The sequence below is a fragment of the Megascapheus bottae genome, chromosome 24 (genome assembly GCF_031878675.1).
Source record: "Megascapheus bottae isolate mThoBot1 chromosome 24, mThoBot2.hap1, whole genome shotgun sequence".
Taxonomy (NCBI): domain Eukaryota; kingdom Metazoa; phylum Chordata; class Mammalia; order Rodentia; family Geomyidae; genus Megascapheus; species Megascapheus bottae.
In genome coordinates this window covers 3,853,343-3,992,123 of record NC_143532.1, presented here as the reverse complement: position 1 = coordinate 3,992,123, position 138,781 = coordinate 3,853,343, and the positions used below count along the sequence as shown (strand labels likewise).

The 138,781-nt window shown below is 55.0% G+C and overlaps 2 protein-coding genes and 1 long non-coding RNA gene across 3 annotated transcripts in view; 2 read left to right on the top strand and 1 right to left on the bottom strand.

The window, feature by feature from the left end:
• Positions 1 to 59,367, top strand: part of Cmip (c-Maf inducing protein) — a 146,289-nt gene extending 86,922 nt beyond the window's left edge. The window contains exons 2-21 of the mRNA XM_090357223.1: positions 4,792 to 4,917; positions 10,112 to 10,162; positions 31,694 to 31,855; positions 34,871 to 34,912; positions 37,531 to 37,593; positions 38,741 to 38,821; positions 40,108 to 40,211; positions 40,800 to 40,904; positions 45,359 to 45,712; positions 49,362 to 49,427; positions 50,977 to 51,003; positions 51,268 to 51,316; positions 53,006 to 53,113; positions 54,784 to 54,900; positions 56,239 to 56,379; positions 56,627 to 56,674; positions 57,282 to 57,428; positions 57,717 to 57,822; positions 58,223 to 58,293; positions 58,700 to 59,367. Coding sequence (XP_090213349.1) covers positions 4,792 to 4,917; positions 10,112 to 10,162; positions 31,694 to 31,855; positions 34,871 to 34,912; positions 37,531 to 37,593; positions 38,741 to 38,821; positions 40,108 to 40,211; positions 40,800 to 40,904; positions 45,359 to 45,712; positions 49,362 to 49,427; positions 50,977 to 51,003; positions 51,268 to 51,316; positions 53,006 to 53,113; positions 54,784 to 54,900; positions 56,239 to 56,379; positions 56,627 to 56,674; positions 57,282 to 57,428; positions 57,717 to 57,822; positions 58,223 to 58,293; positions 58,700 to 58,753 — 2,022 coding nt within the window. The 3' untranslated portion in view covers positions 58,754 to 59,367. The remainder of the gene's footprint in view (positions 1 to 4,791; positions 4,918 to 10,111; positions 10,163 to 31,693; positions 31,856 to 34,870; positions 34,913 to 37,530; positions 37,594 to 38,740; positions 38,822 to 40,107; positions 40,212 to 40,799; positions 40,905 to 45,358; positions 45,713 to 49,361; positions 49,428 to 50,976; positions 51,004 to 51,267; positions 51,317 to 53,005; positions 53,114 to 54,783; positions 54,901 to 56,238; positions 56,380 to 56,626; positions 56,675 to 57,281; positions 57,429 to 57,716; positions 57,823 to 58,222; positions 58,294 to 58,699) is intronic.
• Positions 9,473 to 15,422, bottom strand: LOC150046814 (uncharacterized). The gene is made up of 3 exons (XR_016539521.1): positions 15,090 to 15,422; positions 13,655 to 13,744; positions 9,473 to 10,618 (listed from the first exon to the last, which is right to left on the bottom strand). It is a non-coding gene; the product is annotated as an uncharacterized LOC150046814 (long non-coding RNA).
• Positions 59,368 to 75,224: 15,857 nt separating the features above from the next.
• Plcg2 (phospholipase C gamma 2) lies at positions 75,225 to 138,564 on the top strand. The gene is made up of 33 exons (XM_090357222.1): positions 75,225 to 75,307; positions 79,966 to 80,202; positions 97,407 to 97,550; positions 98,273 to 98,366; positions 98,993 to 99,040; positions 102,953 to 103,037; positions 104,249 to 104,332; positions 104,757 to 104,800; positions 106,170 to 106,242; positions 108,971 to 109,072; positions 110,399 to 110,517; positions 110,745 to 110,830; positions 111,695 to 111,815; positions 112,715 to 112,883; positions 114,341 to 114,445; positions 115,941 to 116,030; positions 116,543 to 116,718; positions 116,818 to 117,018; positions 117,723 to 117,842; positions 118,615 to 118,795; positions 119,559 to 119,630; positions 121,556 to 121,665; positions 122,918 to 123,014; positions 124,357 to 124,423; positions 125,529 to 125,686; positions 126,910 to 127,012; positions 128,443 to 128,652; positions 129,006 to 129,151; positions 129,645 to 129,759; positions 130,601 to 130,768; positions 131,652 to 131,740; positions 136,770 to 136,954; positions 138,237 to 138,564. The coding sequence occupies exons 2-33, from the start codon at positions 80,010 to 80,012 to the stop codon at positions 138,277 to 138,279; spliced, it is 3,798 nt and encodes a 1,265-aa protein (XP_090213348.1). The 5' UTR covers positions 75,225 to 75,307; positions 79,966 to 80,009; the 3' UTR covers positions 138,280 to 138,564.
• The last annotated feature ends 217 nt before the right edge of the window (positions 138,565 to 138,781 follow it).

Here is a 138,781-nt window from a genome sequence, read left to right as displayed (position 1 = left end):
GGGAGGGTTTCTGGGCTTTGGTGGGGTAGGGTCTGCCCTCCTGCCAATGGGATGGTGCCATAAGGAACCCACCTTGCAACATGGTCTGTTCTACTAGTTATCCGGGCCACAAATGCCCTTCACCCGCCGTTTTCAACTCCATTCCCAGCAAGGCCAGGCCTCTGCTCTTCCACACCACAGGCTCAGAAGGCCGATGGAGGGACTTTCCAGATGGTTTCCTCCACGGCCTCCCCCCGCCAAGAGCCTGCCCTGAGTCAGCCGGGAGCCTCGTCCTGGGGGTTGTGGACGTCACGATTCACGTTCATCTTCACAGAAATCCCCATGGAAACCAGCAGACAGGTTTGGACGCGAGCAGCCGCTTCCTTAGAAAGGATGGGTGGCAGTGAAGGCTGAGGCCCAGAGCCCGTGTGCGGAAGCTGGGCGCATTGCTCACCCCATTCCAGCCCTCTGCAACTGGGCAGGAGGACCTTGAAGGCCCTGGGTTGACCCCCAGGGTCCTTACAAGGCCGTCCAGCCCATCTTTTCTGACTCCAGTCCAGGCTGTCACAGGGCTCTGAGCCAAGGGGAATAACGACTGGTTACAGTCTTGTGAACAGGGGATTCTACGCCATGGAAGGGCAGCATTCCCAAGATCCCGGGGGGTGGACCCCGCACCTTGCACGGGATGGCTCACTCGACAAACCTGCCTAGTTAGAACGAGGCCAGCGGCAGCCAGCAGCACTCAGCAGAGTGGGTGGCCATGGACAGCGGGGGCCCTTAGCCCTGGCCAGGGCTCCTAGCTCTCTCCTTAATAAGTCTCTAATGAGGGTAATTTGGCAATGGCGTAAAATATGCTCTTACCCTTTGTCCCAGTAATTCCATTTCTGGGAATCTGGCCTAAAGAAATAATCCTAAATATAGGGTAGAAAAACACGTCTCGCAGGGTGTCCGCAAGAGTTGTTTAGAGTTTGCAAAGCGAAACAACATTGCTGGGGGCGGGGGTGGTGGTGGTAAACTCCTGGGGCAGAATGCGTTGTAGCTGCTAGGACCAGCTCCTGTGCGGGTGCCTGTGTGATGTGGCGTGAACCGCATGCTTTGGGTTCTGTGTACGCTGTGTATGCTGTTGATGGGGAAGGAGATGTGCCGGGGTCCCCCAAGTGCTCCTGTGTGGCTTCGCCAAAGGTTTGCTGTTCCTCGTCTTCCAGAGTGCCTCATGTAGCCTTAGGTAGTAATTGATGTACAGTGAAATCTACCCCTTTTGTGGGTGGGAGGCAGTCAGGAGCAGTCACTGAAAGGGAGCAGCTCTCAGCCTTTGTCGTCTCTGCCCCCCAGCCCAGCTCCTGGCAGCCCTGCTGGGTTGGGGTCTGTCTCTGGAGTGTTGTCGATTGTGGAATGTCAACAGCACTCTGTGAGCTTACCTTCAGAAAACTTGAGTGGCCGTGCTCAGGGCCTTCCTTCCCTGGTGCCTGCCTCTTCCCCTGGCCCTTTCACCCATTCCTGCTCAGTAACGATGACCAGGGCAGAAGCTTCTGTTGATGTCCTTCCTTCCTTCCTTCCTTTCTTCCTTCCTTCCTTCCGTCCTTCCTTCCTTCCTTCCTTCCTTCCTTCCTTCCTTCCTTCCTCCCTCCCTCCCTCCCTCCCTCCCTCCCTCCCTCCCTCCCTCCCTCTCCTCCTCCTCCTCCTCCTCCTCCTCCTCCTCCTCCTCCTCCTCCTCCTCCTCCATTTCTTCCTCCTCCTCCTCCTCCTTCGTCGTCGTCTCCGTCTCCTTCCTTCTTCCTTCTTCTCCTTCCTCCGTCCATCTTCCTCCTCCTCCTCCTCCTCCTCCTCCTCCTCCTCCTGGAAGGTATTAAGGAATGACTTATCACAGTAAATGTACACCTTGAGGTGTGAAGTGGGCAGCTGTAAGAGGCCAGTTACATCCTGGTGTCAGAACTTGAGATTTGCCCAGTAGGGTGGGGTGATGTAGGTGGTGTTGGTTGAGACCCTCTCCTTAGCATGGAGGCTGGTGAGTGGGAAGGCATGCACCTGTGCTTTTCAGAGGGCCAGGAACCAGCATGTTTGATGCTTCTGCCCCTCCCAGTACAGGATGACGATGGTCTTCAAGCCCAAAGGCGCATGCAGCCCAGCCTGCTCTGTGACAGAGCCAGTCATCTCAGCCACTGGTTCAGGGTGTGCCCTGGGGTGTAAGGATCTGGCAGCCAGTCCTTTCTCATTTCTGCTTACATCTTCCTGAAGGCCTGCCCTAAGCTCGTCCCTCTGGAGCCGGGACCTGGCGTTCTCTCGAGGGTGCCCCTGGGGTTCCTAGGGACAAGGATTCTAAGAGGGTGTTTAGGCAGTGCAGTGCAGGTGTTAAAAAGGTAGCCTGTGTGCAAGCGTGCGTGCGTGCGTGCGTGCGTGCGTTTGTCTGTGTCTCAGTTCTGGGGCTTGAACTCTAGGCCTCCGTGTTATCCCTGAGCTCTTTAGCTCGAGGCTACCGCCCTATCCCTTGAACCACAGTGCCACTTCCGGTTTTCTGGTGGTTCATTCGAGATAAGAGTCTCACGGATTTTTGTGCCTGGGATGGCTTTGAACCGTGATCCTCGGCTATCAGCCTCCTGAGTAGCTAGTGTTACAGGTGTGAGCCAGTGGTACCTGACAGAAAGTAGCCTTTCTGTTTTGGACTAGCAGGATCAAGTTGTCACGAAATGGCCATGGGCAAACAATTTTCTCTAAACCTGGAGGTGACAGGTTTAACTTGGGTGTTGAAAATCAGGCCCCTGAGCCAGGGCAAGAGTTAGAGTGGAGGGCATGAAATCTGTATAACTAAGCAGTCTGGGTCAAAGGTGAGGTCTGCCCAGACTGTCCTCTCAGGATCAGCCAGGCATGGCCTTGTCACAGAGAAGGCCTCTGGTGCCCTGTAGGAGGCCATCCTGTCTTCTGGCGCCTGTGCAGGTGAACGCTTAGAGCAGAGAGACAAGATGAAAAAGAGAGACAAGGCTGCTGCAGTTATCTTTTGGGCCCAAGTGAGAACTCAGAATTTGGAGGCAGGAGTGGTGTCTGAGGACCTGTTCGGACTCCTGCCTCAGGTTTGGCTGCTTATCAGCCTTAAGGGAATTAGATCTTGGCATTCTGACTTGATAGGTTCCCTGGCCAGGAGTAAACTAGTCATCAAAAAGGGGCAAATGGGAGTAGCTGAAGTGTATGACTCAAACTAGAACTAAAAAGCCTGAGACTAGAGATACCACCATAAAGCAAGATGCAGAAGGAAGCCAGAAGCCAGCCAGCCCGTTAAATAGTAGAGGGAATGTTTAGCTACGTGCCGATGTCTCATGTCTGTAACTAGTTACTCAGGAGGCCGAGACCTTGAGGATCATGTATTCAAAGCCAGCTCAGGCAGGAAGATCTGTGAGATTCTTACCTCTAGTTAACCAGCAGAAAGCCAGATGGGAAGCATGGTTCAAGTGGTAGAGTGCCATCTGAAAGCAAGAAAGCAGACTGTGCACGAATATTTGGAGTTGGTTGAATACTTGTTTCTACACCTCTTCTTAAGTAGAAGGGCTTAGCAAAAGCTCTGTTGTCTTCCCTTGTCTCCCTGTGGAGGTGTGCACAGAGGGATTGCTGCCACCGGCCATGTCTAAGAACCCTTTCTGTTTAACCTTGGCTTTAGTTACTTTTGGAAGTGTTGGTACCGGTAACGTCGTCTTTGTCATTGTGGTTTGAGATGTTGAGTAGTTGGCCCGCTCCTTGTTTTGGTGAGCCTGAGCAGGTGTTTGGGGAAGAACCCTCGGTTGTCATTTATCTGAATTTGGGGGAGGAAGACCCCCAAAATGAAGTGGCCTTTTTTTTTCTCACAATGTGTCCTTTTATGAATCTTTTCACAGTGTTCCTGGTGTGCTATGCTGATTAATAGACCCGTGACAAATTCAGCCTCCTTTAATGCTTCCCACAAGGCTGTTAAATAACTTTCTGCTCTTCTCATGAGAGGAGCTGGCCCAGGGAAGTATATTAACTTGCTTAAGGACACACAGAAAGCGGCGCAAATGTGTGTCTCCATGCTTCTAAAGACTGCTTTGGGGCCAGATGTTGTTTCAGGCAGCACAAAAGCAGTTTGCCTTTTTGGACAAAGCCTTTCTGGCAACCTCTAGTCCACACCACTTTCTGAACCAAGCAGGGTCACCAGAGGGAGTGGACTCACAGCCAGTTGCCCAGGATGAGGAACTGGACCCATGGCTTGTCCTTGGTCTCCAGGAGGGCTTCCAGCTCAGTGCTCAGTTGGGCTCAGAAGAGCGGAGGTCTGGATGTTGGGCCACACGGCAGCACCTTGGTCACGGGTTGGAGGCCTGAGCACTGGCCAGGGCCCAGGGACATGGGTGCAGGTTTTTTGCTGGGCCCCTGGGAGCCTCAGAAAGATGTTGAGTGTGTTTGGGAGTGTGGAGTTTGCCATCTTGGCACTTGGCTCTGGGTGCCAAACAGAGGATGTGTGATTTGGGACAGAGGAAGCAGGGAGACTGGGGGTGGGAGGTGCAGGCTGGGAGGCAGGGGAGTGGCTCAGACAGCGAACGGGACCCCATTGCTGCCTTGTGGGCCGGAGAAGATAATGGTGGCTGGTTCTGCTGAAGAATACAGGGCCTGTGTCCTGAATGCTGGAGACACTCCCCAGTGCTTTTTCCTCCAGGGGTCCCCAGTCTGTTTGCTTGCTGTTCCTGAGAACAGCACTTCCTGCTGGACTCTGGCAGCCAGCTGGGATGGGTGCTCCTGGGACTTGGGATCTGAGCCTCGGTGCCCAGGCTGCACTTGTGACCTATGTTTATGTGTTGTTCTTTCTCTCTGCAGCCAACTGGGTACATGGAAAATTCAGTCTCCTACAGTGCCATTGAAGACGTTCAGCTGCTGTCGTGGGAGAATGCTCCGAAGTACTGTTTACAGCTTACTGTCCCTGGGGGGACCGTCCTGCTGCAGGTAGGCGGAGCCAGCATGAGCCAGCACTTTGTGCCCCTCCTCCCTCCAGGTCCTCTTCTGCCTGGCCCTGGATGTCGGTGGGCCCCTGCCCTGCCTGTCTCGGGAACAGCTAGCTGTAAGGGTACTTAACATCAAGTGTAAGAAAGTCATAAATGGGGCCGGAGTGTTTGCCTAAAGTGTTAGCATGCCCGAAGCCCTGAGTTCGATTCCTTGGTACCACATACACAGAAAAAGCTGGAAGTGGCTCAAGTGGCACAGTGTTAGCCTTGAGCAGAAAGTATCCAAGGACAGTGGTCAGGCCCCAGGACTGGCCACAAAAAGGAATACCCTGGGGAGGGGAGGGGAAGGGATTGTAAGGATTGAGCTCCTTCTGTATGTCTTCATTGCCTAGGTCATTGCTCCTAAACCCCCAAGAAATGAGCTGTGTGAGCTCCATTTGGCAAATAGGGAAGCTGAGGCACGCAGGCCTGGTTGCTAGGACTTAGAGGACCATGAGAAGCACATGAGCCACAAGTGCAGCCTTTGTTTGCATCTGTAGAAGAAGGATATTTCTTGTTCTTATTCTTGGTTGATTCTGGAAATGAATAGCAGTGCAGTCTCTCTTTTAGAAGGAAGAAGGTGTGGATTTGTGTATGAGCCAGGACTTGCAGTTGACAGTGATGCCACAAGGATTCAAACTGACAAAGCAAAAGGAAACCGTAATGCCAAAATTATTGAAATACATGGGACGAACAGGAGAAGATTTCAGGCATAGCTGGATCCAGGAGTCAGATGATGACATGAATATTCATTATGTCTTTCTTTCTTTTTCTCCTTCTTTCCACTTCCTGGCTCTGCTTCTGTGTGTTGCTTCATTGGAGGCTTTCGACATGTGGGAAAAGTGGGCTCTTGGCCACCTGAAGCCACATTCTTGCAATCCTTAGAAAAATGAGCCTGCCCCTTCTGCCCCACACGATGGGCCATTGCCCCACTGCCTCTCCTCCTCCTCCCTCCTTGCCTTGCTGTCTGATGAGTGCAGCACAGAGCATCAGCATGCCGGGTTGGGGTTGCTGCCCCCACTGGGTGCTGGGTAACGGTGGCCAAGAGAGGCCCACCAGCCCAGGAGCAGCCTGCTCCATCTGATGTCTCTGGTGCTGGTGCTGGCGAGGCCACATACTTGCAAAGCGACTGGAGCCTCTAGGGAGGCTGAGCCATAAACAAACAATTGCAGAAGCTGGTGGCTGAAATAGAGGCATGTCCCAGAGGACCAGGGCCCAGGAGGAGAGGAATGACTCAGTCAGCCTCAGGGTGCCAGAACAGCGCCCCCCCCCCCCCCCCCAATCCAGCACTCGATTCTGGCACACAGGATTGAGTAGGAGTGTGCCAGGGTGGTGGTTGGGGACGTGCAGTCTGAGTAGAGTGTGTGCGAGGGGGTCGTGGAGCTGGCTGTGGCTGAGTCCAGAACACGCAGGTCCCGTTCACCAAAGAAGGGCCAGAGGCAGCCACTGAAAGCGCTTATAGAAGAGACCCTAGACAGATCTGTGTGGTTACAAGCACAGAGTCGCTGCGTAAGGGACAGAGGGAGACTAGGAATCATTGGGGAGGGAAGGGAGGCCCTGACCCCATTCTTCTCTGGGCTGGAGCTTGCTACTCTGGCCTAGGAGGCCCTTTTGGTCCTGGGACTGGTCGAGGAGGGCCAGGCTGTCACTCACTCTGGGCAGAGGGGCTGTCAGGATGCGGGTCAGTGCCTGGAGCCCAGCGGTAAGACTCGCCTGGACAGCTGCAGTAGGCAGCGCTGTGCTGTGCGTCAGAGCTCCCGCTGTGGGCCGTGCTGCAGGCGGGCCTCTGGCTTCCCCAGCTTCTCCCTCGCCTGCCAGCCCTGCCTGGTGGATAGATAGTCAGAGGTAGAAGCGGCGGCAGAGGAGGAGAGGCAGGAGAGAAGAGGGAGGCCGGCAGCCAAGATCTAGAACAGATTCAGCTTGGCCAAGAACGCAGCAGCCCTCCGCCATCCCCGGGAGCCCAGGTGGGTGCGGCCTGCCTCCTGCAGGGGTGTCCCCACCCCAGGGCCGAGGCCCCAGCTCAGCTCCTGTCTCCATGCTCGTCTCACCCCCTGCCCTCCCCTCCCATGATCCTTGATGTGTGCCCCTGACTGGGAGGCTGGTGTGGTTCTGAGAGGCCTCGTAATACCCGGCCCTCGGCTGCTAGGCGCCGGGCACCTTGATCTGGCCTTGGTTCAGTGATGACATGCGGTCTCCACGAGCCACCCCAGTGGCCCGGGACAGACCTTCCCTGCCGACCCGCAGGAAGGGCGGCAGGGCCTGTGTGCTGCTTAACCTGCCCCAGGGGATCGCAGGTGCTCCCCCCTCACTGCAGCTGGGTGTCCAGCGCCACGTCCAGCTGGCGGCTGCCCTGTTGGCCTGGGCAGGTAGTTGGCGAGGGCGGGGGAGGACATGGGACAACTGGTGTGCACCCTCCTTTCCGTGCACCCCTTGTGGGAGGTCGGCCTTGCACAGTCTCCGTATCTGTCTTGCTCTGTCCAAGCATGGGGCCTAGCGGCTCCACCTGTGTGGGGGAGGGGCCGGTGGGTCAGGAGCCTCTGGGAATCCCACAGAGGGAGAGACTGTGCTGGTTTAGAGTGTCTCTCTCAGGTGCTCTGCATCTGTGCCTGTCTGACTTCCTCCATCGTCTGATCCTTTTATTCTGATTCCCTCCCCCCCCCCACCTTTCCCATCTTTTCTTCCTCCCCCCACCGCACATTGTATTTCTCTCCCATCTGGCTCTGGCATTTTCTGCCTCCATCCCTCTCTGTCCTCCCCCTTCTTCCCCTCCTTCTCCTCTCGCCTTTCTTTAAGGGGGTTCCTCGCAGAGCCCCTGCTTCACTAGACCTAGGGGGCTGACCTGGTCATCCTGGGAAGACTAAGTGGGCATTTGTGCCTCGCCCCTCACCCCAGCCCAGAGGCCAAGCAGCATGCCTCAGGTGCCAGTCATTCAGCCCGCCCCGCCACGCTTCCAGATGCTTCCTAGATTCAGCCGAAATCCCCCAATGCCTTGCTGTTAGCATCTCTGGCTACGGAGAGGACCTATTTATCTTCTTTCCTCCCTCAGTATCCTGTCAGCTAGCATTCATGGTGAAACGGTGTAAGGCACCAGGGACCAGGATCCGGGCAGTGCAGGTCGCCTCTGGCGCATTCTGCCCCGGGAATCCCGGCCGTCGGGGCCTGCATGGAGAGCCTCCTCCTGGATAGTGTCTGTGGCTTTCTGACATTCTGCACCAGTGACCTGGCTTTCCTCATCACTGGTTCTGAAAAGCCTGCTGGAGCCCGGGCCACTGTTTACCCCAGGGCTGGAAGCTGCCTGGGACAGGGTGGGTTCCCTTACTGGAAGCCAGAAAGACCTTTCCGGGCTGTACACGGCTGTTTTCCCCCAAAAGTTGGGCCAGGAGCCTGGACTTGGGAACAGTCACCCCCAGCGCACTCACTCTTTTTCTCACCTCTGAGACAATGTAACAATGAGACAGAACTTGGCAGCTTTCACAGAGGAAATTGGGCAGAATTTGCCTGGAAGCAGCCCTTGAGAGATTTATCAAGGGGTGCAGTGGGAGGCTGGCCTGGGCAGGCCTCAGGACTTTGTGGGGCAGGGGCAGGCTGGGCTTCCTTCCTGTGTTCCAGTGGGTTCGGAGTGGCCCTCACACCCCCTTGGCTTGGTGGGTCTTGCTCCTTTCTGCTGCCAGCCAGGTGGCAGGGGGCCCTTTGCAGAAGTGACTGGTCCCTGCCAGAGCCCAGCCAGGTCCGCTTGTCCTGAGCTGGGACTGGAGAGGGTACCCAGCAGTCTCTGGAATAGTGGCCCTACCCATCCTGGACACAGCTCTACTGGTTCCCTGAGTCTCCACCCCTGCTCTGGAGGGAAGGTGGCCAGTCTGTCTTCAGGGTGTGGCTTCTGGGTGACTGGTGCCAGGTCCTTCCTCTCTGCCTCAGAGGCGCTGCCAGGAGAAGTAAGAGTCCAAGCCCAAGGCCTGTGTCCTGTGGCTCCTGGCACTTGGCGCGCCCTCTCCTCCATGGGAGGGGAAGGCACCTGTGGGGCATCTCCGAAGCCCTGGGCGCCATTCGAGGCAGTACAGAGAGACACACCTGGTCCTCACTACCTGTGGACTGGACCCACAACAAGTCTCCTTGGCTGTTGTGAACTCGACGATGGCCTCTGGACAGCTAGCATTGTATCTGGTCACCACTGACATGGTTATTTCTAGAGCCACTGTCAAATACTTGCAGGTAATTAAAAGAACCAAAGAGTTCTTTTAATTATATTATTTTTTATGCAATTTTGTTGAACGACTGAATGAGTATAATGATGCACCACTCATCCATCCATCCACCTAACTCACGCATTTTTCACCCATCTTCCCACCGTGCATCCGTGTATCCATACATCTGTCTGTCCACTCATGCATCCATCCATCGGATCATCCCTCCACCTACACACGCATACCATCCAGGCATGCATGCATGCGTCCAGCCATTTACTCATCCATGCATCTGTTCATGCTTCATGGCCCAGTGCACATGCATGCATCCAGCCATTTATTTAGTTTATCATCCTTCAGCAGACATTTCTCTGGGTTTCGTGGTGCATCGGCAGAGGCTTCCTGACCTTGCTGAGCTGCAGCCAGTAGAGGAGAGGAGCTGGGTGGGTGATTGTAGGACAGTGGGAGGAGAGGAGGGACCCTTGAGGAGACAGGCACTTGGTGAAGTGGCATTTTAGGTGGGACCTGGAGACACCTCAGGAAGGAGCAAAGGTAGAGCCTTCCCAGCCAGGTATATGTTCAGGCTGTGTGGCAGGCAGTGCAGACAGAGCAAGCTGGGATTGCTGCAGTGACAAGTAGCCCCACATCCCATCTGGCTGCTGGAAGCTGCAGAGGACTCTTCCTTGCCCATGTTCTGTGTCCACTGTGGGTCTGCTCATGCGCTGCTGGTGCTCCCATCACCTAGACGGGAGCACCAGCCACTGTGGCAGGGAGGCAAGTCTTTCTATCCTTCCCTTTATAGTTCCACCCTTGTGTTGCAGGTTCATGTACAGCTGGTTAGCACATCCCACCCAAGTCATATTAGAGTCCTCGGGCAGACCTCAGAGCAGGCAAAGACGAGGACATGTATTCAGGCCTGAGCTGCTCTTGAGATGTGCCAAGCTGGTGACCAGACTTTTCCTGTTCTTGTTGCAGGCTGCCAACAGCTACCTGCGAGACCAGTGGTTCCATTCTCTGCAGTGGAAGGTAAGTCAGGATTGGCTGGTGGTGGCTTCCAGCCAGCTTGTCACTCAGAGATCTCTGCCTTCCTGGCAGTCCAGATAGGGCTTTGCTCTGTCCCATCATCCTTGGGGACCAAGGAGCTGGACTCCGGGACTTGAGGAATTGTGTGGAAAGTCACCTTCAAAGGCTGCACAGCTAAGCTTGTGTGAGGCCAACTGTGTTCCTGTGCCCACTTTTCCTTCTGTGTCTGGCTCTCTGGGCTCTGTGGAGCATGCCTGTGGCCCTCCAGGCCTGTGCTGGTCACTTCCAAGGCCAAGTCCAGTTCCCCTGAGGAAGACCTTCTGCCCCTTGGGATCTGTGTCCGGCCCAGGGGTCCTGGCTGTGGAGCTGACGGTGGAATGGAGCAGCACACCAGGCTTTCCACACTGCCTCTGCCTCTGCCTCTAGATCTTGCCTGTGGAACCAGCCGCAGTCGGTTGACTGGAAAGACAGGTGGATGTCACTGGTAGTCTTCGCTTTAGGGAGCTGGCCAGCCTTAGAAGCTGGCACACAAAGGAGGTCTGGGTTTCCCTGGGGGCCCCTGCTCCCTCAGGGGCTCCCCACAGATGGGTGGAGGAAAGAGATATCCAGATAGCCACACTTGTCACAGAGGAGTGCTTTTGTCCTCTATGGCAGCCAGAGCCCCTCTTGCTTTGTGCCTGTGCGGCCAAACGTGAGAAGCTTCACACAAGGTACCCAGTGGAACCTGCATTTATCGAGCTCCTACTGTGTACCAGGAGCTGGCAAAGGCCAGCTCAATCTTCTGGTATCACTAGACATTTCTGAAGTCTGTCCCTGCCATTGCTTCTGTAGCATGGATGGGAAGGCCAGTGAGGCTAAGACAGGGCCAAAGCTTTTGAATCTTAAATATGGTGGAGTCAGGGGGCCCAGGCAGCAGCTGAGATAAGGTAGCAACCATTGAAATGCCACCAAGAAGTTGGTGTCTATGTGGAAATGTCCCTGGCACCTGGCTCTCTATATAATCAGGTGCCCCTGTGTCTCAGGGCCATCCAGGCATTCGTTAGAAGGAGGAAGGTAATTGGGGGTGGCAGTCACATACGTCATGGCAGCATGCTCCTGTTTCCACCATTGGGGATTGTGACTGCCTCATCTGCAGTGTGTGTGTGTGTGTGTGTGTGTGTGTGTGTGTGTGTGAACAAGGTGAACAAGGCCAGAACTGGGCCCCTGGGGCTCAGCCAGCTCTCTAGAATACCTGGATGTCTCTCAGTTGTGGTTGCATTTGAGTCTTTTTTCCCCCCTGCCCTGGGCTTGAACTTTGGACCTAGAGGCTGTCCCTAAGCTTCTTTGTGCTCAAGGCTAGAGCTCTCCCACTTGAGCCACAGTGCTACTTGTGGCTCTTTTGAGTGGTTAATTAGGAATAAAAGTGTCTGGACCTTCCTGCCCTGGCTGACTTTGAACCAGGATCCTCAAATCTGAACCTCCTGAGTAGCAAGGATTATAGGTGTGAGCTATCCGTGCCCAGGTGCCCCGCTTGGATCTTTTTTTTTTTTCCCATTCAGAAAGGGCTAAGTCAAAACCTTCCGAGAACTGTCACATGCCTGCTGCTGTGGCAGCGCTGACCTCTCTTCTCCCTACACACGCATGGGTAACGTCTCAGACACGCCTGCGGGTTCTGCCTTTCCCATTCGCCCCAGTGAATGAGGTATGCTGCCACCAGGTGGCAGTGGCAATCAGTGGTGGCAGTGTGGCTGAATGCTTGTGGCTCTTGGCTACCTGGATTTGGTGAGAGTTAGGGCAAAGAAGCATTTGGTGTTTTAGAGGTTGTTTTGGCTGGCAAAATGAGCTGGGAGACCTGGATGTGAATCCTGGTTCTGAAGCTCATTGTCCTGTTCTGCATAGGTCTTAGCACGTGTTCATCTGAGTGACTGTGTTTCTACAATTGGCTACTTTCTGGTGTATTGTCATGCAGCAGATTAAGGAATCAAGGCTCAGAGTGGTCAGTTGATTTTCTCAAGATTACACAGCAACTGGCCTATCCTTAGCTTTCTTGATCAGCGCCTGTCTCTGAGATCAGAATTCTGTGGCCCACTCGGGATATGACTATCTAGTCTTTCCCCCTCCATATTTTGCTCTTTTTTTTTTTAAATCCTGTTTTATCTTTAATTACTTGAACATTGAAATTGGGGACATTTAGAAATTTCCCAATTTCAGCATGAGGTTTTAAAAGTTTCTAGATGTTTTCAAACCCTGATGCCATGGCTGCAGCGCATGCATGGCATTCTTCACCAACCGCAGGCTCCCCTGGCCTAGCTCTCCTGGACTTGTACTGGCTCCTCCTCCGTGTACTGTCCTCCCCTTTAAGGACTGAAAAGGCTTAGTAGTTATTACAACAGTATGAAGTTTCCAAACTCAGCCCTGTCCATTCAGCTCTTTCTCTGCAGTATTTCATTTCCAGAGCAGGCAGAGGACCAGAAAGCCCCGTTGTGGGGCAGCGGTGAGGAGCCAGCCTGGAGCTTGAACTGCAGAGAACTTCCAGGGTGAGGAGCGAGGTAGTGTGTGAACAGGCATCCCTCTGGTGTCAGAGTCGTCTCTGCGGACTTAGTTCAGGACCCCAGAGCGCTCTGCTGTCATGGGCTCCTGTCCTCAGAGCTGGGCAGTGATTTGTACAGAAAACTGTCTCCCCAAATAAGTTCTGTTGATCTGCAGGAGTGGACAGAGTCCCCTCCTGCCACCTCTGTCCCTTGGCCACTCAGCCTTGTCCTGCTCTCCGTCAGTGAGGTTCAGGGAAGTCCAGGAGACCTGGGGCCCTTTCTGTCCTGGAAAAACAGTGGACTGGACTGGTCTGGCGAGTGGGTCAGGTGATCTGAGCTCTACCAGCCCCCTCCAGAGCAGAGCTTATGGACCCTGGGAGGGTACACAGGCTGTTGGGGGACCACCAGGGTTGTAAGATGAGGGCCAGCCTGTGCTCCAGACTGAGGGGATTGCCCCGTCTCTCTGTCTGGGATCGGAGGATGGCATGTGCGCACAGCCACGAGAAGCAGACCTGCCTGTGAGTGCTGCCTGGCTGGGCTCTGAGCTGAGTCACCTGTGAGGAGATGCTGGCCAGCGCAGGCCCAGAGCTGGCTGCACCTGCTCTGCTCGGCTGGAACTTGAGCTGCCTCCAGCTTTTTGCTCCCGGACAGGGCTCCCCAAGCCGCCACACAGAAGTCTTGGAATCTAAGATGATTTTTTCCCCAGGGAGCTGGGTCACTGAGAACAGCCTATGGCCCTGTGCTAGAGCTGGGGGCCCCCCGGCGGTGGGTGAGACGGATTCTGCCAGCCTGGAGCACACTTGGCCTGGGGAAAGTCGCAGTGTGTCCTTTTGCCTCTGTGGCTGGCTGCCCACTGATCCCTAAGTAGGCTTTCCCAACCCCCCGGGGGCAGTCAGTCTGCCCCAGAGGAGGGTGGGAAGGAAAAAGGAATGTGGGGGTGTGGAGTATCTGAGGAGAGAGGGGAGGAGGGAGCACTCTGGAGCACCTCTGGTTTCCCGAGCTTCCCTTGTGCAGGCAGCTTCTCACATCTGCCTCCTTGAGTCTCGTGACAGCGCTGTACGGCCTTTGTTACTCCCTGAGAAGCAAGAGACGGAGAGGACGAGGGACTTGGGTGAGGCCAGGAAGCCACTGAGGTTCACTGTCAAACTTCTAAGCTGTTGCCACATGTCAGGGCCCCGCCACCGGCCTCCTTAGCTCTTGCCAAAGGACAGCTACTGTTTGGGTCCCCTGCCCAGGAACAAGGGGCGGTTCCTGGGCTGTCTTCTGCCCATCTGACTGTGTCTTCCATGTGGGGAGAAGGGAAGGGCTGCGGTGCTGCCAGGGTGCCCAGGTAGCAGCGTCACATGGCAAGAAGCCCTTCCTGGATACCCGCCAAGGCCAAGCTGGCGTGGGACCCTCGCAGGGGGAGCAGAGGCCGAGGCCGCTCTGAGGACCCTTCCAGACCATCGAGCCTACACGGGACACGTGCGCTGGGTCCTCCACTGCGTGCTGCATTGTGGAGTGCCTGCCACCTGGTATCAAGCCCTGCTCACTTCCCCACGTCAGCCCAGCCGCTGTCCATCCTGCCACTTCCACACCAGCCCAGACACTCGGCATTACTGGATCCCCGGGCTCCGTGATTCCTTTCACTCTGTGGGCCATCCTGTATGGTTCTCACGGGGCCCAACCCAGGGTAGCCGGGTGTCCCCCCTGGGAGAGGTGAGATTGCCAGTGAGACCCCCCCCCCTTTTTGTCCCTGTATCCATGGTATGGCTGCCTCCCTTCTTGCAGCTCCCTCTCTTCTCTCTGCTTTCCAAATCAATGACAGCAGCCCCTCTGTGCCACTAGTCCCATGCTCCGAGGACTTTGCAGGTGGCACCTGTCCTTATGTGTGGGCTATTTCCACAGTCATGGCCAGGCCCAAGACAGAGCCACCAGACTTGCGGCTCTGCAGCCTACCCATGCCAACAACCCTGTAGCTACTGTGCAGGGGCCACCTAACCATGCTACTGTAGTCTGAGAGGGGCGGTGTGAGGACCCCACTGCTGCTAGTCCTTTCTTTAGAGGATAGGTTCCTTGAAGAAAGGAGCTGCATGCTTAGTAAATAAGACATTACTAACCAACCACTGCACTCACCCTGAGGCAGACCTCTTCTTCACACACAGAGCCCCTAGACACAGACCTGGATGGCAGAGGGAGTAGAAGAATCCCACAGCCCCCATGGTTTGTTGAGTGGCACCAAGTCCAAGTTTGATGCCCTTGGATGTGGCCTGTGCTAAGATCTGCTCAGATTTGTTGGAGTTCCTGAACAGACAGTTTTGGTCCCATGTCCTCTCCATGGTAGGATCGTGGGGCCTCCAAGTATCCTGCTCTCTGAGAAGGAAGGACGCAGGAGAGGACTTGGCCTTGGACTTAGTAGCCTCAGGCTTCCACAAGCTCACCTCAGCCAGGTCCAGTGGGAGGAATTCCATCAGATTAATTCCTGGCCATCAGGCAAAGAGGGCTTGGTGACCTCTTAAGAATCAGAGGGAGTGAGCAGAGCTCTGGAAGAAGCGCTGTCTCCACTCCAGCTTTGCTGGAAAGGGTCTCAGCTGGGCTGAGTCTGAGGTAGGCAGAGGCTTTGTCTGCAAGGGTGCTCCACCCAAAGGCAGAGGCCTCCAGAGATCAGGCTGCCAGTCCCAAGGGCTGGCCACAGGTTCCAGCACCCCCCAGCCCCAGTCATTGGGTCACTGAGGACCCTATAGCCAAAAACAGGGCGCTTTGGGATTGAAACTAACAAGTGGCAGAGGGCTGGACAAGCTTGGGGAGGGGAGTCTTGCTCTCATAGGCATTTGCAATAGAGGAAAACAGTGCATCATCTGTGATGTCAGGAGCTGTGCTAAGCTGGTTACACAGGCAGGCGTGCCTGTAGTTTTCCCATGCGTGGTGAGGCTGGGCTTGAAGGAAGAGACGAGCCCCTTTGCCTTAGCCAGGACTGACTCTAGGCCACACTGTAGGAATTGGGACAGACTAGAGGACCTCCACCTCTTCCTTGTGCCTGGCAAGACGCCAGTTTCTTCCACCAGGAGTTGCCGACGTTGTGGGTCTGGTGAGGTCTGGTGGGTCTGATGGCCATCAGAGCACTGCTGCGAGCAGAGGTGCACAAACTGAATGAGCACAACCCAGCCAGGCTCACTGGCTCACGCCTATCATTCCAGCTACTCAGGAGGCTGAGATCTGAGGATTGGGGTTCAAAGTCAGTCTAGACAGGCAAGTCCATGAGACTCAGACCTCCAGAAAACCAGAACTCTTGCGATTTGACTGAAAATTCTGGTCATCAGACTTAACCTGATAATTTATTCACTAGATGGTGGGCTGGGCTATGTTCTGTTGTATTCATTTTATTTTATGGATTTGTCCTGTGTGTTACTGAACTTCTGGATCACTTACTTGTCCACATTCCTGCTGTGTGTGCTGGTATTTAAGCTGTCAGAGGCAGACTACCAAGCCATTCAGCTGACATGTTCTCCTGAGTGGCTGTACAGGTTATAGTTCCAATACTTCTCAGGACTATAGGAGCCCTGAGATAGGGGCTGTCTAAAAATTGCACATACCTAAAGGAGAAAGAGGGCTAAAAATAAATTCTTAGCCAGAGACTTGCACTTGAAGCAACTCATGCTGATATCTGATGATCGTAGTTCAGAGCAGACCCAGGCATAGAAGTCCCGGAGACTTCTCAGTCACCGAAAGGCTGAGAGTGGAGGTATGACTCAAGTAATAGAGCAACATCAGCCTTCAGTAAAAAAAACAAGTCCCCATGCTTTACACCAGAATGTAAAATAGAATCCCCACTTTCCATTGACCTGTGTGAAACTTCCTTCCACTCCAAGTATTCAAGCTGTAATTCACGGCAGGATTGTGTGGGTGTGTAGCATACCCACCACCCAGAGCTCCATCACCCCGGAGTTTTTCCTGGGTTCCATCCTAGTCAGCAGATAAGGGCAGCGCAGGTCTGAATGGCATTTTTTTGGTGAAAAAAAATTACAGATGGCTTATTTCTATAATTTTCCACTTAATAGTTTGTACCATGGTTATTACGGTCTGCATCTGTATGGTGTGCTGTTCCCAGAAGGCTCATGGGCTGCCAGATGCTGGGAAAGTGGCTGGACCCAGAGGCTGTGACCTAGTGATGTATTGATTCCAGGATGGATTCGTTACTGGCAGGTGGTGGGAACCTAGGAGGTAGAGCTCTGGGAGGAAGCAGGTCATGGAGGGGTCACCCTGGAAAGATGGACCTTGTCTCTTGTCCCTGGCCCCTCCCTCCCTGCTTTCTAGCTACCATGAGGTGAGCAGCTCTGCTGAGCTCTGCCTCACCACAGCCCAGGAAACAATGGCACCAGCCAAGTGTGGGCTGGAATCTCTGAAGCCCGGAACCAATTCAGTAATGAAAATGCTAACATACACTGTTGACCCCGGTAAATAAACGTGGACAGCCCAGCTGTGCTCGAAGTGGGGCTGCTCCGTTCTGTTCCGACAAGCGTCAGGCTAGATGTAACTCAGCTCTCAGAAAGATGCTATTCTCTGAGAAGAGGGGCCTCTATGTCTACATATAGCACTTTGCTAGTCCATCCTCACCCCTAGGGACTCTTGTGACTGTCCCCACTCTAGGACAAGCACCAGGATGGGGAGAAGGACTTGGTTCAGTCAGCAGGGCTACAAGGGGAGAAGCTGGGTCTGCATCATGGCTGCAGCCCCCAAGCCTCACGAGACCCCCTTTCCTCTTCTGTGTGACGGTTCTCCCAGGCCTCAGAAACAGTAATCCCAGCAACCAGCAGAAAAGTGACATTTGTGGTTGTTTTTCCCAGGCAGAGAAGGGAAGCAGAACTCCAGCGTCACATGTTACATGCTCTGATGGGGCTGATGAGGTGCTGAGCCACACGAGGTGTCTCACACGAAAGCTTTGTGGGCCAACTTGTTTAAGGCAGAGGTTCCCCCGCCCCCCCACACCCACTCCATTTCTCTTGAAGTGGGGCGTGATCTCAGAGCCTAGCCGTGGCCCCCTCGCTTTATCGCTTGAGGCTGGCACTGTTAGCACCTGAGCCATAGCTCTACTTCAGTGTTTTGCTGGTTAGTGTCATGGATGTTCATACTTGGGCTGGCCTCAAACCACCATCTCAGCCTCCTGAGTAGCCACTGGCACCCAGCCTTGCACTTTTTCAGTCTGTAGTACCTCCATGAGCAAGACCTTTTAAGGAGCCTGGAGGGGTACCAGGGTCCCCAGTGCATGGTGTGCTTCTCAAGGCCTCCTGGTGATGAGGAGGTGGCTGCAGTCTGGAAGCGATCAAGCGCAGCTGTTTTGCTGTTAGCCTCCAAGGCTCCCAGCCTCTCCATCCCCACCCCTTGCCTGTTGGCTTGGTGACAAGGCCCTATACACACTGAAAAGAGCAGCGCCTATCCCCGTAGAGGAATTAGATGCTTGTCTCAGCCAGAGGCATCGGAGAGGCCCAGCGGGGTGGCAGCTGAGCTCTTAGGAAGGAAGGGTTTGGCCTGAAATGAGGTGCCAAAAATACTAGGCCTTAATGGCTATTGTTTGCATCCTGCCCTCCGGAAGGCCCTTGTGCACTCAGGACCGCCAGCCAGGCAGCTTTGTACAAAGCCCGAGACAGAGACCTGCTGTGGGAAACATGAGGCTCTTCTCATGGACCTGCTTCCTGCTGGTAGCAGAATACCAGGGTGCTGGGTAGCCAGTAGGGCAGAAAAAATGGTGGGGGCTTGTCAGATGCTTGGGTAAAACCCTTCAGAAGAGCAGGCTGGATCTGACCACAGGCTAGGACAGATGCGCAGAAACATGGGATCTTCCACGGCACCCTGGCCTCATAAGAGCACAGTCGTCTCAAGAGGGCCCATTCGTGGCCACGGACCCAGGAAGTCCTTATTGCAGAATTAAGTTCTCCATCTAAGAGGGTCTTTGTCTCCTCAGACCGGGGTTTACACCAGTATCTCAGTGGGGTTCACAAGGCAGTGCCCTTACGCTGCTCTCGGGTGATGCTGTGTCCTGGGACCCACCACCGCTGCCACAGCCTGACAGGGGAGGTGGAGTGCGTGTCTACTACTGATTTCCATCAACGGTGTCAACTTGTCCAAGCTGCACAGTGTCCCCTGGGAGATGGGTGTCTCAGTCCCATTTTATAGGTGAGAAAACAGACTCTCAGATTAATTTCCTCATGCATCTGAACCAGAATCCACACCCAGGGCTTGTTGCCTTCTGTGCCCATTGGATCCTGCTGCTTGGGTCCCTGCCTACCCGTGGTCACGTGTGAGTTACTGAGCTCATCAGTGCTTCTGGACTCGGCCAGGGTGCAGGAGGTTTAGAGGTCAGCCTAAGCTGTTTGCAGCTCAGGCTTCCAGCATACCTCGGAGGTTCTCCATGTGACTGTCCCAGGATTCCTCCAGGGACGGTAAGCCCTTGCTACTGGACCCCTCCTGGGAAGGAGAAGGGGGTCTCACCCTGAATTAACGTCATGGCCGGTCTGCAGTGCCCATCTGAATACAGCCAGGGATCGCTGCTGGGTTCTGGGTCCCTGAACTGGATTACAGACCTGGATCCTCTTTCCTGGGCACCTTTGTGGTGACTCAGGCCTCCCTTAGGGAGCAAGCTTCCAAATCAAGCTGCAACACACAGATGTCCTATGAAGCCCGTGCCCAGTGTAAAGTCACTGGTTCAGTAACCGTCGAGGCCCCTGCTGAGTGCCCTGCCTCAAGGCTGCTGGAGGAAATCCTCGTCTGGGGTGGGGAGGGTTCCTGCTATTGTCCCTGAGCAGAGCCCTAAGGCCACTCCTTTGCTGGCATAGTCCTTCCACCACCACAGGGTCTGCATTTATTACTTCAGTGGAGGGTTGCCTTTCATCAAGAGCATGTCCTCTAAAAGTGCCATCCTGTGTCAGTCATGAATGAAACCCTCGTACAGTCTTTAATGGTGGGTTGGAAGACCGCTTTGACCCAGGGCTGCCCTTGTCAGAAGGAAGGAGTGGTCACCTGAGCGGAAGCGGCCGAGGTTTGGGAGGCAGGAGTTCCGGTGTCCTCATTTCGATGTTGCCTCAGCCTGTGCACGTGAGGAAGCTTACGAAGCACACAGGAAATTGCCCAAAGCTGGTTTGGCCAGTGTCCCAGCAGGTGTGCAAAGGGAATGCCAGGTGCCAGATGTGTGTGCAGCATGAGGCCATTTCTGTACACAGCACAGGAACCCCCAAACCTCCTCCTCTGTGTTGCACCTGATTCCATCAGACTAAAGAAGGGTTTGTGAACCACCAAACATGGAAAAAAAGAAAATCAGGGTCTCTGATTCCTTTTAATTCTCTCTCTCACTGGTTTAGAGTAGTTTGATAGAACAGGGCATTGTCACCACTAGGATCCTAATTTCTGAAATCTCTGGGGTGGGGGGAAGCAGGTCTTTATTGCTTTTTTTTTGAGGGAGGTCGTGGGGCTTGGGCTCTTGGCCTGGGCATTATCCCTGAGCTTTTCAGCTCAAGGCTACCGCGCTACCCCTTGAGCCATAGCGCCACTTCTGGTTTTCTAATGGTTAATTGGAGACAAGAGCCTCACATTCTTTGGTGCCTGGGCTGGCTTTGAGCTGTGATCCTCAGATCTCAGCCTCCTGACTAGCTAGGATTACAGGTGTGAGCTGCTGCACCCAGCTTTTATTGCTCTTTAATTAAACGTATGATGATAGATGTGGCCTCCTAAAGTAATTAGAACTTTATAAGGTGAAGCTGAGCAAGCACCCTTTCTCACTCCTACCAGGGCCAACTCCCTCTTCAAAGACAGCCTGGCCTGAAGTCTGGAGCCATGTGTGTGAGCATAGCTTTGTGATGTCACTCTGTACTTCCCCGTGGATTATGGTTGTAAGATACAGTCCTCAGAACTTTCGGCATACTCCTTTGCCTTCTTTTAACAAAGCAGTTAAAGCTGCCATAGTTAAAGCATTCAAAAGTTTCTAGTTTGAGCATGACCACTGAACTCAGCTAGCATTCATCAAACCAGTCAATTAGCTTGAATCCTCTCAGCAGCTCCAAGAGGCAGAGCCACTGTTAGGCCATTTTCTAGCTAGGAGCCTGGGAATCTGAGCGGTGGTAGCATGTGCCTTGAAGCTGCATAGTTTGCAAGCATCAGGAAGGAAATCCAGGTTTAGCTGATGACAGTAACCACCTGAGAATAAACCTAGGGCCTTCCCTGAGGCTCCCAGGTTGTCGGGAGTCCCCCACAAACCCTTAAACCACACGCGCTGTGCTGCCCCTCCTGCCAGCTCCCCAGTGCCCACCCCTGCCTGTGGCTCTGGAGGCTATAGGCCTTTTTCACTCTTAGTCCACTCATGTAGCTGTAGTAAAATACTGGAAGCTGCGGAGCTTATAAACAAAAGCAGGCGGCATCTCTCACAGGTCGGGGTCTGGGAGGCAGGGCGGAGGCAGATGCAGCGTGGTTTTGTGTGTGTGTGGGGGGGGTTCTCATGTGTGACGGGGCGAGGCGCCCTTGTCCACGGGAACCTTTCACTAAGACACTAAGCCCAGGCCACTTCTCAGATGCCCACCCACCAACCTCCTCATCCTGGACCACTGTCCTCCCTGTGTGGAGACACCCCCCCCCTCCCCCGGTTCCTGCCCTGTTTGCCTCCCTCTCAGCAGCTGGCTACCTGCCCTGCTGGGGCAGGGCCAGGGCCAGGACCACTCTCATGTGCTGCATTCCTTGCCTTGGGCCCAGGACAATGGGACTCGCCATTTTAGCCTTAGTCTTCTTCATTTGGGGAAGGGGGTCGGTGCTGGGGATCAACCTCGGGGCCTCCCACATTCTAGGCAAGCACTGCAGTACTCGAGTGTGCCTTCCCTCTCCCCCATCATGCTATTGCCTAGGCTAGTCTTGAACTCACAGCCATCCTGAGTAATTAGGATGATTGCCGCAGGCTTCCATGCCCAGTGAGCCTTTTTTCTTTGTTTACCAGTCCTAGGCCTTGAACTCAGGGCCCAAGCACTGTCCTTGGGCTTTCTCAAGGCTAGAGCTCTACCACTTGAGCCACAGCACCACTTTTGTTTTTTTTTTCTATGTATGTGGTACCGAGGAATTGAGCCTGGGTCTTCATGCGTGCTAGGCAAGCACTCCACCACTAGGCCACACTCCAGCCCCCTCGAGCCAGTTTTAAGTCAGTAGTAGGTTAAGTACATCGACACGGCTGCATGCCCATGGCTACTGTCCATACCCAGATTTTCCTCATCTTCCCAAGCTGGAGCTGCTCTGTCCCTCCCCCGCCCCCATCCTCCACTCAACTGTGTGAGACCTTAAGGACTTCAGTGAGTGAAGTCAAGCTGCCTGACTTATCTTACGGCACAGAATGTCTTCAAAGCTCACCCAGGAGATGATGGTGTGTGTCGGTGCTTGCTTTTCAAAGCTGTGAAATCCTCCGTTGGGTAGGTGCCTTGTGCATTTAGTTCCTTTATCGTTGTTTCTCCCTCTTAGCCACTGTGAACAGGGGTGTGCTAGTACACCCACAAATTCAGCAGTGCCCTAGTAGGTATCCATGCCTGGTACTACCACCCACAGTACCAGGCGGATGAGACCTGTTGGGGGTTTGGGGCTGTGGTTGGGGCTTTGCTGAGTCCAGGGGTGTGTAGCTAGGCCTGGGGGATCTGGCTCCGTTGTTTGGAGGCCAGGGTCTGCTGGCCAATCTGACAGTGGCTGCTGGTATTTGTTGGCGTGTTAGGAAAACACTCAGTGGAATCCCTTCTCTACTCTTCTTTGCCAAGGACCTGTGCCATCCCCAATTGATGCCCCACCTGAATTCTCCAAGTTCTTCTTGCAGCCTCTTGGGTCCCGGGTGGCTCTGCTGATGTCACTGGTGATGCAGGTGCCCAGGTATGCAGCCATCCTGGCCTTCCCTAGGCAGGGCTGGGGCAGGACTTACGTCATGGGAGGGGGCCAGGACCAGGCGTTGGGGTGAATGATGGCACTGCTCCCTGCCGAGGGACAGAAATCAGGCTGCAGAGGGAGGGCAGGCTGAGAGCCGGAAGCTGTCACCTGCAGCCTCCGAGGCCTGCTGCCTCCTTGGTGGAGAGGGGCTGGATGGGGCCGTGTGGAGGTCTGCAGCAGGACTGGTGTGGGCAGAGCCCAGCCCAGGTTTTCCCAGGGTGACCACCACCACCTGCTGTAAGCGAGGGGCCCAAGTGCCAAGCCAGTGGAGGGCAGGGCCTCTGGAACGGCTGGGCATTCTGGGTCCACGTTTGAGGACTGCCTTCCCAGCCTTTGGCTTCACATGGCATTCTCTCCACGCCTGTGTGCCCCCAGGACCCTCTACTCGTTGGGCATGCCGCCCACCCTAGTTCAGGGTGACCCCAGCCACTTCTACACAGAGCTTGTCTCTAAGCAAGGCCACATCACATTCCCATCTCTTTTAGGGGAGGCACACTGACCCGTTATTACGCACTGTAGCCCTAGGCCGGGTACTCGTCCCATCCCTCCTCGTCACCAACTCTGGTGTCGCAGGACAAGACTAGAGCGCTCCCCTGTGGAGCATAACATGCGGGCCTCTGGGTTAGAACCCACTGCGCAGGGCCCCGGAGCACCCATCTTCTGGGCACCTGCACTCTGGGTACAGCCAGTTCTGTGATTAGAATCAGGGTCTCACACAGACCCCGGGCATTTCCTGACAGTGGATTAGAGAATTTGGTGCCAGGTTTCTCAACGGGAGCCCTTAATAATTCACATTTGCAGACCCTTTCTGGTAGCTTCTGTTTTCTTTGCCTTCTTTAAACTATGGGGAGTTACTTTTCTAAGTGTCTCCAGCAGCCGAGGCATCTTCCCTGCCTTCCAAAGAGCGCACACACAGCTCACGAGTAGAACAGCACATACGGGTTAATGTGCTCAGTCAGCCTTTCTGTTGACTGCATTGGACCGCGGTGGGTGCAGAATGTGGGATGTGCTAGCCCAGTAGGAGCATGACACCAAGGCTGGATCATCTGCTTATCAGCCAGACTCATGATCACCCAGGCAACTGGCTGATGCCCAGGCCCCGTGGAGCAGGACACCCACTTGTGCCCGGCTGTTGCCTTGGCAACGGTAATGGCTGCAAGGAGGCTGCCTCCAGTAGGCACTTAGGAGGCCGAGTCCCCAGGTTGCATTCTCCCCTTTAAACAAAAAGCATCTCCCTGGGAGCTGGCTTCTGAAGTAAATAAGAGCTGGATGCCCAGCCTGGGCCCGGCTGCCAATAACCTGGGCATCCGAGGAGGTGAGGCCAGCTGTCCATGGGACAGGAGGCTGCAGCGTGGATGCAGGCAGGCAGGGTACAAGGTCAGGCCCCTCTGGTACAAAGCTAGGATGTCCCAGTTTTCTCTGGTTCTAACTAGCTGCCTAATGGTTTCTCATCTTTGGATGGGGCTAGTTTTACCACTCACCTCTAACTGTGGTCAGGATGATAAAAGTGAACATAGGTGAACCACTTAGTTTGAGGCCTGGCCCCTGGACGGTCCAGAAGGGAGATGGCGTGTGCTCCAGTGTCACCAGTCTGTCGTGGCAGCTGTTATTAAGGCCGTGAACAGTGTTGTTAAGGTGATCACTGCCCTGCTACAGGTGGGGTGACTGGAGCTGTGTGCCCTGTGCCTCCTGCAGGAGGTGACCCACTCCTACCTGACCCTAAACCCCTGAAGGACCAGCAAGCAACCATCAGCATAGTAACTGCCGACCCCTGGCAGAACATGGCCTGGTACCAGGCTGGCTTGCGGACATGCAGCTTGCCTGCAGGGAGTGGTGACAAGGTGACACAGTGACTTTGACTCGCTGACTCACTGAGACAGCAGGGACTGTTGTCTCTCAGCCTGGGCAGGGAAGAATTCCAGTCAGAGAAATAAAAAATACTCCACTAGAGTCTCATAAGATTTATAGATCAGAACGGTCTGTCTTAAAACAAAAACAAGCAAACATGGGTTTATGATATTTTACAGTGAGATTTGTATGTCCAGTTAAGATGCTCATCTTGCTGTTTCAAAGCCAGGGGCTCTGGAATGCCCCCACGTTCCTCTGCAGGGTCAGCTGTGCCAAGCCTTGTCCAAACTGGCTAGAGCCCTGAGGGGGACTTGGGACCTGGAAAAGCCAGAGTCTGGAGTGAAGCCACACGCTGGCTATAACCAGCAAGCCAGTGGGGTCCAGTGGGGTCAGCTCAGAGGTTATGAGCTGGTCTTGGGTCAGTGATGAAGACCTTGGGACCCAAAGGGTAGAGCAGAGTGACACGGAGACAGGAACATGGCCTTGGTTGTATCTGGAGTCAAAAATGGCATTTTCAGTGCTGAAAGGGTTTAAAAGCAGCCTGAGGAGACAGGTGGAAGTCCCTGACCAGTGGCCAGGTCCCTAGAGCCCTGGCATGGCAGTAGTGACAGATAGCAGTGATATCGAGTGCCCAGTCTGGGAGCCAGGAGTCGAGGCCAGCTGCCACTGTCTCTGGGGTTGCAGAGCACCCTGTAGGACTCCACCTGGGGACGAAGAGCCTGAGGTGGCGTCCCCAGGGGTTGTATACTGCAGCTTGGGGGAAGACAGGTGAGCTGAGCCTCAGGCATGGTGTCATGCCTAGGTGGGATGCCACCTAGGTTAGCTGTCCACGGTGGAGAAAAACATTCTCTGTCTGTGTTATGCAGCGTAGGGTGACAGTGTGACCGAGGCACGGGGTTGCAGCCAGCATCCCATTCTGATGAAGCTCAGTGAGAAGCCCCGGGGCCAGGGGCTTGCCCAGCAGGCAGCTCTGCTCCAGGACCCACTCTACAGGCACAAAGCAAAGCAAGGCTGGCTCCTTCTAGCTTGCACATGTCAGTGGGGTCCCCCACTCCCCTTCTCACCCCCTTTCTGCAGCTTCACAAAGCGCCAGTGCGGCATCTCCCCTCCATGAGGGGTGAGAGCATGCGTGCTGCTCGTGTGTGAGCTTCAGAGGCTGCAGAAGCAACGGCAAACCACAGCCCCATCCTCGAGAGGTGTGCTTCTAGTACATTCTGAGCCACACCTCTCCTGGCAGAGAGCCCATTTCTGGGGATAGCTTGTTGCTGTGGAGGATCCCACAGGCTCCTCTCCTCCCGGCCTGGGATCCCAGCGCCCGTGCCAGCCTCTGCTCAGGAGCAGTTTCCAGGAGATGGCGGGTGTTGCCCAGGTAACGTCCCTTCACTGACAAGCGAGAGGGTGAGGACAGCAGTGGGGCGGGAGGCTCTACCTGTTGGCTGGTGGAGCTCCAATGCCCAGAGCTCACCAGAGGCCTGTCTGCTCTGCACATAAGTAAGAGTTGCTGTTTAGCCAGGACCTGGATGAAGTGTTTCATGTGTTGTTTTGTGGATACTCACAACAAGCCCTGCCTGACATTGGTTGTTTTCCTCTTTTGCAGCTTAAGATGTAAGTAATAGACTGTAAACTCGGGGAGCTCTGGGGTGCTCGGCTTTGCTTACTATGGCATCCTTAGTACTTACACAGCGCAGAAACAATATCATAAATGGTTCTAAAGTGTATTTGTTGAGTGAGTGGATGGATACTGCATGGGGGATGGATAGATGGATGAGTGGGTGGAGAAGTAGAAGATGAATGGACAGATGGATAGGTGGACAAATAGGTTGCATAATAGGTGAATCAGTGCACGATGTGGGTGGGTAGATGGATAAATTAGTGGATGATGGATGGGTGGATGGATAGGTGGATGAGTGGTTGTGGTAGAGCTGGAATTTGAGCTGAAGCCTGCTGATTTCCAAAAGCTGTGCTTTTTAACATTTATTTAGCTACACTGCCTTCGGCTTTGTCTGATGGCTTGTCCCCTAGGATGGCATTAAAAGGAACTTTATTTAAGATATAATTTACATGCCATAAATTGCACCCATTGTAGCCTGGCTCGGCAGCTCACACCTGTAATTCTAGCTACTCAGAAGGCTGAGATCTGAGAGTCATGATTCAAAGCCAGCCCAGGCAGGAAAGCCTATGTGACTACTTCCTACCCAGTTAACCAGCAAAAAAAAACTACACGTGGAGCTGTGGCTCTCAATCTAGTTTTAGAATGTGGCTACCACCCAAAAAGTTCACTGAGCTTGCTTGCAGCCTCGTCTCTGTTGCTGATCCTCTACCCTGGGCAATGGCCGGTCCACTTTCTGTCTGTGCATTTCCCTTCCCAGGTGTTCTATATAAAGCAAATCACCAGTGTTTCTTCTTCACTTGGCATAATGGTTGTGGATCTGCCCACATTGCCATAGGATGGATGCTCTCCTTTTCCTTGTTGCATACTATTCCATCATGTGATTCTACCACACCTTGTTTCTCTGCTCATTAGACAGGTACACACAGGAATTGCTTTGTGGGCATTAGTGGCCATGTTTTTGTATGGAGTACGTTTTTCTTTCTTTTGGGCATCTTCTAGGAATGGTTTCTAGGTTGAAAATTGATATTTTAGCATTTCAAAAAACTGAAACTAGGGGGGAGTGAAATGGGGACCAAGACATGAGAAAGGGTATCAATGTATGTGAAGTAAAGCACCTTTTATCTGGTGAACATAGTGTAACCCTTCTATTAATTACAATAAAAATATATGAAAAAAAACCAGAAACTAGTTTCTAGTGTGGCTCACAGTGCAGTCTGCCTTTCACCAGCGCAAAGATCCTTTTCTTGAGTCCTTTTCTTTCTTGAGTCCCTGCTGTTACCTGTCCTTTCATCCCAGCTAGTGGGTGTGAGATGGATCTCAACAGACAGACTGATTGATTAGATAGATAGACAGACAGACAGACAGACAGATAGATAGATAGAATGCATGAAGACCCAGGTTCAATTCCTCGGTACCACATGCATAGAAAAAAAGCCAGAAGTAGTGCTGAGGCTCAAGTAGTAGAGCTCTAGCCTTGAGAAAGTCCAAGGACAGTGCTCAGGCTCTGAGCTCAAGTCCAGGACTGCCCCCCCTCCAAAAAAAAGATAGATAGATATTGTACTTTACCTTGAGGCCTGGGCATTGTCCCTTAGCTTTTTATTTTTCTCTAAGCTGGTGCTCTACCACTTAAGCTATAGTTGCACTTTGGAGATAAGAGTCACAAGGTCAGCATCTTGTGTCCTGACTCTTGGGCAGAGATTGACCTTGTGAGTTGAAATGAGGCGCGCTTTCTCTACAGAGGGCCACGTAGGCCCATTTTCAGTTTCTTTTTTCTTTTTCTTTTTGGCCAGTCTTGGGGTTTGAATTCAAGTCGGGGCACTATCCCCAAGCTTCTTTGTTCTCAATTCTTAGACACACACACACACACACACACACACACCCACACACACACACACACACACCCCTACCTCTTAGAAAACCCCTGGGACCATTTTTGGTGTTGTTCTAGACAAACAGGCAGTGGCCAAGCTTGCCCACGTGCCACAGTTGGTCAGCCCTGCTTTAAGTCAGCATACATTGTCACTGTGTGTCGGGCCACTGGCAGTTCCCAGGCTACTCTGCACCCTAGAGTCCTCACCAGGCAGGCCACTCCGCCTCATGGCAATGAGGACTTAGCTAGAGGAGTGTGGAGAGAGGCCAGGGCTCCAGGGAGCCTGGGATTTGGGGTTCCGGAGGCAGCCCCTGCCCCGGCTATGGTGAGTCACCTCCTGATGAGTGACTCATCAGAATTCCTGCATGAGACATGCTAGTGCCACGTGGGCAGTGGCCAGCCCCTGTGGCCCTGCTTGAAAGCCTCCTCTGGGATGCCCCACCCTCCACCTGCTGTTCCCACCGGTACCTCATGGCTGCTCCACTCTGGTATCCTTGCACCTTTGGTGTTCTGAGGCCATGTCATGCCTCTGCCTGACACTTGTGACCAAAAGAGGAAGAGCGGTTGGCACCAGTTTTGACACCTGCCTTGTCTCCTGCTTGGCTTGGGGGAGCCCTTCACCCTTCCTCACAGTGCCCCAGCATGAGCTGCCTGCTCCAGCACCACAAGGTCATTGTGAAGCCTGGCACGTGGCATGCGATCACTTAATGAGAGCCATTCCTGTATGTCTGGTGCCTGTTTTCAATGACACCTTTGAAGCAGGTGCCCCAACGTGCTCAGAAAGCTTTTGTCCTGGCCGTCAGAAGCAGGGTCGCTGGTGAGCCCCAAGGCTGGGTCAGAGGTCTCAAGGTTGGGTGGGCTTTTATTGCCATGTTAGTGTGGGCATTGCTGATGGGGTCCTGCTTTGAGTTGTCACCTGTGTCTCTGCCCAGGTGGGCAGGTGGGCAGATGGACTGTCCAGGGCCACCACCAGTCTGCAGGCTGTTGTGTTTAATAGTCTGGATTTTCTTGTTTTGAAGGAGAGAGCCTCCCTTTCTCTCCCCCACCCCAACTCAAGATCTTCCTGCCTCAGCCTTCTTAGTCCTGGGATTTCAGAAATGCGCTACCAAGCCTAGCTGTTCTTCAGGATTTAAATGAGGGTTGGTTTGGAACGACACTCAATAAATATTGATGATGGCTATTTCTGGGTTGTGGGCTTTTCTTTGAGGTCTTTTTTAGGTTATTCTCCCTTTTAAGCTTTTCAGTGTGGTTTAAATATTTTATAATGAGCATGCATCATTCTCATAAAAGAATGAAGTCATTCCTTTTTCCAGATTAAATGACTTAGCACTAGCCAGCAGAATGGGTACTCAGAGCACTGACTACACACAAGTGAGGTCTGCTGACAAATCCTTGTGGCTTTTTGTTTTAGTTGGTCATAGGACTTGAACTTGGGACTTGGGTGCTGCCTCTGAACTTTTGCACTCAAGGCTAGCACTGTCCTTTGAGCCACAGCACCACTTCAGATTTTCTGGTGGTTAATTAGAGTTTCATGGACTTTCCTGGCTGGGCTGGCTTTAAAGCATGGTTTTTAGATCTTAGCCACCTGCGTAGCTAAAATTACAGGCATGAGCCACCAGTACCCAGCCTCCTTGTGGCTTTCTTTGGGACTCACTAGGTGTGGTGAGTTTTCTGTGATCATCTCCTGGTTGGTTGAAAATTACCTGGTTCTTTGGGTCCAGACTAAAGCCACAGCTGCATTGCAGAGCTCAGGGACCACTCCCATGCTGGGAGGCAGCTAGGCTATTAGACGTGGATGCTCAGGGCACGGGTCAACAGGGCCTCGGTGGACAGTAACAGGGAAGGTGCTGGCTACCACTGAGCGATGGCTCCGTGGACCAGGTGTGTCATGTCATCAGTGACATACCCTCACCTGCTGTGCATGCTGCCCAAACCTTCCAGCTCTGCAAGTGTGGAACTGTTTCCAGTCCCCTCCATCCCTGCCCCTGGACTTTACCTCAGCAGCCCATTTCCCCTGCTTTGCAGGATCTGACAAGAGCAGGGTCTCAATTCTTGATGCAGAATGGGGGCCTGGGCACAGAGCAGTAAACCAAGAAGAAAGAAAGGTGAGCCAGTGAAAGGAGCAGGGTAGGGCATGGTGGCTCAGGCTGTAACCTTACCTCTGATTGGCAGAGATCACAGGATTGGCATAAAGTATAAGAGACTTCATTTCACTCGGTGGCTGAGTGTAGCCGTGTGTACCTGTCATCCCGAGCCATGACTTGGTTAAGTCAAAGGTGTTAATGGAATGGGGAAGCAGAGGACCATAGGCCAGGCTGGCCCGGGCATAGAGACCCTCCTTAGAAAGTGGGGCAAGAAGGGGCGGAGATGAGGCCCAATGCTGGGCACCTGTCTGACAAGCTTAAGGCCTTCCACCCCAAATACTACCACAACAATCACATCGTTACGAGCACATGCCATGGGTGCGAGTGAGGCAAGTAAGAGACCCCAGAAAAACATGGGGTGCAGGAAAAACAATGGTGAGAAAGAAAATGCATCTCTTGTATTGCCAAGGGGCTCTGCATTTTATGCCTGGGCAGCTCTCAGAGACATAAGTATGAGGGCTTCTTTTGCGCTCGTGTTGACTCGACCTGGATTGTAGAACAGAAAACGTAACTCCATCCAGGGAGTGAACTCTGTCCAGGAACTACTCGGGTTACACGCTGATGTGCTGGGAGCGGCTCTCATACCCGGTTCACAGGTGAGGGACCCAGGGCTCGGCTGGTTAAATGCTCCATGGGAAGTGCCATGTGTGTCAGACTCTAGACTCATCTTCCTGTTCTGCCAGTTACTGGTTCAATCTGATACGGAATTTATCTTCCAGTGCTTCCATTTTTAGCTGTGCTTTCTTCAACTACTTCCTAATTCTTAACTCAGCAATGGTTCAGAGAGACCTGTAAGCTTCTGCTTGAGCCCTGGCAGTCAGTGGGGGGGCCCTCCTCTCCTGTCACCCCCTTCCCTCCTTCAGACTTTGGCTCAGAGACTGTGTCATGTCACCCTCGCCAGCTGCTGGTGCAGTGACACTAAAATGAGGCTGTCCCCAGGGAATGGGGCACTTAATGATGAGTCCATCCTGTTGGAGCGTCCCTGCAGGCCGGGCAGCAGAGGGGCAGGCAGCTCTGGAGACGGAGATGGGAGGGAGACTTGGCCAGGACCTCCGCCTTCCGACCTCTGTTTCCATGATGTCAGAGAGGCGGAACTGACTCTCCTTCAAATCGGAGAGGCAGCACCCCCACCCCGCCACAGGGGCCTGGGAAGCCGGCGGCAGCCGAGGTGTGTATGCTTCCGTCCTCCTTGCCAGGTTTGTGCTGAGCGAGCTCAGGTTTTCTGGACTGTCCCGGCTTGGGCCCCTCCTGGCCCTCATCCTGGCCATCTTGTTCTGTAGCTGAACTAAGGAGAACCGCAGAGGCAGTACCTCCAGCTCGGCCTGTGTGCCCACACTGCCCTACGCCTTCTGCAAAGACTGGCACAAGAGGCGATCTGGTCGGAAAGGGACTGATTTTTTTCTTAAGCCGCTGACAAAGGGGGAGGGTGCTCTTCCCGAGTTAGGAACCCAGCTGGCTCTATCCCGTGGCCTTGGATCCCACTCATCCCTTCTTCAGCTCTGAGGCTTGTGGGCCGGAGTGGTCCAGGCCGACAGCCTCTCTTACCCCTTCTCACCAGAACACTCAGGAACCCTTGATCATCTTGAGTCTTCTGCCCTCCCTAAGTCCTGTTTGTGTCTTGTTGTGTCTCCTATGCAGAAAAAGATTTACAAATACAAGAAAGTCCTGAGTAACCCAAGCCGCTGGGAGGTTGTCTTGAAAGAGATCCGGACACTGGTGGACATGGCTCTTACGTCCCCTCTGCAGGACGACTCCATCAACCAAGCCCCCCTGGAAATTGTCTCGAAGCTGCTCTCAGAGGTGAGACACCCCATCTCCCATCCCCCCACCCCCGACTGACTCCACTCCTCTCTCCACACACACACAGCTTTTTGTGTATGTGCTGTTGCTGGGGCTTGATCTCGGGGCACTGTCCTTTACAGCTCAAGCCACAGCTCCACTTCTGGTTTTCTGGAGGCCACTGGAGATAGAGTCTCCCAGACTTCCCTGCCTAGGCTAGCTCTGAGCCTCACTTCACATCTCAGCAGCCTCCTGAGTAGCTAGGTTTATAGGTGGGAGCCACTGTCTCCCCTATGAAGTTTCATCCTTTGGGGGGGGGGGTTGGGGTCAGTTGTGAGCCTGGGCACTGTCCCTGAGCTCTTCAGCTCAAGGCTACCGCCCTACCAATTTAGCCACAGTACCACTTCCTGTTTTGTGGTGATTAATTGGAGGTAGGAGTCTCACAGACTTTGTAGTGCCTGGGCTGGCTGTGAACCATGATCCTCAGATCTCAGCCTCCTGAGTAGCTGGGATTACAGGTGTGAGCCACCACGCCTGGCTTTCCTTTGAAGTTTCCTTTGCCTCCTGAGTCCCTTCCAGCCATGTATGCCAGCGGAGCTCCAGGGGCAGTGGAGGCAATGCCAAGGAAGGCTTGCTTGCTCTGGCCATCGGAGCTGCTGCCCAGGGCTTGCCCAGGAATCAAGGTTAGACTCAGAGCCTGGACCCCAGCAACAGACACCAGCTCTTTCTTCCTCTCCCTCCCTCCCTCTCCCCTTCTCTGCCAGTCCTGGGGCTTGAACTCAGGGCCTGAGCACTGTCCTTGGGCTTTCTCAAGGCTAGAGCTGTGCCACTTTAACCACAGCACCACTTTCGGCCTTTTCTGTGACTGTGGTACTGAGGAGTCCAGCCCGAGTCTTCGTGCATGCTAGGGAAGCTCTTTACCACTAGGCCACATTCGCAGCCTTGTGGAAGTTCACACCCAATCCCATCCTACTTCATACATGGATTACCTTTTTTTTTTGGTTGGTTGTGGGACTTGAACTCTGGGCCTGGGTGTTATCCCTGAGCTCTTTAGCTCAAGGTGCCCTACCTCTTTAGCCACAGCACCACTTCCATTTTTTTTTCCTCACTAGTCCTGGGGCTTGAACTCAGGACCTGACCACTGTCCTTGGGCTTTCTCAAGGCTAGAGCTCTACCATTTGAGCCTCAGCACCACTTCTGGGTTTTTCTATGTATGGGGAACCAAGGAATCGAACCCGGGTCTTTGTGCGTGCTAGGCAAGCACTCTACCACTAGGCCAAACTCCCGGCCCTTCAGGTTCTCTCTTTTAAAAATGGAACATTCAGAAAACCCAGCCACTCTGTGCCCAGCATCTCACCTTGGGCCGGTCAGTGCCCTCAGCTCTGCCAGCGGCTGTATGTTAGTATGTCCTGAGTGTCGGACACCGCTTGGCACTGCCTTCCTGGAGCCTGTGTTCTAGTATGGCTGTCTCCTTGCGTCCTCTCAGCCTGGCTCCTAGGGACCCTGAGGGTGATTTAAGTGAGTCACTGTCACTGGATGGCCTGTGTCTTATCCCCAGGTCCCTCCTGCATGCTCTCATCTTGCCCCTACATGCTCCCCGCTGTCCACTGTGCAGGCCCAGGCTGGTCACTGTTGCTCAGTCTAGTCACCTGTTCTGCAGTGCTGAACGGAGACTTTGGCCTGGAGGAGATGGGGCACAGTGTGGAGAATGGTGGCAGAATGGTGGTGGTGAGGACAGACACAGGCGGAGGCCAGAGCCTTGTGCTCGGGCCCTGTTCACAGAGGAGGAGGAGAATTGAGGTCCTGAACTGCCTGTCAAGGCTTCAAGTCCTGAGGCTGCATGCCTAGTGCCCAGCCCCACACTCAGGCCTTTCACCTGGGGAAGGGAAGACAGCCTGCTTTCATAAGCCAGTCAGATGCCAGGGCTCTGCTCATCGCACCCCTTCCCACACTCGCATTCTGTCCACAAGGCAGCCTTGCTGTCTTTGCCTCACACACAAGGAAACTGCGACTAAGTGACCCGCCCAACCCACCATGTTGGGCTGGGAATTCCACCCCAGGCCATGTGGCTGTCCCTTCTGAAGACCGCGTTGGTTGGCCCACCATGACAGCACCATCCAGTTATGATAGTGGCAGGGTGGCAGGTGTGCCTTGTAGCCAACTGTGGACCGAGGCAAGTCCCCCATCACAGAATTGGAGGCCAGGGCCCTGTGGCACTTGTTGGACACTGGCTCCAGGCCTGCGTGACACGGAGTGTGTTGAATACATGGTCAGTGTCATAAGACACATCTCTGCCAGGTATCTGGAGAGGGGGGCTGGAAAAGCTTAGAAATTGCAACACGTTTATTCAAAGTCACTTTGTTTGAGGTCAGCTGTGATGTCCTGGGCCCACTCCGGGACACCAGTGCTCCTTGGGACCCTAGTTTACACTGTGGTAAGAAGCTGCCTGGCACTGTGGAGGCTCGTGGCAGGTCCATTCACTTGTGCTCCACACGCCCGGCACTGTGGGGCTGCCTGCAGGCTCTGGCCAGAGTCCCCACAGAAGGCTGGCCAGGAGAGATGCAGCCTCCCCTTTTGCCAGAGGAGAGCTGAGTGTTGCCGAAGGATGCTTTCCCAGCCTGCCCCAGAGGTGATTAAATTCTAGAATTTAGAGAGGAGGAGTCTAGGCACAGGGGGCTCGCGCTTGGAGTCCCAGCTTCATTCAAGGCAGTTTGAGGCCAGCCTGGGCACACACCTAGACTCCCCCATCTCAAAGGATGAGCCAGGTGTCTCGGCTCACATTTGTCATCCCAGCTAGAAGGGAAGCGGCTGGGCACAGATGTGAGGCTCACAGACAGCTCAAGCAGAAAGGGACGTGAGTGTGTCACCCGTGTGGTAGAGCCCCCGCCCAGCAAGTGTGAGCCATGAGTTCCAACCCCAGTACCACAGACAAAAGGGGAAGGTGGGGCGGCCAGGCCTGGTCCGAGGGGCTGAGGGTATGCAGTGGGACTCCATTTTCTTGATTGTGTTTTCCTCCTTCTCTGTCCCGCTCTCTAGAACACAAACCTGAGCACCCAGGAGCACGAGAACATCATCGTGGTGAGTTCCTGGGCCCCTCATCGTCCCTGCTTGGTTCTGTCTTGCCAGCCACAGCAGCGGACTCGGGCAGGGCTGGGGGAGGTCTTGTCAGTCTTTGGGGTTCACAGTGAGTGTGTCTGGCTCGTTGCCCTCCCTAGTGTGCTCAGGGAGGAGCTGGGAGCTGGCGGTGCCCTCTCTGGTTAGGGGAAAGGTCACGGTCTCTTTCCCATCCTAAGTAAAGTGAACGGGATTATTCCTCCTGATACCTAAAGTGAGATGTTATTTTCTGGGACTCGATGGTGTTCTTGGGGAAAATGATCTTGTAGAGATAATTTTAAGGAGACAGGAAGGAGGCAGACATGGAATTGCACCCATTTTGGGCAAGACCTGCTTGAACGTGCAATGGCTGAGGCAGAGCACATAGGGTATGTCTCCTGTTGTAGGAAGACACGTGAGAGACAGGCAATGATAGAGTCATCTGGAACATGAGACAGAAAGCTTTCCTAAAGCAGCAGCATCTAAGCTGGGTTTTGAAGGATCAATACGAGTTTGCCAGATGGCAAATGGAGTAAAGGCATCCTGGAAAGAGGAAACAAAATATGCAAGGATGCAAAGATTTAAAGCAATCTGCTGTCTTCTGAAAGCTTCTCTATTGCTGAAGCCTGAAGCCTAAGGAAGTGGGAGTTGGGAGTCAGAACTAGAATTGGAAGCGAGAGGCAGAGCCCTGGGTGCCTGGGCGGGCATAGAAGGCGCCTGCAGCCCAGCAGGCCCTGGGCGGCCGCCGTCTGCAGGAGCAGTGGGCCCGTCCTCGGGCTCCCGGTCTCTCTCCAGTGGAGTCAGGTCGTGAGCATCCATCCTTCAGCCTGGTGAGCCCAGCAGGAGACCCCAGGCCTCGTGGGAGCTCAGCCAGCCCTTGTCAGAATTCCTGGACCCCCGTCAGCCAGCTGGCACCTTCCCTGGTGTCGTGCCACCGCTCAGTTCATGGGACAAACACGGGTTGAGCAGGGTTATTCGGGTCCTTCCCTGCAGGCAGAGCACCACGGAACCCACTGTGCTGGGGGGCTGTGCACCGGGCGGGGCCGAGGCAGAGGGCCAGTTCCTTCCCAGTGTTTGGGAGCACCTGGCCAAGTGGAGCTCCCCAGTGAGGTTCTTGGGGGAGGGGAGAGTGGGCAGGGCTTCCAGGAGGCGGGAGGGGCCTGAGCTATCTTAGCAGACCTGGTCACCTGCGGGGAAGGGGAGTCCAGGCAGGGGACCAGCGTGCTCAGGGGCAGAGAGTGAGCCCTGCCCAGCAGAGCCAGGATGGGGATGGTGGCCCTCTATCCCCTTGGGGAGGAGGGAGAGCGGGAGAAGCCTGGGGAAAAATAGAAAAAAAAACAACTTGATTCTGGAAACCCAGGCTGCAATTATCCAGCTATGAGGCCGAGCTGACCCCTTAATGGGATCAGGCCTTATAAGAGCCCTTGCCCGGCGGGCAGGCCTGGGGGCATGGGGACTGATGTGCCGGCCCCAGCCCCCACCTCTTTCTGCAGTTTCCTCTCCTAGCCACTCCTTACTGTGGGGCACTGTCCCCTTCCGGTCCAGTAAACACATTATCATATTTGATCTGTTGGTGGTTAGTCATCCCCAGTGGTGCTCGGGAGGTTTTCTGTACCAAGTTTTTCACTGGAATTTGATTTGGTCTTCTTCATTTTCTTGGCAATGATCCTAATCAGTAGATAACCACCAGTGGCTCTGGGCAGCGCAGGCCTGTCATCCAAACCCCAGCATGGTGCCAGGCACTGTGGGGGTTCAGGCTTCATGTGAGGCAGGGGTTTCCTTCAGACCTGACCGGTCACTCTGGACAATGAACAGAAGAACTTTTCATTTTAGAGATTTGACCAGGGGTCTAGAGTGAAAGCCAGTTTAAAAAATGAGAGCTGTCTGGGCCCTGGCAGGCATTTCCTGTAATCCTAGTTACTCGGGAGGCTGAGAGTTGAGGATTTCAGTTTGTTTTGAGGGGGGGTTGTTTGTTACATGCCAGTCGTGGGGCTTGACCTCAGGGCGTGGACATGCTCTACCACTTGAGCCACAGCTCTGCTTCTAGGGGCTTGTTTTGGTTCCCTGCCTGAGCTGGCTTTGGATCTCAGTCCTCATATCTCAGCTTCTTGAATAGCTAGAATTACGGGCACAGATCACCCACACTCACCTAGCAAGGATCACAATTTGATGCCAGCCTGGCCAGGAAAGTACAAAGTACACAGCATCTTCCCTGCCCCCCCCCCCCATGAGATTCTTACTACCAGTTAACCACCAACAGACAACAACAACAAAAGCTCCAGTGATGGAATGCCAGACTTGAGCCAAAAAGCTCAGGGGCAGCCCTTAGTACCAGGCACACACACACACACGTGTGCACACGTGCGTGCACACGCACACGCACAAATGCAGCCCGGTGTTTGTCATGAGGCTGCACCGTCTTAGTCAGAGATGCCATTCTGAGGCTCTGGATGGATGCCCAGGAAGTACGTACATCACTGTGGATGCTACAAGGCTGTATTTCATCTTAAGTCACCTGCGTCTGCCAGCCCTGTGCCCCTCGCCACCCAACCCCCAGCGTGCATTTCCTGTGGGCTGATGTCTTCCCATCCCTTGTCTTTCAGGCCATTGCTCCTTTGCTGGAAAACAACCACCCACCGCCGGATCTCTGTGAATTCTTTTGCAAGGTATGGTGGGGTCACCGTGGGCCTGTTGCACGAGGTCTCCCTCCACACTCAGGGTGGGCAGGGTGGGGGGAGGTTACGCAGCCCAGGGCCCCTAGCCTGGGCCTCCAGTCTCAGAGGTAGATGCTCTGCAGGCGACTGTTTTCACTCCACATCCCTCTCTGCTAGACAGGTTCGAGAGCAGGGTGCCCACCAAGGGTCCGGGCAGGAGGAGGGGGACTGCCTGCCTTTTCTTTGGAATATTCCTCGTTATCTTAGGAGGCAGTTTGCAGCTGATTTTTCTAGGCCTTTGACGTCAGAGCTGGGTTATTCTTAGCCGAGGCTCTCCAAGCACCGGCTGGCCCATAAAGGGGGCCTGGCTGAGGGCTTTCCCTGGATGGAAGAAGCTCGCAGAGTGTGCCAGGTCAGCCTGGAGGAGCTTTGGGGCAGGGAATCATGCCCAGGGACACAGTGCCAGCCTTTCCAGCAAAATTTACATGCTACATACCCAACTATGCCAGGAGCCAGCTCAGCGGCACAGAGCAGTATGTCCATCACAAAGCAGCAGAGCAGGCGCCTGGCAATGAGACCTCAGTGCCCCAAACCCGTAGCACTGTGGGTATCAAAGGGAGGCAGCCTTCTTTTCTGTCACAGCCCTTTTCCAGCACACACCCCTCTACACCTGCTGGACTGAATCCAAAATCCAGAATGTTCTGACTTCCAAGTGCTGACATGAACACAACCAACAACAGGTCACAGGAAAGACATGGGCATATTGAAAATGCAGTTTATAAAATCGTCCCTCAGGCTCTGTGTGAAACCCTGTGAAAATAGTGTCCCTTCTTCAGACTCGGTATATTCCCAAGACACCTCATTACACACATGCAGATACCACAAAGCCTGAGAGCCTTCTGAGAGCCCAGTTTGGCTGAGAGTTGGCTGCCCTGTGGGTGCCGTTCTGAGGGAGGCCAGGCCCTGGAGGTTGCACAGGTTTAGGGCGTCAGGGTCTGTCACCACCGAGCACAGGAGACATGGAACACTGCGGCCTGCACTGCTGTTGTGGCGGGCACGTGTCCAGGGCAGCACGGTGGGGGCCTCAGTGACAGGCCGGGCAGGCCCGTCCCCTGGGACAAGGTTCCTGCGCCCACTGACCACAGCCCTCTCTTCCCAGCACTGCAGAGAGCGACCTCGGTCCATGGTGGTCATCGAGGTGTTCACTCCGGTGGTCCAGAGAATCCTCAAGCATAACATGGTGAGCACCCGGCCCTGGGCCGGCCTCAGGCTGCCGTCCTGCCTTCCCGCGTCTCTGGACCAGCCCAGCCCCCAGCCCCTGGCCAGGCACTCAGCACTTGCTTCCCCACTTCTGCCTGCTGACGTGGGCGGTTGTTGGAAGCTGAGAAGACGTCACCTCTGGTGACACCACTCTGCTGGAGCAGGAGGGGCCCCTTTGTCCTTGGCCAGAGCCCCTTAACTCAGCCTCTTCCTCCCAGGCTGGCTGCCTTGTCTCGGGCCATGCCATCCACAGTACCATCACCCTCCCCATCACTGCAGTCCCTCCTCCCTGCTTCCTGCCAGTTCTCCCTCCACACTGCCCTCCCTCCGCACCGTCCTCCCTCCACACCCACTTCACACTTTCTCTCCCCCCCATGCTGCTCCCCTCCACCCACCCCCACTGTACTTGCCTGGCCATCTTTCCTTTGTCTTGTCTACCTTTTCATGTCCCCTGTGTCATGTATCTCAAGCTTGCCTGGAACTCACGATCCTCCTGCTTCCGCTTCTCGGGTGTTGGGATACACAGGCCTGTGCTAGCTCACCCCAGACCCCAGTGTGTGCATGTGCACACGTGCTCACACATACACACGCACTGACACTAAGACGGGAACTCAGTGCTGGGCTTTTTCACCCAAGGCTGCTGTTCTACCACTTGAGCCACAGCTTCACTTGCAGCTTTTCGGGGTGGTTGATGGAGACAAGAGTCTCACTGCCAGGCTGATTTCAAAATTGCAGCGCTCACATCTCAAGCCTCCCGAGCAGCGAGGATTAAATGGGAGCCTGGCTCCCGTGTGCCTTTTGAGGGCCACTTTCTGTCCCGCTGACAACACCAGATACCAGATATTCTTTCAGTTTATTTGGAGCCCCAAGGGTGCAGGGGTTCCCTGCCCCCATGCACCCCCACAGGAAGCCCAGCATCCTTTCCAGAGTAATGGCCTCACACCAGGGTTCTCTGAGCCGCACTGACTGCCCTGTCCAGTGGCTCACAGGAAGGAGCACCCACAAGTTCTCGGGTCACTGCCTAAGAAGTTTCCCGTTTGCTGACCTCTGGCTTTTCTAGAAGAGTTTGGGGGCCAGGCCAAGACACCTGGTTGCCAGGAGCATTTGGCTCAGTTTGTCTTTAAGGTGAAGCTGGTGTGCTCTCTCCCGGCTGGTATTTCTCCACCTCACACACGGGCCCCAGGCAGGACTGCATCCCACACCCCTGTGGGCCCCTAGCTGCCCTGGCCCTGGACGTCCGGCTTACAGCCTCTGCTCTCTCCACAGGACTTTGGCAAATGCCCACGTCTTAGGCTGTTCACTCAGGAGTACATCCTCGCCTTGAATGAGCTCAATGCGGGGATGGAGGTGGTCAAGAAATTCATTCAGAGGTAGGTTTCTGCCATGGCCTGAGCCAATTCCCCCGGCCCCTTCCCCCACCCCTGAAGAGCCCTGTGTCTGGGTGACATGAGCAGGCACTGATTCTCTTCCCTTGGCTCTCTGCTGGGGGCCACTGTAAATGCTGGCACATGAGGACATGGCCCCTTCCTACCTCTGGGCTATGGTCTGCCGTCCTGAGCTCAGGCCTTCGTGACAGTGCAGGGGTCCCAAGTGGCAGCCACAGCCCGAGTGACTGTCCTAGACCCCGTGCTAGCAGACTCCCGGGCTAACAGGCACAGCACGAAGAGTCCAGGACCAAGGTCTGAGGCTGCATCTTCCTTTGGACTAGGAAAGCAGATTTTTGGTGTCACCATTGCAGAGGGGATCGTGTTAGCGGGGAAGCCCCAGGGCAGATGGGAGCTCTCAGGCCACTCTGGCACTTGGACCTGCTACCCACAGCCGGGAGCCTTGCCCTCAGTTGTCGCCACTCTGGCTGGCACGGCGAGTTCCAGGGGCCACCATTCTATGCTGGCAGAACGGCGCCTCTCACTCCCACCATCCCTGCGCACGACCTCTCATCACACTCTACTCTTTTCCAGCATGCATGGCCCCACGGGTCACTGCCCTCACCCCCGGGTCCTGCCCAACCTGGTGGCCGTGTGCTTGGCTGCCATCTACTCCTGCTATGAAGAGTTTATCAACAGGTCAGCACTGGGCTGGGGGCCTGGGGGTTGGGTCCCAAGTTCTGTCATGGGCGCATCGCCTAGGGGATATCCTCTGGGCAGGGTCTGGGCTAGGCTGGTCTCAGGGCCCAGGGCTCAGTCCTGGGTGTTGAAGAAAACCCCGGTGGGCACCAGAAGTGAAGCCACTGAATTGTGCTCGAGCCTCAGGAAGCAGTCTCCAGTACTGTGGCTTCCTACAAGGGGGCGGCACCACACTGGGGCTGTGAGCAGATAGGGGTGTCCAGGTACACGTGAGTGCACTGGGCAGGGGCGCTGGGATTGCGGGGTGTGGCTCGAGGTTCTGCGCAACTGACTTCTACTTGAGGACAGTGCATGGGGAACACCAGCGCTTGCAGGCTCATGGTTTCCCTAGAAAGCTGCAGAGCAGTCACTGGGAGCATGCAAGATAGGGGGGTGAAAGGCTAAGCCCTGGACACAGGGCCCAGAAGAGGGTGCAGAGGGCTTTGGCTGGGAGTCGTTCCCAAGGGCAAACTTTCAGCTCAGGAAGTTTGGGGTGGAAGTGGCTTACCCAACACTGGTTTGGGCCACCCGGGGTACAGAAGGGTGTCACCTAGCAGTTTGTGGGGAGCTCTACAGTGAGGCCTAGCGTTACTGGGAGTCTGATCTGCAGGACTCGGTGGCACTCCTGCACAACTCAGGAGGGCCACACTGCCCAGGCACTGCTAGAGTATCTGCCAGTGCACACACTCACAGACACGCATCCCCAGTTCCTCAGCTTCTGGCTCGTCGTGTGCTCTGGGTGCCTCAGGGGCAGGCGCGGGGCACTGCTCCCTCCACAGCACCCCTCTGCCTGAGCCCTGGACTAGGGCTCCCCAGGGTCAGGAAGGTCAGAGATGATGAGGACCCAAGCTAGGAGCACTCACTCCTGCTCCCACGGTCCGCCATGCTGGCCTTGCTCCTGTCCCCTTGCTGACCAGCAGTGAAGCTGAAGGCAGCCCCTGACCTGTGGAGGTGAGGGGCGGGAGGGGGGTTCAGGGTAAGGATGGAAGGACCCGAGGTGTGTATATAATGTGCTGGGCACAAGATCCCCACCCTGGCTGTGAATTAGAGCCACGGGGGGGAGGTTTGAAAAAAAAGTGGATTGCTGAACCCAGTGACCTGACATGTCCGCCTCTGGGTATCTTTTGGTCTGTTTGTCATAAACATGCACACGCGTGTTTATAGCAGCATTACTTTTAATAGCCCCAAACTAAAACCTTCCGCAAGTCATACGTCCCACAGCCGTAGAACAGATAAATAAACTCTAAAAAGTGAACACGTGATATGAAGCACAAAGGAGCAGCCAGTGAGCCAGGCGTGGTTACAGAGACAGCACTGAGTAAAGCTAGCCAGATTTAAATGGTGTCACTTATGGTACTGGGACTTGAACGGGAGCCGTTCCAGGTAAACAACACCTAAGCCACGCTGCCAGCTCTTCTGTGGAGTTTGTCACAGGAAAACTAAAGTGTGGTGATAGAAAATGGAGGCCAGAGCAGCGGTGCCTCTGGTGGGGTTGTGGGGTAGGGCTTTGGGACTCCTGGTGCCCCGGGGAGTTCTTATAGGTCTCCCGGGGGACGCCAGCAATGTCCAGGTGTTGGTGTCACCGACGGCCCCTGGCATGCTCAGGATGGAAAGTTGGGAATGTTATTACAGGACACCAGCAGAGCCCAACCTGAGGTCCGCTCTGATGCTTCTCAGGCTAAGGGATATGTGCAATCCGCCACACCTACACACACGCACACACTAACACATACACGCACACACGCACACACTCACACGCACACATACTCACACGCACACATACTCGCACACACACATACACTTTCACGCACACACACACACTCACACACGCACGCGCACACACACACACACACACACACACACACACACACACACACACACGGCAGTGCCGGGCGCACACGCCTTGCTCGCTGGCCTCCTTGATGTCTTGGGAAGCACAGCTCTTCCTGTCCCGCAGTCAGGTGGGAGGTCAGTGATGGTGGGCGTATTTACAGCAAGGACGTTGGCAAGCACCAAAAATTGGGCGGTCCCTGCCCTGGAGAACACTTCCCAGCATACCTCAGGGTACAGCTCTAGAACAAAAAAGAAGAAGCCAGGGCCCTGCCTGTTGCCATTCTGATTTATTGGGGTGACCCGGCCCAGAACTCGCTTAGTGGGAGGCTCAGAAGGATCTTCAGGGAGGGTGACCCAGCCAGAGGCAGCTGTACACGCAGCAGTCCCGGGGAAGACAAGCTGTTTTACACCTGTGGGTCTCAAGCACCTGGCCTGCCACCCTCAGAGTTGGATATGGTGGCACCTGCCTGTCGTCCTAGCAAGCAGAGTCTGAGGCAGAGACAGCCAGTTCTGGGCCACCTGGGCTCCATAGCAAGACCCTGTGTAAAAGCAGAGACAAGCAGAACCCTGGCTGGGGAGTCTTCACCCTTCCCTCGTCAGGAGGTCTGTCAGGAGGTCTGTCCGGGAGGAGCAGAACAAAATCCTGAAGCAGAAAGAGAAGCAGGCCTAGGCATGGGAGACAGCAGAGCTGAGCTCCTCGGGCTTTTTAGGGCTCCAGCAAGTTCAGGTTTAGCATGCGAGTCTCGGGCTGGGGACCACGAGTGGTAGAGCCGGGCTGCACCAGTGGGCTGCACTGCTGCACTGGCGTTGGCGGGTTCTCACTGGGATTCAGTAGGGAGGGACGGCCTCCCCCGGCTGTTGCTGGGAAGTAGGCCTGCGGGAGGTCAGGGCTCAGCTGATACTGCTGCCTTCTCCTGCTGTCCTTCAAGAAGCCAGGGGCTGCTGGGGTGTTCCAGGCTTGGGCCCCCTGGCCCCATTGGTCAGTCCCGCACAGATAAAGCCACAGTGTTCTCAGGCCTCCACAGTGCTCAGTGAGCACACCGTGTACTCACACGCAGAAGAACAGACAGCTTGACCCAGGTTAGTGCAGCCTTGAGAGATCCTCTCCCAAACACAGCAGCGGCAAACCGGGGGAGGGGGCGGAGGGGGGGAGTGTGGGTGGTTGGGAAGCAAGCGAGGTCTGGAGTGGGGCAGTGCAGCGCCCCGCCCCCCAGACCACACACTGCTTCCCGCCCTCCGCCCTCCACCTGGGGAGATGCTCTGCATGCGCGTGGATTGTGTCCCCAGCAGGGTTGAAAGTGTGTTTTCTCAGCTGGCTTGGTGGGCCGCTGATGGGTCCGGCTGATGGCAGATGTGGGCCAGTTTGGCCCTCCCTGTGTGTGGACTAGGGCTTTGCACATGGCCTCTGGAGCTGCTGCAGAGACCATCACGTGCCTCTGCACTCAGGGTATCTGCCGCCCTTCCGTGGCGGAGGACACTCATGGCCTGGGAAGTCCTGGGTGGCCACAACTTCCAACCATAGCACAGTGCTCGGCCTTGGCCCCCTGGAAATGGTTCCCATCAGGCCTCACCCAGAGATGCTGTGTGTGTGGGTTCCAGGGCGTTGGGGTCTGCCGTCCAGGGGGCGTGCCAGTGGCAGGAAGAAGCGGTCAAGGGGCCTTTCTGGGGCATTGCGGATGGGAAGACCCCAGTGCTGGAAAGGGTGGGGTTGTGCAGATGTGGCCTTAGACCCAGCACTGTGGACTTGAGCCGTGGATAGGGTTGAGGACAGGCCTCTTCACCTGGTGCCCTGTCCCTGTCATCTGCTTGAGGCGGTGACTGTCCTCATGTACATGACAGCATAGAACTGCCTGCTGGTGGCTCACCCAGGAAACCCGTGGCTCCTGCCGCTGACCAGTGGGGTGCACGTGAAGAAGCCTCATTTCACTGTGCTTCTAACACGTCTGTGACCTTCGTGATGCCATAAGAGCCCTGTCTCCAGTTACCATCGATTGACACCAGGGCAAGAGCCACTCCTCCAGCTGCCGGAGGCTCAGGGGAAGGGACAGGCACCGAGGCCTCTCCCACCCCCCTTGAATAATGGGGTTCGGGGATTGTGAACATTAGCCCGAGTCACGGGAGGCCTGGCTCAGTAAAGTGCTTGTGTCCAGCCTGTCTGGGGACCCTGTGTGTGGCCTCAAGGGGGGGCGGGGCCAGCCTGAGCCTGAGGATCCATGATTCAATGGCTTTTCTCCTTTCTTTTTCTTTTCCTTCCTTTCGTTCTCTTTCTTTTTCTCTTTCTTTCTCTCTCGTTCTCTCATGTCTTTCTTTTGCTGATACTGGGGCTAGAACTCAGCTTGAGCACTGCCCTTTAGTGTTTTCATTAGAAGCTGATACTCTGCCACTTGAACCACGACTTCATGTCTAGCTTTTTGGTGGTTAATTGGAGATAAGATTCTCATGGACTTGTGCAGGCTTTGAACCACAGTCCTCAGATCTCAGCCTCCTGAGTAGCTAGGGGTTCAGGCGTGAGCCGCCCAGGCTCCACTTCGCGGCCTTTCTGGTGACGGAGCCCCACCTCTGACCGCCCTCTCCCTTCCCAGCCGCGACAACTCCCCGAGCCTGAAGGAGATCCGGAATGGCTGCCAGCAGCCGTGCGACCGGAAGCCCACCCTGCCTCTGCGCCTGCTGCACCCCAGTCCGGACCTGGTGTCTCAGGAAGCCACGCTGTCCGAGGCGCGGATCTCGTCGGTGGTCGTGGCCTCCAGCGAGATCCACGTGGAGGTGGAACGTACCAGCACTGCCAAGCCGGCGCTGACGGCCAGCGCGGGCAACGACAGCGAGCCCAACCTCATCGACTGCCTCATGGTCAGCCCCGCGTGCAGCACCATGAGCATCGAGCTGGGCCCGCAGGCCGACCGCACCCTCGGCTGCTACGTGGAGATCCTCAAGCTGCTGTGAGTGCCCGGCCTCCCCGCGAGCCAGCGCTGGGGAAGGGGCCGCGTGCCCCCACGTCCCTGGCTGGATTAGTGCACGTGGAGGTGGGCATGGCAGAAGGGCATGTAGTGAGTTTACACACTGCAGGTGAGCGTGTGGGGCCACTAGCGGTTCACGCCTGAATCCCTAGCTCCTCATGAGGCTGAGATGTGAGGATCATAGTTCAAAAGGCCCTGGGCCCCTTGCCTCCAGTGAACCACCAGAAAACCAGAAGTGCTGCCATGTTTCACAGTGGTAGAGTGCTATGCTAGTCTTGAGCAAAACAGCCCAGAGCTAGTGCCCAGGCCCTGAGTTCAAGCCCCATGACAACCCCCCCCCCACACACACACACACAAAGTTGGATATGTGGACGTGTACACAAGTGGAAGAATGAGTGTGCAGGCATATTGGCTTGTGCCTTGGGTTTCAGGGTCTGGGCACACATACAGCTGCCTATACAAGCATTATATATGCTAGTATGCACATGTCTGGGTGTGCAGGAGCTGTGGGTACCCATTGTCTTAAGATTTCTGCACATTCTGCTGTACATGCAGGTTTGCTCCAAGCTTGTGGCTGTGTGGGCTGTGTGTAGGCTCCAGTGTGTGTATATGTGTGGCAAGTCCACAGGTGGGGTGTGTAGGCACCTGCAGGGGTGTGTGTATATGTGTGTGTGCACACACATGACTTCTGCCACAAAAATGGAGTGTGCACATATTTCCCCGTGTATATTTGTGGTGTGGTGTGTGCCCTGTGTTGAATGCATTTGTGTTTCCAGTTGTCCTGAGAAATTGTGTGTGTGCATGAACCTTGTGTGGAGGGCTTCCTCTCCAGAATGTGATTCTAATGGCCCTGACCGAGGCCCTGCAGAGGCAGGGGGGGAGATGAGCTTGTGGTCTGCCCTGGGCAGAGCAGAACCACTCTGGGCTCAGTGCTTTGCCTGTCCCTCCCCGTCCCCATGCCTCAGCTGCTGACGAAGTGGGGAGGGAGGGAATCAGACCTGGCACTCCCATGGGGATTAGGTGCAGTCAGCTGGGCTTCAGGGGTCGAGGTGTGTCAGGTGCCGTCCTGCCCCCTGACACACTCGGGTGCTGTCCGTGGGGCCGGGGTTCCCTGGCCAGCTCGGACAGATTAGAAACTTGCTTGGCTCTGAGTTTCCTCAAGGCAGGGAGTTGTCTGGCCTTATCTATGGTATGGGCCACAGCCCCATGAACAAGTGCTGGTTCTCAGAGCTCCCCCTGTGCCCCGACTCCACCCCACGTAGGCCTGTGCCCAGGCTGTCCATCCTGACCTCCAATTCCCTGTGCCCCAGGTTTGCATGTCATCCGTCACACAGTTGACACCCTTCTTGCCGTCATCACAGAGTTGCAGGCTTCCCCCCTTCACAGACACGCTCAGGAATGCAGGCTGTGTTCCTCGTGCTGGGTGGCCAGACCCACCTGTCCTACACCATGCGGCACGGCCAGATGGAGCCCAGCGCCGTCAGGCAACCACATGGCCCCTGGCCAGGGTGGCATGGGGTTGACCCCCACTCAGAGCAGCAGTTCACACCCAGTGCCAGTCCTCTCTGCAGAGTGGGTGTGAACATGCCAGAAGCTTCTTTCGTATACTCAGGCATGTTAGGCTTGACCTAACAAGGCGTATCTTCCCCCCCACCTCCGTGCAAGGTGACAGTGATGACTGCAGGTGTGTTTCCTGTCCTAAGACAGTGCTGAGTGCGAGACGTTGATTTAACAGCAGCATTTGGAGGATGGTGGTCGTGTACGTGTGGATTGCTAGAAGGTTCCATGTGAGTGTTGAGTGGTGGCCGTGTGACTGACCTCCTGCATGGCTGTAGGCAGCATTCCTGGCTCTTTGCTCAGAGCACAGCGATGGGGAGAGCACTGGGCCCCGGATGTCCGTCAGAGTGAATTGTATAGAGCCCATGGCTGGGCCAGGAGCTGCACCTGCTGGGAGAACGTGTGGGAGGTGAACTCAGTGGCTTGGCACCCATATCCTCTGTGGAGAGGCGCTACGGTCTTGGGAAATCGACGCCTTCAGCCCCCCGGGCCAGGCGGGGGACCAGCCAGAGCAGGCATGGAGTCCTCATGGTGTGTCCTCTCCACCTGTCCACACTCATCCCGCATGTCGCACACCTGCACCTGGCCAGCAGCCGGGCTAAATAAATACTCAAGCTCCCAGCGGCCCACAGCCCCTAGGTCCCCAGAGTCTCGAAGCAGGCACATGTGGGGGCATGACACTTCCAGCTCTGCTGCTCGTGTGTCACAACTGGGTTTTAAATGACACCTTGGGGGGCTCAGATCCCTGGCTTCCGGGTTGTGGCTATAAAGTGGCATCCAGCTGACCTGTCTTACAGTAAGGCACACACCAAGCACTAGGGCCATGGAGGGTTTTCCGGATCTCTACAAATCAGTTACAGATAGGGAAAAAGAGGAACAGATCATTTAGTGGACAAGCTAGTGGTGAAAACAGATGGTAATGACACAGATGCACCCTGGACGTCTGGTCAGCAGGCAGCCCCGCGGCCTGTCCTGCCCCTGTGCCTGCCCACTGCCTGGGTGGACGCCTTCTGATACCCACTCTCCTCACACACCCAGTGCCTAGCATGGCACGTGCTTAGTTGACGTTGGTTTATATCATTCTTATAACTTATCTCAGGCCGTGGCACGTGCTTAGTTGACGTTGGTGTATATCATTCTTATAACTTATCTCAGGCCACTAGGCTTTCCTGGCAATTCTTTCCCTGCATTCAGCCTCTGAGCCTTTCCTCAGAACCATCCAGAGTACAGCCTGTGCCCTGGAGGCTGCCATTCCTTGTGGGTTCTTGGGGAGGAAGGTCGGTGGGGCAAGCCCCTCACTCTGGGGTTATCTACAGCAGGGAGCATAGATGGACAGACTGTCAGAAGTATTCAGTCACATAAAAGTCAGGGGAGAGTTAGGAAGAGGATGGTGGAGATTGTGAAACGTAGGGTGTAAAGGAGGCTTGGTCCCAGGACCTAGAGTCCACCCTCCACAACACTAGACAGATCCGCCCTCGTGCCAGCCCTGTCCTGCCCAGGGGTGGCAGGCTGGCAGCCCCCTCTTGGGCTGTGCCTGACACTGCCCTGGGCCGCCTCTGGCCTCCGGGCTGTGATTCTGTAGCCCTCTCCCTAAGCACCAGCCACCTACCGGGCCGGCATCCAGCATGGGGCTGCCTAGATGAGGCCGAGCCCCTCCCTGGGCGGGAGTGGGGAAAGACACTGGGGAGCTGAATGCTGGGGACAGATGAAAGTGAGGGGGTGGCCAGTCATCGCTCCGTGCCTGAGGGTCCTGGGGGTGTCAGGCTTGGCCAGGGACCAACCACATCAGCATTGCTACGTCAGCCAAAGCCCCAGGGCCAGAAAGATTGGGAGCCTATGGGCGAGGCAGTGTTACGGGGTGACGGTGCAGGAGTGCGGGTGCTGGGGGAGGCAGCTCAAATGCAGACCACGGGGCTTCTCTGAGCCGTCGTTGGCATCCTATGTGCAGGATGTCTTGAGAGCGTGGCTGCCTGGTGAGTGGGGGCAGAGCCTCCGTGTGACTCCCCCAGGCTCTTCATTTGTGGGTAGCTCTCCCTGGCTGACCACCCCTCACGGCCACCCTTTTTCATTCTAGGTCTGACTACGATGACTGGAGACCGTCTCTAGCCAGCTTGCTTCAACCCATTCCATTCCCCAAAGAGTAAGTCCTCCTCCCTCTTGGAAGGGCCTCCCTAGCAGGGGCAGCAATTCAGGAGACACATCAGGTGGCCGTGGGGAGACACCACAAGCCATAGCCAACAGATGGGAGCTGTGGCCTGGCTGTGGGGCCCCTGGGAAAGCAGGGTCCACACAGGCCTCCTTTAAGGGACCCAGGGCGCACTGAGCCCCAAAGGCAGCAAGGCCTCCACGCCCAGCCCTGACCGATGGCCACGACTGATGTGCAGTCTTAAATATGCCTCAGCAGGGAACAAGAATACTTGTCCCCCTTGTCTCCCAGGAGGGCAGTTAAAAAAAATGCAGTCAGGTGGCTCACTGTTGTAATCCTAGCTAGATACTGAGGAGGCTGAGATCTGAGGATTGTAGTTCAAAACTAGACTGGGCGTGGAAGTCCGTGGCACTCTTCATCTCCAAATAACCAAGAAAACAGGAATTGGCTCTGTGGCTCAACGTGGGAAGCCACTAGCCTTGAGCCGAAGCGCTCAGGGACGACGCCCAGGCCTCACAACCGACCAAAAAGAAAAGCTAATGCATTGGGTATAGTAGTGTACACTCCTAGTCCCAGCATCTGGAAGGCTGCGGAGGGAGGATGTGGAGTTTGCAGGCCAGCCCCAAGCTGGTGTCAAAAAAACCCCCACCATAATAGATGTGGAGTCATTAGCCATGCTGGGCGGTGAAGTGCTGAAAGCTTTTACTGCACTTACTGCCATCATTTGTTCATGTTCCACTTTGGATCTGGCCAGAAATGGACCCTCGGTCTCCCTCTTGCTGGCCTTCGTCCCAATATTGAGTTTATCACAGGCGCAGAGAGCAGGAGTGGTGAGTAATGGCCTGAGAAGGGCTTTGTCTGAGTAACTGCCTCGATGCCTCTGGGTCTGTGTTTTGATAGATTGGAAGAAGCCGGGCCCCAGGAGGCAGCTCCAGGCTCTCTCCGGAGCCCACTAACAAGCCTGTGTTTATGAAATGTGGGCCCTCCGAGGAGGGCATTACACCCAGTAATTGCCCCATTTGCTGGCCCGGCCGGTTCCCTGGGGGCCCCCAGGACTGGAGACTGGAGAAATCTGACTCCTGAGAGCCGCTTCTGTGTCGCCCGGGCTGCGGTATCACAGGCCCGATGCACTTGACAGGGCCCCTGATGCAGGGCTCTTGGAAGAATGGTCCCTCGTCGCCTGCTGATGTGCACCAGTCACGAGTGTGGCCGTGCCTTAATTGTGGAGCAATTAACAAACACCTGGGTCCCGGGGGCCCCCATGGGTCCCAGTGCATCACACACAGGTTGGCACTGCTGTGTTGACAGGTGTGGCCCCGCCGTGGCTCTGGGCTGTAGGGGCTCCGTGTGGTTATGTTGCCACAGCCCTCCCTGCACCAAAGGAGACCTTTGTCTTGAGCTTAGACTGGGGACACATGTGTCCGCGTTTCATTCTCCACTTCTCCTTCGTTCTTCAAATCAGACATAGAGTCTAGACATCCCTGGAGGAACCTGGAACCTTGCACAGGCCCCCTAACTGCCTTTTCCCTTTGTTTCTATGCAGAGCTCTTGCACACGAAAAGTTCACAAAGTGAGTATTGAGGCCACACCCTCCACCCTCCCCTGTCCCTACTGTCCCCACCACGAAGTCACCCTCCTTCCAGTTTGTTCTCGGGGCCATGTGTACTGTGGGCTCCCGTCTGAGCTCTCACCTCCACCCCCACCCCAAACGCATGGCCAGGCCAGGCCAGGCGGCCCCGGGAAGCACCAATTGTTGTTGGGCCTGTCTGGCCACGTGCCTTGGGCCTTCAGCACATACCCAGGCCTGTGATGGCTCTGCCCTCCTCTCTTCCAGGGAGCTGAAGTATGTGATTCAGAGGTTTGCAGAAGACCCACGACAGGAGGTGAGCCCTGGTCGTTTTTTAATTTTCTTCTGTTGTTTTTGGTGCAGTCACTGGCACTTGAACTCAGGGCCTTGTGCTCTCCCTGTCCTCTTTTACTCAAAGCTGGCACTTTACCACCTGAGCCCACGGATGGTAGAGATTGTCTAGGCTGGCCTGAAACCACGCTCCTCAGCTCTCAGTCTCCTGCATGGCTAGGATCAGAGGCACGAGCCACTGGCTGCGGCTTCTGAGGTGACGAGGAGCCACGCTGCCTATCGGAAGTCGGCTCCTGAAGGCAGGACGGAGGTGCTCTCGGCCTGGCCCTCCTGTGTGGGCCTGGGCGTGTTCCCCGGTCCCCTCACAAGCAGCCCGTGAGTGGGTTCTTCCTGACTGGACCCCCTCTTCTGTCAGAAGTGAGGAAGTGGAAGCTCGCTGCCATCTGAGGCTGCCTGGTGGCCCGCAGCCCAGGCTGAGTGCAGACCTCACAGGCAGCGCAGTGCAGCCCTGTGCCCTCACAGCCCAGGCCGGGGCGCCCCAGCAAGTGCAGCACCAGCGTTCAGGGGCATGTCTGCAAGGCAGGCCCTCCTCACCCCTGCGCAGTCCAGGTCATGGGGCCTCTCCAGCTGGCCAGGACTCTGTTTTGAACAGGATTGCCTTATGGTTCTCACAGGGGCTCTAAAGCCACACCGAAAAGCTTACTTCTAGAAGGATCTGGAACATCACGGTTCTCACACTGGTTCCAAAAGCAGTGTTCTGTATGACGGAAAGGCACTGGAAGGTTGGGCTCCAGCCATGGTCCGCCATTCCTTACCACATGGTGCAGATAGATTCTCAGAACTCAAGCACCAACAAACCTTGAAGTAGGGAGCGTAAGTGGGGCCAGCAGCTTCCCAGAACAGAGATGCTTCAGAGCCGGGCACGCACGCACGCACGCACGCACGCACGCACGCACGCACGCACGCACGCACGCACGCATGAGTCCCCAGGGAACAGCGTTAGGAAGGACAAGCCGTCCTCTGTGGCACCTGGTCCCCATCCTCCTCCTGGCCCTTCTTCCTGTTTTCCTCCCTCCTCCTCCTCCTTCTTCTCCTTCTCCTCTTCCTCCTCCTCCTCCTCCTCCTCCTCCTCCTCCTCCTCCTCCTCCTCCTCCTCCTCCTCCTCCTCCTCCGTGAAGGTGGAATTGTTCTCTTACGTTCTCTGCCGGATTTGCCGAGTCCTTGCTTCTGGGAGGGAGGGTGTGTGTTGGCATTGGCTGGTCTTCGGGTCACTGGGAAATAGAACAGCCCTGCCTGCTGGACACAGTGTTTCATGCTGGTGATCCCAGCGGCTTGGGAGGCACAGATTAGAAGGATTGTGGTTTGAGGCCAATGTAAACAAAAAACCTGAGACTCATCCTCAACCAGCAGCTGTGTGCAGTGTTGCACGTTGGTCGTCAGAGCTGAGGAGAGGGGCCTGCCTAGGCGGGTGCTGTGGGAAGCAGGGCAAGAGGCAGAGGTTTGCCTGACACAGCCAGAGCACCTGGCTGCCATGCCGGGAGCCACTGGAACGTGGTGGGGTGGGGGAAGCTCCCGTTTACCCCCAGAGAATTTTAGAGACTGGAGTCCCAGGGGCCAAGCAGCATTAAATACGCTCCTGACTGCCTGGCTGGCCGACCTTTTCCTGTGCAGATTTTGGGTCACTGTGTCACCAGGTCGCATCTCTGTCCGACAGGTCCATTCATGCCTGCTGAGCGTGCGGGCCGGCAAGGATGGCTGGTTCCAGCTCTACAGCCCCGGCGGGGTGGCCTGTGACGACGACGGGGAGCTGTTTGCCAGCATGGTATGCAGAGCGGGCCCTCTTCCCCTGCAGCACAGGGCCCCGCCACTGTGTCTGCCTGCAGACCTCCTCCCTCCCCAGAGGCGCAGGTCACAGAGGGCCGTTCCTGTCCCCGGACCCCTCTGCTCCAGGAGCCGAGGGCACTTCTGACCCCCATTTCACAGACGAGGCAGCTGGAGGCCGCGCTACCCACCAGGGACCATGGTCACTTGTCTCGGTGGTGCTTTGTGCACAGGTTTAAGTCTAGCACTCTGCTGGGGTTCTTGAAGGCCCTGCAGAGCCCCCCGCCTGCTCCATTCTTGCGGTGAGGTCCCTTCAGCCCCACCTGGGCTCCGGTCATAGCCCGGCCTCTCGCCAGCTGTCCCTCCCCTCCCCCCCAGCTGGTCACCTGCCTCTCCAGGCATCAGTTTCCTCATCAGGACCTCAGGGGACAGAGTTGACCCTTCAAGGGAACCACAGTAATTTCACACAGCAGCAGGGGTACAGTTCTGTGCTGGCCCATTTGTGGGCTCCAGAGTCCCCAGCTTGGGCGTTTCCTTCTAGAAGCTTCCTCTGCCTCTCTGTTCTGGGAAGCTGCTGGCTTCAGGGTTGGTTGGTGCTTCAATTCTGGGAATTGGTCTCAATCTACACATCATCTCCACTGTCACCATCGTGTGTTTAGGGAAGGTCTTTGTGCAGTCATAACAAACTGAGGCTCTGTCTCTGGACCTCCTCTTAGAAGGCTTCCAGGTCTTTTTTCCACTCTCTCTCAGCACCCCTCACCTGCTGCCACAGGGCTCCTGCTGCCTCAGTGTCCTGTGTACCCCTCCCCCAAGCACTTAGACCACCTCTCCTCTGATGTCACCATTTTACCATGACAACACCCAGCAGTCCCCCAGTCCCCTGCCCCTCCAGGCAGGGACTTGCTGTAAGCGCTCAAGAGCTGGCAGCCTCCCAGCTTGAGAGATTCCGTTTGTACGCCAGGGCTGTTAATGATGGAGTGGAAAGAAATATCACCAGGGAAGGAAGCAGCAGCCACCGGGCTGGAGAGGTGTTGTTTCCATGGAGATGGAGATGTGTTGTTTCCATGGAGACTCGTGATGAGGAAGTGGGCCTGGACCACACAAGGGCGTGTGGTATCGTGGGGGGAGGAGGTCTCCCCAGCTCTGAGAGCAGGTCCCCTTTCCCTAGACTCCCCACCCTCCACATTCCAGAAAGAAAGACACTCCTCCTGTCCCTGGACAAGCCCGGGAGGGAGCAGGCTTGCCAGGTCTTGGGTTGTAGAGTAAGCAATCTAGGAAAATGCCCTCTAGAGCCCACAGAGCGCCTGGGCCGGGAGCTGTCACATAAAAGTTGCCATTCTAGTCACTTGTAAACGCTCAACTTGGTGACTCTTAGTACAGTGATAGCTGTGCAGCTGTCCCCACCACCACCGTCTGTAGAACCATCCCAGCGTCACCTCAGAGTCCACCAAGCACAGCCACCCCCGGCAGGGATCATGACATTGGTGTCCTGTCACTGGGCAGAATGTTCTCAAGGGTTGTCCACGTGGGGAAGGTGTCTCTGCACTGCCACAGAGGGTCTGGTGGTCACGGAAGGCCTCGTCACTCTGAAGATCACTGCCTCACACGCACACACACAGCCACGCCCTGCCCCCCGCCCCCCATCCTCACCCGGCCCCTCTTGCCTCATAGGTGCACATCCTTATGGGCTCCTGTTACAAGACCAAAAAATTCCTGCTGTCCCTGGCGGAAAACAAGCTGGGCCCGTGCATGCTCCTGGCGCTGCGGGGGAACCAGACCATGGTGGAGGTGAGGGGCAGGCCGGGCCAGGGGCCCCAAACTGTGGTGGAGGCGAGGGGCTGGCCAGGCCAGGGAACCCTAGACCGTGGTGGAGGCGAGGGGCTGGCCCAGCCCTCTTGAGCCCACTGGCACCTTTGTCAGCTTCTCCATCTTGGCTGTGACCCGCGTGTTGGAGGGACGCTGGGGGGGTCCCTGGGCCTGGGCCAGGCGGGGTATGTGCTAGAACACTCGCCAGCTGTGCACAGGACCAGGATACTGGGCCCCGGAGTTCTTACTTGATGTTCAGCTGACTCACGGGTGGGTGAGGAGGTGAGGGCCCTCCCAAAGACCTCTCCTGCCAGTCTGAGAGCACACCCAGCTGGGGTGCTGGAAAGGCGGGGGCTCCAGGCCTGTTTTCACCTGTGACCTGGGCCACCCATGTCCAAAGGCCTGTCACCACATGCTGCTCCATCTCCCCCTTCTGCTTGCCTGCCATAGCTCGAGTCCCCCGCCTTCTGAGAGGGAAGGCAGAAGCCAGTGTTGCCTTCCACCTTAGCCAGGAAGTCAGGTGACATCATTCTGCCTTTTAGAAGTGAGTAGCCAGGCACCAGTAGCTCAGGCCTGTAATCCCAGCCATTCAGGGGCCTGAGATCTGAGGACTGTGGTTCAACTGTGGTTCAACTGGCGGGCAAGTCTTTGAGACTTACCTGGAAGTGGAGGTAAGGCTCAGGTGGTTGGGTGCCAGCCTTGAAGGCAAAAGTTAAGGGAAGGCACCCAGGCTCTGAGTTCAAGTACCACATCACCAAACTGCTCATCAGTGGGGAAACTGCTCTTGCCTCTATTGAGGAAACAAGCTGCAGGCATGGTGCTGTGAAACGCCGTGCTTCCCAGGGAAGACCCGTCAGTTAGGGAAGCAGGAAGGGAGCATCCGAAGCCTGGAGGTAGCACATACCAAGGCCCTGTGACTGGGAGAAGCTTGTTGGAGGTCAGGGTGGCGGAAATGCTAGACCTGGAGGAGAGGAGTGGCCATGATGGAGGTGCTTTGAGTCTGTTGGTGCTCGAGGCGCTGGCTTGGCCTGGCTCTGGTGCTGGATTGGGGTTAGCAGGGGAGAGGTGCTGCCAAGCTGGACCCGCCCCGTGGCAGTCCTGGGGGGATCGTGGGAGCAGGGCTGACCGGCATCCAAGCTAACACGGGCAGCTGCCCGGGCCCCCAGGCAGCCTGTACCTCCTGACAGGCGCAGGGCCCCGGGAGCCTGGGGCGCGGGGAGGCCTCGCTGCCTTGTCCAGAAGAGTGGGGGCGCCCATTCCCAGTGAGACCTTGGGGTGCCGTCCGGGGCCGCCCCTGTGACCTGCGTATGGCTCGCGCAGATCCTCTGCTTGATGCTGGAATACAATATCATCGACAACAAGGACACGCAGCTGCAGATCATCTCCACGCTGGAGAGCACGGACGTGGGGAAGCGCATGTACGAGCAGCTGTGCGACCGCCAGCGGGAGCTCAAGGAGCTGGTGAGCCGCCCACCCCGCCTGCCCCCTCCCGCCAGCGCCCGTCCCACCCCACCCCAGGCATTTGCTGAGGCCTTGATGCTGCACCCATGCCTCTGCGGAGGCGCAGCAGCACACACAGTGCACACAGGCTCCGCTCTGCTGCCTGTCGCTTCCGACCGCCCAGAGCAGCCAGGGGAGGCGGGGCGGGAGGGACAGGAGTGACAGGAGGGCAAGGTCTCGCCTCCTAACCTGTCTGCTTTCCTTGCAGCAAAGGAAAGGCGGGCCCACTAGGCTGACACTGCCCTCCAAGTCCACGGTAAGCCCTGGGCCCGGAGGTGTGTGGAAAGAGCAGGGAGAACTGGGGAACAGGCGATGAAGCTGGCAGGTGGGGCTGTGGCGGTGGGTTGGGGTGGACCCCAGCTTCGCACGTGTGAGGCCCCGGGCTCAGTGTCCAGCGCCAAACACACAGCAGTGGCCCGTGGCAGGCCGCCCGTCACTGTTAGAGTCATGGCGGATGTGGACTGAGGTGGGGTAGGCGCTTCCCTAGGGAGTCCCAGGGTTTTTACGGATCTTGTCGGCCCCTCCTCGTTATCGCTGGCGGAACTGCGGGTTCTAGGCAAGGAGACAAGGCCAAGACAGGGCACCACGAGGTCCAGCCAGCAGGTGGGAGTAGGAGGTGGAGGAGCAGGTGCTCTTCCTTCCTTCCACTCTGCCTCCGGCCTGCAGCCATCGTCCAGGGCCACCAGGTGGCAGCTACAACTCAGGAGCAGCTGAGTGGGCCTGGCTCGTGCCTGTCATCCCAGCAACTCGGGGATGAGGTCCCAGTCTGAAACCAGTGTGGAGTGGCAGGAAAAGGAGGGTTGCTGGAATATGGGTTCCAGACACCCGGCTTGCCCTGAGCCCTGCCCCGCCCCGCCCTGCAGGACGCGGACCTGGCCCGCCTGCTGAGCTCCGGCTCCTTCGGAAACCTCGAGAACCTGAGCCTGGCCTTCACCAACGTCACCAGTGCCTGCGCCGAGCACCTCATCAAGCTGCCCTCCCTCAAGCAGCTCAACCTGTGGTCCACGCAGGTGCCTCCCCCCCCCCCGCATGTCCTCTCTGCCCCCCTCCACACGGGCGTCCGTGCCCACTCCCTGCGGTTGGGGAGAAGCCCAGCTAGAGGTGGAGCAGGCAGGTGGGGCGCACAAACGGTGCCAGTGGCTGCGGGCTGCCCTCACTGCCTGCCTTGCCATCCCCAGAAGGAGAGCTCTGCCCCAGCAGCCGGCCCCCCGGAAACTGGTGCCTGGAGGCCCCTGAACCCGAGGTCCCTGGGCTCCCAGGGAGGCGCTGGAGAGGCTGAAGCTCTCTGTTTCCCACAGTTTGGCGATGCCGGCCTGCGGCTCCTGTCGGAACACCTCACCATGCTCCAGGTGCTGAACCTGTGCGAGACGCCCGTCACCGACGCCGGGCTGCTGGCCCTCAGCTGTGAGTACCCGGCTGCAGCCAGGCACGGGGGGGGGGGGGGGGGAGCGCCCAGCCTAGAGACAAAGGGAGTCTGAGCCGGCTCGAGCCTGCGAGCCCAGCCTGGGCCCTCTGGCAGAGCGGACATTTGTCCAAGCCAGGTTCTTGGTTGAGGAAGGCAGAGTCTAAGATGTGGCGGAACAGGAGGGGCCATTCTGGTCCCTGAAGCAGAGCGGGGTTGGCTGAGGGCAGGTGTGTGGCAAGGTTTTGCCATCAGAAGAGAAGGGCCCCACGGAGTGTAGGGTACCAAGGCCTAGTTCCCCCCACCCTCCCTCTCCCCTCCACCGGGGCCTGCAGGTAGTCTGCAGCAGCAGCTGGCACTGGCTCACTGGCTCTGTCTGTCTGTCTGTCTGTCTTTGCTCAGCCATGAAGAGTCTCTGCAGCTTGAACATGAACAGCACCAAGCTGTCCGCGGACACCTATGAGGACCTGAAGGTGAGTCCTTCCTCCCCACCCACAGCGGTGTGCATGGGGCTTCCCTGGGGCTGCTCAAGGTGGAGAGCAGCGGAGAAGGGAGCAGGCTGGCGGGACGTTGGCAGGTGAAGCGGTGAGGACCCGAGTGACACTCAATGGCCAGGGCCCTTCCCACGGAAGAAAAGGCCTGTGTGAAGGCGAGAAGCCAGGGGTCCCCAGAGGGAACGACAGAGATTCTGGGACCACAGAGCTGGGTGGGCTGGGGCCATTGCCACGGGCATCAGCCAAGAAGCCCTGTGGGTCACAGGACTCGGGACAAGTCCAGAGCCTAGCAGGCTGCCCAGGTAGCTTTGTTGGCGGGCCTGGGTCCAGGGGATGCACTTGGGTGGGAGGGGGTTTATGGTGAGGCCCCTCTGGTTATCCACAGGCCAAGCTCCCAAACCTGAAAGAGGTGGACGTCCGCTACACCGAAGCCTGGTGAAGGCCCGGCCCTCGTGGGATGGCGCCAGCCGTGGACTCGGATAGCTGTAGAGCAGCGGTCCTGGGCACACACTCAGCACCGGCTGTGGGCTAGATGGGGAGGGGAGGGGTCTGCCGCGCCCAGCCCCCGCCTAGTTCTTTTAGCTTCATGATTGGAACCTCTGACCTGATGGAAAGTGGACTTGGTGGCTCGGGAGGGGGGAGGGCAGGGCCCCTGTGTGGATTTCCTTCGCCTTTGTGTTCAATGCTCTGTGGGAGGGTCTCGCCACCCCCATGCCATCTCGGCCCCAGGGGGGGTGCTGACCTCCTGGAGGCGACAAGCTGAGCTGAGGTCACCCCACCTTTGGGGGCGAAAAGCCCAGCCCATTTCCCACGTCCTGTGTCCTCGCCATTGCTATGCAACGTGGTTCTTGTTGTACATAAGATTTAAATAATGCACCTATTTAAGAAATGTTGGCAAATTGCAGGTCTGGGACCTGCTGTTATTTATGAAGTCTTCGCCCCCCCCCTCCCCAGCCTGTAGTACTGTATGAACCAGTCAGCTGTCGGGTTAGTGCTAGTGTTATTGTTATTTTTTTAAAGGAAACAGATAAAAAAAAAAAAGAAAAAGAAAAACCAACAAAAGTCCCTCCTTGGAAAATGAATTGCTTTTTCGTAATGATTCTGTATGCTAATGCTTACCCGTTGGTCTGTCCATCCACCTACCGCTGTATATTTCTGATTTCTAAATGTTCCCACCTTCCTCAATGGTGGGGTCAGGCTTGGGGGGAGGAAGGAAATGGGGTTCCTATACTGTAACTTGCTCCTCTAAGACCCAGACTCTTCTCCTCTCCCCGTTTATAGATTTGGAAGGGGGCGCGACCCCTCACCCGTCTGCCCCTGTAGAGCTGCCCCCCCCGCCCCCGCCCCCTGAGCTCCAGTCACTGCGGGCCTTCTCCGGCCTTGTCCCCACCTGAGACGTGTGGCCCCTCCGTCATGTGCCCCCGCGCCCCTCATGCATGCCCGCCTTTTGCATGGTCTCTTGGAGAGGAGAAATAGCGCCCCACCAGCCTGGCTGCCCCGTGTCCCCCCTCCCCGCCCCTGCGCCCCAACAAGCCAACCTCGTGTCCTTTATAAACAGTCGGCTTTTTCTTACCAAGCCCCTCTGTACAGAACAGCCCCTTGATGGTTAATTTGGGGTCCCCTTCTCCCCTCCAGCCCCTTTTTCTGTTGGTTTAGCACAAGTACTCCTCCCTTCCCTCTAGCGCCTCCCGCCAAACCCACCTTCGATGTAATTGTTTTATAAATATTTAATCTTATTCAATGGAAACCATGCTTTTGTCGTTTTATACTTTGCTAGGTAGACTTTATTACCCCTACGATGCCCTCATTTTTTTAAAAAAGGAAAAAAAAAAACGCCACCAAGAGCGAAATTGGGTTTCAGTCTTAATTCACTTTTACGTGCCAGGTTTTTTTTTTTTTGCCCATACGTGTGTGTTGTGTGTGTGTGTGCGTGTGTGTGTTGTGTGTGTGAGAGTGTGTGTGTGTGTGTAGTGTGTTGTTAGTGCTCTGTTTTCTGTTGTTTTCTGTTTGGTTTATGACTCCTTTCCCAGTTTCGTACTTCTCAGCACTCTGGTGCTGGAAGAAGCAGAGACAAAAAAACATTTTTAAACATTAAAAAAAGTAAAACAAGAAGAAAGAAGACAGCGCCCTCCCCGCATCGTCACTTTTCCTGGTGGTCCCCTACTGTCACGTAGCTGTACAAAGAGATGTGAAATACTTTCAGGCAAAAATAAACTGTAAGTGACTCATCGACGGCCGGTGTCTCTGTGAAGTGTGTGGGGGGATGGGAAGCTGAGGCCCACGGCCCCCCCCACTCCCCCTCCATTCCTTCGAGGGATCCCCACACCCTGCCTGTCCCTGCCCCGGGTGGTCCCGGCCTGGCCCTCAGTCGCCCCCCCTCCCTACCTGCCTCTGTCCTGTAACAAGATAGACTCTGACCCAAATTTCTGTCAGTCATGGACTTGAACTCAGGGCCCAGGCACTGTCCCTGAACTTTTGCTTACATGAACCTAGTGCCCTACCACCAGCACTCAGCCTGGGACTCTACGTTTCTGACACTTGGGGGCCTACAGTCCAGGCCTACCCACCCGCGACCCTTGCCCTCTCCTCCCCCTTCCATGTCGGTCATCCATCCAGAGACGTTTCCCCTCCCTCCTCCTAGACGTGGCCTTCCAGGGTCTCTCACCACCCAGTGACCTTGTCTTTCCCAGCCTCGCCTGCCTGCCCGCCTGCCCACCCCAGTAACGCCATCTTGCCTGGGGCCCCTGGCTGTCCCTGCCACGTGCCCAGATCTGTGCACCCCACTTTCCTCTCCAGTATGAGTGCTGCAGGAAAGAAGTGGGCCTCCCCTCAGAGCTAGGCTCAAGGAGGACCACGCCCAGAGCCCTGGGCAGCTGCACGTTGTATTTGCTACTCAGGCGTCACGCCTGCATGTCAACGCCCCTGCCCCCCAGCCCAGAGTAGAAGACTTAAGTGGGATGTGGAAGGGACTGGTGGTACAGCAGTCACCACCACTTCCGGTTGGGACCTGCTGGCCCAAGCAAGCATGGTGGGGACAGGAGCACGTGAGTGGGAGCTTCTCCTTCAGGACAGTGTGGTCTCCAGGGAGCTCTGTCCCCACTCTGGGTGACAGATGGGTCTCCCAGTCGAGCTGGAAAGGTTCGGAGTCCCTGAGAACCTGCTTACAGTAGTTTTCAGATACAGAGGTGGATCTGTCTGCAACTCTTGCACCCCACTGGCTAGTGCGAGTGTAAAATGGACTGGCCACTCTGGAAACATCTGTCAAAGCAACGTGCATGCCCAGCTCTGCTCTGGGTGGTGATTTACTGTCTCTCATACCAGTGTGTGGGAGGAGGTTGTTTTGTTCTGAACTCAAGGCCTGGTCACTGTTCCTGAGCTTGTTTTTGCTCAAGGCTAGTGCTCTACCACTGATCCCAGTACCTTTTCCAGTTGTTGGTAATAACTGTCAACAAGAGTCTCCCAGACTTTCTTGCCCGGGCTGGTTTGGAGCCTCCGTCCTCTGATCTCAGCCTCCTGAGTAGCTAGGAGCACAGGTGGAGGCCACCAATGACCTGCCGTGTCCAGTTGGTTTGTTTGAAGGTGACATCATGTAAGAATAACCCAGATGTCCACAACTGTAGTAAGTGTGGAAGATGGACAGTAGAATGTAATTTGGTCATTTTAAAAAAGAACCAAGAACTGAATCTGCAGCACAAGTGAAACACCAAACCATGTGGAGTGAAAGAAGCCAGACGAAGACCACACACACTACGAAATGTCCAGCTTGCAGACTGGCCACTGCCAGAGGTCCCAGGGAGGGAGAGGTATCCGGCGGGTTCTGGAACTAGATAGTGGCCCAGCCGTCTGACACAATGCCACTGAGAGGCACACTTGTAAGCTCTCACTGCGGCTCAGGCTGGCCTGGAATTTGTGGTCCTCCTGCGCCATTGTCCCCAGGTCTGAAAATACAAGCGGGCATCACTACCCAGCCAACAGCCATTTCTCAAAGTGACAAACAAGCTGGCTGCTGCTCTTCGGAGCTGTCAGGTGCCGTGAGGGGGAGCTGTGCCCTTCCTTAAAATCCTCTACTGCCATCTGCTGGAAGGCGTTGGCAGCGACAGCCTCCCATGCTGTATCCTTGCCCAGCTTGGCCAGCCTGCAGCCTGGGAAGGGGCCTGATGCTGATACTGCCTTTCTTTTCTGCCAACATGCCAGTCAGTGCGGAAGCCAGAAAAGGAAAGAAATCGGCCCGTTCCAGAACCTTTCTGCTCTGGAGTATCCCAGATGCCACACAGGTGATGTGGGGGCAGCTGCCCCGGATTAGGGCCTGGTGGGTGTCCCGGGCCTTGTCCTGCTCAGGTTGCAGTCATCGGGGAGCTCAAGGCCCAGGCAGCTGAGCTGCCCCCTGGGTGTGAACCTGCAGTGGGGCCTTGTAATACAGCACTCCAAGCTTCAGGGGATTCACTGTGTAACCATGGCCCACGCCCCTGGTCTGTTGGCCTCGTTACTCGTGGTAGGACCGGGAGCAGCTGCTTAGGAATCAGCCGGGGACAGGCTTGCCCCACATTCATGTGCACTCAACTTGAGATGCAGAGTCGGGTGCTGGGTGAGTATGCAGATGCCCCGGCCACAGCCTCTTCGCCAGGCGTGGCCCGGCCGTGTGTCCTGAGTGTCCCAGAGGCCAGTTAGGCCAGCTGTCGGCAGAGCTGCCCCAGAAGCAAGTCCTGCCACGGGGCCTCTTCCCCGGGGCGGGACTGGAAGAGACTGGCTCCTGACAGCCAGCCAGCCCCGCGCTGTTCCTCTTCTGTCTATCAGGAGGAGAATGAATGGATCATGCAGGCTCTCCTGGCGTGGGCATGGGGTAGGGGCTGCAGGCCCCTCTGGCAGAGGAGAACCAATGTGCTCCTTGGCCCAGGCTCCTGCCCTGGGGACAGATGTGGGACAGGATTCCCTGGGCTGTCTATGAGCCGCTGGCTCGTGCAGACCTGCACCTGGCTGGGGTCTCTTCCCCTAGGCTGCGGTCGGTCTCAACAGCATTGCCCCATAGAAAGAGGACAGACCCTGCAGGATAGGAGCCAGGTGGAACCCAGTGTGTGTGCACACGTGCCTATACGTGCATGCATGAGCACGCAGTGAATGGAACTGGGGCTTGAACTCAGTCTCTTGTGCCAGGCTTTTTTGTTTTGCCAGTCCTGGGGCTTGAACCCAGGGCCTGGACATTGTCCTTGAACACATTTTGCTCAAGGCTAGTGCTCTACCACTTGAGCCACAGTGCCACGTCCAGCTTTTCCTGTGGCTGTGGTTCCGGGGAATCAAACCCAAGACTTCGTGCATGCTGGGCGAGCACTCTACCACTAAGCTGCACTCTTGGCCCTGGACTTTTATTATGGCTGCTGCTCTACCACTTGAGCTACTATGCCTCTGCTTCTGATTCATTGGAGATAGGAGTCTCTGGGATTTGGGTGCTTAGCTTGAACCAAAACCCTCAGGTCTCAGCCTCCTAAGTGGCTAACATGACAGACAGGAGTCTCAGTGCCTGGCTGGAATGCATTTTAACTCTTTTTCTTTAGCATAACCTAGTCATAGAGCTGTGTGTCCCGAGAGCGAATGAATGATTGAATGATTGAGTGGGAAAGGCCAGTGTGATAAGCGGGAAGTGGCTTTGTAGGTGGAATGGTGTCACATGGCTGACATCCAGCATCAGGGCAGGGCATGAGCCTGGGTTTGGGGCTTTGAATTTTCAGACCACAGCTGGGATGGACCCGGGCCCTGTGCCTGCCGGCCTCATGCTGCCGCCCAGCTTTCCTGAGCCCCTCCCCAGTTTTGGCCTTGAGCCCCCCTTGTCCTCCCATGGCCTGTGGCCCCTCAGTGGCTTTGGTCAGAATTGGGGGTGGGGTGGGGGGAGAGAAGGAATCCACAGAGCCAAGGCGGGTTGGTGATGGATCCCTGCTGGGGGAGAGCAGGGGAATGTTCTCCAAGGCGCTGTCCGCAGGGCCAGCATGTGCTGAAACCCTGGGAGTGCACACTTGACCTGGCACCTGTGCATGAGTCAGAGCCCGACAAGGCTGTGTGTATCGTGATGACAGGCCCTGGCTTGTCATGGTGGGCCTTCGTTCCTTCCCTGTAACCACTCCTGCACACGTGTGCACACACATGCATGCACACAGAAGCAGAAACACTCTCCACGCCAGCTGTGGGGTCCCAAGCTCCAGCTAGGACCCTGGCTGTGCAGGCCTGCCTCAGCCTGAGAGGCATCCAGCTGGAGGAAGGAGCCATTTTCTAGAGAGAGGGAAGAGCCTATGCCAAGGCCCTGGGGCAGAGAGCTGTGCACTTCAGAGTGACGATGCCTGGAAGGGAGGGGAGAGGAAGAAGAGGAGGAGGAGGAGGAGGAAGCTGTTCCCGGGTGGGAGAGATAACTTAGGATCTGTGTGGGGGAGCAGAGGAGAAGAGGGCCCAGGCCTTGCTGCAAGGCCCCTTGGGAGAGGGCTCTGCTGGTGGGCCAGGAAGCAGGGCTGTTAGTTAACCTTGAGGACAAAGGCAGGAGCCCCGGCTGTCTGCTCACGCCTGTTGGCCAGTGTGGGGACAGGGAGGGCACCAGCGCCCCCATCCCCATCCTCGCTGGGTCCCAGAGGCTGCAGGGCTGGGCTGGGCTGGGCCAGGCCAGCCGCTGGGGGTGGAGGCTGCGTTCCTAGCCCAGGCTTTGACGTCAGTGTCACCATGGAGACCGGCTTCCCTCACAGCGCAGCTGCTACAGCACACCCCCCCCCCTTCCTGCCCTCCCCAGCCCCAGGGTGGGAGCTGAGCGAGGCTGAAAGATGCAGGCCTGGGCTGCCCCTGAAGTCCTGAGGCTCCTTCTCGTGTCAGGCCTGGTGAGGGTGCACAGCCCCGGGGAAGGGGCTGAGGCTCCCCCACCTCGGGTCCCAGGACCGTCCTCTCAACCTGGACTTCATTTGAACCCTACCCTGGTGCGGTGGCTCATGCCTGCAACCCTGGCTACTCTGGGGGCTGAGATCTGAGGTTTGAGGTTCAAAGCTAGGCAGAAAAGTCCCTGAGATGCTTATCTCCAATGGACCACCACTGGAAAGCCCGAAGTGGCCCCACGCTCCCATGGGAAAGTCAACTCTGGTCCTCCTCAGCCCCCCCCCCCCCAGGGCCGACTAAAGACAGGTGGCTGAGCCCCTTGTTGACCCCCACCCCCCGTCCAGTCCACTACTCTGTTTGCAGGCACTCACTTATTGCAGCACAGTTGCTTACCCCTGGTACCAGGCCCTGCCCCAAATGCTCTATCCAGCTGTGGAGGCCCTCGGGGACCCAGGGAGGAGGAAGGGGCCCAGAGCTCCCCACACGAGGCGGTGATTCTTTCCGTTGTTTCTCCGTGCTGTCAGATCTTCCCAGCTGTGTTTGTTTTTGTTTTAATTTTTGGTCGTGGGTCTTGAACTCTGAGAGCTTAGGTGCTGTCCCTGAGTGCTGTTTTTGCTCAAGGCTAATCTTCTACCCCTTTGAGCCACAGTGCCACTTCCAGTTTTCTGGTGGTCCATTGGAGATGAGAGTCTCATAGACCTCTGTGCCCCGCTGGCTTCAACATAATCTTCAGATCTCAGCCTCCTGAGTCGCTGCTATCCTAGGCGGGGGTCACCGGCTCCTGGCGGGGAGTGGAGGGTGAGGGGAACACTATATTTAAAAAAATCCTCCCAGTGGATCCATGGCTGGAATTCCACTCCTCTCCTGGGTTCTGAAACCTTAGACAGGCCTCAGAGCAGGGGCCGTCAACAAAGCAGCAAGTCAGATCCAGCGGGGACACCCGCAGAACAGCAGCCCTGGGTGCAGCTTATGTAATTGGTCTCGGGAGATTTGGACACTGGTATTTTTGCTTGGTGGAATGATCTTCAAGGAACCGGGAATGCAGCATCTGCCTTCCGGCTACATCGAAAATATGTATCACTTCATTTAAGCCAGTCACTTTTCCTTGGCTTTCTGGACACCATTTGCTTTCTAGAGGGCAGGCAGACTTTTCACAATTTCAGGGCAGAACAACAGCAGATCCCACAAACTAATGAGGACATAGGACTGAGAGCTTCTCAGTACCAACTGGTGGATACATAACAATGTCCCAGCTGGGCGCAGTGGCTGGAACCTGGAGTGAGGGGATCACAGGTCAAGGTCATCCCAGGCAGGTAAGTCTGAGAGACTCTCATCTCCAATTAACCAGTGAAAACACTGCTACCTGGCGTCCACTGCCTTGTAAAACCTGAGGCTTCTCCCAATGACTGAGGACCAGACTTGTAAAACCACTGCCTGGTCTCTGCTGCCCTCTGGTGGTACAGCCTTGCAATGATGGCATCATGGGACTCTCGGGTTTGGAGGCCCCAAAGGGACCAGAATACCCAAACCCAGGGGCCCTGAGGACCCTGAAAGGCTCCACCCTCGCGTCCATCTCTCCTAGATAAATCACCTGGCTCTGAATTTACAACAGGGAGATGCCACAGATAATCCACACTTCCAGACATGGAAGTTCTGGACTTCCCTGCATAAAATACAGGCTGTCCAGTTAAGTAAGAACTTCCATATCAACAACTAATCTGTTTAACATCATCATTATGTCCCAAGGTTTGCATTTTTATTTGCTGACTCTGGGGATTCCTGCTGGGGCAGTGTGGCTCCTGTGGAGAGCCACGGACCCCCCGGAGAGCTTAGATGCTTCTTTAGAGAACTCACACCAGAGGGGCACTGAGCCCCCAATTGAGGCCTGGAGAGGGAGGCTGAGTGGGGCCCAGGGTTGGGCTTCCTGCTCTCTGTGCTAGAATGTTCTGTGGCCGGGGTGTCTGGGATGCGGCTGGGGTAGACAACCAGTTTTTCCAGCACCTGAAGCTGCTGCTGAGGCCAAAATGATTTGTGGCTGCCTGGGGGCTGAAAAGCTGAGTTTGCCCCTCAAGCTTTCCCAGACAGCCCAGGACTCTTGCCTCAATTTGCTCTTTTTTTTTTTTAATGTGTGCTAGTTGTGGGCCTTGAATTCAGGGCCTAGGCACAATCCTTGAGCTTTCTCAAGGCTATAGCACCACTTCTGGCTTTTTAAATGTACGTGGTACAAAGGAATTGAACCCAGGGCTTCATGCATGCTGTTCCTGTAGTATCTTTGACTGTTGGGTTATCCAAGGCCTCGAGACTATGTCCTTTACTCTGCTACTTCCCATTGCCCCAGTGAGCACTCAAGCTCTTCTTCCCCCCACAGAAAAAGGGCAGCATGGTTGACGGGCTGACCTCTTCTTACAAAGGACTTGGTGGTCCTGATGCAGGCAGCCAGCCCTCAGAGCCAGCTGCTGTCACAGCCGAGAGCAGGCCCCTGGGGCTGCGGAAGCACTCTGTTAAAGCCCTCTTGCCCATGTGGCCCCAGACACACCAACACAGCCCTCCCCCCACCCATGTGCCCAGGGTCAGAGACACAGGCATCCAGGGGAAATGCAAACCAAGTAAATAGGTTCTAAATGGGCCTGCCTGCCGTTCTAGAAGTTCCCTGACTGTCTTGAGAGCAGCAAGTGTGAAGTTTCACCTCTGGGTCTCCAGGACCAGAATGCACTCCCAGTAAGAGTCTGCAGGTTGACACTCGCCTGGTGTTTGCATCTGGCTGGTCTGTTGCTCACTGGTCAGTGTCCATGTCATTTCGGTATTAAGTACTTTGAATACAGTCTTGACTCAGTCACTTGTTTGAAAATAACTGAGCAATTCAAGTTGGAAGAGGAAGGAAATGGTCAAGGTGCTCCATGACAACCCCCAAACAGCGGTTCCTTGTGACCACAGGCATCTGATGGCAACGATTACCTCTCACTGGTCAGCCCTAGGTCACATGCGAATATTGTCCAATCAGAGAGAGGAGAAGGAGGGTCCAGACCATCTTAAACCAATCAAGATTCAGTCCTAGGGTGGGAGAGGCTGGTGCAGGCTCTGCAGAGAGGAAAGCAACCCTTCAACAAGCCCTGTTACCAAACTCTCCCCTTCTCCAGCAGCTCTGCTGTGATCCGTGTAAAACCAGGGGCCGTGTTGGGGGTTATTTACCATCGTATTTAGTGAATCACCACATGGCAGGGCCTTGTCTCAAAAACAAAACAGAGCAAAATAAAATCCAAAAATCAACACATGTGTGTATGTGTTGACATCAAGGCATTTTAATTCCAGAATCTCAGCGTTTCTCTCCCTTTCCTACTTCACCTTCCTGGCACCAAAGCTTCCCCACTGCCATCGGACAGAGATAAGAGACAGACATTAGCTGATGTCCCCTGCCTGGAGTGGGGTGGGTGGAAAAGGGCAGCTGGACTTCAGTTGACCTAGCCTTGGTGTAAAGCCCAACTTCAATGCCCTCTGTCTGGAAAATGCTAGAAGCCCACAAAGAATGTGTTCCCCAAAAGTAGACAGCCCAGATAAAAAACCATGGCCTAAAGGCAGCTTTGCCTCAGCCACAGACACCTGTTGACTGCATGGTTCTGGGTCAGCCACTGCTTTCCTCTCTGGTTTTTTCCTCTTGCAAATGAGCAAGTTGAGGGGCCAGGAGTTTGCCCTGAAGGCTAAAGGAAGGTAGAATGCCAGGCCACCAAGGAGCTCCGGGTTTGTGAATTCATTATCTGTGTCCCTACATTGGGCTGCTTGGGCTAAGTCCATGCGGGTTCCACCCACCCGGCACCGAGACTTCAACTCGCAGAAGTCACGCGAACCAGAAGTGGAAGAGGGCACAGGACTCTGACTGATCTCCATTCTGGAAAATGTAGTTCACATGCTGCTAGGCCCGGAAGAGACTGGGAGAGGTGCATACTGGGGTTGCTAGCTTTGTGCAGACTGAGGATCAAGCTGCAGGAGCAGAGGTCACAGGCCCCCCACGGGTGGCAGCCCATTAACCACTTGGGTTTCAGAGTTTCCCTGTGGGATGCTCATTTGTGTGATGGCAGGCCAGTGTAGATGGATTAGCTCCCCCTCAAACTTGAATCAAGGTGTAACCTCTCAGAGCCTCAGTCCCCCTTCCTCCCCCATCCCCGCACCCGTGCCCCTACAGTAATTCTCACTTTGCAGTCAAATGACATCTACCCATTAGCAAAGTGGCATTTTTGTGGTTAGGACTGATCTTTTAGATCCACACAGCAACCTCCAAAGAAATCAGTGGTGTTTTGCGACAAACAGCCAGTGCTCTGCTCGTGGGGGGGTGATTTTGACTGCAGTGCAGGTGAGACCTGGAGCTGCCGGTATCACAGGTGAGGGCCATGCTCCAGGTCCTTTCTGTCTCTGTAAAGGTGGCTGCCCTGGGTCTCTCTTTGTGCCTGGCTCAGTGCCCTCAGCAGAATGTCCCGAGTTCAGGCAGCAGGTGTCAGCAGTTCCTTCCTTGTTATGACAGCATGCTATTTCACAGTGTAAGGCCCCCATGGGCTGTGGGGCTGCTCACTTTGTCAAGGGCCCCTTGGGTTGCTTCCGAGTCTTGGTCCCTGTGAGGGGCGTCATTCACAGTTACAGTCAGTGCAGTCACGCTCCCTCAAACAAACCACCCAGCAGCGGGGCGCTGTGACATTCTCACGGGCGAACCTCCAGACCAGGGGGCTTGCAGGATTGTTGGGTGATGGCTCAGGAGAGTTTTCTGAGGATGGGCCCAGGTCCTGGGGTTGGAGTTGGCATGGTTCTGGGAAGGCTGCTTGTGAGTGATATGGAACGGGGATCCATGCTGTGGGTTCAGATCTAGCTCTGCCACTTCCCGGCCATGCTGCAGGACAGGCAGCCCGGGCCAGCCTCTGCGGCTCAAGGAACTCAAGATCCAGCTCAGTTATTACTATTTTGGAAAGATTATTGCATAGAGGGTATTGTGCTGGGATGGCCTTTGGACAGCTCCTCGGCTACCACAAGTGGGGTGTTGTCCTTGGCACTAGGGGAGTTTTCATATCTGGGTCAAAGTCGTGTCTTCAACAGCAGCCATCAGATCGGGAACAGCCCGGCGCGCGGATGCAATTCTCCTGTGTCCCCAGGAGAGTTGCTTCACCTCTCTGAGTCCCTTCCAGATCTGCTACACGGGCCTGGTTGAGGGCAAAGTCAAATGGCTCAAAAGATGTGCTTAGGAATCCTAGCTCTTTAGCCGGCTGAGACCTGAGGATGGAGATTCAGAGCTAACCTGGGTAGGAAAACTCCGTGAGACGCTTACCTCCATGTCGTGCACAAAATGGCAGAAGTAGAACTGTGGCTCAAGTGGTGAAAGATCAGCTGTGAGCAAAAAAAAATAGGTAAGGGATAGTGCCCAAGCCACAGGACACAGACACAGACACAGACACACACACACACACAGGCACACAGACACACACACACACACACACACACACACACACACGTGGCAAATGGGGAAGTGCTTGTCCTCAGCGAGATGCCGCCTCTGCATGAGTCCTGGGGACCCACCCCCCTTCTCAGGTGCCCTGGGCCACCAGAAAGAACATTCCACAGAGTTCACCAGAAGGTCAGGCATTTTCCTCTAGCCCGCAGGTAAGAGTGTGAGCTCACCTCCAGCCGGATCCATCCAAGTCCAATCAGACTGTGCTAGGCAGGCCTGTTTCCATGGAGACGGGGGAGGGGGACTGCCCTAAAGCTGCGCCCTTCCTCCACCAGGGTAGAGCCTGTGACAGGAACCCCCCCGCCCCGAGTGTGTGGGTCACACTCCTGCCCTTTGGCTGGGGTGCTGGGGTGGCAGGACTTGGCGGCCGGCCCGGGTATTTTATGCTGCTGTGCCATCTCTGACTTCCACCAGTCATAATATTTAGCTCTGTGATTCCCCAAACACACTCACGATGTCACCTCTGCCAATGCTCACTCCAGGGAGAGGAACCGGCCAGGGGTTCAAGGTCACTGGGCCTGGCGCCCAGTCCTGCCCTGGGAAGGTAGCAGCCTTCAGTCCGGCTCAGGCTAGAGGAGGAGCCCGGAGCCAGCGGTGTGGAATGCGGCCTCAGATATGGGCCTTAAGAGCATCGTCTCGTGATGTGGATGTTACTTGCATGGCAACTGGAAGCAAGCGATGATGTGGCCAAGCACAAAAGCCCCGTACGTGTACCCCAGTCTGGCTTCCCAAGCCTGTGTGGGTCTGGGTCCCCCAGCAGCTTCTTTCCATGCCCATGAGCCTTGATGCACTGAGCCTGCAGCCCAGGCCTGGCCCCACCCAAGCACTCGGAAGGGGTCCAGGGACCCAAATGTTCCCCTGTGTGGCCATGGCTTAGGAAGTGAATCGTGTCTATGTGAGCTGAGACGTGTTACAATGGAGAACCACAAGGAGAAAACACGCTAGAGTAGTTGTAGTTCCTTTACTTGGGGCCAGGGGAAGGAAAAAGCTTTAGGAGGAAGGCACATGGAAAGCTCTATCCATCTGCTCACCTGCTCATCTTCCAATCTATCACTCACCCGCCCATCCTACCAGTATCCCTCTATCCACCCATCTACCCAACTGGCCGTCCATCCATCCATGCCTCTGTCTGCCTATCCGTCTGTCCGTCCATCCATCCTTCATCCATCCAACTGTCAATCCATCCAGCATCCTGTCTGTCCAACCTACATCTACATACATACCTGAAATCATCTATCCATCTATCCAACCATCTACCCATCCATCCATCCTTCATCCACCCACCCACCTACCCGCCCACTCATCCATCCTTCATCTACAACTATTTACCCATCCAACTGTCTAGCTACATCTATCTATCCTTCCATTTACCCATCCATCCATCCATCCATCTTTTCATTATTTGTTCATCCATCTATTCAATGATCATTTGCTGGGCTATAAATTCCTGTCAGGCCATAGAAAAATCAAACACATACACAACGAATTTTAAATAGCCAAAAGAATAAACTTAGCTGAGAAAATAAAAGCCATTGTTTGACGTTTCCCCCTCATTCTTTCCTTTTTAATGTTCTGGGATAGAACCCACAGCCTTGAGCTGCCCTATCCCACCATTCCATTCTTTTAAATGTTTTAGGTGCCAGTCCTGGGGCTTGAACTTGGGGTCTAGGGGACTTACTGTTCTTGAGTTTTTATGCTCAAAGCTATTGTTCTACACTTGAGCGACAGCTCCACTTTGGACTCTTTGGTGGTTAACGAGATAAGAATCTCATGGACTTTGCTGCACAGGTGGCTTCCAACTTTGATCCTCCGATCTCAGCCTCCTTAGTAAGCTTGCACTATAGGTGTGAACTACTGGGCCAGGCTATTCTGGTAATACTCGAGTAACGTCTCACATTTATGCCCAGGCTGGCCTGGACCACGATCCTTCCATTTATGCTTCCCATGGGCTGACGTGTCTGGTATTGTCCCAGCTTCCCAAGACAACAAAGGCTGGCCACTGACATCACACAGGGTCCACTGGTGGCTTCAGCAGGCCTCGGGCAAGGGCTCAATCCACAGTCCCTGGGGACAGGGCACTCTGTGGATGAGGGGAGATGACACCAGGCCAGTCCCAAGGGGACCAGAATGGAGTTGGCTCCTATGAAAGGGAGAAGTGAGGGCTTTCTCTCTCTCTCTCTCTCTCTCTCTCTCTCTCTCTCTCTCTCTCTCTCTCTCTCTCTCTCTCTCTCTCTCCCTCCCTCCCTCCCTCCCTCCCTCCCTCCATCTCTCTCTCTCTCTCTCTCTCTCTCTCTCTCTCTCTCTCTCTCTCTCTCTCTCTCTCTCTCTCTCTCTCTGAGTGTCTATGAAGCACTCATAGGTGTTTGCTGATTTGCTAGGGACTATGTATACATAGATATATCTATATACCTATCTTTCTTATGTGTGTGTGTGTGTGTGCGTGCGTGTGCCTGTCTATCTATGTCTTTGTTTTTTAACTGTGTAAGCCAGGCCTGGCCTCTCCAGGTGTCTCCTGAGCTGGTATCTGTCAACACAGGTTGTTTACAATGGCTCCAGCTGTGACCTTCAGCTTCCAGAGGAAGCCAGCCCACGGCCCACGGGAACATAGGTGGCTCCAGACCTCCTCTAACTGGGGTCTGGCTTAAAACATCACCTCCCTGGGAGGCTGTGACCTCCAGGCGTGAGTGAAGGTCCCAGCTCTTCCAGGAATATCACCTGCTTTGTCTGAAGCCACCAGACCCATCTGGAAGAGTCCTGTTACCCAGATCATTGCATATGGTGTGGATTTATTTTTCTTTTGATTTTGGTGCCAGTCCCGGAGCATGAACTCAGGGCCTGGGCGCTGTCTCTGAGCTCTTTTGCTTAAGAGTAGTAGGGCTCTGCCACTGGAGCCACAGCTCCATTTGTGACCTCTTTGCGGGTTCATGGGAGGAGATAAGAGTCTCACAGACTCCACTGCCCAGGCTGGCTTTGAACCTTGATCCTCCCATCTCAGCCTCCTGAGTAATTAGGACTGCAGACCTGAGCACCCACCCGGGCACTGGCTGAAGAACTCTTCGTGACTTTACCCCAGGTGTGGACCTGGTGGGGATGCGCAGCTGCTGGTTCTCAGCACAGCGGGTCAGCATGGCGGCTGTCCACTGACCTGGGCCCACAGTGGCGGCTCTGGGTGGGGTCCCACTTAACCAGGTCGGGAGCTCAGGACGGACCTAGTCCTCTGCAGTAGCCTAGTTCTCCACCAAGACAGTGTGGCTTTCAGAGGTGGCATCTGTGCAGGGCCAGGTGGGCGAGCCGTGCTGGTGGGCCTGACCCTGGAGCCACCTCCTGCTGTCCCTCCATCGGGCAGGACTGCCACCACTGTGGGCCCAGCTGTGCCTGTCCTCTGGTTGAGTGAATACGCGACCCCTTTACCATCCTAGGTTTGGAAAGCTCCAAGGAGGGCCGCGAGGGCAGCGGCCCCCGAGGGCCTCCCGCTCCGGAAGGCCTGGGTGGCACTTCCTCTCTCCCAGGCCTGCCGCGGCGGCGGGGCCGTGGCCTCTCCCTGGGGACCGGGCACCTCTCCGCACAATGCCGGGACAGGAAGCCAGCCTGCCAGGCTCTCCGGGGGTTTCTGGGCAGCGTTGGCAGCGCGGGGAAGCTCGGCGGGGTCCCCCGGGGCAGGGCGGGGAGAGGGGGCCCCGGCTCCGGGGTCCACGGTGGCGGGGGCTGCGCGCAGGTGCGCGGGGACCGGTCCACGGCCCCGTGCGGCCCGCGCGTCTCGCCACCTCCACCAGCCTGGAGACAGGTCTGCAGCCCCCTTCGCCACCCCACCTGCGTCCCCACCTCCCCCGTTCCGAGCGCGCCGCGCCCGGGCGTGGGCCGCTCACTGCCACGAGAGCCGCCCGGGGTGGGGCTGTGGCCCCGGTGGTGGGCTCTGGGCAAGACGCCCAGGGCCGGCACCCGCACCCGGGTTCCAGCCCCACGGCTGGCACCAGGAAATGACAGACAGTGAGATCCGGGCGCGGGCCGGGCGAAGGGCGACGGAGGCGCCTGGGAAAGGCGCGGGGTGGGCGTGAGCACCGCGAGGGCCCGAGCCCGGCGTGCCGGGGGCGGCAGCGCTCCAAGGAGACCCCGCGCCCCCGGCGGAGACCCCGCGCCCCCGGCGGAGACCCCGCGCCCCCGGCGGAGACCCCCGCGCCCCCCGACGGAAACGCCCGCGCCCCCCGGCGAGACCCCGCGTCCCCTGGCAGAGACGCCCGCGCCCCTCGGCGAGACCCCGCGTCCCTCGGCGGAGGCCCTGCACCCCCCGGCGAGACCCCGCGCCCCTCGGCGGAGGCCCCGCGCCCCCCGGCAGCGCTCGGGGTCGGTTTGCAGGACGGGAAGGCGTGGCACGGCTCCGGTCTCCCCCGTATCGCGCCTCCTCCCGCTCCACCGGCTCTAGCCCCGGGTGCCTCAGTTTCCTCCCGGGCGCGGAGGCGGGGCCCGGCCTGGGCGGTCCCGGGGCGTGGCGGGCGGGCCGGCAGGCGGGGCCGCGCGGAGGGGACGGCCCGGCCGTCACGTGGCGCGGCCGCGGCCGGGGCAGAAGCAGCGGGGCCCGGGCGGCGTTGGAGGGGGTTCGCGGCTGGGGAGCGGCGCGGGGACCGAGGCGGGGCGGGCGGCCGGCGGCCGCGCCCCTGGCGGCTGCACCAGGTGAGTGGCCCCGAGAGCCCGGAGCGCGCGCGGGGGGCTCGGGACCCGCGCCCGGGGCCCCCGCGCGCGGCGCGGACCGGCCCGAGGCCGGGACGAGCCGTCGGGGCTCCGCGCCGGTGGGGCCCCGGCCCTGGGTGGGGGCGCCGAGGTCCGGCCGCGGCGGGCACTTCCTCACCGGGGCTGACGCCGCCTCCCCGGCGCGGGCAGCGGGCGCCCGGCCGGGACGGGAGCGCGGGGCGGGGACTTCTCGGCCCAGGGCCGGCGCTCGGGACCCTGGGGAGCCCGGACGTGCCCGGGGCGGCGCGGGGAGCGCGCTGGTCCCCCCGGCGGGGCCGGGCCGCGGCGGGGAGCAGGTGGGCGGCCGGGAGAGCCCCGCGCGGCCGGGATCTCTCGAGCCCGGGACTTCGCGGCTGCGCTGGGAACCGGGCGGGACCGATGCCCCCGCCCGCCCCACGCGGCCCCCGGCCCCGCGCGCAGGTCCGATCCCCGCGAGCGCCGTCGGGGCGCAGGCCTGGGTTTCACTTCTGCACCGAGGCCCGCACGCAGTTTTGGGGCTCCTGCAGGCCGCTCCGCCCCCGGCACCGCAGGGGGACCCCGGGAACGGCCGCCCTCTTCCCCGCCCCGCAGGGGGACCCCGGGAACGGCCGCCCCCTTCCCCGCCCCGCAGGGGGACCCCGGGAACGGTTGGTGCAGCGAGTGTGTGTGTGAGTGTGTGTAAAGTTTTGGAAAACTTCCCAATTTAGGAAACAGTAACTTACCCCAGTGAAGACAAATGGATGCGATGTGAGGCGCCGTCCCCGCCCCCCGCCCCGTCCCGCGCCCCCTGAAAACCATGGCTCCGTTATAGCATCCTCACTGGTTTGTCGTTTGAACGGATCTTTTCAGACCGGGTTGCTTTAAAATGCTCCTCATCCCCCATCTGGAGCCTTTCCTGCCCCTTTCCTTCCCTAGTCTTCTTTAAGGTGGCTGTCACTGTGCCCCACGCGAGTCTGGAACTGTGACCCTCCCGTGTCCCGAGCGCTAAGATCACAGCCTTAGTTGATAGGTTTTTTATGACAACGTCTCACTGAGAAGCCTAGGCTGGCCTTGAACCTCTGATCTTCCTGCCTTCACCTCCGGGAGTGCTGGTGGCCTTAGTTTACCTCAATGTGTGCATTCTATTATTTATTTAAGCACTGCACCCCAACCCCAAGTAACTCATTGTTATTTTCTGGATCAAAGCATGTGAAAGTGTTACATTTGGTAAGGTGCTCTCAGGTTGCTTTAAAACAAAAAAATCTGGAACCAATTTGCACTCCTACCTGCTGTGTTTCTTGGGTCAAAACAAGTGTTGGCTTCCTGGTATTCCTGGCAGAGGCAGAATGTGCAGGCGCGGGGGAGGCTTGCCTGGCAGCTTCAGGGGACCAGGTCGTAGCAGAGATGTTCTGTGGGCTTCTGGAAATGCTGTCCTGCCCGGGATGTGCAGATTGCCCAGGAGAGAAAAAGAAAATCTCCCTATTTCCTGGTGTGTACTTGTTTCTGGCAGACCCCAAGTTCACATCTAAGCTAAGGACATGGAATGTAACAGTGATTTTAAAGGAAAATCCCTTATTGAATCTCAGCTATGCTTGCATGTAATATTGCACATCATTTTGGAAGATTGTCCATTGACAACGAGAAACAGAATGAAAAACATTCCCAAGGTCAGGAACGTGGCCTAGCATGCAGGAAGCCTGGGTTCGCTGGTGTCTCAGTTGCTCCAGCAGGTATTGAGTGAGCAGTACTTGGAATCATGGGGTGGGATGGAGCTGGAACGGAGACCCTAGCACCTGGGCCTGGTTGTTGGCATGAAGGGGCTTTGTGCTCCCTGTTTTTTTTTTTTTTTTTGCCAGTCCTGGGCTTTGGCTCAGGGCCTGAGCACTGTCCTTGGACTTTCTCAAGGCTAGAGCTCTACCACTTGAGCCTCAGCACCACTTCCGGCTTTTTTGCATGTATGTGGTACCAAGGAATCGAACCTGGGTCTTTGTGCATGCTAGGCAAGCACTTTAACCACTAATCCAAACTCCCAGCCCTGTGCTCCCTGTTTTTTTGTCCTTGACTTTGCCCTTGGAACTCCAGAGGTACCTGGCTGGTGCACAGTGAAGCATCTGGAAATGGGGACTGGTTGTGCTGTGTGGCCTTGCCCAAGTCCCTTAACCTCTCTATTTTTCAAAATGATTCTTTTAAGTAGTTGTGCAAAGAGCAGTCAGTTCCTGAGGCTCCTGAGAGGGGCAGGAGCTACCAATTCAGTTGCTGTCTGCTTAAGTTCTGCCACCACTGTGGAACTGAATTCCAGACCCAAGTTGGGGGGAGGGGTCCCCAGGGCTTGCTCTGTAATGGGATGTTTGGATCCAGTGCTTGCCTGTGTGCTTTTGATTAAATTAATTTTTGCTTCCCTCCGCTGTTTGTCATCTGAGGTACATGAGGGGAGCAGGGATGGCTCGGGAGCCCATGTTATAAGGAAGAATGGGCAGGCCCTTGCTTTGTTGTGGGTGCTTATTTAGTCTCCTAACTAGAAACTTGTGAATGGTGGCAGAGGTCTTGGTTCTCGCTCTCTGTTCTTCCTACCACCTGGCTGGGCCTTTCTTCCACTGATGAGACCCAGACACTTCCTGTCCCAGAAACCTCCTCTGAATCCTCCAAGCCCACCCAGATCACATGGTGGGGCTTCCCCCCCCCTCCCCGCCCCAACTGTGACACAAGTCCTGCAGCACTGGGTTCTGAGTTGGGATAGACCAGGTGTGAGGGGGTGAGCAGAGAGCGGGCGAAGGGCTGACTCTTACTTGCACACCTGTGGAAGGGTCTCTTCTTGGTCTGGCAGGGGTGGAGGGAGGGCAGAGGGCAGAGGGCAGAGGGCAGACAGGCCTTTGCATAGTAGTCTTCGGGCTAAGAGCCTGGTAGAGAACTAGCAATCGAGTGCCAGCTGGCCTGTGGGTGTGAGGTTAGGGTCTCGAGGGAAGGTCACTTCAGACACATTTTCCAGGCGGGGAAGGAGTCTGGATTTTGGGGAGCTTGGTGAGAGGCTGGAGGATCAGGCAGCTGTGGTGCTGGTTCTGGTGTGTGAGAATGGGGTCTGTCTCCAGTGCTATTTTGTAGCCTTGAAGGCTACAGAGTAACAAGTTGGGGGGAGGGAGTATTAAAGGAATTTGGAGAGATGGGAGAAAATAAGGATGCACCACAATGGCTGAATCTTAGGAGAGCTAGCTAGCGTCAAGTAAACTACGTCACCTGTCTAGTTTCTTTTCTACAGCTGGAAATGAGAGACTCGTGTGTGTGTGTGTGTGTGTGTGTGTGTGTGTGTGTGTGTGTAGAATCCAGCTCCAGGTCCTCTGGAGCCCTTCACTCATATATATATATATATGAGTGAAGGGCCCCGGACTGGTCACTGTTGAGTTTTGAGCTGCTGACATGCCCTCTCCTGCCCTGGGGCTCGAATTCTGGACTCAGGCACTGTCCCTGGGCTCCTTTTTGCTCAAGGCTAGTGTTGTACCACTTGAGCTGTAGTACTACTTCTGATTTTTTTTTTCTAGTGTGTGTGTGTGTGTGATCAATTGGAGATAAGAATCTTATGGATGGGCCGGGAGTTTGGCCTAGTGGTTAAAGTGCTTGCCTAGCATGCATGAAGACCCGGGTTCGATTCCTCGGTACCACATACATAGAAAAAAGCCGGAAGTGGTGCTGAGGCTCAAGTAGTAGAGCTCTAGCCTGAGCTCAAGCCCAGGACTGGCAAAAAAAAAAAAAAAAAAAAGAATCTTATGGACTTACCTGCCCAGGCTGGCTTTGAACTGTGATCCTCTGATCTCAGCCTCTCAAGTAGCTGGAATGATAGGCCTGGCCACAGGAGCACGTGGTTTGATTCATATCCTGAAGCTTCTCTGGTTGCTGGGTTGACGTGGCACCACAATGCAGTAATTAGAAGAGGCCAAGGCTAAGACTCTAGGAGAGCCCGCCAGGGGAGACAGTTGGATTCTGGATTTGCTGATGGATTTTGCTTGTGGGTGTGAGAAAGCTCAAACAAGGATTTCTCCAGAAGTGGGGTCCCAAGAGCCTCTCTGATGAGCACCTGTGACCCACACCTCATACACCTGCTGGATGCCAGGTGGCCCCAGGTGGCCCTTGCTGTGGCTTCTCCTTCCAGCTTCCAGGATGCTCCAACTCCCTGCTTAGAAGTGGGGGGGGGGGGGAGGCCTGGTGCCTGGCACAGTCAGCAGGGATTTGACCTTGAGGCTGCTGGGCCTTGATGTTTTCTGCCATTTTGGTTTGCTTTCCAATTTCTCAGGACTGTACGGACACGTGGTCAAGGTTTTTATTTTTGTTTCTGTTCCTGGTTTGGCTTAGGAAGTAGAGCGATGGATGGTTAGAAGTCTTTCAGGAAGAGTGGATCTGATCAGGAGGCACCCCTTCCCGCAGCTGGGCTGATTTGGTTATTCAAAGCTGCTCTAACGGCTGGGTCGAGGGGTCACGGAGGTCAGGGGCGCCTCCCCCACCGGGATTTTCATTGAGGCTCTCGCTGGCTGCCTTCGTGGGCTCTCTTAGTGGCCAGTGACTTCCTGTTGCTAGAACCTTCTCTTCCTGACAACTATGACCTGCTAACTCAGCCCCTCTGAGCTGATTGAGCTTTTTTTATTCTGCCCCGCCAGTGTCCTGGCCTTGCTGCTCCTCCTTCCTCCCCGAGTGACCAGCCATGACCTCCGTGGGCAGCGTGGCTGCCCTGCCCGAGTACGAGAAGAGTCAGATGAAGAGAGCGCTGGAGCTGGGCACCGTGATGACCGTGTTCAGTTTCCGCAAGTGCGTGCCCGAGCGGAGGACGGTCCAGGTGATCATGGAGACCCGGCAAGTGGCCTGGAGCAAGACGGCCGACAAGATCGAAGGCTTCCGTGAGTCGGCCCCTCCCTGCTCCCTGCCCTGTCCCCTGGCCCGCCCTCCTGTCCCCCTGCGGATCCCCCCATACCCGTTCTGATCTTCCTGCCTTCAGCTGCTGGTGGGTGAATGTTGAGTTCATCTCTCGTCCGAGGAGGGGGCTTCCACTCCACGTGGGCTCTGCCTAGGGGCAGGACGTTCATCCAGGGAAGGTCTTGAGAAATGACAGAACTGAGACCTGGCCATTTTGGAAACTGGCATTCAGACCCCGTGGACAGAGGGTCTGTTGTAGAGCTCAGTGGCCAGGGCGCGTGGAAACGTGTAGCTTCACAGCCAAATGCCGGCTGGGGTTTCCTGCGGGCCCCAGTGGCGAGAGGCCTTTCTTTGTGCTGTCCAAGACAGCAAAGACATCGCTGATGTTCTAGAGCTTTCCAGCACAGCCGTGGCCCTGGTGGAAGAGCTGTCCCTCTCCTCCCCACTTCGCACCCGATCCCTTCGCAAATACAGCCAGAGCACTCCAGCAGCGCGAGCGCTGGAATGTTCATTCGTTTTTAATTGAACATTTAAAACATACTTCGAATCCTAGCACTTGGGAGGCCAAGACAGGTCTCCAACCTAGGCTGTTGTGAACAATAAGTGAAATATTTGAGAGTTGAGGAGTCTCATAAGCAAGTGTCTCTCTCATCCCAACCCTTCTCCTATGCCTCAGGGGTAAGCTTGTTACCAATTTCTTCTGTCTTCCAGAAATATCTTATGCTTGTGTGTGTGTGTGTGTGTGTATTTTGCACAAACGGAACTCCTGTACAACCCTCAGTAGCTTTTCCTCCCCTCCACTTGATAATTACTTGGAGCCATCTTATCCATGTCTGATATGGCTCTGTTTCATTCTTTTCTGGCCTGGTGGCATTCTGGCACTTGGCTGAGAAGGTAACAGTTCAACTCAGAACATTTATTATTAGCTGTAATAATTATCCTTTGCATTTTTGGTGGTTAATTGGAGATAAAAGTCTCATGGACTTTTCTGTCTGGGCTGGCTTTGAACCTTGAGCCTCAGATCTTAGCCTCAGTAGCTAGGATTAGAGGCATGAGCCACTGGCAACCAGTTTCCATTTTGGTTTTTTTATTTTAAATTGTTATTATAAAGGTGATGTCCAAAGGAGTCACGGTACATGAGGCAGGTGAAGTGTACATTTCTTTTTGGACAGTGTCACTCTCCATGTTATTTTAAATGACTTTAGTTAACCAGCTTGTGTATTAATCCAGCATGTTACTCTTCTTTGGATGTTATATATTGTCATATTTTCCTGAGTTAGCCATCCATTCTGGGAACACTTTTATAGCCAAACAGAGGCACATTCTTGGTATTTTCCGTAGCATAAATCTCCCACCATGTGGTGGGCCGGGGCCCAGTGTGTTCAGTTTGTTCGTCCATCCATCTGTCCTCCCCCTTGCCAGGGTCTGGGCGGGCAACATTTAGAGCTCGAAAATTGGGCAGCGAAAGCCTAGTCCTGCGGGCGTGGCCCAGGCTTCCTTCCCTCCTGTGTTTGCTCTGGCTGCACTGGAAAACCCTCAGCAGCCACTAGGCTTCTCTTGGCCACAGGACTGAGTCTCTGCTGTGTGGGTGTGCGGCAAGCCCAGATGGAGGCTGCCGGTCTGCCTCCCTTAACCCCACCTCCGTCTGGAGGCCGGCCTTCACGTCTGGCTGTTTGGACTCTTGCTGGGTGTCATTCTTCCTGAGAGTCAGTGTAACCCCCATGTTGGGGGTTCACGCCTGTCATCCTGGCTACTCAAGAGGCTGAGATCTGAGGATCACTGTTCAAAGCCAGCCAGGGCAGGAAAGTCTGTGAGACTTGTATCTCCTATTAACCAGCAAAAGGCCAGAAGTGGAGCTGTTACTCAAGTGGTAGAGCACTAGCCTAGAGCAAAAGAGCTTAGGAATAGAATCCGGACAGTGAGTTCAAGATGCAGTACTGGTGCGTGTACGCCTATGCACACATGATACACATGTGTACACACGCACACACACACACTCACACACACACACACACACGTACACGTGTGTGTGCGCGCGCATAAGACTTCAGTGACTTCCAGATTGAAGTGAGTTCCACAATACCCGACTTCGCAGAGTTTCCTAGCAGAATTAGGTCTGCATTAAAAGGACTTAACCCAATATCCGCCATCTTCCTTAAGCTCCTGCAGGCTTCGCCCAGTAGCTGCTTCACTGATGGTGGTGATGCTGGCTAGGGTACCAGCACTTCTGGCTGCCATTATTAAGTGGAGGGACCTACTGTGTTCATTGGTTTTAAATTTTGAAATGATTTTTTTTGTGCTTGAACTCTGGGCCTGGACGCTGCCCCTGAGTTCTCCAGCTCAAGGATACTGCTCTACTTCCCGTTTTCTAGTGGTTAATTGGAGATAAGAGTCTCAAGGTCTTTAGTGCCTGGGCTGGCTTTGAACCACGATCCTCAGGTCGGCCTGAGCCACTAATTTTTATCATCTTCATTTTATAAAACAATAGTTCTATTGAAGCCTGCCATTGAACTCAATATGATGTACAATCTAGTTTTTTGTTTGTTTTTTTAGTATATCCACAGAGCTGTGCTGATGTGATCAGTCAATGTGAGAATGAATTCAGAAATCATTCTCTCTCAAATCCCATGCACTGAGCAGTTGCTTCCTCTTCCTCAGCCCCTGGCAACAATACATTTACTAATTCTGGATATCTCTTGTAAAGCAGTTGTCACTGTGGTCTTTGTTTCTGACTTCTGATTTAGCAGGCTTGGGCCTTGGTCAGCACTACAGCACATACCTTCCTTTCTCCCACTCTGTAATACTCCACTGCCTGGACAGGTGACTTGTACCTTGCTGGGTATTCATTGCTTCTTCCTCTTGGATCAGAGGTCTTACTTACTAAGAGCCAGTTTCAGGTATAAAAAGGGCCAGGTTTAGCCAGAGAACCATGGTTAGGGTCATAGCCAGCCAAGGCTGGCTGGAGCCATATTATAGAAGGAATGCCATCTGGAAGCCAAACCGAAAGCCACACTTCCCGTGACATGGTTCAAATGGTAGAGCACTTGCTTAGCAAACTCGAGGCCATGAGTTCAATGTCCAGTACTGTGCCAAAAAATTTCATGTGTGTGTCAGTTGTGGAGCTGCCCCTGAGCTTTTTCACTCAACTAGGACTCTACAACTTTGAACCACAGTGCAGCTTCCAGTTTTCTAGAGGTGAATTGGAGATAAGAGTCTCACATGCTTTCCTGCTTGGGCCTGGTTTTGAACCATGATCTTAGCCTCCTGAGTAGCTGGGATACAGGCATGAACCACCAGCATCAGGGCCATCGCAATTCTTATCCCCAGTAGGAATTTCAATCTCATTTGCAAAAAGTGAGATTCTATCTTGACCAAGAAAGTTGGCGTCATAGTCTGAGCCTATCATCTCAGGATGTCAGAGGTATAGTAGGAGGAGCCCGTCCAGCCTAGTGCATGCTGTAGCTCCAGCCCCTTTCTCTCAGGCCTGGGTGAGCTGTGATCTGTTATCTCTGTGGATCTGCCTCTTCTGGGCATCTCATACACATGGGAACGCTTAGTGTGAGGCCTTTGCCGTTTGCTCTTCTGCTTACTGTTTTTGAGGTCTTCTTGTTATGGAGTATGCTAGTGCTTCTTTTTTATGTCTGAGTATGAATAGACCACACTTCAAAAAAATCCATTCAAGCAGGGGGCTGGTGGCTCACGCCTATAATCTTAGCTACTCAGGAGGCTGAGATCTGAGGATCTAAGTTTGAAGTTAGCCTGGCAGGAAAGGTCATGAGGCTCTTTTATCTCCAATAATCCTCCTAAAACTGGAAGAGGAGCTTTGGCTCAAAGTGGTAGAACACCAGTCTGGAGCACTAAAGTGCCCAGACTTTGAGTTCAAGCCCCAGGACCAACACACACACACACACACACATACACATGCACGCACACACATACACATGCACGCACACACATACACATGCATGCACACACATACACATGCACGCACACACATACACATGCACGCACACACATACACATGCACGCACACACATACACATGCATGCACACACATACACATGCACGCACACACATACACATGCATGCACACACATACACATGCACGCACACACATCTCTCCCTTCACTGTGCAGTGTACATGGGGATTGTTTGCACGTTTTGGGGGGTAGGCAGTGTCCATATGAATATTCACGGGTGGATGTGGTGTGGGTGTATGCGTTCAGTGGTTTAGGCCTTCTACCGAGGTGTGGAGTTGTTCCAGCTGATCTGCGGGGAGTTACCAGGTCATGTGCCAAGAGGCTGCATCACTTTGTATTTTCCTTCGAGCTGTTTTTGGAAGTGAGCCCCACTTTACCCCAAGGGGCTGGAGCTGGTGATGAGAATGGCCAGGAGAACCCTTAGGGATTGGCGGATGGTGGTGGTGGTGGTGGTGGTGGAGGGGGACAGATTAGGCATGGGGGGCCTGTGGCCTCAGACCCCCAGCTCAGGGTTTGAGTCCCAGCTTTGCCACTTTCTGTGATCCTGGGTTTTCCTTGGCTCTGCTCCCCACTCTGCAGAACAAGGAGAGATGGGGTCTCCAAACAGGCGCAGTCATGTATGCCTGGAGAGGAGGTGGACAGGTTCTGCTTCTCAGAGGGACCCTGGAGGTTTTGTCGCTGATGGGAACCCAGGGACAGGCTGATGAGCTGCTCTAACGTGACCTGGGGCTATGGTCCTCGGGCCTCTGCCAGGGCTCACCTGAGGCCTTAGAACAGAGCTGCCCTGCTCGGAGGGCCTCCGCTACACATCACCTCAGGCCCGAGAAGGGTGTGCGTGTGAGTCCCCTTCCTGAAACATCTCCCTGGTCCCTGCCATCCTTTCCAAGAGCCGCCTGGCCTTGGTTCTTGGCTCTGCCTCGCTGTTCGCTTAGCTTACATTTGCATCAGAGCAAATCAGTATGTAAATAAATGAAGAGAGAGGAGAAACCCTCATGGTTTCTTGAAGTCTGGAGCATGGGTGATATCTGTTTGTGGGGTTTGAACTTTGGGCCTGGGCCCTGTCCCTGAGCTCTTTTGCTTAAGGCTAGTGCCACCACTTTTGGCCACAGCATCACTTCCAGTTTTCTGATGGTTCCTTAGGATAGGAGTCTCACAGACTTTCCTTCCCCAGGCTGGCTTTGAACCACAGTGCTCAGATCTCAGCCTCCTGAGCCTCTAGGATTACCAGCATGAGCCACCAGGCCCAGCTCTTACTCTGTCTTTGGTTATTATTGGTCAAAGTGGATTTTCAGGGCAGAGAGGAGAAACAGACCTGTGTGCTTAATGTTCCAGAATCTTCCTGACCCTCTGTCACCCTGAGGGACCCTGCATGCCCCTTTGTGCATGACCCCTGGGTCAGCCGTCTCCTGCAGCCCTACAGCTGGGGTTGATTAAAGTGCCTCACACCTGTTATCCTAACTACTCAGGAGTCTGAGATCTGAGGATGGCGACTTGAAGCCAGCCCAGGCAAGAAAGTCTGTGGGACTCTTACCTCCAATCAAACATCAAGATGCTGGGAGCAGCTGTGGCTCAAGTGTCTTAGCCCTAGTCTTAAGTGAAAAGAAGCAGGGACAGCAGCACACAGGACCTGTGTTCAAGCCCTGCTACACACACACACACACTCACACACTCACACACACACACACACACACACTCACACACTCACACACACTCACTGAAGTTCTCACGCTGCATTTGCTATCTAAGGTCATTCCAGTGTATGCGCAGAGTCTCAGATGGGCCCCTGTCAGTCTGAAAACCTTGGTCAGTTCAAGGTCAAACAAGCTCGGGGTCCTGCTGGACCACACCTGCGTCTCGGTGAGCACAAACCCTGCCCCACACCTGCATCTCACACCCACCTCTTCATGTCCAGTGGCCTCTTTCTTTGAGGGGGGAGGCCTAAGTGAGCACTTGAGGTTGAGAACAGGAACCCAAAGAGGAAGTCTGATCTGACCCCAGGGGGCAGAGCCTGGGGGCTGGCGGGTGCCTGTTCCTCTGCAGGCCAGGCCCTGCCACTTCCTCTGTGGGCCTTGTCCCTGATCTGTGAGGCCAGGGTTGCAACACCTACGTGGTGAGGATTTGGGGCGCTGCTGTGCTCAGCCCCTCCTGCTGTGAGGATTGCCTTGGGGTCCCTTCCTCCCTGAGAGCCCGGGGTCCAGTCTGCACCTTGTTTCTACTCCCTTTGCTGGGATGGGCTTCCATCCCATCTCTTGTTTCGCTAGACCCTGTGCTTTGGGGTTCCTCCTGCTCGTTCTCATGGGCATTGAAGGGCATCACTTCTGTCCTTTGCAGGATGACCAGCACGTACCAGGTGCACGGTGGTCCCAGGTGGGTGGACGCCCGCCCCTCTGCCTGGGCCTCCTCCATGCCCCTCAGTTGCAGCACAGCTGATTGGCGTCCAGGGTCCATCAGCGCCTGTAGATCTGGAGCCTTGGGCAGGGGCCGGGTCAGCGTTCCCTGGGGAACACCCTGCATCAGATGTGGCAGGCCTGCTGGGCGTTGCGGCCGGTGGTGTGGTCAGAGCTGGAGCCACTTGCCCAGTCCTCTATGTCCCGAGTTTCCATGGAAACCAGAAGCCCTGCCCCCTGCAGGGAGGCGGAGCTTCGAGGGTGGCCGTGTGGGAGCTGGTCAGAAGGAGATGATTTTTGTCTTCTGTAAACTCGTGGAAGTTCTTTGGGTTTGGGGCAACCAGAGGATTCTTATAATCGCCCAAGTCAGTCAGATTTTTAGTGAGCGCTTAGGTGTTCTTTCGTATTGTTGCGTCTGACTGTACCCCGAGTTGGGACCCTGGTCCCCAGCTCCCCGATAGGGAGGTGATCCCAGACATTCCAACCTCCAGTTCCTTCTTAGGTTCTGCAGTGCTCAAACCCAGGGCCTCATGCATGCCATACCCCTGACCCCAGCCTCAGTTTCCTCTTTTGCACAGGGAGGGGAAGGGGGAGCCACTGCAGAGGAGCGAGCAGGATTTGGTAGGAAATACAAGCCGGCAACCAGCAGGTGTCCACATGTGTGGAGGGTGACCGGGCTTCTCCGGGATGCACCTGCCCTGTGGAGGGCCGGGTGAGGAGGGAGGGAGGGAGGGAGGGACGTGCATCCAGTCTGGGCTTCGGCACAGATGCAGTCGGTGAACCACAGCAGTGCATGGAGGCCCAAGGCTGTGCATCTTGGTTGGAGGCGGGTGGACCTGGGGGTGCCTGTCTGCTGTCCCCTGGCCTCGGTGGCCACCCTGTGCCCCCAAGTCTTGCTGAGTCTTGCCGCCAGCCCACCTCGGTGGAGCCTCAGGAAGTGGCCACTGTTGAAAAAAACATTGCAGTGGGTGGTGAGCTCGGGGCCTCTGAGCAGATCGCTGGAGCGCAGAGGCCCGAAATAGATCTTTCTCTGCCTTGTCCCCCAGCCAGAGGGGACAGTGGCAAATGCTTTGCATAATTTCCTACCCACAAGGAAAGGTTTTTTTTTTATTACAAGTGACTTTTGGGGACCAAATTTTTTAAAAATCAAAACAAACATACTCTCAAAGGTCCAAACTTTTTTTTTTTTGTCTCAATAGTACAGAGTAAATGTCAGATACAGGCACAGGCACAGGTTCAAATCCTAGGTGCACCGTTTTGTGGGTTCTTCACTTCTGTGTACCTCTGGGTTGACTAGTGATGATTACACCAGCCTGTGTGTGCACAGAAAAGCAAATGAGCCTTGACACGAGACAGAGATGGCGCTGGTGCAGAACTGCAACCCCTCCCTCCCCTCCCTGCTTCCCGCCACCTCCCTGCCTTTTCTTCTCTTTGCCTGGCCGAGAACTTGTGCTTCATTCTTGTTAGTTTTACCAGTGTGGAGGCCTGGAAGAGGTGATTCCACAGCTATTCGTTGTTGCTGTTGATGCCAGGCTTGAACTCAGGACCTGGACGATGTCCCTTGGCTTTTTCCCCTCAAGGCTGGTGTTCTACCACTTGAGCTGCTGCTCCGCTTTTAGCTTTTTGCTGGCTAATTGTAGATCAGAGGCTCACAGATTTTCTTGTCCTGGCTGGCTCTGAACCGTGATCCTCATATCTCAGTGCTGTGAGTGGCCGGGATGATGAGCGTGGTGCTGGGGCTGGCTTCAGCCTCTGTGGAAGGGCCATGCCCACGGCTCCCGCCATGCCGCCGTCTGGTTGCTGGCCGTGCTGGACGTGTGGAGGAGGTTCAGCTTGGTTTCAGGCTCCTTTGTGAAGCTGCGGGTGTGTTTACTCCTCCCCTCCTCACGGGAGGCACACACGCGCACACACACACACACACACACACACACACACACACACACAGGCTCTGGACTTCACCCAGCCTCTGTGCTCTGCCGTCTGTTGCCGCCCAGGCGTGTGTACAGTGTGGTGGTGTCTCGTCCTCTGCATCCGTGTGCTGGGGACGATGGCAGGTCCCGAGGACACACACGCAAGCTGGCCTTCACAACCTCCATCTTCCGAAGTCAGACAGGGCCATGTTTTCAGACTGCCTGGGCTTGAGGCTGTCTCCGAGACGGGTTTTAGTGCTTTTGGATTTTATTTCCCATCAGTGTGTCTTCCTTTTCTTTGAGATATGGAACTTAAGAAAGATTTTTTTTAAGGGGGGGTCAGGCATTGGTGGCTCGTGCCGGTAACCCTGCTTATTCAGGAGGCTAAGGTCTGAGGGTGGAGATTGGAGGTCCAGTCAGACAGCACATGTACATACAAACGTGGAAGTAACACATTACATGCTTCGTAAAGTAAGAGTGAACGACTGTACAGCTGTTACTCAGACCCAGACCTGGGGCACCGCCACCCCTCCCCCACTGACGTTGCCACCCCTCCCTCTCCAGCCGGTGCTTCGGTTCTGTTTCATAGCCTGGGACATTCCTGCCGGTGCAGCCCATACAGGCGATACAGTCGAATATGCCCCTTTTACTGGTTGTGTAATAACTTACCAGGAACCACTCCACGTCCAGGCTTTTGCTCTGTGTGTGTGTATGTGTATGTGTGTGTATTTGCGCATGTGTACATGTATGCATGCGTGCACGCAGACACATGGCAGTCCTGGGGCTTGGACTCAGGACTCGGTGCTGTCTTTTAGCTCAAGACTGTCTGTTGCTCTACCACCTGAGCCATGCCTTCATCTTAGCTGCTTTTTTTCCCCCTGGCTGACTGGAGATAAGCGTCTCATAGCCTTTCCCGATCCTCAGATCTCAGCCTCTTGAGAAGCTGGGATTTGGGATTACAGGCCTGAGCCACCTTTCCCCGTGTCGTGGCTTTTGCAGCACTTCTTTTTCTTTTTTCTTTTTGCGACCAGTTGAAGTGTATTGATTTACCTGTCAGCACAATTCCTGAGGTTGGTCAGTCTGCTTTATTCTCTAAGCACAGTGTCAGGCACGTGGGCCTTGGGTGACTGTTCCCTGGAGGGTGACTTGAGACATGGCCACCATCAGAGTGTGTGGACAATGTGGATAGTGTTCCCAGGGTCCACACTGTAGACGGCGTGGCGGGCACCTCACTGCTTCAGCCTTGTGGGGTACCTCTGCCAGGCCAGCCGTTGCCCACCACCTTAGGGGAGGCGGAAGGGGGTAGTAGCCTGAACATGCAGGGTGCCAGTGGTGCCCTCCAGGGAGGACCCCGGGCTGGGCCCTGCCATGCCAGGAAAGGAGGAGGTAGACTGTGGGTTCTGGTCCCGGGGTGTGCGCTTCAGATCTTTATATAAGGTCCCCAGCTTGGGGACCCCAGAAGGCTCAGCCTCTGGCCCCGCGTCTCAGAGGAGAGGGAAGGAAGCGTCTCACCTCCCAGCTCACTACAACAGGAACTGCCAGGCCGCTGCCCGCTCCGGCTGCCCTGGCCTGCATTTTGCAAAACGCTGGGCCCAGTGGGGAAAGGAAGGGCCAGCCTGCTAACCACAGCAGGGACTCATTTGCAAAGACCAACATGAGCCAGGGCTCTCCTCTGCTCCTGGTCCCCCCAGCAGTCCGGGCTGGCTGTGGTCATCTGTAGGGGGTGTGCCCATCGTCTAGTCTCAGTCTTCTTTAGGAAATGGGGTCAAAGCTTGAGTGGGAAGAAGTAGGTATTTCTGCATTTGCCACCCCCCACCCTTTGCCCTGGGGTGCAGTGGTGGGGACTGACTGGAAATCCTCTCCTGGGCTCTGGCAGGGAGGAGCACATTTCAGGAGAGGTCATGGAGTCCGGCCCAGGCGTCTGGCCACCCCTGCCCATGTTCTTCTTTGTCCTGTCATTCAACTGTTGTGAGAAGTCAGGCACTCAGCCGGCTCTGAAGGCCATGCTGTTTCTAGGGAGCAGGGCTTGAGGCCCCAGTCCGCCAGGCTCCAGTGGGTGACAGCGAGCCTTACAGAGCCGGGTGACCACCGGAACGGGTGGGCGTGGCCGTGTGTGGGCCCACAGTGGAGACCGTGACAGGACACAGGGACAGGAGTAGTCACAGTAAGATGTGGGGAGAAGCAGGAAAGGGGAAGTCCTGGAGAGGAAGCAGGGCTCGCAAAAGGAGCATCAGAAAGGGGCCTCTCTTCTGTGAGGACTACCCACCGCTTCCTGACCCTGGCCTTGGGGGAGGGCACATTGGGGTCCTGAGGGAGGGGTACGAGAGGGATCAGGGGCCTATGGCAAAAGTCGATTTAAAGACTGGGAGCTGAGCCGGGCGCAGTGGCTCAGGCCTGTAGTCCTAGCTACTCAGGAGGCTGAGATCTGAGGATGGCAGTTTGAAGCCAGCCTGGGTGCCCCCACTGTCTTATCCAATGACTGGCTTTGGCAGCAGGAACCCTGAATGCCTCGGGCACCTTACGATGGCTTAGCGATTTAACCTGGCTTTAAAGGAAAGCTAGGCTCCACTGTGAGCCAGAATTAGACCTATTCTCAGGGGTGCTGTGGTGCACCCCAGGAAATGAGAACCTCTGTGTCTTCTGCAGGCTGCTGGCAGAGCTGCTGCTGGTGGGGACAGGGGTCTCAGACCAGGGCTCTCAGGTGCTGGCCCCATGGGGCACTGGCCTTGGGGCGTCGCCCCCAGATCCCCTACCTGCTCAGCCTGGTATATGTACATGGAGTTAGCTGCCACTTCCTGGGGCTGTGGGAGGTGCTTGGCCCATGGTTGGGCACTGAGACCACCTCTCTGAGTGGGGAATGTCAGGATTGTGGGTTCAGTTCATAGCGCCCCCCACCCCTGCATCGCATGGATGGATCCTGGGCAGATAGAGACAGTCTGCCCCCTGGGGCCTGTGTTAGACCCTAGTGGGACAATGGAAGGTATTTTGACCCCCTTGCTTTTATGGATGCCTTTTTTTCTCAGTAGAAAGCGGTAAGGGAAGCTGGCTTCATAGTGCCACTTACTTGTTGGGGTGTTGGCTCTGCCCTTGACCCTGTGACTTTGGACAAGGGTTTTGCTCTGAGTCTGAGTTTATTCATCTGCAAAATGGGTTGCATAGGATTCCTCTGCCACAGAGCTGCTGGAGTATGACGTGGGAGAATTGAGGCAAAGCCGTTAAGAAAGTGCCACCATTTTGGAAAACTGTGGGGAAATATGTCATTGGCCGTGAGGGCGTCCTGGGCTGCCACACGAACAAGACTAGCTTTCCCGATGTCCTAGCTCATTCTGCCAGCACTGGAGAGTGGGGGCTGTGACCCCCCGCACAATCTCAGGATCAGCATTCTCACTCATTCTGCCTCTGCTAGATCTGGATGCGCGTAGCTCCTCACTCCCGGGGCCTCGTGGCGTCGAGGCCTCCTCTCATCTCTCTGGGGCTGTCCTGTGCTTACATTTCCTCCCCCCTCTTCCTTCCTTCCTTCCTTCCTTCCTTCCTTCCTTCCTTCCTTCCTTCCTTCCTTCCTTCCTTCTCTTTTTGGTGGTTCTGCAGGTTTGAACTCATAGCCCTGCATTTGTTGGCAGGTGTTCTACCACTTCAGCCAACCCTTTTGTTCGTTAGTCCCTCCCCTCCCCAGGTCGTGTTTCCTGCTAGGATCTTCCTGCTTCTGCCTCCTAAGTGGTTGGGATTGTGGATGTCACCACACCCTCAAGCTCACTCTTCTCATAAGGACTTGGCCATCTTTTTTTTTTTTTTGCCAGTCCTGGGGCTTGAACTCGGCCCAAGCACTGTCTCTGGGCTTTCCTCAAGGCCAGACCTCTACCACTTGAGCCACAGCACCACTTCTGGCTTTTTTTCTATGTATGTGGTACTGAGGAATCGAACCTGGGTCTTCGTGCATGCTAGGCAAGCACAAACTCCTGGCCCAGGGCTCCAGCCATCTTAACTCACATGTCTGTAGAGCCCCCATTTCTGGCTCAGGTACCTGTACTGCGACCCTCCGTATTTCCTTTATCTTTCATCTCCAGGCCCAGAAAGGGCAGCAGGCCTGGAATCTTCTTCAGTCCGGATCCATGTCATGTAGAGATTTGTGCCTTGAGTGACTTGTCACCGTGCCAGAGCTGTCCCCCGTCTTGTGACTTCCTGCCTCCTTGTCCCCACCTGGTTCGTAGAGATGATGAGCTCAGCCCCACAGATGGGCGTGGTTGTCTGTCCTCGCTGTCCTGTGGGCATGTGGTGGAATTCCCTTCCCTCTCCTCCTCAGGTGCTAAGAGGCTCTGAGGTAACACGAGGACCAGCTGTTCCTTTAGAAGGTTCTGGACTCCAGGTGCTCGAAGCAGAGAAGTAGTTGTCAGTATTCTTAGAACCCTTCTTCGCCTGTTAAACCCACGCACACACACAACAGACCTGGGTAAACTCAAAGCGGGGCTGCTGGTGTGCTGTGCTGGCAGAGGGCATGCTGAGGAGGAGTGGTCCTTAGTGGGGATCCCCTAGCCATTCATCTGCATGCTTGCACTTCTGCTGTCCTAGTTAGTTTTGTGTCCCCAGCTGGCTTCCATAGTCTGGGACCTTTGCCCTTTCCGAAAGTTTGCCCTGGGCCCTCTGCAGGGCTTCCTCTGGGCTGAAGCCTGGTTTATCAGGAGGCTGCACGACCAGCTATTTCTGGCCAGGCTAGAAATAGTGAGGTAGAGCCCGAGGCAGCTGGAAGGGTGAGAGAGTAGTCGTGTTGGGATAAAGCATGGTTTCTTCTGATGTGAGAGCAAAGGTGGCTTCCAGGTTGTGCCTGACCTAGGTTGAGAGCATGGCTCCTTCCTGACTTTTCTCTTTGTCAGTCGAGGGGCTTGAACGCAGGGCCTGGGCGCGGTCCCTGAACTCTTTTGCTCAAGGCTGTGCTCTACCACTTGAGGCTACAGTGCCACTTGTAGTTTTTGAGTGGTTACGTAGAGATTAGAGTCTCATGGGGACTTTTGTTCCCGGGAGTGGCTTTGAACCGAGATCCTGAGATCTCAGCCCCCTGAGGAGCAGGGATTACAGATGTGAGCACCAGCGCTCAGCCTTCTTGCCTTTCCGATCAGGACAAGGAGAGGTGCTTGATGTTAAAAAATACCTTTTCTCCCTTTCTTCTCAATACTGTGCACTTCTTCTCTTGGAATTTGTAAGCTTTTCTTGTATATGTTTCTGTGTGTGTGCTGAGGCTTGAACTCAGGGCCTGGGTGCTGTCCCTGAGGGTTTTTGTGTTTTTTTGCCAGTCCTGGTCCATGAGCTCAGGGCCTCGGCACTGTCCTCGGACTTTCTCAAGGATGGAACTCTACCACTTGAGCCACCACTTCCAGCTTTTTTCTAAGTACGTGGTACTGAGCACTCTACCACTAGGCCACACTCCCGCCCCCCTGTGCTTTTTTGTTCGAGACTAGCAGTCTACCACATGAGCCACAGCTCTACTTCTGGCTCTTTTTGGTGATTGATGAGAGATAAAAGTCTCACAGAACTTTCCTGCTCTGACCTTGAACTGTGATCCTCAGCTCTCAGCCTCCTGAGTAGCGAGGATTACAAGTGTGAGTCACTAGTGTTGAGCTAAAGCCCAGGTCTTCTAGACTCTTTCAAGCTGGGAAAGCCCTTTCCCTTCCCCAGTAGACCATTCATCTCTGGTCATCCGACTGGAAGGGTGCAGCTAGCTGCATGGAGCCCCATGCTCTTGGCTCTAAGCAGAGCAGGGCCTGGTCGGCGTCGGCTGCAGATGTTACTTAAAGCAGAAGCTGCAGCTGAGGGGCCCGGGGTGAGAGGCAGGGCAGAGATCCACGGTCTGGGAGCCCAGTGTCGTCTTGGGCTGGAGGACTTCTTCTAGTGTGTCTCCACTCCAGGAGGTTGTGCCTGTGAGGACCAGGGATGAAGAGAGGGGACCCAGCCAGCGCCCCCTCTCCCTGCTGGTGGGGAGCAGAGCCTCTGGTCTGCATCTCTGTCTGTGGACTCCAGGATTTCCTTGTGGGCTTTGTCCACCCTCCCCAGCTGAGCATCTTCTTCAGGACTTAGACCAAGTACCCACCGGCCCAGAGAAGCTGTGGCCTTTGCTGGGGCATCCACACTGGGCTCTGTTATTCTTCTGTGTGCAGCCATGTTGGTTGGCACAGGTGGAGGACTGCACCTTGGCACCCTGGCACCCCCTCACCGGTGCTGTGAGGACCGTAAGTCAGCCCGGGGCAAGGGAGCCTGGGTGAGAAGATATCTGTATGTTGTTTCCTGTCATTTGAAGGTTGAGTTGAGGTCGCAGGCATGGCTGTCCAGGTTGATGGTGGGAGAAGGGCAGTGTGTGTGTGTGTGTGTGGGGGGAGGATAGGGAGGCGCTGGAAGAAGGGGCATGGCCAGCTCCAGGGGTGGGGGTGGGGAGGGCAGGGGGGCGGTGGCTGAGCCTGGGGGAAGAGCGAGGTGATGCTGGATCCAGGGTGAGCTGTGGCCAGGCAGGGCCGCATCTGTGGCCATGTTCTCTCGCTTCTCAGACGGGAAATGCAGCCGCTGGGGGCCCTGCGCCTGCAGCCTGCTGTGACAAGGACACCTTAATGAAGTACGTCTTTGGCAAAATACCCCCGGCCCAGGGGCAAAGCCTACCCTGCCAGCACTTGCTCACTGGTGGTAGCCCCACTAGGGAACTGGCGGGACTCTCTGGAGGCGGTTTCCCATGTGTTTACACACATGTACGCATGTACAGTTGCAGGGCTAATAAGGTCCTGAACACGTGTTAGGCAGACACATTTCCACCATGTTCTGTGAATATAAATGCGGAGGGGTTATCCATAAATGGGAACACCCCAAATCCTCATGGTCTAATGCCACATGAGGGTCCTGGAGGCCTTTCCTGGTGCGACTGGGACTCCATAACCCCCTTACCTTGCAACCAGGCCAAAGCCCCAGGTGTGCCAGAACCAGGGATGAAGCCATTATGTTCATAAGACCCAAAGGCAAGGAGCAGATGTCTGGCCTGCAATGAAGGCTTAAAGGTACAGCGGGCAGAGAGCCCTTGTCTGTGGACAGAATACTCAATCTGTTCTTCTCGGCCTGATCTAGAGATTCAGTATTGTCCCAACCGAAATCTGAGAGGTTTCAGGTAGCATCCTGTCGTGTGTTTACCTGGTCTCAAAAGTTCAATCCTGGGAGGGAGATGGGGACAAAACCATGAGAAGCGGTGTCAATGTGTGAGAAGTAAGGTACCTGCTACCTGGCGAATGCAAGTGTAACCCCTCTATACATTACTCCGACAGTAAAAATTCAATCCCAGCTGGGTGCTGGTGGCTCACGCCTGTGATCACAGCCACTTAGGAGGCTGAGATCTGAGGATCACAGTTCAAAGCAGTCTGAGCAGGAAAGTCTGAAAGACTCTTCTCTCTAATAAACTACTCAGAAAAAGCTGGAAGTGGTGCTGTGGCTCAAGGGCTAGAGCGCTAGCTAGCCTTGAGCAAAAAGAAGCTCAGAGATAGCTCACAGCGAGGGCCCAGGGCCAGGTGTGAGGAGGGTCCCTGTTTCTGTGCCCATCCCTGGAGACCTCCCCGCGTCAGGTTCCTATGAAAGGTTCACCATGCAGGCACAGTCGGTGAACACGTCAGCCCACACCATCTTTGTCTCCTCCCTGCAGGGAGGGCCAGAGCTGGAGCTTGGACCTGGGGTTTGTAGACCTCTGGTTAGATTTTCTGAAAGTCATCCTCTGTCCTGTGGCTCTCTTGGAAACCCCAACCACACAATAGGTACTTCGCTTTGGACGTGACAAGGACATTAGTTGTGTGCCAGGAAATCTCAACATAGACTGGAATGGCTCTTTTGCTCATGGCTGTAATCCCTAGTTACTCAGGAGGCTGAGGTCATGGAACGTCCATGAGACTCTTCTCCCCAATTAATCACTCAAAAGCCAGAAGAAGAGCCGTGATTCAAATGGTGGAGCATTAGCCTCGAGTGAAAAAGCTCAGGCACAGTGCCCAGGTCCACACACACACACACACACACACCCCTTCTCCCTCCCCTGTGGTGTTGAGGAGCTAACCCAGGGATCTGAACATACTAGGCAAGTGCTCTGCCCATGAGCTGTGTCCCTGCCACTGCCATGTTTTGGGGCAGCACTGGGGGTTAAACTCCAGGTCCCCCTCAGCCACAGAAGAGCGGGCGTATTGGTTTACGTCAGTGGTATGTCTCGGGACAGAACGGCGTGGAACCCATCTGGAATCCACCCAGGCACTAAATGGGTTGTCAGGGCTCACGATTCCCTTCTCTGTGGTAGGTGGCACAGCCCTTCCTGCCCCCAGCATCACAGGGGAAGGTTTTATAAATTGTTCTGGGAAAATTGGTCCCAGAAGGATGTCAACAGGCCCAGCGAGGGCCGTGAGCTTGTCCCCTAGCCCTCAGTGATCCAGGCGCTGCGGTTCTGCACTGGACTCCTGCTGCTCTGGACTTGTGATTTGGGGTGGGGGGGCCTTGTGGTTTATCTGTTGTTGGGCAGCATGTTCTCTGAGTTCCATTACCAAGGTGTGTGGTCCTTGTTCAAGGTCTGCATCTCTGGAGAGGAAATGGACATCTCGAGCCCCTGTGTCACTCAGCTTTACGCTGCTGAGATAAAATACCTGAGAGAATCAACTTAAAGGAAGAAAAGGCTTCACCGGGGTTAGCGGCTTTCGAGGCCCCGCTCCCTGATCACCTGGCTGCATGGCTTCATGGTGCTGGGAAAGGCAGGGGGACAGAGTGGCTCACTGCATGGTGGACAGGAAGCAGAGGGGCGGGGAGAAAAGTGGAAGGGTGGAGTCAGATGCATCCTCTGAGGCCACGCCCCCAGTGACCTTCTTCCTTGTTTAGTCCTGAAGCTATCTGTGATTCTCCCTCTGATGCTGCTTCCTCGTAGTGGACATCATGGAGATCAAGGAGATTCGCCCCGGGAAGAACGCCAAGGATTTTGAGCGTGCCAAAGCCGTGCGCCACAAGGAAGACTGCTGCTTCACTATCCTGTATGGCACCCAGTTTGTCCTCAGCACGCTCAGCTTGGCAAGTGGGTGCACTTCCTCTGCTCCTCCCCCGCCCCAGCCTCAGGGCCTCCTCAGCAGCCAGTGCCCATCCTGCCTGCCTGCGGGCCTGGGGGAGGGATTGGGGACCCAGAGGGGGACACCCTGACACTCCCTGGGGAGAGTGTCCTTCTGGCCTCATCACTTGCCAATGGGGTTCAGGTATTGAGCTTTAACACCTCCCCCCACCACCAGGAGCCGGGCTGAGAGGCCCTGGCTGTAGAGTCCAGCGGCCTTTACCGGAAATCCTCGGCTCTAGGTCTTGGAGTCAGGCCTCTGTATGAACAAGCAGATGCTTGTGTTTGCCATGCTCAGTCCATTCTGGCTGTCGTCACCTAAAAGGAGCAGGCCTTTATTAGAGGCTGGGAAGGCTGGGTTGTGGTGCTGGTGTGGCTGGGTTCTAGGGAGCCTTCCCAGGATCCCCTTACTCCCTGTGCTCAAACCAGTGAGCCCTGGCGGAGTGCTTCAGAAGGCCACCCAGCCCTCTGCATCCTCATCTGAACCCCATCCCCTCCTCAGGCCCATCTCCAAATGCCATCACAAAGAGCTGGCGGGGGGCTTTGGCCTCTGGCTCTGGGGGGGCTGAGGGCGATGCTGTCAGGCGCTGGGCCAATCTAGAAGCCAGCGCGGTCTCCCCTCCATGGCCAGAGTTCGGGACAGAGATCTCCCCTGGAACTCATCCCGCCATCTCCCCCGGCCCCTCTCGCAGCTGACTCCAAGGAGGAGGCGGTGATGTGGCTGTCTGGCTTGAAAATCTTACACCAAGAAGCACTGAACGCGCCTACCCCGACGGTGATCGAGAGGTACCTGTGCTCTCTGTCCCCTGCCTTGGGGGCGGACGTGGGGCCTGGCATCTCTGGTATACAGTGGCATCTAATAGAGGCGGTGGATGCTCCCATGTTTCAAGGAAGGGCTTCTCTCACTCCATCCAGGGCTGTGCTCCTGGGAGGGCGTATGTGGGGGGGCCTGGAGGCTGAGCTCGGGGAGCTGAGCCCCTTCACTCTGCCCTGTTTTTCTTTATTATCAGTTTGGGGATTCATGACCCTCAGTAGAGGGAGTTGTGACTTTCTGAAATCTTGCCTTTTCATGTTGTCGTTGGTTGTAGGACTTGAACTCGGGGCCTGGGTGCTGTCTCTGAGCTCTTCAGCTCAAGGCTAGCACTCTCCTACTTTGAGCTTCAGCTCCATTTCTGGTTTTCTAGTGGGTCATTAGATTTAGGGGTCTCACAGACTTTCCGGAATGTCCAGCCTGGCTTTGGACTGCAATTCTCAGATCTCAGCCTCCTGCGTAGCTGGGATTACAGGCGTGAGCCACCAGCATTCAGCCCCAAATGACATTTGTATGTTTCTTTTGTCCCTATCTCACCGAGCATGCAGAGACTTACAGTTTTCTGATATTCTTTTTCCTTTGTTCTCCAATCTTTTTCCAGTTGGCTGAGAAAGCAGATTTATTCTGTGGATCAAACCAGAAAAAACAGGTAAGAATCCTTCACAAATTTCAGTTTGCTTTAGACTTTTTTTTTTTTTAATGCCATGACTGGGACTTGAACTCAAGGACCTCACAGTATCCCTGTCCTTTTTTCAAATTAATTAATTAATTAATTAATTTTTGCTTAAGGATGGTACTCTACTACTTGAGTTTCAGCTCCACTTCTGGCTTTTTGGTAGTTATATTGAAATAAGGGTCTTATGGACTTTCCTGCCCTGGCTGGCTTTGAACTACACCCCTCCCATCTCAGCTTCCTAAGTAGCTGGGTTTACAGGATTGAGTACCAGTGCCTGGCCTCCGAGCTCACTGAGTGCCCTGTTGAGGGCTGGGTTGGGATGAGACAGTCGGAGCCAGACTCTCTTTTCTTTAACAAATGTGTGGCTTGGGCGGACATTGTGCATTCCCGGGAATCCTCTCTGTATCAGTGCACACACAATCCATCCATCTCCCTAGTATGTTGTACTGGTGAAAAAGGAGTGTGCAAACCTCTATGTAAAACTTGTGTGTGTGTGTGGGAAGGACAAATGGAGCCGTCAAACCTTCGCTGATTTATTATCGCGACAGCCAGAGGTGTGGGCCACATAGATTTCCACATGTGGTCACCCGCCCTTGTCTTCCAGGCCACCAGACTTTGACCCTCTGTGAATCTGCGGTTTGAATGATGGCCGCTTAAATTTTCTTAAATTTGCATTTCTTTATGGCCTACTGTTCTTTTGCTGTTAGGGTGTTTTTGTTTTGTTTTGAGATAAGCTCCTGTGCCTCTGTCTGGCAGACCTCAGACTGTGATCCTCTGCTGACCCCTGAGTAACGTGGATTGCAGGCCTGTGTCACCATACCTTGGGCGTGGACACTTATTGTACACTTTACATGCCAGGCTTTAACTTATTCTCCCTCTAGAGCTCTCTCTCTGTTCCTGTACTGGTGTTTGAGTTGCATGTTAGCTTTTTTCACTCAAGGCTAGCGTTTTACCACTTGAGCCACAGCTTGCTTCTGCCTTCTGCTTGTTAATTACAGGAGCCTCATGGGCTCTCCTGCCCTGGCTGGCCTTGAACCTCAGTCCTCTGCCCTCAGCCTCCTTCATAGCTGGGATTATAGGTGTGAGCTCTGGTTCCCTCCTGAGGGAGGAAGCAGGTTTCTGGGCACTGCCCTCCCTGCAGCTCTGTCAGCACATGGGAAAACCCCACCTTTCCTGAGGCACACAGGGAGTGCCTCACAAACCATGGTGTCCCGGGCGCTGTGAAAGAGCCGCTGTCTCCTCCCTTTCCTGTCGCCCACAGGGGAGGAATCGGATCATGGTTTCCTGAAGGACAACCAGGGGGTGCAGAGGCCAGGGAAGGGCTCCAGGCGGCGGGGGCAGAGCCTGGATCCCAGGTGCTTGGCTTGGCCGGAGCTTCTGTTTGGCTTCTCATCCTCTCCGCTGGTAAAACAGTGCAGGGCAGGATGGAGAATGTGGAGGGCAGGGCATTCTCATGACCAGGGCAAGGCCCAGAGGGGCTGAGCCACTGGCCTAAAGCCACTCAGCTGGCTGGGGGTTGTGCCAGGGTAGACTATTATAGGGTGACTTTTTCTTTAAAATTTTTGCCCTTGAAAGCGAGGGCAATACAGAGATCTGTCCTTCCTCTGGCCCAACACCTGACAATTAAAGCATAAGTTTTATTGTATTGTGGTAATATATATCATATGACTATACATGTAGGTATATGATTATACACACATGTAGCACAGAACACGTGCACAACTGTTTTGAGGCGGGGTCAGCACAGCCACATCTATTTCTAGAACAGCGGGAGGGAAACTGGCGCCTTCTGTGTCTGGCTGACTCCGCTGAGGGAGGTGATTTCAGACTCCCCCAATGCTGTGATGTCTGCTGGCATGCTCTTCCTCCTGAAGGCAGAGTGACACTCCACCGTGTCTCTGTGCACTTCTGTTCTGTTCTGGTATTGGGGTTGGACCCCAGGAACTTGAGCTCTCTCTGCCACCTACCATTGGAGCCCTGCCTTCAGCCCTTTTGTTTTTGTGTGTGTATTACCAGCCTGGGACCCACATCTCTGCCTTCCACGTTGCTAGGGTTACATGCTGAGCCACCTCACCTGGCTGTGGGTTTTGTTCTTGAGCTTGGGGAGGGGGGAGGTCTCACTAACTTCGCTGTGGCTGGCTTTGAATTCGTGATTTCCTCCTGCCTCTGTCTCCTGAGCCGCTGGGATTCTAGTCCTGTCACACCATGGCATTTGCTGAAGGATGCCTGGGCTGCCCCTACCTTTTAGCTGCTGTGAATACTGCTGCTCAGGCCTCTGTGCCCAGTAGCTTATCCTGGCCCTCTTCATAACAGTTTGCGGCCCCACTGTGCCATTCTGTGTATGATGCTGTTTGCTCAGAGGGCACAGGCCTCCATTTGTCTTGGTGTTCTCTCCTCTCTGCACCCCTGCAGCAGATACATTTGCATAAACAGAGTTCACTTCCCCTCTCTCTCCCGCCGGTCTGCAGCCGCTGTGGCCTGGGTCTTGGGAAGGTGGAAGGCCGGAGGCGGGTATGGCTCCGTGTATCTCCTTCTGTGCAAATGGGTTTCGTGTGGTTAAGAGGTGGAGACACCTGGGTGTCATTTGGGCACGGGGGAAACTGAAAAATTAAAATGTGTAGTTTTATGGTGAAGCCAGGAGGGAGAGAGCCTGGTGAAGTCCGGCTGGCAGGATGTCCATGGTTTTTGACTACTGATCTGGAGGAGGCTGACCCTGGCATGAGGTGGTGGCAGCTAGACTGGGGGCAGTGTGGGAAAGCCGCCCAGGCTCTCCAGGGGCCCTGTCCAGGGATTCCACTGACTGTGGCCCAGTGAGCAAGTTCAGTGCAATAGAATGACAAGAGGCTGTGTGTGTCTGGTGGCCGATAGTTCTGCGTGGCTGGTGGCCATTCGAGCTCACTCTGGTCAGCATAGTTGTGAACTACTTCTGCCACATAGAGAGTTCTGTCCAACAGTGCCGAGATGAACAGCTCACCCTCACACTGGCTGTCGTGTGAATTACAGTCAGTGATGGCATTGCCCTGCGTCTCCATTTCCTCCTGTCTCACACCTGGGGCTGGCCAGGGGTGTCAGGATCCAGGGAGTTCATGTGGTTGGACATTTGACATTAAGTGTTTGTCATTGACATTATGATGAAGAGCCGGGAGCGGGGATTAGCCTGGCATTGGGTTGGCAGGGAGGTTTGGGGGGGGTGGGAACCAACTTTGCTCAATTGGTTATGGCTGCTGGGGCTGCAGTGCTGACTGGCTTCTAGGCCTTGCCCAGGCTGGGGAGGAAGAGTGAGAAGAGCATGGTGATTGTTTAGTGATGTCTGCCATGGAGGAGGTGGGGGGGATGTGGTGGGGGCCACTGCTGGGGTGCAGATGTGCATTCAGGGGAGCTCTGGGAAAGGTGGTTGAGGTGGTGTTGGTCGGTGTGCAGACACTGGAGGCTTGTTTGGGTGGGAGGGGGGATCCTGGCTGCTGCCCCAGGAAGCGGTCATGACCTTGGGCAAGGCTGACTAATGTGTGGTCAGGGGAGGCTGGGAGCTATGGTCAGCGGCCTCTCATGCCGGTTTGGGGTTCACATACCCAGGGGTGACCCTCATTGGTGGTGTTGGCCAGGCCTGGGTGTGCTTTGAACTCCAGTGTGTTCTGTCCTGAGCGTCTCTGTTCTGACTGGCGTCCAGGACCATAGGGTGGGTCTGTGGGACTACAGCCAGCCCTGGAGGTTGAGGGGTCAGCCTGGGGCACACGGGGTCCCTGTACCTGGATCCCCAGGGGCTCAGTTCTGGCGGGGACTGAGGCAGTGGCTTTCCCACGGCCATAGCCACCATCCACCCCGACCTGCAGTTGATGAGCTGGGCTTTCTTTCCCCCCCCCCCGCCCCCATCCCCTCCCCACTCAGCATCAGCTTCCGGGAGATGAAGGCCATCTTGCCCATGGTGAACTACAAGGTGAGCAGCGTGAAGCTCCTCAAGGACAAGTTCATGGTAAGTCTCAGAGCTCTGCCGGGGCAGCCAGGCTCCCAGGCCAACCCAGGCCAGCCTCTGCACGGCCGTGGAGCACGGCAGTGGAGCACGGCCGAGTGGAGCCCTGGAGAGGTCTTGGGCCCACAGAGGGTGCAGTCCATGGTGGCTGGGATGCTTGTGGTCAGACCTCAGTACTGTCTCCGCCAGCCACCCTTCCCCTGCCATTCCCCCATGTCCGCAGAACGATGAACACATGTGTGTGTGTGTGTGTGCGCACGTGTGTGTGTGTGTGTGCGTGCGTGCGTGTGCGCACAGGCGTTATCGGTGCTTGAACTCTAGACCTTGTGCTCTGGCTTAAATTCCACTCACCCTTTGAGCCACAGCTCCACTTCTGGCTTTCTGATAGTTAACTGGAGATGAAAATCTCCTAGACTTTCTGCCTGGGCTGGCCTAGAACCTCCTACCTCAGTCTTCTGGGTAGCTAGAATTACAGGTGTGAGCCGCCAGCGCCCAGCTCCATTTTTCAGTTCCTGACCATGCCTTCCCCTGACCTGTCTGGAACGTTCCACACTAATTTACAGAAGAACTCAGATGCATGCATTTGAGGAAGGGGAGAATGTGGTCTTCAAAGAAGTCCTGGGGTGGCAGGTGTCAAGTGGGCTTCCAGGTGACAGATGGTGTGTGAATTAAATTACCCAGAGCCATAAAATAATTGGTTGGACTTCTGATGAAAGGAGTCAGGCTTTTAAAATAATTACACTTAGGGCCGGGAGTTTGGCCTAGTGGTTGGAGTGCTTGCCTAGCATGCACGAAGACCCAGGTTCGATTCCTCAGTACCACATACATAGAAAAAAGCTGGAAGTGGTGCTGAGGCTGAAGTGGTAGAGCTCTAGCCTTGAGAAAGACAAGGACAGTGCTCAGGCCCTGAGCCCAAGCCCAGGACTGGCAAAAAAAAAATTACACTTTAAGGTATAAATTATATATACATATTTATAAATGCATCTAGGTTCGGAAATCCAGTTTCTTCTGCATCCCTGAAGCCTGGCCGAGACTCCTGTAGGGGCTCGGGGTGCTTTGTCCCAGGTCCCTGTGTTCTCACAGGTAGACAATTAGGAGGTTGCAGGCAGTTTTGGTTGAGATGCGTTTCAGCCACGTGGTTTCTGCTGAGGGGGTGGGGCTGGCTTCGAGTGACTTCTGACTCGCTGTGATGGCACATGTTTTCTAATTGACAGGAAATTGGCGCCCACAAAGATGAACTCAGCTTTGAACAGCTCCATCTCTTCTACAAGAAGCTGATGTTTGAGCAGCAGAAATCGGTAAGAGGGTTTGCAGAGGCTGGCCCACATCAGAGGAAGCCACAGGAGGCATCTCCTCTTGCGCCTCCACAAGGGAAGACTGACACACACTTTGCATTTATTTATTTATTTTACTGTAATATATAGAGGGGTTACAGTTACATTCACCAGATAGTAGACTTGGCATTTATGTTTATGTGTGTATGTGTGCTGGCACTAGGATTTGAACTTGGGGCCTGAGCGCCCTGAGCTTTTGTGCTCAAGATGGGCCCTCTACCACTTGTGCCACAGCTCACTTCTGGCTTTTTAGTGGTTCATTGGAAATTAGAGTCTCATGGATTTTCCTGCCTGTGATCCTCAGATCTCAGCCTCCTGAGTAGCTAGGATGGCTGCCCTGCTGCACAGCTTGTCTAATAGTCTTCTTTTCTCTGTGCTTCCGTTTCAGATACTAGATGAATTCAAAAAGGATTCTTCTGTGTTCATTCTGGGGTGAGGATCTTCCTGCCTGTCTGGCATTTGGGGAAGCTGTGTCCTTGGCCCTGCTGGCCTCTGGGGGAGGCCCTGGGTGGGAGGCCTGGCCATTCCGAGCCTGTGGCAGGAGTAGCAGCACGTTGTGGGGAGCGGGGAGGGTCCAGAGCATTCTGGAAAGAAGTCTGAGAACCTGGGCTCTGCTTTTTGCAGTGTCCTTCATGGGCTTTGACAAATTCATTGCTTCTTTACTTGTCTTTTCTTCTAAACCAAACTTGAAACAGTCTTAATGGTCAAATCAATACCTGGTGAAGCCGACTGAGCTGACTTAAAGTGCGTTGACACATGGGCATTGTCTCACGTGGTGCTTGCCACGTGACAGGCATGCACAGTTAGGCGCCGCGGGACTCGGCAGGGCCTTTCCAGCAGGCTCATGATCCCCAGAGGGGCATTTACGGGGTGTTCTGTGGTTCCCAAGCCTTTCTGACCAGGAGATGTGTTTGCATGGCCTGCAGCCTGGGTACCGAGTCCTCGTGGCTGAGTGCCTTGCTCTTGTCACTGTCCCAAACCTGAATCTGTCCACTGCACAGCACATGCCAGAGGGCTGTGATTATTTTTTTTTGAAGTGCGTGCATGTGTGTGTGTGCATGTGTGCTTGCGTGAGTGTGCATATGTGTGCATGTATGTGTGTGTGCATGTGTATGGGCATGCATGTGCGTCTGTCTGTGTGTGCACGTGTGTGCATGTGTGCACATGTGCACGTGCATGTGTGCATGTGTATGTGCATGCATGTGCGTCTGTGTGTGTGTGCACGTGCGTGTGTGCATGTGTATGCACATGCATGTGCGTCTGTGTGCGTGTGTGTGCACGTGTGTGTGCACGTGCGCGTGTGTGTGCACACACCCGTGCCTGCCAGTACTGGACCTTGAACTTGGCCTGGGTGCCTTCTGTTCGCTTTTTTGCTCAGTGTTGGTGGTCTGCTCCCTGAGTCACAGCTCCGCTTTCAGCTTTTTGCTGGTTCACGGACTTGCCTACCCAGGCTGGCTTTGAACTGTGATCCTCAGATCTCAGCCTCCTGAGTGCCAGATGGCAGTGTGAGCCCGGGCTGCTCACCTCTTTTCCTCGGGGCTCCCAGCCTGACGCGCTTCCTCCCCGTCCTGGCCGAGCCCTCGTCCTCAGTTCCAGCACTTCTGCTCCTGGCACCTCCTGAATGGGGAAAGACACCCCGTGGCATCCCCTTCCTGTCCTTGTCCCTCACTGCTGGGCCCCCGCCTCTCCGTAGGGAGAATGGTCCCCACGGAGCCTGTGTGCTCGCCGGGCTGGCATGGGGTGGGGGCACCCGTGCCTGTGGCAGTCCCTGGTCCTATCCTCCTTCTTCCCTCTGTGGCAGGAACACGGACCGACCTGACGCCTCTGCCGTGTACCTGCAGGACTTCCAGAGGTTCCTCCTACACGAGCAGCAGGTGAGGAGGCAGCGGAGCTGGGAGCTGGGTTGCACTGTTGCAGCCTCGCAGACGCCAGGCTCTGGGTGCACGCCATGCACCACAGCACCAGCTCCCATGGCTGGTGTCCTGTGGGCCTGCGTTGATGAAGGGACTGCCACAGTGAGGGGCTGAGCCGAGGGGGGCACCCTGGACCTGGGAGCTGTGCCTGGTGAGGGGCGTGGCAAGGCGGATGGATGTAGCTTTTGCCTGAATGGCGGCGTGTGGGTTCCCAGCCCCGTGCAGCCTCAGGAGTGCTGATTCCCACCTAAGGTATGCTGTGGAAGGCGTGGCAGGGTCTGTGGACACTGCTGGGGGCCACAGTGGGAGATGCAGCTGGAAGTGAGGATGGGGGGGACGGAGGCCACGATGTCCCGTGGCACCCAGGGCTCCAGGGAAGGACCACTCCCCAAGTCAGCAGGGCTGGGGGAGACACAGCATGGCAGGGTCACGGGTGTTCTCACCAGCTGTGCAGCCTCGGGCGGGTGTCTTAGCCCTTCTGTGCCTCAGTTTCTTTCTCACTAAATGGGGAGGAGAGCCCCCATCTCTGCCAACTGGGGGACCAAAAGACGGCCATAGTATATACACGTATGTGCATGGGTAGTCCAGTGTTTAAAATTCCTCTTTATATCTGTCACTGAACAATCAGTGACTTCCCCCTTCCCCCCTCTGCCCCTCCTCTCCCTCTGCTCCTCCCTCCTTCCCTCCCTCCCTCCCTCCCAACTAGCCTTTCTTTTGGTGTATTGTTAGGGTCACAGCACAATCAAATTAACTTACTTCAAAACAAAAAATTGGTTTTTCCAGACACTGGTAGCTCACCCTAGCTCACCCTTGCAATCCTAGCTGTTCAGGAAGCTAGGACCTGAGGACGGAGGTTAGAGGCCAGACTGGGCAGGAAAGTGCTTGAGACTCTGATCTCCAGGGAACCACCAGAAGCTTGAAGTAGAGCCGTGGCTCCCATGGTGGAGGCCAACCTCGAGCACAAAGGGTCAGGGACAGCACCCTGGCCCTGAATTCAAGCTCCAGATCAGCCAAATAATAGCAAAAACATAGGAGAAAACTAAAACCCTGGTCTTGCTGAACATTTCAAATTTATCCAGGGCTCCTGAACCACCAGTATCAACTGTTTAGATTAAAAACAACAACAACAAAACAACAGTCTGGAAAAGTTTGTCCATTTCATTATCTACCTCCTGCCCGCAGCCAGCCCTCCCTTCCTTCCTTTGTCTCCTTGCTGGAGAACTGTCAGGCCAGTGCTGCATCTTCTGGTTCACACAGAAGGGAGCGTATTGAAAAACCACGAACACTTGACATGTTCCTGTATCTCTAGCTTCGGGTGTTGGTGGTTGTGAAGGGGCTCAGGGCGAGGTGACAGCACCTTTTGCAGGAGGCCAGTAGCTCCAAGCAAGGGCGAGGTGGGACTGCTAGCTAGCCCAGTAGTCGTTCTAAGCACCATGCCCTCCTGGGCAGGGGTGAGTGGGAATGAGAGGGATGGGGAGAAGGCTGAGGCTGGGGCAGGGAGGTTGGCAGGAAGGGGACAGTGGATTTTATTGGGCATAGGGCCAGGCCTCTGTGACACGTAGTGGTCTCTGAGCTTTTTTATTGACTGGTGTGATATTGCTGGACCCCGCCTCCAGCCTTGTCTGGTCATTTTGAGATGGCTACCCATATCCCCCCCTGGGTGACCAGGGTGTCTGTCACTGCTAGGGGGCACACCAGATTGCACATGCCATTGTACATGCCTTTCTCGGCCACGGGTGGATGGAGTGGTACAGGCATGTCTGCTCCTGCTTGCCTCGGGCTGCAGGCTTCCTTATCTCCGCCTCCCAGGTAGTGTGGCATGGCAGGCGTGTTTACAGATTAGGAAGGGGTTTGGCAAGCTATTCTGTTTGCGCTGACCTTGCACCACAGCCCTTCCGTGTTCTCAGCCTCCCGAGGAGCTGGGTTGACAGAGGTGAACGACCAGTGCCCAGCGCTGCCATGCCTGTCTGCACTGAGAGCTTTGCAGGGCACAGCTACCACTGAATTGCCTTCTGGGAAAGAAGTCGTCTTGGCCCCAGAGCAGGCTTAGCGCCACCTTGCGACCGTTGAGGCCATTTTCCCTGCCAAGCTGACGGGCAGAGCGGGCCACGTTCCTGCCCACAGGATTAACACCCAGGCACCCCTAAGCATCCTGTGACGTTTGGGGTGATGCTTATTTTGCAACCCTCCTTGGCCCTTGAGGTAAAAATGATTATAGCTCTCCTAGAATGCCGTCCTCAGGTGATAGCTCTGGGCCTCTGTGTCCTTGCCTCTAAAATGGCAGTGGCTGTGTGAGTTAAGAACTAAGTCCACGTGAAGAGGGCAGGCGTGGGCCACTCGTAGCCCTCCCCCTGTTTCGGTCAATAAAGTTTTATTGGAACACAGCCATGCTCATTTGAGTTTTGTTGCCTACTTGTACACTGCAAAGGCAGATTTCAGTGGGGCCACCAGATGATGCAGCATGGCCGGCGGAGCTGAAAATACGTCCTTTCTGCTCCTCTCCTGCCGGCTCCTAGCAAAGGCCCTGCATAGAATGAGGCCTCGAGGCTGGAGGTGCAGCCGCCACCCCCACCCAAGCCGTGGCAGACGACTTCAGAGTTGCTTGATGGTTTGGTCCTGGATCTGGTGACGAGAACTTTGTTGTGAGTGGTTTTGGGTGATTTCTCCATGTCCTCTTTGTCCCTTGAAGGAGCTGTGGGCTCAGGATCTAAACAAAGTCCGGGAGCGGATGACTGAGTTTATCGATGATACCATGCGGGAGACTGCCGAGCCCTTCTTGTTTGTGGATGAGGTATGGGGGACGGTGTATGGGGGCAGGCGTGTGGGCAGTTTCTAGAACATCTCTGGCCCTTGGTCCCCCCACCCCTCCTTCACCATCTGCCTCGTGGTCTTTCATTGAATCTGCCACTAGAGGGCGCCAGCCACCAGTGGGAGAGGCTGGTTATGACGAAACGCAAAACTTTCTGTATCTACAAGTGGGGAATGGCTGCAGTCAAACTTGCACCTGGCAGCCTGGAAGGGAGAGAAGGGACAGGAGGGAGAGGATCCACTGGTCTTTCATACTTCCAATTTTTTTTAAGGGTCAGGAATTAGGGTGAAAAAAATCACTTGCCCTTTTGATGTGGTGTTTTTTTTTTTTTTTTCTTTTTTTTTTGCCAGTCCTGGGCTTGAGCTCAGGGCCTGAGCACTGTCCTTGGACTTTCTCAAGGCTAGAGCTCTACCACTTGAGCCTCAGCACCACTTCCAGCTTTTTTCTATGTATGTGGTACCGAGGAATCGAACCCGGGTCTTCGTGCATGCTAGACAAGCACTCTACCACTAGGCCACACTCCCGGCCCCCCTTTTGATGTTTTAAATAGCCTTGTTTCTTAAGTCAGTGGCTCACCCACAAATGTTCACTGTTGTCACTTCAAGCTTCTGTACAGAGCCCAGCACCCATGGCTCATGCCTGTAATCCCAGCTTTCCAGGAGGCTGAGATAGGTGAGTTGCTGTTCAGAGCCAGCTAGGGCAGGGACGTCCTTGAATTGAGATCTTATCTTCAAATAACCACCAAAAAGCCAGAAGTAGATCTGTGGCTCAAGTGGTAGAGCACCAGGGACAGCACCCAGGCTCTGAGTTCAAGCCCCAGTCAGTACTGGCACAAAAACACACAAACAAAACTGAGTCTCCATGTAGGAAGCAAGTACTCTTTTTTTAAACTTTTAAATTTTTATTTTTTTGGTCAATCATGAGGCTTGAGCTGTGGGCCTGGGCACAGTCCCTGAGCTCTTCAGGTCAAGGCTACCACCCTACCCCTGAGTAGCTAGGATTACAGGCATGAGCCACCATGTCCAGCAGGACTGCAAGTATTCTTGCAGTATCAAATATTTTGGGCTAAACACTGCCAAAGAAAGCATAGTCTGGACTGTTCGGGTTGGGATCTGGGATAGAATCTGGGGTGACTGAGGCCAGGTAAAACTCAGCTGGTTTCTGATCCCACGGGTGGCCCGGGAGCCACGCGAGATCACGAGCCCCAGGCTCTGCCCGGAGCCACGCGAGATCACGAGCCTCGGGCTCTGCCCGGGAGCTAGTCACGAGCCCCCACCACACTCAGCCCCATGTCCGTGGCTCTTCCAGTTCCTCACCTACCTGTTCTCCCGGGAGAACAGCATCTGGGATGAGAAGTACGACGCTGTGAACATGCAGGACATGAACAATCCCCTGTCGCATTACTGGATCTCTTCCTCTCACAACACGTGAGCTCTAGCCGCCCTGAGCTGGCCTGCTGGGGGACGGGCGGGTGGAGGCGGAGACAAGGCTCTTGACCGAGCTGTCCCGCTGTCCTGGCAAGAGTAAAGTCTCCCCTGGAATCCTGCCCATTGTGCGTGCATCTGGCCCAGATCTCAGCGTGGGGCTTTTCTCTTCTGGGGGAGCGGAGATGCTGGGCCCCAGGCTGAGTGGCTCCCCACGGTGACTCCCGCAGGTACCTCACTGGGGACCAGCTGCGCAGCGAGTCGTCCACCGAGGCCTACGTGCGCTGCCTGCGCCTGGGCTGCCGCTGCATCGAACGTGAGTGGCCGTCCCGGGGAGGACAGAGCGTAGTAGCACAGCTCTGGAGTCACCCGGGCCCTGCCTTTTGGCTCTCAGGGGCCTGGAGGCTCTCAGGGAGGCAGGACAGACAGGTCCTGGAGCCCTGGGCTGGGGGAGCCACATGGCTGACAAATGGCGGCATCTCCAGCCTGGCCAGGCAGCAAGCATCGGGAGGGAGACAAAATAAATGGCCCCTTAGTTTTCACTCTGGGTCCTGAGCGTACCCAGGAGCCCTGCAGCCCCTGCCAGGGGGAGGGAGGATAGTCAGCGTCCTGGCTGAGCAAATGGCCGAGGCTTCTTTCTGGTCCTCCCTTCTGATCACCTTGGGCCTTTTCCTTCCCATCCTTTATTCTCTCACCTAAAGCTCAGAGATGCAGGTTAGCCAGCTTCCTGCAGCTGTAACCAAAGAGCCCTGTGGATTAACTTACACTGATAACAGGGCTGCTTTGGCTCACTGTTCTCTTGGGCAGGTGTCAGTCATTACTTCAGGCTAATAAAGAAAAACAGGAGGGGCTGAGGGTCCCCCAGTGCCCAGATGCCCCAGTAACTTAAAGACCTTCCATGAGGCCCTACCTTGTAATGGGCCTGCCCACTCCCAGTAGTGCCACCCCTAGGACAGACATTCACACACAGGACATTAGGGGTCCCTTACTCAAATCACAGCAGTGTATTTGGCTGGATACCTGCCCTCCCCCAAGCCATGGACTCAGTGTTACCAAAACACTCATCGTGGTATAAGAGTTTGGTGGCCATTATTCCACACTCTCCCTAGTTGATGTCTCCCCTTCTGCCTGCCCCGGGGTGCGTCTGCCCCAGCAGCTGAGGCTGCTTGCTTCCCTGCAGTGGACTGCTGGGATGGACCGGATGGCAGACCCATCATCTACCACGGCTGGACGCGGACCACCAAGATCAAGTTTGATGATGTCGTACAAGCAATTAGGGACCATGCCTTCGTGGCCTCCAGGTCAGTGGGCTTCTTTCCAGATGCTTCCCATGGAAGGGGAAAGAAGACAGCTAGACAGACAGAGACGCACTGTCGACCTCTTCCCAAACACAAGGGTTTGGGCTCCCTCCTGGCCAAAGGCACATCTGTCATCGTCAGCTCTTTCCTGTGGCCTCAGCAGTGGCAGTAGAGGCACATTGAATTGTGCCCTGAAAACAGGCTCTGGGATCTCTCCTCCCTCCCTCCCTCCCTCCCACCCTCCTTCCCCAGGCCTGGGGCGTGAACTTAGGGCCTGGGCATTGTTCCCAAGCTTTTTATGCTCAAGAGTAGCAGTCTATCACGTGAGTGACACCTCCGCTTCTGGCTTTTTGCTGGTTAATTGGAGATGAATCTTGTGGACTTTTCTTTTTACGCTGACCTTGAACCACAGTCTTCAGATCTCCGCCTCCTGAGCAGCTAGGATTACAGGTGTGAGCCACGAGTGCCTCGGGCCTGACAGAGTGCCACCTAGCGAGTGTCCCTGGGCATGGGCATGTCCCTGGGCACAAGGGCTGTGGCATGCCAGCAGAGAGCGAATGCCATCAGTGTCTCTGAGGCCAAGTTGTAGCTACACAGGCCACAGCTCCGTGTTCATGAGTCAAACCACGCCAAAAACAAGGGCTCCGAAGGATTGGTGGATAAAAATGTTGTAACCCGAGGCGGAAAGGCCTAAGCCAGTGTGCTCAGGTGTTGGGCTCACTTCTGCATCCTGGCTGCCCTGTGCACATGTGTGCATACACAGTCAGCATATGACCATCCAGGCACGCATGTGACTGAGAGAGGCATAGAGAAAGCCAAGCACTACAGTGGCTCTCTCACGTTGGGCATGGCGGGCACTGGCTCCACCTCCCTGAGCCGCCCCCGGGCCCTGCTGCCCGCAGCTTCCCCGTGATCCTGTCCATCGAGGAGCACTGCAGCGTGGAGCAGCAGCGCCACATGGCAAAGGTCTTCAAGGAGGTGCTGGGTGACCTGCTGCTGACCAAGCCCAAGGAGGCCAGCGCTGACCAGCTGCCCTCGCCCACCCAGCTGCGGGAGAAGATCATCATCAAGGTCAGCTTCTGGGACTGCCAGAATGGCCCCCGGGGACTGCCGTGACCACCCCTACCACCCGGGGGCACCACCGGGGACTGCTGTGACCACCCCTACCACCTGGGGGCGCCACCGGGGACTGCTGAGACCCCCGGGACCACCACCGGGGACTGCTGAGTCCCCTGGACCACCACCGGGGACTGCCGTGACTCAGGACCATCACCGGGGACTGCTGAGTCCCCTCAGGACCACCACCGGGGACTGCTGAGTCCCCCGGACCACCACCGGGGACTGCTGTGACCCCTCAGGGGACTGCTGAGACCCCTCAGGACCACCACCGGGGACTGCTGTGACCCCTCAGGGGACTGCTGAGACCCCCGGGACCACCACCGGGGACTGCTGAGACCCCCGGGACCACCACCGGGGATTGCTGTGACCCTGGGGACCACCACTAGGGACTGCTGTGACCCCTCAGGGGACTGCTGAGACCCCTGGGACCACTACCGGGGACTGCTGTGACCCCTCAGGGGACTGCTGAGACCCCCGGGACCACCACCGGGGATTGCTGTGACCCTGGGGACCACCACTAGGGACTGCTGTGACCCCTCAGGGGACTGCTGAGACCCCCGGGACCACCACCGGGGACTGCTGTGACCCCTCAGGGGATTGCTGAGACCCCCGGGACCACCACCGGGGACTGCCGTGACCCCCGAGGGTGCCCAGCTGCCTGGCGCAGTGCTAGCTCTTCTTACGAACACCCTGACATAGGCAAGGCCATTCTGCTTCTCAGTGGATGCCCTGTGTCTCCTGTCTCACAGGCTTTTTGCCTCTTAATTGGAGGAGGACAAGTTTCTCAAAGCCAGGCACCAGTGGCTCACGCCTGTCATCCTGGCTACTCAGGAGGCTGAGATCTGAGGGTCACAGTTCAAAGCTAGCCCAGGCTAGGCAAATTCATGAGACTCTTATCTCTGGTTAACCACCAAAAAACTGGAAGTGATGCTGTGGCTCAAAATGGTAGAACACTGGCCTTGAGAAAAAAAACTCAGAGATAATGCTTAGGCTGCAAGTTCAAGCCCTATGACCTACTTAAAAAAAAAAAAAACTCTCAGGTTTGTCTGCCCAGGCTGGCTTTGAACCAGGATCTTCAAGTCTCAGCTTCCTGAGTAGCTGGGATTACAGGTGTGAGCCATTGACAGCCAGCCCCACATCTAATTATGAGGGGACCCTAGGTGTAGAATAGTGGGAGCAGGCGGAGAAGGGGGGCTGCCCTCGCAGCTTGAGATAAATAACACTCGGGTGTGGTGGGGTCACCCAGTGCAACTGGGGCCTCATGGGTTCGTGGGACAAGTTGTGACAGAAACAACAGACAGGGAGGCAGAGGAAGGGCGAGGGCAGCCTGGCGTGGTAGCCACGGTTGTTGGGATATCTTTGATGGGTGACGCTTCAGCTCCCTTGGCTGTTGTATTTTTTCTCTACAGCATAAGAAGTTGGGTCCCCGAGGGGACGTTGACGTCAACGTGGAGGACAAGAAGGATGAACAGAGGCAGCAGGGGGAGCTGTACATGTGGGACTCCATCGACCAGGTGTGCCAGTCCCCCCTCTTCCCCCTCCCCCCGCCTCGTAGCCCCCTGGGGGAAAGCTGGAATATTCCGGTCTCATTCCAGATTTGACTCAGTGAATTTGTTTTCATGACTATACATTCTTTTGTGTGTGTGTGTGTGTGTGTGTGTGTGTGTGTGCGTGTGCGTGTGCGTGCGTGTGTGCGTGCGTGTGTGCGCGCGCGCGCATGCATGTGGGTGTGCGCTTGCCAGTCCTAGAGCTTGAACTCAGGGCCTGGGTGCTGTCTCTGAGCTTCTTTTGCTCAAAGCTAGCACTCTACCACTTGAGCCATGCTGCCACTCCAGTTTTTTCTGAGTGGTTACTAGAGGTAAGAGTTTCACAAACTTTTCTGCCCAGGCCGGCTTTGAGCCATGATCCTTAGATCTTAGCCTCCTGGGTAAGTAGGGTTACAGGTGTGTTACATGAGTAGGTAGAGCTCTTCCATTAAAAACAAAAAGCTGTGTGTGTGTCCACACATGCGTGCGTGCACACATGTGCCTTCATGTGCTGTGTGCTAGGGTGGCTCTTGACCACATAAAAGAATTAGTGATGCTATTGTTTGAATGCAAAAGTATACACATGCATTGCTGGGTGCTAATTTCAAAAAGTTATTTTTCAGCCAGATCCCAGCTTCTAAGGAAGCTAATCATAATTTGAAGCCTGAAGAGTCTGTGAAACTTTTATTTATTTAGTTATTTTTGCCAGTCCTGGGCTTGGGCTCAGGGCCTGAGCACTGTCTTGGGTTTTCTCAAGGCTAGAGCTCTACCACTTGAGCCACAGCATCACTTCTGGCTTTTTTCTATATATGTGGTACCGAGGAATCGAATCCAGGTCTTTGTGCATGCTAGGTGAGCACTCTACCACTAGGCCAAACTCCCAGCCCAAAACTCTTCTTAATTAGCCACCAAAAATCCCCAAGTTTGGAGTTTGGCCTAGTGCTAGAGTGCTTGCCTAGCATGCACAAAGACCCTGGTTTGATTCCTCAGTACCATATACAGAAAAATGCCAAAAGTGGAGCTGTGACTCAAGTGGTAGAGTGCTAGCTTTGAGCAGCAAAAAAAAAAAAAAAAAAAAAAAAGCTAAGGGATAACTCTCGGACCCTGAGTTCAAGACCCAGTACCTGCAAACAAATTAAATAACAAGGTATGATTAAGTGCCGCAGAAAAAGTCTTTAGATCAACAATCAGGAAAATCCAAAAACTAGAAGACTGCCATAAAGACTGGTAAGACCACCTGCGCCTTGTGAAAGGCTGCACGTCTACACAGGAGGATTTGCTGGTTCAGTCACATAGCCTAACTGTTGTCAAAACAACCCAAAATAGAAATTTTATTTGTAAAATAAATGTCTCATAGAAGAGCCAATTCAGTGAAATCTCGTCAATGTCACAAACCTGAAAGAGGAAGAGGTCCTGGTGAATGGGCTGCAGGGTGCCGGGCGTCCTGGGTCCTTGGGAGACTGAGTCTTCCTGTGTCCTCTAGAAGTGGACTCGCCATTACTGTGCCATTGCCGACGCCAAACTGTCCTTCAGTGATGACATTGAACAGACAGTGGAGGAGGAACTATCCCAGGTACGTCACTGGGCCTCTCCACGCCCCAGGAGCTTGGCTGGCGCGTGTGTGTGTCTGTGTGTCTGTGTCTGTGTGTGTGTGTTTGTGCACACCAGCGAATACTGAACTTGCATCTTATGCTTTTGCTTGTCTGTTTTTTGTTTTTTTTTGCTCAAGGCTGACATTCTACCACTTGAGCTACTTTTCCACTTCTAGCTTTTTGGTGGTTAATTGGAGAGTGGAGTCTGGTGGACTTTTCTGCCCAGGCTGGCTTTGAACTATGATCCTCAGATCTCAGTCTCCTGAGGTGTTGGGATTACAGGCCAGCACCCAGCAGGACTGGCTTTTGATTGCAGGGGGCTATGACTCTCAGAATTCTTGTCAAAGAGAACTGAGAGCTTTACTGAGGATGCTTGGCCGCCTATGTCATAACTACCAGAAGCCATCCAAGTGGGAGCTAGAGGAGATGGGAGGCAGGGGCAGGCAGGGGCAGGCAGGGAGAGCCCTCTGCAGCCCTTGTCCCCGCCGTCCAGGATATTCCCCCCACGGAGCTGCACTTTGGGGAAAAGTGGTTCCACAAGAAGGTGGAGAAGAGGACGAGCGCGGAGAAGCTGCTGCAGGAGTACTGCATGGAGACGGGGGCCAAGGACGGCACCTTCCTGGTGCGGGAGAGCGAGACCTACCCGGACAACTACACTCTGTCCTTCTGGTACTGTGCCTGCGTCCCTGCAGGCTGTGGGCGGGACGAGGTGCGGCGGGCTCTGCCGAGTCTGTGCTGACCCTGCTGCCCCCCCCCCCCCCCCCGCAGGCGCTCGGGCCGTGTGCAGCACTGCCTCATCCGCTCCAGTGTGGAGGGCGGGGTCAAGAAGTACTACCTGACCGACAACCTCACCTTCTCCAGCATCTATGACCTGATCCGGCACTACCGAGAGACGCACCTGCGCTGCGCCGAGTTCGAGCTGAGGCTCACGGACGCCGTGCCCAACCCTAACCCGCACGAGTCCAAGCCGTAGGTCCCGGCTGCTGGGGGGCCCGGGGGCTCCAGCCACAGGGCGTGGGGCCTGGGCGCCTGCCAGTTCCCTTTGGCTCTCCTCTCCTCCTTTTCCTTTTTCTTGCCTTTCCCCCCCTCCTCTGCTCTTCTGCCAGCTTTGCCACCCCCTCCTCCCGAAGTCCAGGCCTTGAAGTCAGAGGCCACGTCCAGAATGAGGAAGCGCAGGCCACATGGCGGCATTCTCCTCTCCTCTTTTCTTCTGCCTTGGAAAGGTTCGCCATCGCCTCTCGCATTCTGCCCTCACAGCAGTGTACAGGAATGTGTTTTCTAAGGTAGAAAAGCGGCCACGTTGTCTCTGTCAGAGGGAGTCAGATCACTTCCAGCAAGCTTTTGACATTTCCCTTCATTCCCTTATGGCCCGCCTCTTACAGCTTTGTATTTTAGCTTACACCCCCAGTTCCTCCCACAGCCCCTCATGCTCCGGGGTGCATGCTCCATGTGCCTCCTACCTGGCGTGGCTGGGCAGATGGGGTTTAGCGTCCTCCGGAAGGCTCAGCTCAGCCTAGTGTTTTTTACAAAAGCAGTTGTCTCCAGAGTCGTCCATGGCTGACGAGGCCCGCTGTGATTTCCGGGGTGAGGTTGCAGTTGTCCTGGGCCCCTAGGACTGCAGTGGCCTGGCGAGGGGCAGGCTGAGGACCCCATCTTCCTTGCCTTGGCTGCAGGTGGTACTATGACCAGCTGAGCAGGGGAGAAGCTGAGGACATGCTCATGCGGGTTCCCCGAGACGGAGCCTTCCTCATCCGGAGGCGAGAAGGGACGGACTCCTATGCCATCACCTTCAGGTAGGTGTGAGGAGGCGTGGCCTCCCTGGAGGGGGCCTGTGAAGAGCAGGTGTGGAGCTGGGGTCCAAACTTGGTGGGGCGCCCTGGCCCTTTGGTGTCCTCTGTCTAACCTGGACATTGAGGTTTAGTAGCTTGCCAGAACGTAGAGATAATGGAGCTGAGATTGGAGCCCATAGACTTGTCGTCATGGACCTGACACCATAGAGCTGACGTCATGGATCTGACACCGTAGATCTGAAGTCATGGATCTGACATCACAGTTCTCATGTCGTAGACCTGAGGCTGTAGATCTGGGTTCCTCCCACCAGTACTGTTGGCACCCAGGCATTTCTAGGACTGGGAGGCCAATTGCATCCTAAACACTCAAGCTCCCCCCTCTCACTGGTGATGGGTTCAGACCCCACCCATCGCCTCCTATCTCCTGTGTATTCTGCCAGTAGCAATAGCCTACCATATATTGAATTCCTAACTGAAGAACTGAGCCGAGTGCATCCCTTAGCTTTAGCCTGGGAAAGGTGAGACAGTGGAGGCCCCGATGGGTTTAGGGGTATCGCAGGCATGGCACAGCCTTACAGCTTTGTGTCAGGATTTCTGCCTGACTCCAAAGCTTGTGCTCTTTGCCCCAAAGTCTCCAGCTGGAAGTTGGGAATCTGGTTTACCCACCACAGCCCTTAAGGGTAGAGATGTGACCCCGGTAGCTGGTGAGGCTGCCATTCTGGAGGCTGGGGCTCGTAGAGCTCTCATGTGCCAACCCCTTGGTGTCTGGCTCCAGGGCCCGGGGCAAGGTGAAGCACTGCCGCATCAGCCGGGATGGCCGGCACTTTGTGCTGGGCACCTCTGCCTACTTCGAGAGCCTGGTGGAGCTGGTCAGCTACTACGAGAAGCACTCACTGTACCGCAGGATGCGGCTGCGCTACCCCGTGACGCCTGAGCTCCTAGAGCGCTACAGCATGGTAGGTGTAGCCCCCCCCCCGCCATGAGGCCCGCTGGGGCTCCATCCTCCAGGTCTGGTGAGCTCTCTGGTGCTGTGCCAGGGCCTGGGGAAACAGACTGGCACCCAGCAAAGGTAAGCCCCTCTCTTAGGACTGTGGCCAGTCTAGCTCAGAAGAGACAGTGAATTAGGAGACACACAGAACAAGTTGCCAGAGGGCAACACTTGCCAAAGAGATCAAGGCAGGAAGGTAGAGGATTGGAGATAGAGGCGGGGTGGGGTTGCAGTTTTCAAAGGGTCTGAGGAGTGAGCCATGGTACTGCCTAGGGGAAAAATGGATGGCAGGTACAAAGTACTTGAGGGGTTCAAGTCAGGTGAGCAGGGGCAGGGCAGAGTTGGAGAAAGATGAGAGGCCTTATCTAGGAGTAAGCCATGCAGGGCCCTGGGGCTGTGGCAGCGACCGGCTTTTATCCTGCCCATAGCAGGATTCTCGGCTCTCGGGTCAGAAGGCCCTGGCTTGTGGCGCAGGCCAGTTTCTGCCCCTGTGCGTGAGCTGGGCGGAGGTTTGGGCAGGGGCCCTGCAGAACACGGTGTCTGCAGTCCCGGGTGGCAGTGTAGCTCTGTGTGTGTGCGGGGGGGTCTCTGACTGTGAGGGGCTTTGTGGATCTGGCTGTCCTTCAGGCCACCTGCCGTCCTTCCCAGAGTGCGGGAGCCTCGCCAGGCCCCAGCAGTGCAGGGGCGAGCACAGCACACCACTTTCCACTTTCTCCCCATTGTCCTTTCAGGAGAGAGACATAAACTCCCTCTATGACGTCAGCCGGATGTACGTGGACCCCAGCGAGATCAGCCCCTCCCTGGTAGGTACTGGGCTCTCTGTGGACAGATGTGATCCTGATGCTCTCTGCCCCTTGCCCCATGGCAGATGGAAACAATCTGGAAAACCCCACCAAAACTCAATTAAAAAAAATGATTATTTTTTGGTAGTACAGGAATTTGAACTCAGGACTACTTGCTAGGCAGGTACTCTACCATTTGAACCACACCTCCATCCCATTATGCTATACTTACTTTTAGAATAGAGTCATAGCTGCTGTTGTCCCCTCCCTGTCTTTGCTGGCCTGGACATCGATCTTCCTCGCTTGCTTCCTCTCTCAGAGCTATGATGGTAGGTGCATAGCACCTTGTCTGGCTTATTGGTCGAAATGGAGTCTCAGCTTTTTGCCTGGACTGTCCTCAAACCACGATCCTCCCCTTACCTCCTTACCTCTCCTCTCCCTGAGTAAGTAGGATTACAGATAGGAGCCACAGTGCCTGGCCTAAAATTTAAAAAAAAAAAGTTTTTAAGAAATGATGTTTGACGATGTAGCAGGTAGTGTCAGGAAAGATTAATCGAATTCTTCCAAATATGACCCAGTTACGCTCATCTTGAGGAGTGATGAACACCTCAGGCCAAGTGGTGTCTAATTAAAAGTCTTCCGAATGTTGCTGTGCTCACGGACAGAAGCTGGTTTGCTTCTGGCCAGCCTCCTTTTCTCATTAGCATTATCTTGGATCCATCTGCCTCTGCCTATGGGTGGGGTCAGATTCTGCTTTGAGCCCCTGGCTCCTTCCACATGCTTGACTTGTGCCTCAAGTGTAGTTTGAGCTGGTTGAGGAAGAACGTAGCAGATGCTCTGTGTGGGAGACCATCTCACACACACTTCATGCACAACTCTCAGCTAGGTAGGGACCCTGCTGCAGGTCAAGGTTGAAATGCACACGTGATTTTCCTTCCTTGGCCAGTGACAATCTTCAGTAAGAAATGCAGTCCTGGGAAGTTGTGTGCGCAGAGCACTTTAGCTAGGAGCTGTATTGAAGAATGTTTTGGTAGTGAGAATGTTTGTGGCGAGCCTCAGTCCTCAGTCCTTCCTTGCCTTGGCTTCTTACCTGGCTGGGATATGAGGGTTTGAGGCACCATGCCTAGCTTATTAGTCGAGATGGACTCCTGCTAACTTCTGTCTGGGTTGGCCTGGAACCAAGACTCGCCTAGTTCTGTCTCCCAAGTAGTGGGAAACATGGCAGGCAGGCTCTGTGATACCAGAGAAACATTTCCATCTTGGAACCGACGTAGTAATGACCGAACAGCGCAGGCTTCCTGAGAAGTGGCAGCTCGTGTTTGAGCACTGGCTGCAGAGGGGGAGATGGATTCATCCACTCGCACTGTGTCACCGTCATCCTGCCTCCAGGGAGCCAGGACTTTCCCCCTCGGTGTTTTCTTGCTGTGTGGATGCTCATTCTGTATCACTGTGCAAGGAAATTCACTGGAGGAAATTTTGAGCCCAAGTTGAAGTTTTGGTGTTTTTATCCCTGCCAACCCAGAGCCCAGATTTTGATGAATTTCAGTTTCACGGAGGACCCCAGGCTGCCTCAGCAATTTGTCAGGGTCGTGCAAAGGGCAGGATTGTGCGACAGTGCTTGACCTGGGGTGGGGGATGGGGAGCGGGGGGTGGAGATGGACCAGTGTAGCAGGGATGCCTTTGAACAACTGGGCACATTTGTTCAGGACTTCAGAGGTGGTGGTGTGTCCCCCAAAGCTCATCCTTTCTGTTCGGAAAGGACCCCAGCTGCCCTTGATTCTTACCTTGATCCTGATGTCCTCCCTCCCCCTTCCCAAGTTCTTTTGGTCAACCACAATGCCAGAGAGTGTCCTCCCGCTCCCTAAGAGAAGAAGCCCGTGGTGGGTGGTGTGAGTGTTCTGCTCCTGTCACCTGCCTGACCTGTCCTTCCTATGCTTCCTGGAAAGCCCCAGAGGACCGTGAAAGCGCTCTACGACTACAAGGCCAAGCGTAGTGATGAGCTGACCTTCTGCCGAGGCGCCCTCATCCACAACGTCTGCAAGGAGCCGGGGGGCTGGTGAGGCCTGCGGGGAGGGGAGACTAGGGGACGATATTCCAGGCATGGCTGTCCTCGCTGCCTGCCATGCTGAGTCCCGCAGTGGTGGCAGCCAGGGTCGCAGGTGTGCTGCATCGCCTGTTGTGTGGGGTCACCCATCTCCCTTCACCGTTCCTCCCCCCAGCGCCTGCTGCTGGCGTTCATGCAGGGCTTCCCTGAGCGCCCTGCAGTTGGGGATGACTGTCCCCTCGGCAGACGCGGCTGTGCCATTTGAAATCCAGATCCTTTGGCTGTTCTTAGTCCTGTGCGCTGCGCAGCGGCTCTCTGGGTGGTTTCAATGGCACCTGCGCAGTTATGGGGCGTAGACGAGTGACTACATACACCAAGTGCAGGGTCTTGTCCCGGGAGCCCACACAGTGGCTCCACCCTCTTCACCCCATCCCCACACCAGCCCACCCCACACTCCTGAAAGGGGCTCTGATCCAGGGATTTTCAGACATGGCTTGGGATCAGAACTCTCTCCTTCCATGCCAGTTCTGATTGGCAGAGCTCGCTGCTGTAGCTAGGGCAGGATGGGGTGGGGGTGGGGCTGCCCCATGTCCTCCCTGTCAGGGGCTTCATGCTCCAGGGCAGGGACTCGCCTCTCTTGAGGACCTCCCATCCGAGGGGCGCAGCCAGAGCTCAGCCTCTCCAGTGGCAGGCGCTCTCCCCTGTGCTCCTGTTCGTGTTTGTTTGACCTGGGATCACAAGACACACGCGCAGCCAATGGTAGAGCTGGAGTATGAGTCCAGGTCACCTGATTCTAGCAATTTCTCTATATGCCCTAGTGTCTAAACGCCTAGCCTTCCTTCCCGTGGCGGTGGGCACTCTCACACTTGAGCCATGTCCCAAGTGCTTTTTGTTTTGGTTATTTTCATGTCGGCCTAGCTGACTTTGGAACTGCAGTCCTCTTGTGTCTCTCGGTAGCGGGGACCAGGCAGGTACCACGACACCTCGCTTGTTGGAACTGGACCAGGAGCTTCCAGATCTCTGCCTTTTGCATCAGGCCACCATGCCTGGTCTTCATTTTCATTTTAGCAGGCAAACTGTCCCCTGGAACCCACTGGTGACTTAAAAAAAGTCAGAGGCTCCCTTTGCAGTGCTCTGTGATGGCAGAGGCTGTTCCCTCCTCTGTCACTTGGACACTCACTCCCCTGTGAGTGAGAGCCAGTGAGCGGTAGTGGATGATGAACGGCCCCTGGTGCAGGCCCCGATGCCGTCTGCTTTCTTGCAGGTGGAAGGGGGACTACGGGACCCGAATCCAGCAGTACTTCCCATCCAACTACGTGGAAGACGTCTCGGCTGGCGACCCCGAGGAGCTGGAGAAGCAGGTGAGTCCGTGCCCTGGGTCACCGCAGGAGACCTGTGCTTGAGGAGGGGATGCAGGGCGGGGCGGGGGGGGGTCCTTGGGCCATCTCAGCTGGGGGGTGGTGGTGGGGTGAATGTAGACACACTTGGTGTCATCTGTGCAGGGGAGATGTGATATTGGGACTGTCCCTGTTATGGGTGAAGGTTGCCATGGTAGTCATTCAGTTATGCTTTAATTGGGCTAGGCTGGGCCGGGCCGGGCAGAGCAGGGCAGGGCTGGGGCGGGCAGATCAGGGCATGGCCCAGCAAGGCGTCTTTGGTGGAGAATCACTTCCATTGGGGCAAAAGCAGCCAAATGGGAGGATTTGTCTGCAGTTTGCAGACATAGCTTGTTTGGTTTGGAAGCCAGGCATGTTTGCTGTGCAGGAATCGGGGCCCTGACTGGAAGGTGACATGGGGCCGCTCTTCCGTTCCTAACCACCTTTTATCCAGAAAGCTCACTTCCTGTGCCAGCATCAGATTGATAATGGGGACTTGGAGATTTCTTTCAATCCCAAAGCACTGTTTCATATGGGAGGCAGGGCCAATCCAGCAGGGCTACCTGGAGTAAGGTGTGTTTGTGTCTTAAAAATCAAGTTAAAGTTCAATAGTGATCAGAAGAGAGGGGGTAGAGGTGGTGTGCAGTCCAAGCGTGCAATGTGAGGTGTCCAGCATGCATATGTGCATATGTGTTTGCATAATCCTGGCTACAATCCAGATTGAGTTTATCTCGGACAGTTCCAGTGTGCCATTAGGGGAGGGGGTAGTTGCTGGGAAGGCTTCCTGGAGCTCAGAAGGCCTGAAAACACACAGGACTGAGACTAAAGCATTGTGCCCACAGGACATGGGGAGTCAGGGGAGGTTCTTCTTTTTCTTTCTTTCTTTTCTTTCTTTTTCTTTTTCTTTTTTTTGTATGGATTCTGGGAATTGAACTCACAGCCTATCCCTGAGCTTTTCTGCTCAAGCCTAGCACTCTACCACTTTGAGCCACAGAGCTATTTTCAGCTTTTGGGTATTTAATTGGAGATAAGAGTCTCAGGAAAGTCTGGGCTGGCTTTGAACTGAGATCCACAGATCTCAGCCTCCCGAGCAGCTGGGATTATAGGTGTGAGCCACTGCGCCTGGCCTACTTTATTCTTTAGTTCCCCCCACACACCGCCCCTCCCCCCGCCCCTGAGAGGGATCCTGTAACAAAATCACATTTTAAACAGTTCACAAGTAGACTCTCAGATGAGCAGACTCTCAGATGAACGCGACGCTGTGGCAACTGGCTGGCTTCTCATGGCAGCCATTACAATAACTGACTTACATCATGTTTCTTCACAGATTATTGAAGATAATCCCTTAGGATCTCTCTGCAGAGGGATTTTGGACCTAAACACCTATAATGTTGGTAGGTGCTTTGTTGGGCTGGTCTTAGCTTGAGGGCAAGACCGGTTTGGGAAGGCTACCTGAAGGAGCATGTTTGAGGCTTACAAATCAAGCTAGGGTTTAATAGGGAGAGGCTGGCAGCAGCAGGGGATTCCAGGTGGGCGGTGCAGTCTGGGCAAAGCTGGGGCTTCCTGGAACCTTCCCGGTGCCGCTCTGAGCAGGGAACAGCAGTCTGGATTGTGCCCTGCCTGGATTTAGATGCCAGGTTGGTTGATGATGGTGAAGTGGCAGCCATCACAGGATTCGCTTGCTGACAAGGACCTCCCAGGGCCCCACCCAAGTTCCTGTGCTTTTCCAGTTGCTGAGCAAGCTACTGGCCTGGCCAAGGTACAACATGGAGTTCCGATGCTCAGCTGCTAGGCCCAGGACATCATGTGCCTGTCACTTCTCTCCAGATGTCAGTTTGCCCAAGGTTTGAGCCACAATCCTTAGATTTCAGCCTCCTGAGTAGCTAGGATTACAGGCATGCGTCTGGGGTGCATGGCTCCTTCTCCTTTTGTCGTGAGGACACCTATCCTTAGATTTAGAGTTTGTTTTGAACTCAAGACATCTCAAGACCCTTCAGTATATATGCTTTTTTTTGTGGGGGGGGGTGGGGAGAATAACGGTCTTACAACTTCAACTCAGGGCCTGGGTATTGTCCCTGAGCATTTTTGCCCAAGGCTAGCATTTTACCACTTGAGCCAGAGCGCCACTTTTGGCTTTTTGGTAGGTAACTGGAGGTAAGAGTCTCACAGACGTTCTTGCCTGGCTGGCTTCGAACCAGGACCCTCAGATCTCAGCCTGTGGTGTAGCTAGGATTATAGGTGCGAGCCACTGGCTCCTGACTCTTCCATTTGGTTTTATTTTTATTAAACATGTCTACACCAGGTCTCACAGGGTGGGGGGGGTGATGGGGAGGGAGGTTGGGACTGCTGGAGAGTGTGCAGTGTAGACCCGCAGTGTGAGAGCAGGGATGATGGTGGCACCGGCTCCGGTGGTGTGGGCTGGAGCAGGCCAAGCACTGAGGCTGGGTGAGCTGAGCCCCAATGTCCTCATAGCCACGCGAACTTCCCTTCTCCTCACAGTGAAAGCCCCACACGGAAAGAACCAGAAACCTTTCGTCTTCATTCTGGAGCCCAAGAAGCAGGGTGACCCCCCTGTGGAGTTTGCCACGGACAGCGTGGAAGAGCTCTTTGAATGGTTCCAGAGCATTCGGCAGATTACCTGGAAGATGAATACCAAGGTAGGACGGGGCACAGGTGGGCACAGGTGGGCACAGATGGACCTGGCTCTGCGTGGAGGCAGGCAGCCAGAGGAACAGGCTGGAAGGCTGCGCAGAACTCAGGAGGGAGGCAAGGCAGGCCGGAGTAGGAGCCTTTTCCTTAGAAAGAGGAAGGGGTATCAGGGGTGCCTGGAAACTGAGTGGAGGAGGAATTAGAGTACGGGTAAGTGTTTGGTGCTTGGTTGCCCTTCAGTGCTTACCGAGCCAGCATGACCTGTATGCAGCTGTCCTGTGTAAATATTGTGCAAAGCCGCCTGGATCCGTCCAACCACACCATCCCCGAGGGCCTGGGTCCTGTCCCCCACTGGGTTCTAGGATACGGAGGCTTTTCCTACGTTGGTCCAAGGCGAGCCCCTGAGTCTGGCTGGCAGTGTTGGGAGAGTCTGTGGGCTTCTGAGTAGAAGCAGAAGATTTGGAGTTGGAGAGCGCGGAGTTTGCCGCCAGCAGGGCTGACAGACACCGGGCATGGAACTACATGAACAGCCAGGTCATAAGCTGATCGGCTGCCAGGGAGGCGTGGGGCAGTGGCGCCTGAACTGTCACCTTGTCACCATGCCCATGCTGTGGAAAGTGCCACTTCTGCGCAATCTGTGGCCATGCACTGGCAAGAAAGCTTAGCTGCCCACGAGTCTACTTCCTTGTGAGGCAGACCTTGCCCCCAAAGGGCCGATCGTAAAGATTTCCTAGAACTTACAGGGTCCAGTGGGCTCTGGGTAGAGTGAGCGTCCCTCAGTCCTGCATCAGCACCCCGTTTCTGCAGGCTGCCCCCACGTTGGCCAGCCCTGGCCCAGAAGGTCCCCCCTTTCCTTCCTCGTGGGAACTTGTCATGTTTCCAAGGCTTTGTGCTGAGCGCCGTCACGGGGCCATCTTCCCTGGCTATCTCCATCTCCCCTCTGCCCAGATTTAACCAGGGGCCTGTGAGTGGCTCTTGACTCTTTCGAGCTTTCTTTTCCTTTTTCTGTTTTCTGGTGACACTGGCATTTGAACTTGAGGGTAGTTTCTAAGGTCTCATCATTCTACTAGAAAGTTAACAAAACCCAACACGGATCAGAACTGAGTTCCTGCTCCGAGCACTGCCTCCCGTGATGTGGGGTGGATGTGGGGATGAGGAGGGGAGCTGCGAGCTTGTGATTGCTCAGGTGCTGGCCTGAAGGCGGTGAGTGGAGATGGCCGGTCTTCCACAGGAGAACAACATGAAGTACTGGGAGAAGAACCAGTCGATCGCCATTGAGCTCTCTGACTTGGTGGTCTACTGCAAGCCAACCAGCAAAACCAAGGACAATCTAGGTGAGTCCTCCAGGACTCTGCCCCTTGCAGAGGGTCGAGGCACTGATGGCTTCCTTTTGGCTCCCCCGTACCCATGCCTTCCTCCAGGGTGTCCTCGGAGCCCTGTGGCGTCCTGTCGTAAAACTGATTTAGAGGCCCATCTATTCCCTCTGCTGCAAACAGCCACACACGTGGTGGCTAGAAACGACACACACGAGCCTCAGCCCTGGGGGACTGAAAGCAGCACCCTGGGCTGAAGTCAAGGGCTGAGCTGGGCCAATCCCTTCTTAGCTTCCCCCAGCTTCTCTTCTTCAGAGGCACTGCCATGTCTGCCTCTGTGGTCTCCAATCTGCCTCCACTGAGATTGCAGTGGGCCTCACAGAGTTACCAGGAAAACCTCCCTTCATCAGACTGTTTAAACACACTCACACATACACCCCCTGGGGCTTGAACTCAAGACCTGGGCACTGTCCCTGAGCTTCTTTTGCTCTAGGGTAGAGCTCTACCACTTGAGCCACAGCACCACTTCGGCTGTTTCTGTGCATGTGGTACTGAGGAATGGAACCCAGGGCTTCCTGTATGCTAAGCAAGCACTCTACCACGAAGCCACATTCCCAGCCCATTCGTCCTGACTCTTAATTGAACCACGTCTGCACACATCCACTGACCCCGGGGCTGAAGGTGTGGGTGTCTTTGGGGGAATATTACTTAGTCTATTATGGAAGGATTGAAAATCGGATCCTCTCTCAAGCAACAAGATCTTTAACGATCCCGTTTCATCGTCCACACTTATTCCTCCAGGCCTTTTGAGCAACTCCTTATCTTTAATCTCGGATTTAGAGAGCTAGGGAATTAGCACAGAGGCAGGGTTGGTCCCCAGGGCCAGCCACTGCAGGTGACATGCCAAAGCTCAGGATGAACCCCAGCCAGGCCCAGCATGTCCACTGCTTCACTGTCCCCCCTGCCCACCCCGACCAGGAGGGAGCAAGGAGGAGCCATAGCCTCACCCCAACACCCTTTCGCATCATCCGCGAGGCTCCCCCCGGACACCCCTCCTCCACGCGATGGCTCCCCTTCTTCCAGAATGCTGGGTTCATTTGTCCTGTGTCTCCAGCACCCTTTCCGAGAAGCTCCCCGCCATTCCTTGCCTCTTCATGCACTCCTGTGCCCCGCCCTCCCGCTTCTGTCTGAGACGTCCCCTCTGGGCCTTTCTCTGACTGTTGTGCCTTCTCGTTCAAGGAGATGGGTAGCTTTGAACAACAGGTGAAGTACAGCCTATCTAGACTGAGAGGCTGTGGGAAGACCGGGGACCCCAACCCCATTCTTTCTACTTGGGGTGTCCATGGTGGCACTAAATGGGGTGTGCCCTTCCAGTCCCCCGGGCCCTACATGGCAGGAAGATGGGAGACCTCCCCACACTCAGGGTAAAGGGTAACCCACTCTATGTGCAGAGAACCCCGACTTCCGGGAGATCCGCTCCTTTGTGGAGACCAAGGCGGACAGCATGGTGAGGCAGAGGCCGGGCGAGCTCCTGCGGTACAATCAGAAGGGCCTGACGCGCGTCTACCCCAAGGGGCAGCGTGTGGACTCCTCCAACTACGACCCCTTCCGCCTGTGGCTGTGCGGTGCCCAGATGGTGGCCCTCAACTTCCAGACTGCAGGTGAGGGGGGGGCCGCACGGGCACAGCACCTTGCAGCCACGTCCCCACCGGGGCTGGTAGGATGAACGCTCGCCCACTGGGGGATGGGGCGCTGGGGGACACAGGGATGAGCGGGCCGTGTGACATCAAGGCAGCCCTGCTTAAGAAAAGGAGGACACACATGAGCATTTGTAACAAGCAAGTCTAGGAGTCGAGCTGTGGCTGTAGGCTCGGCGGGATCCAGGTGCTCAGTGGCCGTCTCAGAAACTTCTTCCAGACATGGGGTCCGTGCTGGAGAGGAAGGACTCCGTGGTCTTGAAGCCTGGTGGGGCTCCTGAAGGGTCCCCGGCAGCTGGCGCTTGTCTCTCTCCTAGACAAATACATGCAGATGAACCACGCACTGTTTTCGCTCAATGGACGGACAGGCTATGTCTTGCAGCCTGAGAGCATGCGTGCGGAAAAGTACGACCCGATGCCCCCCGAGTCGCAGAGGAAGATTGTGATGACACTCACTGTCAAGGTACAGCGCCCCCACCCCCACGGGGGGCACACGCAGCGTGGCCTCCGCTGGACCACATGCCCAGCGCGCCCGGGATCAGGGTAGGAGGGGTGGGGAGACTTCCCCAAACCCATCCTGGTACTTCCCCATGTCCTTTGTGGGGTGATGCTGTGAGTCTGTCCCTTGGGGGTCCCCTGAAGCCAGCCTCTGGGCTGAGGCTCCCCAATGCCATCTTCAGAGTTTTGGGGGGTGATACATGCATTGCATGGCTCATGGACTTACTTAAGAAGGAGGAGAAGGCTTCTCTCTTTCCCACCCTCTGGGGAATCCAGAGCCCAGGACTCTGACCTGAGTTTGGGGGGCAGCCTGGGGTTCAGGGAATCCACCTGTGGGAGGAATCCGGAGGGTTGCTCGTTGTCTACACTCTGGATCTGGTGTGCGCTGCCAGTAGAACTCCAGTAAAACTCTTCTTGTCTTGTGGCACCGGGGCAAATTCGACTTCTGCCCGTGGCAGGTTCTGGGAGCCCGGCACCTCCCGAAGCTGGGGCGGAGCATCGCTTGCCCCTTCGTGGAGGTGGAAGTCTGTGGAGCCGAGTACGACAACAATAAGTTTAAGACGACAGTTGTGAGTGAGTAGCCTGCTTTTTCTCTCCACGGTTGACGAGTGGTTTATGCCCAGATAATGATCCTTGGAGTTTGGAGTTGCTTCTTTTGGCCCTGTGAGTGATGGGAGCCAGGACTGTGGGCACGGGCCCTGCCGCTTGGGCCTCCAGTCCTGTCACTGTTTAGTTTTTCAGATAGAAAGGTCAGGATCCAAGGCCAGTCTGGGCCCACATCCTTACCTCTCAGGTAGCTGTGTGCGCCCCCTCCTGCCCCCGTCCATCTGCTGGGGAGACATTGTCTTTCCTCCTTCTGCTAACTTGGCTCCGAGGGCCACTGTGTCATTTACCCAGTGCTGTGTGTGGCTGCCCATAAATGAGGAATCCAGGTCAAGACTTCAGGGCAGCCTTCTCTGCCTCACGGCTCTGGCCTTGTACACCTGCCAGGCTGAAAGCAGACACCTCGGGTGATGGGGGATTGGCTGGTTTGATGTGTCATGGCACACATTGTAATCCCCACTCCTCGAGGACATGGAAGTAAGAGGATCGCAGACTGAGGCTAGCCTGGGCAAAGAGTGGGATTTTATCTGGAAAAGGAAACATGGAGCAGGGGTGTGGCTGTAGAGATGGGGCTCTGTGTTCAATCCTTATGTCCCCAAAAGAGGAATGCTTGCTTTGCTAGGAGATGAGGACAGGAGGGACTCTTTTGAAGGCCTAGCATCCCTTCCAGCCTCGGGCACAAGCTGAGATGCAGAGTGATTAACGTGGCAGGGCTGGGTGTGTCTTGCCCTACCTGTGGTCATTGAAAGAGCCCAGCAAGCCATGGAGGGCATGACTAGTGTCACCTCTAACCAGCTTTGGTGTCATGCAGATGACAACGGTCTCAGCCCCGTGTGGGCTCCGACCCAAGAGAAGGTGACGTTCGAGATTTATGACCCTAGCCTCGCCTTTCTGCGCTTTGTGGTCTATGAGGAAGACATGTTCAGCGACCCCAACTTCCTGGCCCATGCCACGTACCCCATCAAAGGCATCAAGTCAGGTAAGAGGCATTTGAATGAAGAGATCCAGCTGAACTGATTGTCTTTTGTCTGCGCTGCGCTGCTGGCTTAAAAAAAAAAAAAAAAGCCAGGTGCCAGTGGCTCTTGCCTGTAATCTTAGCTACTCAGGAGGTGGAGAGCTCAGGATTGTAGTTCAAAGCCCGCCTGAGCAAGAAGTCCATGAGACTCTTATCTCTAATGACAGAAAAAGCCAGAAGTGGTGCTGTGGCTCAAGTGGTAGAGTGCTAGCCTTGGGCAAAAGGACAGCAGAGCTCACTCTCCCCCCAAAAAGAATGAGTGAGAACAGCAAAACAACACAACATTCTTTCTGACTTTGAAAACATGATTGTCTGGCCGGGATTGCTGGTTCTCAGGATTAATCAAATGTGGGTGAGGGGAAAGGCAGTGAGAGGCAGGTCTATTGAGGCTGATAAGCAGTTCCTCAGGAAGGACCACAGGATAGGCAGATTACAAATCTTTTAAAATATACACACTCTTCTGTCCCATTCTGTGTAAAGACCTAAGGACAAGAAGTAAGTGTGAGAATTCACTACCCTTTTGGAGTCTCTTGGCCTCACGAGTACTTAAGAAATTGCACCATACCTGCACCCACCAGATTCCATGTGGAACATTCTACGGGTTTCTATTTCTTCTGCATGGATCCATTTCATGGCTAGATGGCAGAGATTTGTAGTTTCACCCCGAGTGAGCCAGTCTCTCCCCTTGACTTTCAGGATAGGGCCTCTGGCTTCCAGCATGTCAGCCCCAAGCATGGCACACTGCCTTCTCTACTCCTTTAGCAGGCATAGGATCTCCTGGCACCCCACTAAAGTGAAGATCCGTGCTGACAATCTGCCTTTGCACCCCTCCTCTGTTCCGTTGCAGGGTTTAGGTCAGTGCCTCTGAAAAACGGGTACAGCGAGGACATCGAGCTGGCGTCTCTACTGGTGTTCTGTGAGATGCGGCCGGTCTTGGTAAGTGGGCAGAGGGCATTGTCCGGGGAGGGTGGAGCCGGCTTGCGGTGCCGTGGGCCGAGGAACTTAAATCTATTGAGACCTGACCAGCCCAAGGGTGAGACATCAGAAAAGAAGAAGGTCTTGTTGCTGGTTGTCCAGGGCTCTGGATTTGTCCTCAGCATCTTGCTTGGCCAGTGCTGCAGGACAGGTGGCAGGGGAACAAAGGCTCACGGAGCTTTCCAGTCTTATTGGTTTGCCAAGGCCTTGAAGATTTCTAATCCCCCCACCCTCACCTTCTTGAGTGTATCAAGACAAGGTCTCATGATGTGGCCTCCTTGTATTGGGGTTTGAACTCAGGGCCTCATGTTGCTTGGCTTGCTTACATAGATGGTGCTTTATCATTTGAGCCATGCCTCCAGCTCTGCTCTTTACTGGATATTTTGGAGATAGAATCTGAACTTTCCTGCCCGGGCTGGCTTCAGCTATGATCCTCTGAATCACACTCCCCTGGGTAGCTGGGATTATACGTGTGAGCTACTAGGCCCTGGCTGTTACAGAGTTTGAAAGAGCCAGGAGATTCTGTGGCCTGGTATGGGCGTGGTCTTGCTTCCAGGTGCCCTTCTTGTTTTTCATCCTGGTTCTTTTCTGTGTTGAGAATTCGTAGCCTGTGATACCGTTCGTTCCTTTGGCTGTTGAGAAGTAAACACTGAATTGGAAATTGCTCATCTGACAGCTTCCAGAATGCAGTGGAGAAGCTTCAGATGGGCGGGAGGTGGTAGAGGGGGATGGGCGCAGTAAAAATTCATGGACTCCACTTTGAAGAGACAGCCTTAGGGGTTTCTGCAGAGCTGTTCCCTGCGTTCACTTTTCATAGCCTTGGTAGTTTTCTGCTCCAAAGTAGTTTAGAAGCACCAAGATGAGGAGGATGTGTAATAGGATGAAGAGACATAAGAGGTACAGTACGTAGGGGCCAAAGAACTTCAGACAGCCAAGGAATACCGCCATTTGTCATAATCTAATGATGGCTCACGCCTGTAATCCTAGCTATTCAGGAGGCTGAGCTCTGAAGATCATGGTTCGAAGCCAGCCTAGGCAGGAAAGTCCATGAAACTCTGACCTCTAGTTAGCCACAAAAATGGTTCAAGTGGTAGAGCACTAGCTTTGAGCACAAAAGCTCAGGGATGTCACACTGTTCAAATCCCAGGATCAGCACCGAGGAAGAAGAAAACCAGAAGAAAAAAACAGCAACACACACAAAAAATCTCATGGTGATAAAATCCTGTCTTGAAAGGACAAGAGTATATCGGTAACAAAATTTTCCAGTTTAAAATAAATTTTAAATAGTTAACTGTAAAAAATGAAAAGTACATTATTAAGAAAATTTAATCTTAAATGATGGGCTTTCTTCCTTAAAAGGATATCAATTTCCACAATTGCTTCTATGGTAGAAAATTTGCATCTACTTCTCCCTGTACCAGGCCCCCTAAGTTAACCGACAGTTATTGGGAATTTATGGGCCTAAAACTTCCCTTTTTGAGAATGAATTATGCATCTGTCAATTGTCAACCAAGAGACTGAGATACCTTAATTAAGAGACTTAAGTTGGAATTACTGGTTTGTATAAATGTCTTTTTAAAATTTTCTTTAAAAAATCCCATTAAACCCCACTGTGTCTGTGTGGGTAGTGCAGAGCACAGGGTTGTCACGGAGATGGAGAAGTGGAGGAAGTTAGCGTCGGTTCTGCTTGCTGCCTTCATTTTCCAGGCCTGTGTACGCTCCTGTGTTAGTGCATAACATCTTTGGTCTCGTCGCCGTTCACATTTGGGGCTGACATGCTCTTTGTTGTGGACACTGGCCACAGCAAAGGATGTTTGCATCCCATTCCCTGGTATAACAAACCCAAACTATCTGCATACATTATGAAATGTCCCCTGAAAGGCAGAATCATCCTTTGGAGATCCATTCACTGCTGTAAAAAGTGAGATTGTGAACAATTTTTGTTTTGCCAGTCCTGGGGCTTGAACTCAGGGCCTGACCACTGTCCCTGAGCTTCTTTTTACTCAAGGCCAGCACTCTTATCACTTGAGCCATAGTACCACGTTTGGCCTTTTCTGTTTATGTGGTATTCAGGAACAGAACTCAGGGCTTCATGCATGTTAGGTTAGCACCCTACCACTAAACCACATTCCCAGCCCCCAAACCCCCTTTAAAAAAAAAAACAGCAGAAAAACCCCTCAGATTCTTTCAGTAAGTAGACTGACCATAGATTCAGCTTTCCTTCAAGTTGGGAATGTAGATGGAACCCATTTAAATAAGTGACTACCTTTCCTCCTTTTGTTTATTTTTTCTTTTGTTCCAGTCCTTGGGTGTGAACTTAGGGTCTGGTCCCTTCTTTACCCTTTTCACTCAAAGGTAATAATACTCCACCACTTAAGCCGCAGCTCCACTACTGGAGTTTTGGTGATTAATTGGAGATTAGGGTCTCACAGACTTTCCTGTGCCAGGCTGGCTTTGAACCCAGAGCTCAGTCTCCTCCTGGGCCCCAGACCCCCACCCTGCTGTATTTATTGTCTGCTCCCTGGTCCTGGGGGAGATTTTGGTAAACAGCCTCCAGCAAGGCTGTCCTATCAGCCAGTGATCAATCCAGCCTGGGCTGCGTGGAGTCGACTCCTAAAATATGTGCTGAGCTTGAGTTGCAGCCAGCCCCAGAATGCTGTCTGTAAGCACTTTAGAGCTGTTTGGAGGAAGTCATTTTCATGTCACAATTACTTTATCAATTCGCAACCCTTCACTTGGCTGGCTATACAGAGGAGTTGAAAGGGTACTTTGAAAAGCACCATTTTATTTCCTACTCTATTTAATTTGAGAAGTAGAGTAAAAACAGTAGGGGGAATTGGCAAACAAAATTTCCTTTGAACAGCCGGAGTGTAAAAACCACTGTTAACATCTTGATGGGTTTCCTTTGCCTTGTACTTGTTTTGTGTTTGTTTGTGAGATTTCTGAAGTTAGACTTGTGTGTGCGTCCTTTTCTGGTGTCATAGGTGGCTGTAAGCACTCCTGTGTTGGCTCGTCGCTGCTTTCTCTGCTCAGCTTCCAGGCCCTGATCCACTTATCTCTTCCACTCATGGACACTTCAATTGTTGGCAGTTTTTTTACTTCATAAATAATAGAGGTCTGTGTGTGGCTTTTTTCCCCCTTGCTGATTAAAAAGTATCCCTGAGAGCTAGACACTTAGCAGTGGAATAATAGATCAAAGAACAAAGGGACCATTTTCTTTGATCCATGTTGACTAGTTCTCTGAAAGTAACTAGTCTCTTTTGGGTTGATGTGTGATAGCCAGACTTGTCACTCAAGGCAAGGAGCCCCCATTCACATGATTTCCACGGTGGTACCCAGAGGGGACATTGGAGGAAACTGGCCTCCCTACGGATTTCTGGAGCTCTTGTCCTCAAAGCATAGAGCTAAGTGCCCAGGTCCTTGGAAGGCCGGCTCGCGCTGCCAGCCATGGTTCAGCCAAGCGGGCGTGTGCGCCTCTGTGAAGAGAACCCCAGCCCCACATTCTAGAAGCCTGGGATGTTGGGGACGATACTCTTGAGCTGGTCCTAGATTTTTTTTTTTAATTTTATTATAAAAGTGACACATACCTAGCTATTCAGGAGGCTGAGATGCAAGGATCACAGTTTAAAGCCAGCCTGGACACTCAAGTCTGTGAGATTCCTTTTGTGTGTGTGTGTGTGTGTGTGTGTGTGTGTGTGTGTGTGTGTGAGAGAGAGAGAGAGAGAGAGAGAGAGAGAGAGAGAGAGAGAGAGAGAGAGAGAGAGAGAGAGAGAGAGTGAGTGTGTGTGTTATGGGGCTTGAACTCTGGGCCTGGGTGCTGTCCAGGAGCTCTTCAGCTCGAGGCTACCGCCCTACCCCTGGAGTCACAGCTCCCCTTCCAATTTTCTAGTGATTAATTGGAGATAAGAGTCTCATGTTGTTTAGTGTGCTTTAATGTACGGGCTGGCTTTGAACCATGATCCTTAGATCTCAGCCTCCTCAGTAGCTAGGATTACAGGTGTGAGCTACCTCGCCTCGGCTAAGTCTGTGAGACTCTTATCTCCAATTAACCACCAGAAAACCAGAAGTGGCACAGTGGCTGCAGGGGTAGGGTGGTAGCCTTGAGCAGAAGAGCTCAGGGACAGTGCCCAGGCCCAGAGTTCAAGCCCTATGACCAAAAAAAAAAAAAAAAGTGATGCACAAAAGGGTTACAGTTCCGTCAGTCAGGTGAGAAGCACATTTCTTTACGGACATCTTCACCTCTCCCCTCACTCTCTCCCAGTTTTGGACCTAGTTTTTGAGGTTGAAAAGATGATGTCCTTCTTCACACATGCTAGTGACTCAGGCTTGTAATCCTAGTTACTCAGGAGGCGGAGATCTGAGGATCACAGTATAAAGCTAGGCAGAAAAGTTTGTGAGACTCATATCAATTAATCTGTGTATGCGTGTATGTATGTACATATCTGTGTTTGTATCTATCTATCTATCTATCTATCTATCTATCTATCTATCTATCTATCTATCTATCTATCTATCTGGTAGTGGAACTTGAACTCAGGGCCTTATGCTGGATAGGCAAACAGTTAAACCATCCCCTAGTCCTTGGCCTTTTAGTTTGTTTTGCAGGCTGTACCTCATCCTTTCTGCCCAGCTTGGCATTGTCTATGATCCTCCTACCTCTGCCTCCTGAGCAGTTGAGATTACAGACATGCAACACCATGCCTAGCTTATTTTTGAGATAGCTTCTCCCTGGTTTCCCTCTTCCTTCCCCCCCTTCGATGGCCTCAAATTGCCCCCTCTCTCTCTTTCTCCCCTCCCCCCTCAGCATATCCTAAATTCTCCACCTCCGCTCTTCCTCTGTTTCTCTCCACTCTTTGAGGGGCATTTGTTGTCTCTATTTCCCAGTAGAGCCACATGTGAAGGGGACACACCTTTCCGAAGTGCTTGCTTCCCTGCGAGGTCAAAGCTGGGCCCTGCGAGCGCCCACACTGTTCTTTCCCCTGCTTTCCAGGAGAGTGAGGAGGAGCTGTATTCCTCCTGTCGCCAGCTGCGGAGGCGGCAGGAAGAACTCAACAACCAGCTCTTTCTGTACGACACACACCAGAACCTTCGCAGTGCCACCCGAGATGCTCTGGTGAAGGAGTTCAACGTCAACGAGAACCAGCTCCAGCTGTACCAGGAGAGGTGCAACCGGAGGTGCGTGGCCTCCAGCCCAGCCCTGCTTCCTCACGACTCTTTAGGCCTCTTGGCTCTGTACATGAATTTATAACGGTACCTAAGTGCCCAGCCCTCCCCTACGTAGAGCTCTCATGTGTAGAAGGATGTTGCAGTGGGATCATGAAAATTAGCCATGATCCCCAGCTTTATGTCCTTTGCAGTGGTAAGGTTGGAACCCAGGGCCTCATTCATGCTAGGCATATACTCCAGCCCGAATGACCACTAACTTCTTCTTTTGTGCTGGTCCCGAGGCTTAAACCCAGGGTCTGAGTGTTGACCCTGAGCTGCTGCTTCTTTTTTTTTTGGCTCAAGGATAATGCTCTACTGAGCTACAGCTCCACTTCTGCCTTTTCTGAGTAGTTTATTAGAGATAAGTCACACTAGCTGGGCACTGGTGGCTCATGGATGTAATCTGAGCTACTCATGGGCCTGAGATCTGAGCCAGCCAAGGCAGGAAAGTCTAACTCCCCTACCTGCCAAAAAACCAGAAGCAGAGCTCTGGCTCCCGGGGTAGAGTGCTAGCCTTGAGCACAGAAACTCAGGTCCCAAGTTCAAGCCCCAAGACTTGAACGATGGGCCTCAGATCTCAGCCTCCTGAGCAGCTAGGATTACAGGTGTGAGCCATCAGTGCCTAGCAGACCACTTTTAAGGAGTCACTATTGAGTCCCTAAGAATGGGCTAGTCTAACAGCTTGAGATCAGGACAGAAACTTGCCCCTTCCCAGGTTATACCTCAGGCATGATGGGACGAGATGCAGCCAGGATCCCCCCCTCCCCCCCCCGCCAAGTTCTGGGCTTGAACTCAGGGCCTGAGCACTGTCCTTGGGATTTCTCAAGGCTAGAGCTCTACTACTTGAGCCTCAGCACCACTTCCAGCTTTTTTCTATGTATGTACGTAGTACCGAGGAATTGAACCTGGATCTTCATGCATGCTAGGCAAGTACTCTACCATTAGGCCAAACTCCCGCAGCCAGGGCTTCTGTGTGTCTCACAAGATACCAGTTGGTTCGAAGCAACCAACATTGTACTGAAGTCATACATCGGCCTGAGGCGTCATTGATTCTATTTTACAAAGGAAGAGATTGAACCTCTGGGAGACTCCATCCATAGCTTACCAAGACTGAGAGCCCCCCAGTGCCCGCCTCTCAGTCTTGTACCCTCCAGCCATTAGTCACTCACCAATGTGTAGCTGGAATGGTGTTGCTAGGACAGAACCTGCATCTCATGCCCTGCTCATAGTGCTCAATCTGCTTTGATTTCAGGCTGAGAGAGAAGAGAGTCAGCAACAGCAAGTTTTACTCATAGAAGCCGGGGTGCACGTGTAAGCTGGGACAGGTGTGTTTGCATACAGACATAGGTGCTGTTTGGCCCCTGGGACCAGGCTACCTGTGACACTGCCTTCCATTTGAGATGACACCAGGATAATAGGACTAAGGAATCAGGGTGATTTCCTGGTATTATGCCACTTTGGACTTTTTTTTTTCTTAACTTATATTCTTTATAGAGAAATCCTAAACTGTGTCTGTCATGGTGTGGCCTCTTGTGTTCCAACCTCATTAAATAAAACACAGGCAATCTTGAGCAGTTCAATCGTCTACGTGTCACCTATCCAATGAGTGAAGATTTCTTTTCTGACTGGCAAGATTGACCTAGATGGTTGACTCCCACAGAAGAGGAACCCAAGACGTAAGGAATGAACTCGTTAGCACTGTAATTAAAATGGCATGTGGTGCCACTGTTAAGGCCATTGGATTCCACAAGGGCCTACGGGAGGCCTGCTGCCATCTGTGGACTCAGTTTGATGTGT

Bases quoted from the DNA above. Each gene is read 5' to 3' on its own strand.
- Plcg2 (XM_090357222.1), top strand. From the start codon at position 80,010: ATGACCTCCGTGGGCAGCGTGGCTGCCCTGCCCGAGTACGAGAAGAGT. The intron at 103,038-104,248 runs GTAAGTCTCAGA...TCTAATTGACAG, and splicing joins TCCTCAAGGACAAGTTCATG to GAAATTGGCGCCCACAAAGA. The intron at 104,333-104,756 runs GTAAGAGGGTTT...CTTCCGTTTCAG, and splicing joins TGTTTGAGCAGCAGAAATCG to ATACTAGATGAATTCAAAAA.